The following is a 139,771-nucleotide window of genomic DNA, read 5'->3' as shown; positions in this document are numbered from 1 at the left end:
ACTTCAAACTTACTTCTGTTTTATCTTGAAAAATGCTAACAATTTTAGAAAAGCTGAGGTAAAGAGAAAAATAGATTTAGCGACAATTCTTAGAAAAGCTAGGGGAAAGGGAAGAACAAAGCAAGGAAGATTTTGTTACTTTCCACTGGAGACTTTCTAAAGTTACAGGCAATCCTTCCTGTAGGTCTACTTTGAAAAGAGAATGAATAGGACTTTCCTGAACAAGTAATTGTGTAAGGATGAGGTAACTTTGTCACAGAGAAAAAAGCAACATTTTTTGAGAGAGTCAGAAAAAGAAGAGATGTGCTTGGTACACAAAGGAAGAAGAATAACTGCGAAACCTTAAAAGGAAGGAAATGGCAGGGAAAATGGAGACTGTGAGGGAGGGTTGAGCTGGGAGTTGATGAGCTCCTGGAGGAGAAGGACAAAGTGCACCTGGCTTGTACTGGAAACCTGCTGGCACCTGAATGTGATGGTTTCTTAACTGCGTGTTGTCTTTCCCAGCTTCACCTCCACTCCCCAAGAACGATGTTGAACAACGTCAGCTCTGAGTGCTTGCCTGCCTGTGAGGTGTCGTGCACGCAGCCATGTGTCTACAGCACAAGCCTTGAGCCCTGTGTGACATCATGTGGGGACTCCAGAGCCGTGGTGTATGCCCCGCCGGTTGTCCTCACCTTCCCGGGACCGACCCTCAGCAGCTGCCCTCAGGAAAGCATTGTGGGAACATCATTGCCCTGGCTGTCTGGTGCTTTGACCCCATACAGCTCTGATGAGTCCTACGGGAGGGGAGGCGTGTCAGGGCTGGGGGGTTCCTTTGGATCTGGGGGTTTCTTTGGGTATGGAGGCAAGTCAGGGATTGGGGGCTCCTTTCGGTCTGGGGGAATGTCATGGGTGGGGAGCTCCTTTGGATCTGGAAATTCCTTTGGGTATGGAGGTATGTCGGGGATGAGGGGTTCCTTTGGATCTGGGGGTTCCGTTGGGTATGGAGGCTCCTCAGGGATGGGGGGCTGTTACAGCAGGAGGTCCTACAGCAACAGCCGTGGATCCCGCCTTGGAAACTGTGGCTCACTCTAAGGCAGCCCAAATTCCTGCACAGCAACTTAGGAGACGAAAACACAAGATCCGGATCCACAGCTGGGCCTGGCTTTCAGCAATGGTGAAAGCCCATTGCATCAGCTGGTGCCACCCTTGCTCGGTACCTCTGAAAACTGGGCCCACCCCTCTTCCTTCCCTGTTATGCTTCATCTTCTATCAACAGCAGTTTCAAATGATGGCTTCTCTCCTGAAGTTCTTATTAGCCTTGTACTATGTCCTTCCTCGTGAAGTGGAAATGCTCCAAAATTTGCAAGCAACATTTTGCTGCAAAGATTTTTGCTTTACCTTGTCATGTGCAGTGCCTTTCATCATCGACACGGACGGTCTGGCTGCCTTTGGACTATGGAAGAGACCATTAATGAACTGCACCATTTTATTCTGTAGCGCTTATTTCATGTCATATTAAAAGGCTTGTTGAATCATATTACTAGCTTTCTGGTTTTCATTTTCTTCCATTCTGCTTTACAAACTAGTTTTAGTGAAATTGAAGTCAGTGGGAGGCAAAATAGGAGGTAGAGCTCTATGTGTGTAAAGGAAAGCAGAACATCATACCCTGACAAGTGGCTGCATAAAAGCACCAATTTCACTCTTCTTTCTGTGTAGCAAAATATTTCTATGCTTTCTAGTGGCTGAGCCTGGCAAGAGTCACTCCTGAGTTACTCATTTCACTTTGAGAACATCTTGGATAATGTGGCTTGCAGAGGATAAGTGGTAATTGCACCTATACTCAGCTCCACGCAGTCGCCCTCTCACAGTCCTAAGAGGATCAGAGTCAGTGATTTTGAGGCTGAGCCAGGAATGTCTATATAAACTGCCGTACACACGGCTTCAGTGAAGGTGATGCCTCAGAATTTATGAAGCAATGTTACACCCCCACGCAGTCCTTGCTCAATAAGCTAAAGAATGCAACAATGAGCAATGAGAGTGAAAATTGCTGGGGCATTGGTGCCAGAATCTGTCCTGCAGTGCACTAGAGCAAATTCAGACATTCCTGAACTGAGACTAAAACTGGAATCCCAACAGCTAAGTAACTCCTTTGGCGCTTTGGGACCCCAGTGTTTACACACGTATCTCTTCACTGGTCTTCAAGCGGCTGAGAATACCCAAATAAAAGCAATACTGCTTTTTTAACTATCTAAATGTATATTGTTGCTTCAGTTTGTGGCTTATGATCCAACTAGCAGAACATCATTACTTTGCTAGACAGGGTTCTCGTAAAGTCATGCCATCACTGCTGGGTGATACAATTCAGGCAATATTCTGTTAATGTTATGGTGCAGCACATTGCATACATACATCCACAGCATGAGTAGAGCATGAGTAGAGCTATTTGAATATTTCTCCTAATATTTTCTGGCCAAAATTCCCATTTCATCAAAAGGCTTGCAGACTCACTATCTTAAACATCTGGGTAAAACATATCATTGAAAAAAAATTTAAAACCAGATGCAAAGTTGTGGTCAACGAATCTGTTTCTCGGGCAGTTCTGGCCACGATCGTGCACGAGGCACTTTGTGATCCTTAATTCTGAGAGAGCACAAGCGCATCCATGTAGCTGTTGCCTGAGGGATCCCATGGCGATGCTTAACAAGCTCTGATCATTTACTGCATAAGTGCTTCAATTAAGGTAACAAACCACAAGGATTAAGACAAACAAAAGAAGGAAGTGAATGTTACGCTTGGCACCGCAGCACTTGCGCAGCCTACACACAAGCCCTCTCTTGTCACAACCAGCAACACAATGGAAACGGCTCCTAAAGAAAAATATTGATACAGCCACTGGCAGGAATTTCTCAGCTTACTTTGAGGCCCATCGCAGAGCACAAGACTTGTAGTCTGATTCTTCCTTGCATCTGAATAACTTTTTCCCATTTCTTTTGGCCCTGCCTCCCCACAATACTCGGATCTCGGCTAATCCACTTCCCTTTGCAGTCTGTAATCAGATAAACTATTTTACCATCAAGATTAGACAGACCAGAACACACCTCTGCCTTCTGATGGAAGTACTCGTGCAGTCATTTCAACCCCTGCTGTGGGTTAAAACAATTTCCTCAGGGATGATCAAGGAAAGGCTGCTAATGACTCTGAGTAACTGACCTAGCTTCAAAGTTACCTTGATTTTGAGTGGGAGCTGGGCCAGACCATATCCGGATGTTGTTCCAACCTAAATTATTCTATGATTGTTCTATTTATTACTATGTATACCATACTATATATCACAAAGGGGAAAAAATACTCTATTGAAGAATTTCTGACAAATTATGCTGGCCATAGAGAGGATGAACGCATCAGAATTGATGCACAAAGTTAACTTCTTTCAGACTGGTTTGTAACTAAGAAACCACAGAGAAATGAAAGCCAGAAGATGGTGCTATGATGCAACAGGGCTTTAATACAAACAAAGTGGAATACATTCTTGCAGAATGAGGCAATGCAGAGACAAAGAATGTAATTTCCATTTCAAGAAGGACTACAATCAATCAGTCGTTCAGAGGAGCACTGGGCTCAAGACTTTCTTCTTTCAGCTGGACACTTTCACAGTCAAGTCCCATTACTTGTTTTACTCTTCAGGTTCAGAAAGAACAAAACATAATACAAGCAAATGACAAAGTGAGGTAACAATTGGGATCTGGAATCGTAAGCCTTAGATAAAGCGCAAAGAAATCCCAGGCAATCCCAGCTCCTACTGACATCAGCTGGAGCAGAGGCTGCTTGGCATGTCAGATTTCCAGGTCTATATATCAGCTGATAGTTTGTATCTTAATGTTTCTTTAGTAATTACTCTTTCTTGAAGATTTAAAATGGCCCATAGTTTCCATAGCGATACCTATAATACCCTCTGGAAAAACAGGGGAAATAATTTCTACCAAACCCTGAAAAAATTGAGTTTCGGTAAAAGCTTCCCAAACGGAAGGTTCCACATGAGCCCTCCCCACCATATGAGCCCCCTCCCATGCCACCATAAGAACCACCTGAACCATAGGAGCCCATCGCATAGGAGCTGCCTCCACCACAGGAACCACCAGAGCCTATCTGACCCTCCATTTCAGGTATGGCAGTTCCCACAACACTTTCCTGAGGGCATGAGCTGATGATGGGTCCTGGGAAAGTCACCACAACAGGTGGCGCATACACGATTGCTCTTGAATCTCCGCATGAGCTGACACATGGTTCGTTCCAACAGTTGACATACGGTTGTGGACAGGTCACTTCGCATGGTGGAGCACAGCGGGAGCTAAGCATCTGTCCATAGGAAGACATCTTCCCAGCAGGCAAGTCAACCTGAAAGGCAGAGAGTGCACTAGCCTGGTAAAGCTACCGCCAGAGGAGTGAAAGAACAATGTTATAGGAAGGAGGCTTGCATAGATGTGTGAAATGGTATTGAGCTGAACAGGTCCAGATACATATGTCATAGTTGTCTACACTAAACCTAAGAGTTTGTGACTAAAAATAACAAAAATAATCACCATTCCCAAGGCACAATCCGTTCTACTCTCAAGTAGACTTCTGCATTACAGATCTCACCAATCAAACGAGACGAATTGCTGGGTACAGGCTTCTAAGTCTACTTCCACTTCTCTCTAGCGCTCCATTGCCCCATAATCTATTCGCTAAATGAGTTCTGGGAAGAATGTCTCTCTGTCCTTTTCTCACATCATTGCCTTTGCTACACTTTTTATCTGGGAGTCAGTCCTGTCCCAGTAACATTTTTGGAGTGACTGGTCTCCATAGATAGATGCTCAATTCCTAGGAATTGCTACCAGTCACTTTTTTTAAACTCCCATTAATTTCTTCCCTCACAAGTCACGATTCCTATTTCCACACTATTTGGAAGTTACAGTTTCCATTTAAAATGTTTTTAGAGAATAAGGTCTTACCCTAAAATAGGGCAGGATATAACCTCATAGTAACACTAGCCATAAATCCTCATCTATAATTATGAAATGAGTGAATTAAATTGGACTTACTCAGTCACCAGGAAGAATAAGTCAGCAGAGGCAGCTACAGAGACCTGGTTTACGAGCACTTTTATATGCTGTCACAGAGAACAGATATTGGGAGATATCTTTACGCAACCATTCTCTACGTCTTGTGAAACAGAATGTTTTCCCCTGGTGATGCCTTCATTTGTTGAAACTATTTAGATAACAGTTTATGATCATTAGATCATTTCCAATCCCACACAGCACTATGTGCACCCTTCACCCATCTTGTCTTTTCGATGAAAATCTCACAATAAATTGAGGTTGTTTTTCTCTTAAATACTTGCTAATACTTGTGCGGGTAGCTGAGAGATGGATAAACTGCATGCTGCTACCAAGCACAGGATTCCAGGTTATCATTTGTTATCCCAGGTAACCAGTGGCCCTCTGGATTTTTCCTCTGTAAAGGCAGGAAATCTTTTCAGATTAAATAGCCATTAGTGTCCATGGCCATTGTGTATTCAACTTCAGGGGCTTTGGAGCTGGAGTTTAAGGCTTGGGACTTTCGTTTGGACAGATGTTCTCCTGCATGGCTATACTACATGCCAAGTAAGTAGAAAGCAAGAGATACCAAAGCAATTCACTGACTGTCCTGTGAGAACTAGGATCAGGCACAATAATTCAATTCAAAATTCAGTTAAGGAGAGGCATCTGTCCAAGCTTTTACAATTTATCCTCAGTTCCTCATCTCAAAGAATCATCTCCTTCCAAGGTGCCTTCGGAATAAACACCAAAAAAGACTAATAACTATGAAGAAATGGAATTCTTCTTTCTGAGTATGCTTGTTGGAAGCCAATATGCGGAGAGGAACAACAGACATTACCTGCAGGACTAGAGGATCCAGAGGAAACATTTCCTGAAGTATAGGTCCACAACCTCTGCTAGAATAAACTCACAAGGCCTGACAAATCGCAGTACTGTGATTCACATAATCACATTTACATTAAATAAATGTAGTCTTAGCTATGTTGTTCTGGCAGATTATTAAAACTAAAGCTAAAAAAAATACAGATTATTTTCTTTACATTTCATGACCATGAAATCAATATAATGACCAGCGGAATGTGCGCAGCATATAGAAATATGACAGCAAGCTGCACAGAATATGACCCACATAATTTGCAGGAATGAGAAGTAACTAATAATTACAGCGATTGACTGCTGAAGCAATTAAAGGAGTTACCAAACCAAATATTTGTAAAGGTTAATAAGGACCTCATTGTTTTTGAGGTTTTTTCCCAATGTATGGAGAACCTGTCTAAAACACAGCTTCTCAACACAGACCGCAGAAAATCAGACTAGCTGGACCACCCATGCTGTTTGTTTTCTGTAACTGATGCTTTTCCCTGGCAGCTTTAAGTAAGGGGAATTCATGTTTTACAGAAGGTAGAAAGCCATTAGAGCAGATACAATATCTCCAGCTCAAACTGAAGTCAGCCCTCATACTCTATAGATATCCTTTTAAAAATACACAATACAAAATGCAAAAGTAACTGGCAACGTTCCAGCATCCCTTTTCACATCACCAGAACCTCAGCTGCCTCACATCAAAGAACCCTTTTAAAGACAGAGAAATAGATATCCTCCCTCACCACGTGAAAGCTGAATACTTCTGAAAATACAAAATAAAAAACATCAGGGATTTTGTATTTTTCTCTAAAGAATTTGCTGCTTTGTGGCAGCTCAATAGACTCACATAAACCAGGAGTCTGGCCTGGCCGAGGAATCCCAGACTTCGTGCTTACAGCTGTAGAAATCAACTCACCTCACAGACAGCAATCCTGAAGCCTTATCTGAAAAATTCCTCATCTTGTTTTTTCTAGTATGATGATGTTGTTGTCATTGACTTTATTGATTTTCTGGTTTTAGAAATCCCAGTACTGTGCTCTTCTCCTTACACAGCTGCTTTGCATACAAAGATCAAATCTTTAAGAGGAAGCTGGCTTAATTGCTATTGCTTTCACCTGTGCCACTCTATAATTTTCTAAATTGGTCTGAAAGCTCACTTGTCTGAAAGGAAATAACCTATATTATTATCACAGACTATAGCAAAACATTACCCTGAACCTTCATTTTTCCGCAGATCTTATTGTAGAAATTCTAGGCAGATTGTGCTTGTAAGAGAATAACAACCCCCATGCAGCAAAATAAATGGGCTAAAATAATGGGAATCATTGTGCAAGAGCGCAAACTTGCCGCTTCTTTGGATCCTGGACATCCACGTTTTGGCATAGGTTTCCAGTGTCGTCTAAGAGCTGTCACCTGGAAACCTATTTCCAAAACTGCTCACACTAGAGGGTCGGTGTTATTGAGTGCTTTTTCATTACCTAACTGCAGGACTGAAGATGAAATAAGGAACTAAAGGAACTAAAGGACTAGATCACCACCACCTGTTCTTTCATTATCTGTGTATTCAGTGCTACTATCTTGCTCAGACCATGGCAGTATCTCTGTTTTGTACTTCTATGTTCGTTGTAAGTTGTGCACTACATTTACTTGATTCGCTTTGTTCATCCCTACTAAAAAATAAAAGAAAATCTTTTTTTGTTGGCAGCCTACTCCTCTGCCTGTGTTTGGAGCTGTTGGAGATGATTTACTTGGACTACGGTGTTGTAAGTATAGGAAGCCTCGTGACTGTGGGTCAAACAGAACATGAGACAACAGAAAAACATACGAAAAAGAGTCTAGAATGATGATAGAATTTGTAGTTTTCCAGAAAAACTGATGCTTCCACTGGTTCCCAAAATGAAAGGAACTTCATTTCTTCTGACAATCCCACCCACATCTACCTTCTCTTTCTCAGGCTGTATCTTATAACAATCTTTGCCAGTAACACTTCTTGGAATCTAAACCCCCTGCTGTCTTGTCCTGTCAGTCATAAAGCAAAACAAGTCGTTGCGCCTGAAAGCTGGACTCGGTTGTGTAACTCTGTGGTTACCACAGGAGAAAGGAAGACGTAGCAGTTAGGTTCAGTCCCAGATTGAGATAGCTACACTTGGGTGTCCAAAAATAGATACCTGAGTTTCTGTTACAGTCAGCAGACACATTTGGTGGACCCTGGAGATCTCTCCATGCATTCACCTTTCTGTAAATGCTCACATTTCATCAACTGAGCATTTCTGCCATCGCTTTGAAGTACTTCCCAGCTGTCCTTTGCGGGCACTGGAAGTTTAGAAACCCCACTGATACGGAGACCCCATATTTAGCCACCACAGCGTGCTCCAGTTTCCAATGGCACTAAGATGAGTTTCTTCTATTTTTTGCCATTTCCACACTCCTCACTTAATCCCCTTTCAGCAAAATTCACCTTGATCCCACAGGGAATTCATAGTCGGTGACCTCAGTCTCCTCACCTTCCATTCGCATCCTGAATACCTAGTATCATCTTGAAGGATTTAATGGCAAAATGCAGCGTTCTTGTTGCATGGATTTACTTTCTTATGGATAGGTTTGCTTACTTTTTCTAGCTACAGTGGAATAAAAGGCAGTGATTAAGTAATTATACACCCAAATAATTCTGAAGCTGAAGAATTCTTCCCCACCACTAAATGAAATTTGCTCAGAGCTCAGGAATAGTTACACTACTGCAACCTTACCGGGAACCTTTCATCTTAAAAACAAAACAGAAATAATTCTCTTTAATATATGAATGCTGCTCTCCTCAATAAATCCTGAGGGTATGTGAAATTGCAGCCCAAGATGTAACTGCAGCTTGCATGTCTGTGTATAATTTAGTTTTGCATAAAAGTTGGCCAGTGTATACCTCTCAGGCTGCACAAAACATACCCACCACTCAAGCATGTTTTCCAGGTCAAAGCCACCTTGCCTGACCAGCAATAGGGCTGTAGAACTCTGAGGACTACTGGGTCATCTGAAGTCCCCAGGTGTGGGAAGAGCTGATGTGGCAGCATTGATAAGGCTGTTGGGTTGCTCCATAAAACAGCCCAGCCCAGCCCTGTTGTACCCCACCCCACCAGACCCAGGCTCTGAGGAAGAGACTGTACCTGCTTCTCTGTATCTGAGTTGCTGCAAAGAGGTGAAGGACCTCAGTAAGAACCAAGAGTCTTGTAGAGGTGAGAAGGACATAGTTATGTACACCCACTGGAGTAGCAATTGTGTATTCAGACAAAGATAGCTTGGAACAGCACTCTTATCTCATGAGAAGGGGGGAGAAAGGGAAGTGGGGTTAGTTAGGTCTTCTTAAAATGCAAGTGTGGTAGACATGTGAACAGACTTGCTTCTTAGTAAGGTGGGTGCTCATGACTCTGAGTTTTAGGGTATTTTGAGTGGAGGGCCTCCCTTGCAAATAATCCATTTTCAATACTTTGTTGGCACTCATGGTATGTGCTGATACTGTCAGAGTGGATTCATACTTCCATATTGCCTCATGGCTCACAGAGGTGTGGTGCTAATATACAATATAATGATCTATTAATTCTAAAGCTACTAATTAAATCTTCATTCTGGTTCATTACCTAATTAAGCCTGCTAATCTCAGCAAGAAAAACTGGCAGCTGACTTTCAGTTCCTTCAAGGCTATTAGACTGAAAGAGTGTTGATCTGGTGGCACAGAACCCTGTTAAATCAATTTGTGGTTGAGCTTAGAGGCAGACAAAGCTCTTCCCACAATAGGAAAGCAGAGTTCTGCTGTCCAGAGGAAATATCTGAATTAGGGTGCCAGGTCCTCTTCTGCTGCAGATATCTGTATAGCATTGCTTCTTCCAACTCGGATCACCAAGGCTAAAACTTCAGCTTGAGTAGAAAGCTGCCACAAAGGCCAGCACACTCCTACCTTGCTCCTGGTAACTCATGTCACCACTTGAAAAGGCATTTAAGCATAGAAGCAGCCCTGTACCAGCACTTTTTCTGGGGATCCCATGCAGGATCCATTCTGCCCCTTCTCCTGTGTCTGTCCTATGCCTTGGTCTCCTTGCCCCCATCGTTAATTTGGCTAGCATGCGATACTGGAATTATAATGACAGGTTATAAGTAATAAGACTAATAATAATTAGGTGTGTCTAAGTCTTAGATCCACCCTTATGTAGAGGGTTCTTAGGCAGGTTAGGTGGCTTTTGGGCATCACTTTTCCCGTAAGAAGCTGCTAATTGTCTGTATCATGCGGGTGTAAAGAGAAAGAAGGTCTGCAAGAAGCAGTGAGAAGGTAATGTGGGATGTTCTAATGACAATGAAATGTGGCATCCTTCCTAATGACTGAAACAGCAGGGGAAGGCAGAGGGACAGCCGGGCTCCCACAGGCGAGGCAAGATGGCTGGAAAGCATGGAAACCAGCAGTGTAAGAGAAACAGGTGAAATGTGTTTGTGGGAGGCCAGTAAATGACAGGCAAAGGAGCAAAGGCCAAGAGTGGAGGCCAAAGAAGCAGAAGGATGCAGTGTTACCAGAAATACTGGGGTTTTTCTGCGAGGCTGTTAATCAAAGTATCTTGAGATATGGCTTAGGCAGATGAGTAGAGAAAATTGAGGGTTCTTTGAAAACGCGATGTGTCAATACACATTGACTGGACCCAAATGCTGTGTCTGCATTTCAGACAGCAGAGAACTACAGCGCACAGTATGGATATTCTACATAAATTTCTCTGAAAGGGATCAAGCTCTGAGTTCCTAGGCTGAAAAGCTAATGGCTCTTCCCTAAAAAGCCTCAGCAAGGCTCCTGAAGGGCAGACTATCTAATGTAAGCTGCTTTATTCTCAAGTGGAAACAAGTTAGCGGTTTTCAGGCATGTAATTTTTTTTTAATGGATTTTTGCAAGTCATCTTCAGCAGGCGAAAATCTCTTCCTGAACCCCGTTGTGCAACTGGACTATTGTTAAACTCCTCAAGCTGCTGGAGTGGATGGGGTGTAAATAATGAGTCAAGACCAAGTCTTTTGGACTGGAGGTTCCTGAGAGCTCCACCTTCCTGATGACCTCATTGCCAAACTTTTCACAACAATTTTTGCGTGAGCCAGGCAATCAGCAAAACTTCTGTCTCTGCCCTGCCTCCCAGCTTATCTAGGGTGTGACACCGAGACACAGTTTACAAGCTAATCTTCCGAGATATCATAATTACCTCTTCATATTGGATCAATAAAGTAGGGCACATGCTAATGTCTGCAAGATAAACAAGCAGATTTATAGGAGTTCCCATTCTGTAAAGGGAAAAATTAAAATATATGTACACCAAATATTTGAGGGGCTTATTCTAGACAGGGCAGATTTACAGGGGGCAGGAAGCAGGTATGGGCTGCTTGTCTCGGAGGCAGATGTCCAGGTGAGCCGGCTGAGCAGACAGCAGATCACAGCGAAGGCGAAAGCCCGGGGGCTGCAGCGGGCGGATGGGCAAACCGTCTTCTCAGAGACTGGCAGCTTCCCAGCACAGGGTAAGCTGGGAGACTGGCAGGAATCCAGGCTGCTTTGCTTGTTTTCATATGATGTTTTAACGTTGCTGTAAAGTTTTCTGCAATCTCTTTTCTCTTTGAAGAAGTCTCTGGGAAAACGACTGCACCTGGCTGTGACTGCATGGGCTGCTTGCAGCAGAAGGTGCACACCCTGATGTTGATGGGCATCTGCCTCCACAGGTGAGGGCAAATGGTTAAACAGCAGCTCTCCAGACTCACCAGCCCAGCAACGGGGAATCGGAGTTCAGTCAGCTTTCACATTTCAGTTTTAGGGACGGGTTTATCTATGAATTCTGTTTCACTTCTGTTAAACCGGGCTTTTAGCTTGTGAAGACTGGCAGAGGAATCCAATCATAACTGCAGTAATGTTCTTCTTGGAACCAAAAGGACAGTGCTTTGCACTTGGAATGTGTGGAAATCTTTAAAGGAGGAGAAGCTTAGAACTTGGGGGGGGGGGGGGAGGGGAGAAGAGAAGGAGGAGTAGGAGTGGCAGGGGATTTCTCCTGAACCAAAGTAAACAATAAGGAGAATGTGTCCTTCCTTTTCATCTTACTGCTTTTCAGCTGACACATCCAGCCACGAACTCTCAAAACCACAAGCTGTACTTCACAGGACGAGGAACAAGTGAAAGTGGTGAGATGAAAGTGAAAATGAAATGGTCTTGTGCAAAGACACGTGAACAGGGCTGAGGAGCACAAGAGGGAGTTGATTATTTTCTCACTTCACAGATGAGCAGCACTGGCAGATTTAGTTCTGACGTTTGCCATCTAAATTTCACCATTAGGTACCTGGAAATCAAGAGTAGAAGAGAAAGAAAACAAGAAAAACACCATGACAATGCAGAATAATTTTAATGGGAAGGGAAAGGACAGAACAAGACAGCTAGAATAAAGAACAGTGTGAAGAATAAATAACAGCGTGAAGGGCACTGTTCCAGATGGAGATTCTGTCACTTGTACACTACATTGACTTCTATATGCAAGTGATACATTTAATCACATTCATTTTTCCTTTTTCTTAAACAAAATTAAATATAAAGAGAGGTTCTGTTTCTTCCTCCCCCCCCCTTCTTTCCTGCAGTGAAACTGCAAGCCAGAAACAAATGTCGTGTGTGTGGATGTATTTGTCAAAAGGAAAAGTCAATTTCGTGGTGACTATTTTCTTAAACACTAAGACCAGGCTAATTAGGTCCAGCAGTAAAAGGGTTTGTCATGTCTCAATTGACCACACTTGTGGTGCTCTTCAAACAACCACTGCCTTAATTTTTCTGGAAAGCAGTGGAAAAAGAACAAATTGCTCCTGAAAATCAGATACTGAATGTTTCGCAGGTCAGGTTAACAGAAATTAGGATAGGGGCCATTTTATTACTCTAATCACCTGCTTGAGAATGTACTTGAGGAAAAAACTATGAACTTAAGCATAATTTAAAGATGACAGAGGTAAGTCTGCTTTAGACAGGCAGTAAGAGTCTGTGAGGCCTTTGGGCTTGGTCACTGGGGTTGGTAAGGCTGTGCTACGCTTCAGCGGTCTCTTCACCCTCGTTTGCTGCATCTGTATTTTTGGTTTCTGGCTTCTCCTTCTCTGGAGCATCCTCTTCCCTCTCGTTCTCAGATGGTTGGGAGCGTCTGTAGCTGGGTCTACTGCAGGGATGCATCCAGTGGGAAGAAAACACATAGCAGCACCGTGGTGCGCACTGAGGTCTGTGTTTCAAGACAAATCTCTCTGCAGGTGGCTCTGAGCACCGGACTTCTTCTCTCAAAGACGTCAGCGGGGCTGGTGCACCTCCCTCCAGGACTGCAGAACTTCCCACTACCGTCTCCTGCGGGCACGTGCTGAGGATCGGCCCTGGGAATGTCACAACGATGGGAGGGGGGTATATAATGACTCTGGAGGTGCCACAGGATACAACACATGGGTCATTGCAGCTGGTAGCAAGAGGCTGTGGGCACCGCACATCACAGGGGTAGAAACGCCGTCCTGCGTCCCAGTCCCCACTGAAGGACATCTGGGAGAAATGGTGACGAACCTGCAGTACATAACAGAGACCACAACCGTGTTAAAGCATTTGCAACCCGCATCTTGCCCTTCACCCTGCAGACCCTTGCACCTCAGAGGGGACGCCCGCTCTTCTCTCCTGTTCTCCTTGCAGGGAGGGTGAGGCACGTGGCACAGCGGCGGCGAAGAAGGTGCAAGTGGATAAGAGTGCAGCTCAGGTACTTTAGTGACAGGGGCTGTGCAGGTAACGTAGCTGCTGTAGCAGAGAAAACACGAGCCTGTGGTTTCAGGAAATGAAGCTCACAGGTCAGTCCAGGCTTGTCCCCTTGCTCCACTCGCCCTGAGTCCTCCTCACCCTGCCTCCACCCTCCCAAAAAGAGCCCTTAGGCATCTGGATTTAACCAAATTCCATCCCATTTTCTCTCCGCCATCCATTGCTCACAGGCCATTTCCACCTCTGTCCCCATGCAGGACCTCTCTTCACGCTCCCAATTACAGATCCTGTCTGGGCAGCCACCAAGGACAACTCGAGAGGCACTGCAGCTGAGGCCAGTGTCTTCAACACAGCCACTGCTGGTGCCATAAGGCCACTGGTCACACAGGAATGGGTATTTTATACCCCTGTACTGGGGATTGCCTGGGATTATTTTTTTTGTCTTAGTGACAGCGCACGCCCAGGCCTCGTTAGAGTAATCACGCATAGTAGGATTCCTGTGCCACTGCCGAGATTGCGCTGTATTAGCGTCCTGAGAGGTGTGTGCAGACTAACTAGTCCATGTCAGGTAGGACTGGGGGGGGAAAAACCATTATCCCAGTTGTGCAAGCTGGGGACTGCTCTGCGGGAGGGGGAAGGAGCTGATTTTGGTGCCGTTCTGCGTGCTAGCCACTGAGCTCCTAGGAAAATCTTACCTCCAGGTACCTCGGGATAGATTGCAGAGACTGTTTGTGGCAGAATCAAAAACCTCACAGAGGTTTTTGGTGCCTACCTTTTTGCCTAGACCCTGAATCCGTCTTTTAGGTCATTCAGCTGGAACTAATTACAAAAATATATTGTGGGATTTATCCAAGTTAAAAACTGTGTGATGTAGATGATTACCTATAAAGTAGCCACTTTATTTTTGTTCCTGGAGAAAACCAGGCCCTTTCAGAGTGCAGTCCAGCTCATTCAGAGGTAGGTGTTGAAAGAAGTCGTGCGAAATGCCTGTTGCTGTCCACCGATTATGACAGACAGGTTCAGGCGGATCCTCTTACTTTACTTGTCTAGCTTTTCACATCTGTCAATGTTCAGCATCAGATGCACTTGTCAGAAAAACCCTGAAGTTACTGAGTATGAAAATAATTGTCCTTGCAATTTTTTTATTCCTAATAGTGCTATGATAAAGGTGTCTTAACCCGGAGAGGCTCCAGCCATGAAGAGACCTCGGCGAATGACCAGCTGAGAACTGGGGAGACATCACTGCTGAATGAAATGAACTTTTCGTTCTAGCTGTGTTTTGGATCCAAACATGATCACTCTGGCAGGAAAGGAAGCAGGCAAGTCGATTTTAGTCTCTTTTTATCCCTTTGAAAAATAAATCTTGCTGGTTTACAGACAAAAACTTTTGGAAAACAAATTTGAACATCTCGGATCTTCTCCGATCTTTTAATGAACAAATACTAATATTAATGTCACTGAGCGACCTGACCTAGCTGAAGATGTCCTGGCTCATCGTAGGGGGGTTGGACTAGACGACCTTTAAAGGTCCCTTCCAACCCAAACTATTCTCTGATAACGTTATCTAAACTCTATCTGAGTAGAGCTTAAAATGCCTTTGATGTTGGATACCATGTCGCTATACAGTTACCTGATAGTAACAGAATTGCACTACTTTATTTTAGTAACAACGCCAGTCCCTATAGATATATTTGTAAGCCTGCACATGGCCCGATTATACAACTACATAATTTCTGGCAGACTTCTTGAGAAAGAATCTCATTAATATTTTCGAAACAACAGAGCAGCTTGCTGCTAAACCCCGGCGCACGTCAAAGCAATGTTTTACTCAATATAATTAGATTGAGGTGAATTGGACTTACCAGCTGTCTGGGAAGAAGTCAAGAGAAATGGCCAGAGAAGCCCCGAACCCTTGGAGTTTTATATACTTTCTTGAACTTCCAGGAAGATGAGACAACCTTTGTGCATGAGGTCTTAATTACTTTCCAAACAATTTTTCCCGCATGTGTAACGCTTATAATTACTATAATTATTTTAACATTGCTTACCTGCATTATTCAATTTTCTGTGGTACATACTGTTACATGCCATGGGGTTCCCTTCATATTATATTTTTATGGTCTAAATTAATTGCTGATGTGATTTTACTATGTCTGCTGTATTAACATGGGGATGCAACTCGCTCCAGTTTGTTCAGCTTTGACTTCAACATTGACCAGGTGAGCAGTGGTTTGAGGACAGCAGCCGGAGTGTCGCAGACGTATTGGCTATATCTGCTGCTGGGTGTGGGATTTTAATTCATTCCCCTAAATCCACCATAGCATTAACTGCAGGCACCGTGGGGTTCATTCCTGTGAGTGTACTGAGTGCTGTGTCCAGTTCTGGGCTCCCCAGTTCAAGAAAGATGAGGAACTACTACAGAGTCCAGCGCAGGACTACGAGGATGAGGAGGGGACTGGAGCGTCTCTCCTCCGAGGAGAGGCTGAGGGAGCTGGGCTTGTTCAGCCTGGAGAAGAGAAGGCTGCGAGGGGACCTTAGAAATGCTCATAAATATCTGAAGGGGTGGGTGTCAGGAGGATGGGACCAAACTATTTCCAGTGGTCCTGTCGCTGGGCACAAGGGGCAACGGGCACAAACTGAAGCAGAGGAAGCTCCACCTGAAGACAAGGAAGAACTTCTTCCCTCTGAGGGTGACGGAGCCCTGGCCCAGGCTGCCCAGGGAGGCTGTGGAGTCTCCTTCTCTGGAGATATTCCAGCCCCCCTGGCCGCGGTGCTGTGCCCCCTGCTCTGGGTGACCCTGCTTGGGCAGGGGTTGGGCTGGGGGACCCACAGAGGGCCCTGCCAACCCTGACCATTGTGTGATTCTGAGTGGCTTGGAGGAGGGAGGAGTGGAGCACAGAATTTTGCAGGCTGCACGTACACCTTTTTTGTTCACAACGAAACTGATTTGGTTAATTGCTTCCTGTCCTTTGTTTCACTGACTGTTGTCCAAGCTTCAGCTGGAGGATGTCATTCTGCTTAGGGATGCCCGTTTCTGTTCTAGGGACTGACCAGCTGCCGAAAGTCTGGCTCCAACCACCGTGCGTGGTCAGAAGGCTGAGAAACACAACCTCTGAAGGACACCCACTTACAGAAGAGAAGACTGGAAGGAGAGAAGGTAATAATTTCTGCCGATAAAAAGTAGGTGCCAAGGTGAAAGGGTTTAGCTGCCATTTACACCTGCTGGGGCCAAGAGAAGCAGCCATGGGCTAGAAGGGCATCAAGGGAGACTTCAGGGTGGGGAAAAATTTTTAATCGCATGGCTACTGATGAACAGGAATTACCGAATTTTGTGGAGCCTCACTGATTTCCCAAGGATTCAGGCGGATTCTCAGAGTTTTGAGTCCCAGGTTCAACTCTCACAGGCTTGGCTGAAGCTGCTGCCTTAGCCCATTTTGAAATGATTGCTTTGAATCCAAGCAGAAACACGTTGGTTAAGGAAAACGCAAAACACCTTGAGTGTCAAGGCCCAAAACCAACATCCTGTTTTTGGGAACAGCTAAGACACTTCCATCAAAAAATGAATATTCTAAAGGTGCTCTTAGCCCCAAGGTGTTTGTCTCAGATAACATGCTATTAATATTATAACGATAGAACACTTTGCATAAACCAGTAATGAATATTTTTGAAATGTTTTGGCACTCCCTGCTCTATGGAAACCTCACCAGTCTCCAATTCTCAGAATTATTTTCCCCACGCTCTCACAAAAGACGTTGAAAAGTTCACACAAAGTTACCCAAAATGCCAGGCCCCAAATTCATAACTCATGACGGAGGCTAACTCCATTGAGCTCTGTTTCTAGCGATCACTGACAATTTGTGTTAAAAATCATTTTTCATATTCTTTGACAGTTTCTGGTAGCTTAAGGATCTCTTGGTGGCTTCTGAACCAATTTGTGGTCATATCCTTCTTCCTTAAAAATGAGAAAAAGGTCGGGAAAAATGGGAATTCCCGTTTCTATGCCACTTTACCTGCAAAGCATCCAAATACCTCAAACTGGAAACTCATTTACACCTCTCGGACTTCCTTGTAGGAAGAAAAGGCAGCAAGGTTACTGTATAAATTCTACAAGTTATGATGCCTTCTGCATAAAAACACCTCTGGAAGTGGAAGTAGAAATGCAACACTAAACATCTCAGACCCCTTAATAACACAGGCAATGTGGAGTTTGTCCAGCTGGGGGATCCTGTGCTGGAACTGCATGGTAAGGTTTTGCGAAGTAAGCCTGAGAAAGCTGCTTTGTAGCCCACCCTGTCACTGTCCGCCTCGGAGCAGAGCTCATCTTTGCTCTAAACACTCCTTTGGTGGGTGAAGGAGTAGTAAAACATCCCTTGAGTGTTTTCTTCTCCAGGGCAAAAATCTCCTGCTCTCTCAGGCCCTCTCTTCTAGCACCCAATGCCGGACCACCCTACAGCCTCCATTGGCCTCGCTTCTGGCTGTCCATGGCTTTTGTGCTGAGCACCCAAAACCCGCCATGGAGGTCTGGATGTGGCCTCCTGAATGCCGGCTGGAGGGGAATCAAGGCTTTTCTCCCGTCGCTGGCTATGCTCCGGCTCGGGCAGCCCAGCCTGCGGTTGGCTGTCACCACCACAAGGATGCAGCACTGCCTCACGTCACCTTTTGGGCCACCAGGTCCTTTTTTTTTTTTTTCTTTCAACACTTCTGACCTCTCCAGGAGCAGATCCCACCTACTGTTCCATTTGACCAGGGAGAGCAGGGTGTGCTGCCAGAGCAGGTAGTGGGAGCAGAGAGGGAACAAGAGAGCATGAAAACCATCCTCATGCAGAGAGCCAGTGACAGTTCAGGCACCATTTAGTGGCTGCTTGGAGATATCAGGGTTTTATATTATCATGTCAGCATAACCCCTTTATCAGGAGCAAACCCACAAAAACAGAAGCTCAGATTTTCAAAAGAAAACCCTTTTCTGCTGATCATTGCCATCTTCCCCATGCTAACTGAACGGGAGTCTGGATCCTTTTGGGACCAAGCGTGAGTGAGATCAGCAGAGCCTTTTAAACCATGCAGGTGGGATAAAGGCAGGTGGGAAAGCTTCCCTTGGGCCTGGGCTGTGCCACCCTCACGCCATAATTGTGAACCTCCATCTCCTTCGAATGGCTGCAGACCTCCAGGCCTTGCCGTCTGTCCCGAGCGTGCTGGTGCCTGGGGTGAGCGAGGGCAGAGAGGAGCCAGGTTTTTAATAGAACTGGTGCAAGAAATGGATTGCTCCCGTGTCACATAGTCAGGGAGCTGCTTGCTCAGGCCTTTCTTCTTTTTCACTTAATTCCCTGGGCTTTGTGATTTACCAGAAGTTTAAATGAATTCTCTCTCCCCTTGGGGAGCAAGGCTCCTCCTAATCCTGGAGGACTGCTGGGAGCATCAGTGTCTGTTTTTACAAGCAAATCTGTCACTTTATTAGAAAAAGGAGTCTATAGGAATGCTGCTTGGTCTGTTTGGGGCACTGCAGAGGAAGGCAAGGAGACAGCAGATTTTCGTGCTGGGATTTGCCCTGGGAGCTGGCTGAGCAGAGCAAGGCAGCACAGCCGTGATGGGAGGAGCCTTTAGATGGTGGCAGAGAGCTTCTGCTTCCCCAGTGCCACCCCAGGAGCACCTCCTGGGAGAGACTGGGGAGTAGGGCCGGTGTGCAAAGACATGGGCTTTGGGACTTTGCCCTTTACATATATGTACTAGGAAATCAAAATATTGACCAAGCACAGTAATGATTGCCTGCTGTCTATGAAAATGTTATTGCCAAGAAACAGCTGGAATTTAAAGTTAGTTTTCCCTCTGGTTGCAATTTTCTAGCCACAGACTGTTGCTGCTGATCGCCCGTCCGACGCAGACAGGGCCAGCTCAGGGTCACAGCATCAGAAGAGCCCTTCTGCAGCATCCTCTCTCCCTCTTGCTATGCCAGGGACTGTCCCACACAACTCACTTCATGGTCTGCTCAGCAGTGGTTTGTCCAGGGACAAAATTGCAGAGCAGAGGACACCTGGGGGAAGCTTGCCCTGGTCCCAGGGTGCAGGACTGAACGCTCTCCTGTGTGACCTGCATGCAGACGGGGTGGTCTCCCCTGTGACACTGGTGGGACTGAGCTAAGCTCAGATAGATGGTAAACTCCTGTCTGAGGGCTGCTAATGAGCCTCTTTACTTTAGCCAAGCCTTCTTCTAAATACCACCCTGCGCTGCTGCTTTTGCTGCTTCTCTGGGTAACTTTTCAACACCATGATCTGTTCCCACAGATGGTAACTCTAGTCCTAAACACACGATTACTGCCATTATTTTACACAAAGGAGTGATATAACAACAGGGAACAGGGTTTTTTTTCCAGTAGTAGATATTAAAAAAAGTTTTAAAAAATGGAAAATAAATCAGACAGCAGGAATTCAGCCGCAACCTGAGTTTAATATGACTGGTACAACTGGCCAATATAATTGATTCAGTAACACTAAAAACCTCTCGGGATGTGAATACTGTAACAGAGTCGTATCAGTTTGAATTTCAAAGCCTGAGCACCTGCTCGGAGTTACTGCACTTCTCGCTGACATCTTTTCTGTTGCAGAAATAATTGAACTGTGGTCACAAAAGGAAAGCAATGCACTCTGAGTTTAACACGGGTACAATAAGGGGTAAAATAAGGCCAGAGCTACTCTTGGGGTTAGGAATGCGAACGGGAGGAGAAAAATAACCTCAGAGCTCAGCTGCACAGCTTGCTGTTTTCGCAACTACTTCTTTCTCTCCTTCAGCACAGCCATTTTGAAGCACAGCGACTCTTCTTGGGGTGGCTTGAGCGTTTCGCTCCCCCTGCGTGATGCTGCGTCAGGTGCTGGGTGGCCCGTGGGTAGAGGCACTTGGACTTGCTCAGGTGTTGTGTTGATGAGCTCTTGTACCTGACTCCCTCCTGCGGCAACGAGCATTTGGTGGCCTGTTGCTGCGAGGAGCACTCCTTTATTCCCTGCCCAGGGGGGCACTTGGGTATGCACTGCTGCGAGGAGTAGGTGGTGACGCACTCCTGCGTCGGGTAGCCCTTCATGCACTTGTGCTGGGGGAAGCCGCTGACGCACTCCTGCAGGACGCACTGCTTGATGCACTGCTGGGGGGGACACTCCGTGACTCCCCGCAACGGCAGGGAATAGCCGCTGCTCATCCCCGGCAAGGCCCGGAGCTCCGCGCCGTACCGCTGCGACGAGCATTTGGAGATCTTCTGCGACCTGCATTCATCCTTGCACGAGGAGGAGTACTTGATCCCACATGGTGGGTACTTGAGTTTGCAGGGCTCTGGGCACCTGGGCGCGCAGGGTGGGAGGCTCTTGGCCGTCTGCTTTTTCTTGGGGCAGCTGATTTCGCAGGGCTGGAAACACTGCGTTGTGCTCAGCTTCAGGCTGGGCTTCCTGCAGGGAAGCAGGCGAGTGGTGTCGCAAGGCTCGGGGTACAGCAGGACACACTGCTCTCCGTAGGGCTGACAAGGCAGCAAAGATGTCTGGGTCCCACTTGGCTGCGGGTAGACGTACGTGAAAGGTTGCGTGTAGCTCTGCCATCTCGGCATCGGGCTCTTGACCACGCTCACCGGGTGGCACGTGGTACTGCACGCTTCGGACTGGGGCGTGCACTGCTGGATGCTTTCAGTGCTACAGCCCGCTCCCGGCAGGTACAGGTGTTTGTACCGCTCCCCGTAGTAGTGCATGGTTCAGCAAAGTGCTTATGCCTGAAAGAAGCAGGAGAAAGACAGGCAGTTCACACAGGCATTGCCTGATTTGGGGGATTTGGGACCCGGAGTTTCCCCGCAGGCAGTCTGACATAGAGAGCTTGCACCCTAGCTTTTCGGCAGGTCAGAGACTCTTGGTGACTCAAGACCAGGCTGTGACTTCCCAGGTGAGGAGAGGAGAGTCTGTTCTCAGCTCCTGCCCTCACACCCTTCTCTTCGGAGCTCCAATCAGGGACTGGAGCCAGGCATACTGGGGAGTTTTGGTGCTGCCACCCTTCAAACACCAGCTAAGCGTCTATCACAGCAGTTCACCAAGAAGTGACTTTATGACCCTCTGCGTTACTTCCAGGGAACCTCCTCCATCCCCACTGGCACGTCCTTTCAAGCTGAAGTCCTGGAATTCCCAAGCACCAGAGATGAAAGGTAAGCCAAAACTAAAGGTGTGTCCACGCTGTAATACTCAGGTGTGGCTGCAGTTCATGCGGGCAGACCCAAGCTGAGGTTAAATTAGCTAGCTGAGGGTAAGGACAGGTTTGTGGCAGCGTGGAGCTCAGCACGTATGACCTGCCTGCCTGCCTGCTTGCCGATTCACAGTCCCACAGGAGTCTGCTGGGCTGACAGCGTGTGATTACAGACTCTGAGGTTGCTACCGTAGCATCAGCTTTGCTGCCTCTTCACGCCTCGCAGTCCCAGCTTCATACTATTGTGTAGGCATCTTTGAGAAATGAGGAAATACAACAGGATTCTTTCTAAGTATTTGGTGAAACCATAGCAGGAAAAGCTATCAAGGCAAAATCTCAGCTGCTGTTAAATGGTGAAATTTGACTGACTTGAGGGAATTCCACCCTTTTAAAGCAGCTTCCAGTCCTGCACTACAGTCATACCAAGCCACAGTGTCCTGGTTTTGTTATGGTAACCCAAAGACCCACCGTCAGACTGCCTGGTGTAGCAGCTCCGATAGTGAAACCTCATCTTGGCAGCCCCTGTGTGAGCAGCACAGAGGGGAGCCTAGCCGAGGCCACATCCCTGGGGAAGGGACCAGGTGGCACCATCTGGAGACCCACACGTTCGTCCTGACACTGCTGTGAAACGTCTCACTTTGCCTTGGCCCTGGGAGTCACAGGAGAAACCATCCCACTTCACTCCCCATTCTGGAAAACACCGGTTTCAGGGAGTTATCTGAGTTTGAAACAGGATTATTTTGAGCAGAACAGGTACTGGAACCACTGACATGTGAAAGGTACTCTGATCAAAAATCTTTTTTTCATTTCGGCATTGTTTGGAGGTTAAGGCATATAATTAAATGACTGTAAAGAAACTGCATTTTCTGAACTCCCCTAGTTCTGTCTATAAATACAGTAAGGCATTTTATCTTCCAAAAGCCTGTCACTGGGTGACTATTAACAATAACAATGCTGTGTGTTACTATCATTAGTAAAACATATTATCACTACAATTATAGTAATCCTTGACTAATAAAAACAATCCATTAAAAAAAATTATAGCAATTGCTACTACTACTTATACAATGCTAAAGTATCTGGTGATCCACATCAAGATAAAAAAATTCTAAAAGAGGGGGATTATCTGCTTCCAGGGTGTTGTTTGCATCTTAGACTTATTTTTTGTCACTGTTAGCCTAGATAGGAATTTTAACATGTTCAGACTTAACTAAAGAGCCTCTCTGCTGACTTTCACACTGGCACGGAAGTTGGGCAGCTTCTTACCATTACCTGAAAAGTTACTTTGTTTAAATTCCATAAAATGGCAGCGTAATTCTCCGCACCACTTCCTTTAGAGGAGTTGCCTTTTTGCGTGCAAGCTCATCTCTGACTCTTGCTGGCATGGAGCCCTTTGTGTAGTCAATCGCCTCCTTCGGACTAGATCTAACAGAAAGCGTAGAAAAGCCCACAAATCCCACTCCTGACTTCCCAGTCCATCTGGAAGTGCTTTCCCAATATTCTTCTCTTTAGCACGGAGGAGATGCTCCAGCTGCTAGAGCCGCGCGTGCCGATGCTGAAGGCAGCATCTCCCGAGGATGCTTCTCCACCAGTACACAGGCAGGACCTCTGCCTGCTCCAGCCACCCAGGAATCAAACAGCATTTCAGGAGCTCCATTAAGAGCCGGACTTACCCCCTTCATCAGTGAGAACAACCGGAGAGAAGTGTCTAGGAGAGCCCCACGATGGCAGTGCTTTTATACAGTGAAGAAATGCCTTAGGGGAGTGAGGTGGTTTGGCTGGATGATGCCCTAATTGCCTGCCAGTCCTGGCCCAGCCACGTGCAGCTTCGCGCTGGTGGGAATGGCTGTCCTCACTCTGTGGGGCTGCCATCGCTGGCCGGCACTGCTGGGACGTCTGGCTTACCTGTGAGCTTCATGAGGGGGACCTCCTGATTCAACGTGTGGAACCAATGAAGCCCTTGGCAGGCCAAGGACACCCTGTGCAGGGGCTGCTCATGGCCCTCATGCTACAAATCCCCATGTGTGGTGCCAAAGCATCCCTGCCTGCCCATCGCTAATCCAGGCCAGCTAAAGCGCACCTTTCCACCCAGAAAAAGCTTGCAGCTGAGACCACCAAAGGGACTGCCCAAGGGGCTCCTCATTTCCATGGGAGCTGCATGCATTGGTCCCTTTGGTGCCTTTCAAAACACCATCCAGGAAGGACTCTTGGTGACTTCTTGCAGACCATAATTACTGCGGCACGCAGGCTTCCTTCGCTTACACAGGGAACCCAGGGAAGATGGATGAGTGGGTCTGAGAAAGCCTTGGGCTAAGGGCAAGACGGCTACTAAAAAGGAGTTGCCACGAAGTGAATAACCTGCCGAAGGAGCTGATGCTTTTCCGGCACAACAAAGTGGAGCAGGGCTGAGCAGGAGCGCTGGAGCAGCCCGGGGAAAGGCGGCTGAAAAACCAGGCTCGTGTCCTGAAAACAGAAATCATATTTCCTGCTCTGCTGCACAGTCTCTGCACCAGTCATGCCCCGCTTTGTTCCCTGTTGACAGCCATGAATAAACCCCAGGGAAAATTAACAGTGGCATGAGCTGAAGTGCCAACAGGGAGTGCATTTTTATGCAGTCACATCTGCGTAAGCGAAGGCCCTGGCATTTTTTTTTTTTCTTTAATGTGAATCTGACACCTATGAGTTGCGTTTCAGCATGCCGCGAATTCAGGTGAGGTCCCACACGTTGAAATAAAAAGAGGTGACATAAGTTTCCATGGAGTAGGTGGAAAATCTCTCACCAAGATGAAGCAGCAGGGATGCTGCTGGGTTGCCATCCCTGGAGATGAGACTTGTGGACATGACACTTAGGGACATGATTTATTGGTGGACTTGGCAGTGTTGGGTTTACGGTTGGACTCAATGATCTTAAGTGTCTTTTTCAACCTAAATAATTCTATAATTCTATGATTTAAAGAAGAATATTGACCTCCTGTTTATGAACCACAGAGTAAATATTCTATTACTGTTTCCACCAGAAAATCCAGAAGCTTGAAGGTATGTTTGTTATTTACACTTCTGATTTTCCAACAAGAAAATCTCCTTCAGTATCACAGAAGAAAATAAATGACAAAGTGCATGTTTTCACAATTGACACCAACATTCCAAGAGCTACAAAAACTGAAGAGAAGAATGCTTTCTCCAGGCTTATCTTCTTTTCTGTAACTGAAGCCAAAAGCACTGAATCCAGCCCGGATTTTTCTGTTTCATTGCATTTCACTCCCCTGAACTACAACGCCCTTATTAGAGTTAAATGATCTGACCTAAGATTTCAGAAATCAAGCTGACATCCGAGACCAGGTAAGTAGATTAATACAATTTTTATAAGCTCCATAAATCCAGTTCCTGGTCAAGCTCCAGATCAAGTAGCCTTCAAGTAAAGCTAATACTCAGTTTAGGGTATCCACTGCAGGTAATAAAATATTAACTCGACGATAACATCGTGCCCTGTCATCCAAATGTTCTTAATTAGCATCTGTAAAGTCCTTTCATCTCGGAGACGCACAGTGCTGCATGGGACATTGTTGTGGGGGCTATTATTATTCCCAATTAAGCACAGGGGAAACTGAGGCACATTGCACTGTGGTCACTTGGTGGCTCGGCATGAGTCAGAGCCAGGGTCAGAACCAGACTCCGTCGCTACCACCTCCAAAACAAGCCCCGTGCTCTGGTGGCCACTCCACCCCTGTGAGGTGAGGTCCTGTGCCACCCGGCCACCCACCACCCAGGAGGATTTTCCCAACGATCCCCTGGGCTCTGGCTCCTGTGGGAAAGCCACAATGATGTGACAACTCTGCAGAAGGCCACACCACTTATTTTTTGGTTTTAAAGGGGACAAAAAAACATTGGGTTGTGGGAGCATCCTTGGCTCTGCGAGGTGGAATGATGGTCGTGGTCGCTGCTGTTCTTGCACACCACCTCTCCGGGCCAAAGCATCATCACTGGATGTTCAGGAGAAGGTATGAAAAGGGTCTGCTCCCCCATCACACACCGTGCACCCCAGGGAAGGAGCCAGATGCCACCTTGCCATTGCTAGATATTCAGGTCTCGGACACCTCCTTGCCTTCCCAGGACAGCCCGCGGTGGCACCCCAAGGTCACCCGGCAAGGGTGGAGCAGGGCAGGATGCAGGGCAGCGTCCCTTCTCTGGTCACACCCTCCTCTTTGTCTTGCGACACTTGTTTTTGCCCTCCAAATACGCATGATCTATTTAGCGTGAGCTACTACTCATTTTCCTAATGATAGGGCATATTACAGGATTTCTGTATTTTTCAGACAGGAGTTCACTATATTTAATAAAGAAGAACCCCCAGAGGGCAAAAAGAGAAGATATTTAATCTGAGGTCAGACAATTGTATTTATTTAAGTGTGTGTATATATATAGGTATACATACATATATATGGTTTGTTTTCAATACAGTGTAGAGTACACATCTTCAGGCAGCGTAAAGAATACAGTTAATTGTTTCTATAGCTCAAACACTTATAAAATAGTCGTGCTACAACTTTCAGTGCTATTTCAAAGACTTTCTTCAGTTTCAAGCTGTGTTTTCAATATTAATTAAAGCAACCAAGTGAATAAAAACTTCCACGTACAATATTTCCGCAAGGAGCAGCTTCAGCTTTTTGCCAGAGATCCTGCCCGGCCTGGGGACCCTGCCGCAGGCAGTGCAGAGTCAGTGTTTGGAAGCAGCCGGGATTTCTGGCCACCTTCTGAAATGAAGTACGATTCATATAGCGTTTGCTTAGCAAATTGACGTTTGGCTTCCAAATCTGCGAGTGAAAACAGCTCAGAGAACTTGCAACCTCACGGGATCCAGGTTAACCTGAGTGTTGTCTCCAGGACTAAACCCGGAGACGGGCGCGGGCCAGTCCTCCGCCGGCCACGCTGCCACTCCTCTTGATGATCTGGACTCCTTAGACATTTCTATTTCTTTCATTTTTTTTTTTTTTTTTTTTTTTTAAATTCATTTCAATGAGGTGAGACTTCAAGAGCATCCCACTAAACTATGCCTGGTAGCAGATTAAGGTAGAAGCCACAGGCACCTGGAGTGCAGCCATGGAAATAGTATCGTGCCCTGGCCCAAAACAGAGCTGAGCTACAGGGGAAGTACTGGAAAACAGAGATAAAGCAGAGCTAAGCAACAGGAACCAGTCGGCAGGCGGTGCGAGGAGGTGAATAACCCCTGCCCTCAAGCTGTACCTCATCTTTTTTCTGCGGACCTCCTTTTTCCCCGCTTCTTTTTACCAGGGCCATTTGGGCGCAGAGCAGTACTTTTTAGAGTGACTCGAAATTTTTACTCCACCTGACTGACATTGCTGTGGGACACACTTGGTGGCACACGGCTGCTGTGGGACACACTTGGTCACACACTGCTGTGAGACACCTTTGGTGGCACACTGCTGCTGTGGGACACACTTGGTGGCACACTGCTGTGAGACACCTTTGGTGGCACATTGCTGTGAGACACCTTTGGTGGCACACTGCTGCTGTGGGACACACTTGGTGGCACACTGCTGTGAGACACCTTTGGTGGCACATTGCTGTGAGACACCTTTGGTGGCACACTGCTGCTGTGTGACACACTTGGTGGCACACGGCTGTGGGACACCTTTAGTGGCACACTGCTGCTGTGGGACACACTTGGTCACACACTGCTGTGAGACACCTTTGGTGGCACATTGCTGTGAGACACCTTTGGTGGCACACTGCTGCTGTGGGACACACTTGGTGGCACACTGCTTTGAGACACCTTTGGTGGCACTCTGCTGCTGTGGGACACACTTGGTGGCACACGGCTGTGGGACACATTTGGTAGCACTCTGCTGCTGTGGGACACAAGTTGTCTCACACTGCTGTGGGACACAAATGGTAGCACAGTTGGTGGCACACTGCTGCGGAACACACTTGGTCACACACCTGGTTTCACACTGCCACGGGACGTACGTGGTGGCACATTGCTGCGGGGCACAGGAGGTCACAAACTTGTGCGAGACACACTTGGTCGCACGCTGCTGCGGGACACACGTGGTGACACACCTGGTCTCACAGGGCTGCTGTGGCGTGTACGTGGTCACACACTGCTGTGGGACGCACTTGGTCGCACACTGCTGCTGTGGGATGCCCTTGGCCACGTACGGCTCCTGCGGCACACACGTGGTCACACGCCTGGTCTCACACCGCTGCTGCGGGATGCACTTGGTGGCACACTGCTGCTGGGGAGCGTAGGCGGTCACGCTCTTGGTCGCGCATCGTTGTGGCACACCTTTGGTCACACGCTGCTGCTGCGGCACACACGCGGTCACACAAGGCTGCTGCGACACGCCCTTGGTCGCACACTGCTGCGGCACGCAGGTCGTCACGCACCGAGTTACACACGGCTGCGGTGGGATGCACTGGGTCACACGCTGCTGCTGCGGCACACACTTGGTCACACACTGCTGTTGGGAGAAGCTGGAGGACATGATCTGCTGCCGGGGGATGCAGGGGGTCACATACTGCGGGGTGCACAGTGTCGAGTGCCAGGTAGGCACTGGCGGGTGTCTGACGGTGTACACCGATGGGTACTTGATGGGGATGGGGTGCTGGTAGACCGGGGGAAGGCACTGCTGTAGGTAGCACGACATCTTGGTGAGGCTTCGGCAGGACTGGAACGACACGTGAGAAGACAGAGCCTTTAGACAGACGCCCAGCTGAGCTTCTCGCGGTCCTGCTGCTGCCCGCACCGCAGGACCGGCTCACTTCACAGCGTGCCGGAGACACCTTCCACCTATGCCATGGTTTCAAAACCACACCAACAGCAGCCAAGGACCCAACCTATAATTTCAAACTCTGGAACACAGCACTAAGTCAGTGGGGAAATTCAGAGACACGTAGCACTAAGCATCTCCCCAGACTGCAACTCCTTCCCCATCACCTGGAACTCCACAGGGGAGAACTTGGGAGATCTTGGAGGTCAGCAGAGCAATGGCTGATCTCAGAGCTGCCTTTCAATCATCAAATCCAGTTTGCCTCTTCTTTTGGTTGGCGACTGCCTCTGACCTCTTGCTGATGCATCAAGAAAAAAGCCCAACGCAGAAACAAGCTCTCAACCTCTGGCCGCACGTGTCAGAGCAGGAGAGGCAAAGAGCACCCAAGGCACCGCTGCTTGGCGAGCCCGCCACACCGCTGACGGGCAGAAGTTCACAGCTCAGTCCCGGCATCACAAGGTTCATGCTCATTAGGAAACCAACGCCAATTAAAGGGTAGTGATACGACAACTGAACACAAACCTGCTTGCAGCTCTTCTAGCATTACGTTCCCTGATACACCGAAGCTGCTCCGGCTGTTGCCAAGCACTCTCAAAAGCAAACAGCACTAGCAGCACCCCAATTACTGCTAACAACCTTTCCTCACAATTTTCAGGAGTGTCTCTTGGACTCGGATGCCCAGCTGGAGACACTCTAAGAGAGTGTACTCCCACTCCGCCACAGCAATCCAAAGCAACTTAAAAAACTTTTCCCACAGAGCAGTTTTTTAATGTAAAAAAGCAGAAATAAATGTGCATTTCAGCAGCTACGGGAGGCTCAGCTCAAACCAGACTTACCCAGCTCCCTGGTGAGAACAGCTTCGTGATGTGACCAGTGAGCCCTAACAGAAGGAGGGCTTTTATATAGCTACTAAACGTGCCTCGAAGGTATGAGGTACCCACGACATATCCTATTAGCTCCTATGCAAAAGCTGTCCTGTGTGCAACACTCGTAGTGAGTAGCATCGGTGTACTCATCCCTGAGGATGAGTAGTTGAATGTCAGCTCCCCATAGTAAGAGTAATTACCTTGTGTATAATCCTCCCTGGCATGGTAAGACTGAATGGTATTTGGAGAGGCAGCAGCAGTGGCATCCCCCGCCTTGGGGGTTTTGCAAGACAGAAGCGCACCAAATAACTTACTGTTACGGCTTTCCAGAGGTCTCACAGTCCCTGGATATGTCCTGGTGGTTCCCAGAAACGGGGCCATTCCATCCCTTGGCCTCTTTCTGCACACACACAGCATTGGCTTCATGCCATGAGAGCTGCACTGACCACTCCACGACCTTCTCTGATTAGTCCCTGGTTAGCGCTGGCAGCGCTTCTCATCTGCCCTGTAATCCCTGGTAGCCGGGGTCAGTTGTGTGTGCGGGCTGGACACAGGGCACCAGCTCCTCTGAGGAGCACCAGCTCCCAGGAAAGTTCAGATCACCCCCTTGGGTGGGTGCAGTTCGTCATCCACAGAGAACCTCATTTTTAGCTCACGTAGCTCTGCAGAGCGCCTGGCTGTTTGTATCCTGACGCTCCCGTGATCCCGGCGCAGTCCCCTGTTATCAGAGCAACGGGAACACGCCGTCCAGTGACTCTCAGATGAGCGGAAAAGATGAGCTACAGTCACGTTTGATTGCAGCCCTTGCACAACAAGCTCAGCTGTCACAGCTGTGACCGGCAGCACGACAGGCCACGAAACACACCGGGAGCAGATAAACTTCCTCCAGCTCTGCAGATGACTTTCTCAGTCAGTCAACTCCTTATCGCACAGTGCGCCCAGATTAAAGAAGCTAGTCAGAAAACTGGGAGATTAATTTTTTTGAAAGCTCTGAAGATCTAATCAAAGCTTTCATGTGTACGTTGTCACATGAAATATCCCCCAAAAGTGACAATTTCTTCCTGCTAACTGCAAGGAGAGCTGAGGGGGACCAGCGCAGAGGAGTGCTCTGCCCCACCGACGTCTAGCGCTGGCTGAGATCAAACCTGGTTCCTGTGCATGTTTATTAAAAACTGTGCTTTCTTGTGAGCTTGAGAAATGGCTCTCCCCAGGTGGTTTCTGAAGGTCCATAAAGAAGTTTTAATGAAACTGAATGAAGTTTAGGAACTTTTGGACAACTATGCTCCACACCAGGCAAGAATCACAGAGGGTGAAATGCTCCCTTTACCACAGGCTTCTCCAGCAAGAATGAATCCCGACTGAGTGTGTTCCTCTGCCTGAACCACAAGAAATGTGGCTTTGTTGTGGCACCTCTCCTGCAGAAATTGATTCTTTGATCCAAAGCCATAACTCTTCATTGGTTTTTAGCTCCAAAGGTCATAGGTGTGATCCTCCCTGTTAACCAAAGTGAGACGTTCACATTTATATTCTTTCTATTTTAGTCTGGATGCAGGCACTGCCCCAACCTTCAAAGAAATCCTTATTTCGTTCCATACTTGACTGAAAGCCTGCACCCGCTGTCCTAACTTCCTGAAAGGCCAGCTGAACTTTAATTATCTGATCACAATAATAAGTTGTCTTTCATACTAATACCTAGTAACATGTGTCAGACTATAGAATCGTAGAATCATACATTGGAAAAGATAGGTTGGAAAAGACCTCTAAGATCATCGAGTCCAACTATGTATCTAAACCCTCTTAATCAGTACACTCCAAAACTACAGAATCAAAGCAAGAAAGAAAAACCCCAGAAAACCAATTAGGCTCCATTTTAACCTGGTCAACATAGTAACTTTGGAGACTTTTACTATGTAACAATTTAATGAGTGTTTCACTTTCACATGACAATGCCTGTCAAAAATGTGTGCTCCTGTTGTCATCATTGAGCATATCCTGGTAGCACCCACCTTCTCCACACAGGCCAGTCTTGCCCTGCAGTAGTTTGTCAGCTAAGAATATCTCCTGTGCTTTTTTAACATGCCTGACTCAACCTGGAAAACAGCACGAGATGAAGGTGGGAAAAGAAGTTAAAACAGGGCTGTGGCACTGAGAAGTATGAAGAGGGAAGCTGAAAAACATCCTGGAGGAGATGCCAGGTGAGGCATTAGGGAATCCACCACCTTCCCTTTAATAAATCAGGAATGCAAAGGAGCACCATCACAGTGCAGCAATTTTGGAGCATGAGCCAATTCACCAGGAATGCAAAACTTCCTGCCAGCTCCAAATATAGAACTCTGGCAGAAGAACAAGCCAGTCAAAAAAGAAGATAGAAGAAACAAGGTAAATTGGCTAGGGATGGTCTGGGATACTGAGCTGAAACCTCAAGTGATGTAAAATTAGCCTTGTTCCATTAACGGTAACAAAAAATACCAATAAACTAGGCAAACAGCCGTAAAGTAGGAGGGAGCTACTGTGGGGAGCTGTTAAGCATTAAAACTAGCATATACTGAAGGACACTACAAGTGATAAGCTATGGCAGCAAAGCCAAGGAAGAGGGTCCCCCATTGAAGAAATAGATCCACTTTAAAGAAGTACCTGCATGGGTCTGGCATGGCCTTTTCCTCTAGCCTTGCCAAGGGGCGTGGCCATGTCCTCCAGCCTTGTCCAGGCATGGTCATTTCCTCCAGCCTCACCAAAACATGGACACTTCCTCCAGTCTCACCAAGCCACGGCCATTTCCTCCAACCTTGCCAAGAAGTGGCCATTTCCTTCAGCCTCATGAAGGCATGGCCATGTCCTCCAGACTGTGGTGGTGCAGCCCCCCCTCACACCTGGCAATCCCAGAACCAGCCAACATTGTGTTCTTGCTTGCACTGCAAGAATAGTTAACTGGTGTGCAGTGAACTGGGACAACTTGGCACTTTTCTTGTCTTCGTACAAGAGCAGTGAGTTGGGTCGATCAGGCGTTCCCTGACCGCACCTGAAACTCCTGGTGCCTGGAGTCACACCTGCCTGGTAAATGCCAGAAATGTACATTCTGGGTGGTACTGGAATTGTATAGTTTCTGTCTAAATAGCAGGATTGAATCCTGTGGATTGTGATCAGGATGGAAAATTACTGGTGCCTAAAGTCAATCATCTTGAGACCCTACAAACAGCGGTACCAAGGAAGCCCTTTGAGCAATTCTGGTCCGCAGTGGGCTGCAGCCAGTAACTCCCTCTGAGTGGGACACTTCTCAGAGTAACTCGCGAACTACCTGGGTTGATCTCCTTGAGACTCAACCTTTGCCCGTTGAGAAATCATTTGATTTGAAGTGAGTATTTCACTGAACTCGAAGGGAATTTTTATGATTGCGTGTGTGTGTGTGTGTGTGTGTGTGTGTGAATTGATTCAAAACATACTATTCTATTACTGTGGTTGTAACAGAAAATTCTTTCTAATCACTCAGTAAATGCTAAGTTAAACAGTGATTAATAGCTGCTAAATCCCTGTGATTCTCTTTCTCTGTTTAAACTGTGAACACACCCTGAATTGCCACTAATCCTATTCCTTAGACATAAACCTTTGTGGTCTAAGGCCTGTTCCACATCCAGCCGCACCTAGGCTCCTCTCTGAGAAGGAATTTCAAAAGAAGGGGGGTCCATTCCGAACCTGGTGACTCAATAGGAGGATCTTCCTACCTACTCCCTTACACTTTTCTTCCACTCTGTATAAATAATTTTCTACTCAAAACCCCCTTTGATTTTGTATTGCATTTCTTTAATAAGTAATAGAGTGAACCTTGCCAACAAACTCTGTAAAACCACATTTTCTAAATTTTCAGTAAAATCTTCTATTGCAAAACCTTTGAGTGATCATCTGAGCGACCTAAGCACGCACTCACAACACAGCCTCACCAATGCACGGCCATTTCCTCCAACCTGCCAAAACATGGCCATTTCCTCCAGCCTCACCAAAGTATGGCCATGTCTTCCAACCTTGTCAAGGGATGGTCATTTCCTCCAACCTTGCCAAGACATAGCCGTTTCCTCCAGCCTCACCAAAGCATGGCCATTTCCTCCAGTCTCACCAAGGAATGACCATTTCCTCCAGCCTCATGAAGGCATGTCCATGTCCTCCAGCCTCACCAAGGCATTGCCACTTCCTCCAGTCTCACCGAGGAATGACCATTTCCTCCAGCCTCAGGAAGGCATGGCCATTTCCTCCAGCCTCACCAAGGCATGGCGGTGTCCTCCAAACTCCCGTGGCGTAGACATTTCGTCCAAGCTGTGCAAACCACTAGAGTGCAGCATTCACACACGCAACCACCTCCTGCAACGGCCTTGCAGAACCAGATACTGGTAGCTGGGAAACTGCCTGCAGATGCTCTCTCTCTCTCCAGGAAAACAGTTTAACCTGGCAGCCTGTGAACTTGACTCAGCTCGATGCCTTTGTGTCTGAATGGTCCTTATTGTACCAAGGCACTGGCATGAAGTTAAAGCTGAGTTTCCAATGCTGCCTGCAGCCCAAACACAGCCTCCAGGTCCCACCGCTGTAAAAGCCAGAGTGCCTTACTCCAGCTGCTCACACCTACCTATGCTTCTGGGCATGAGATCACATGCTGAAACAGCAGCTGGGCTGCACACCGCGTCCTTCATGGGAGAGTGCGAGGGTTCAGCCGAGCGCTGCAGGGCAAGAAGGTGCGTGCAGGGAGGGGAGGGCGGAGAGTAAAAGAAACATGAGAGAATAAGCAGAGATCGCACTTCTATTGTATCAGACTTGTAATTAGAAAGCAGCATACAGGCTGTAGATAATAAAACTTAACATATTATTATCCCAGCAAGCAGTAAATTTGCAGTCTTGCTATTTCAATGATTTAACAGCACTGAAGGCAAAATACTAACCCCATCATGCATTAGAATGAAACGCTCCTCACTTGGACTCCTTCTTGCTTCATTTTAAAAGTGTTTTATTACTTAATGAACTCTCGCTGTTCTGCAATTAGTAGCCCATCACATCTCTTTGTTCTGGTTGCTACTAGGCTCAGTGGAGGTTAGTCTGTAGAAAATCTGACTACACGAACATAATAGTCCTGGTGAATTTTAAAATACCTAAGCTGAGCTGTGGAGTTTCAGCACAACTCTCTGCCCAGCACCAATATCCATTAGCTACACCATCCATTAGCTGGGCTTCCAATGGGAGAGAAATCTTAGCGCTGAGGTACAAACTCAAAGCTTGACAGCAGCCACAGCCGTCCCCGCTGCGGCAGCGACAGATCTTCATTGAACGGCGTGAAGTCCCCAGTGGCACAGCTCCAGCGACTGCCCGCACCTTTGCTCTGAATGGGGAAGCAGCACGTGGTCAGCGAGGCTCTCAGCTGCAGAAGATGAAGCTGTGGAATATGTCCAGCAGAGCTTCTATCACTCCAGCAATGAGAACGTGAAGTTAACGTGGCATGCTGCAGATTTTGTTCCTCTGACATTGCTTTCCATGTGCAGGAACTCCTTCGGCTTGGGAGGGCATCGACTCGGCTTCTGGTTTTGCTGATGTTCCAGGTGTGGCACAGAAATGAGAGCTTGTGCTGCCTTGGCTGATGGTGGGCATCTCTTGACTTCTGGTTTTGATGGAAAAAGCTCCATCTATGGCTGCTCCTCAGGTTTCTTTTCTTTTTGGCTGTTGCTCTGGCTCTGACACTGCTGGGTGACTGGTGCTGGCCCCAGCATGGCTTTGCTTACTGCAGGTGGCAGAGGGACTGCTTGCTTCTACTGCTGCTGGTTTAGCTGGGATGACATCCTTCTTGCAAGCCAAGGACTGAGAAAAACACTAACTAGAGAAAAAAAGATTCCAATGTTTTTGAGGACATAGAAATTTGTACCTTTTTTTTTTCTTTTTGTAAAACAACAAACCAAGAGAGGCAAGAAAAGCAGCAGCAAAAGCAGCACTTTTTTACTAGAAACACTGGTAGCTTCACCTTCATCCGCACACAGGTGTCAGAATGCAGCAAACTGAGAGAGCTCAGGATTGTTCTGATTTTAATGACTAACTCAGAGCAATGGAAAGGAGAAGATCCAAGACAAGTCTCTCTCTCCCAAGCTTGAAGACCTATAATTGCCCCTCCCAAGCTATCTTCCTGCTGTATATTAATCTGCTCGATGTCCCTTTCATTACTCGGACCTTGTCAGATAATCCTTTTTCCAGCACTCCACCGTGTCAGTATTGGTTCGCAGTTCAAACACCTCTGAGGACACCAAGGTTGGAGCAGAGTCTGTTTTGTCAGACACAGCGTCTGTGCAAGCCTGGGAGGCTCCTCAAAATCTTCCCTGCTGCTCTGGGATGTACCCCTTCCTCTTCTTCCCCAGCGGGTTTGTTCTATCAGCCAGAACACGTTATTCATCAGATGCTCAGGACATACTAAGCTGTTAAAATTTCCTCCTTCCATAGCAACTCAGCTAACAGAGCAGGTTTAGGATTATTATAATGCAAGGCATGTTTGTATAATCTCCGAGTCCTCTGGGCCTGATTCTCTTCCTATAATCACCTTGTGCAACTGTGTGATGCCATCAAAGTCACAAGAATGGCATAGGTATAACCAAGATTATCTCTATTGATCTGTGGCATTACATCGATGCAGAAACACTTGGAGAACAAACAGTTTAATTCCTAGAGCCTGCAGCTCCTGAAATGTAATCTCAATTAATTCCATTTGCAAACGGTAGAGTCTGAAATTCCTATCAACAAACTCTAGTCCTGCAGCAAGTCCTATTATGGCAAGTCTAATTAGCAGTATTTAATAGATTTAACAGAATCAAACTTACCCAACCCACCAGTGAAGCAATGAATCAATGCAAAGACAGTGTAACCGACCTGGGACTTAGAGAGGTCCTTATATACCCCCGGAGCCCTGCCTCCCCTCTGCTGTACATGGCGTACATTTTTTGACAGTTCTAGAACTGCCCAGTTTGTGGAAACAGGTGTTTTTTCCTGACCTTTAGGAGAGAGAACTCCCTGTTCTTCGGCATTTTCGATCTGGGCAGCAGAAGGTTGTTCTGTTGGCCACACCTGAAGCCTGACAGCCTGTACTTGCTCTGGTGTTTTCCAAAGGCTCTCCTCTAAAGCCCCATGGCTTCAGTCCCACCAGAAACAACAACAAAACTAACACAGGCAGCAAATTCACACAGAAATTCAAAATGTGGGGCCTGAACCTCAGTGACATTCCAGGTATTTTCTGACTTCTTTAGAAGCATAAAGCGACCTTAATATGAGTGCAAGCGGTGCCCCGAGAGCCTCCCTGCTGCACCAGGCATCAGCCTGAGCACCGTGCAGCTGATACTCCAGCAAGCTGGTGTTTTGTCCCCTTCCAAGAGGGCAGAGAAGCCTGAAACGTGGCACAGTGCCCCAGCTCGCTGTTCTCCAGCATCAGCAGCGCTGTGAGCACAAAGCCAGGATGACCCCCCAGGCTGCTCTACTTTACAACTGCATGTTCTGGTGTATGGGCTAGAAAAGGCTGATGACAGGCTAAGCTCCAGCAAGTTCACTCCTCAGCCTGAGTGCACGAATGAAGTAATTCAGAATTAGGCTCTTTGATGTGATGGCTGACTGGAAAATGTTGTGCCCAATGGGTTTTAAATGAGGCAATCTGTTGTATTTGAGAAGCAAAGTAATTCTGCCAAAGCAGTTAGTAATGAATGTAGGCAGGGAATTAGAAGATTTTCAAGAAGCAGTGCAGGGAGATTCTGGAATAGGCTGACAAATCAGAAAATTGGAATCAAAGTCTGGAACAAGCTTTAAGATGGAGGTTGGAGGATTTATGGAAGAGGTTTTATAACGAAGAAGGCAGAGTCACAAGCTTAATGCAGTGATTCAGCCATGGGCGTCTCTTGAGAGCTGTTAAACTAATCCACTGGTATAGGTCTAATAGGAAACCCTCTGGTCCTGGGAAGCTCAGGTGCTGCACTGCAACAAAAACAGAGAGGAATCACTCATGGAATAATGGGCAGAAAATAAAGCATTGAAGCATAGATACTTTATCTCCAGTACTTGGATACTACAGCCTTCTCTGTGGGTGGCTTCTCTTTTTCCGCAACGTGACCTGACACCCTGTCTCCAGCACTAGGAGAGAAGATAGAGTCTGCAGGTGCTTTAGCGACTGGACAGGCAGACAGACCGATACAGGGAAATTCAGTAACAGGTCATTATGTCTTTTGTCTCGTGAGATGAGTTAATCAAGATGTCCACCCTAAAATGATGACAGACACAATAATAGAGAACAAGATGGGGTGTTAACAGAACAGTGTCTAATTAAGCCATGAGGGCGAGCCGCATCTTGGGAGATCCAGTTCAGCAACTTCTGAATCACACCAAGACATGAAATCCAGGAGTGCAATAGTTTCCTTCGATCGTTCTCTCTGTGCACAAGGGTTCAAAGTACTGAATGGAGAAAAACCAAAGAGCATCCATGCAGATGTGAAGTGAGGATAACAGTGAGCATTTCAGATCCTGAGCTGAAGTTCTCTGCAGTGGTTGTCACGTCTAAAAAAGTTGATCCTTCCTTTTCCAGACTGAAACTATACAGCTTCAGGACCCGTAGAGATATTGAGACACCAATCTCAGCGATAAACCAGATAAAGCTGACAGTTACAGACCTCCATTCAGAGCTGTTAGCATAATTGCTCCATACCTCCCAGGGCACCTTAGACTTCTGGGGACTTGATTGCCTGATCAGCATTTGCAAGGCCGCTGATGGGCTGATAGCGGCACAGCACCTGCCCAAGCTGTGTGGGAGCCGGAGTAGAATTTTCTGTCTAGTAAGAAGGATGAGCTTGGGCCAGTATTTTTCTCACTTGCGGTGTTACATTCCCTAGAATTAGTGGTACAATTTCAGTGTTGGCTGGGAGCTGAGCGGGGCTCCACCAGGTGAGAGCTGAGGAGCTGCTCAGCTCCACGTTCGCTGTAAAGCCACCTTACTCAATGCACGTTTCTGCTGTAGTTTCACAAATGCTTCAGTAAGGCAGGTTTCACTGCATTTGGCATTTGCCTCTAAAAATAGACTTTGTGCAATTCACATGGAAGGGGAAAGCAATTACACCTCTACTATGGGAAAAACATTCACTCCCTTTCCACGGGCTGACTTCAGAGCCTCTTCCCTGATAATTACCATCTTTTTTTCTGCTGAGGTTGCTGACACGGAGGTGAAGTGACCTCCCCAAGCCTCTCCAGACCTGGATCCAAACCAGTGTTTGAGGTCAGGACAGCCCCACCTTCTGATCTCCAGACAGGGTTCAGGTCGTCTCCCTTCCAGCTATGGAAAGTGATTTTCTTTAATAACTCAGTGTTGCAAGTTGAGGCTGGAAATTTGACACCAATATTCCAGAAACCTCACTGCTTGCTTAAATCAAAGCAATGTCTCAACACAGAGCCGTGGCTGTACAGCCTGCAACAGTCTTTGCCTCGACACTGCTCCACAAGTGCTACGTGCCCTGTTTCTCTCAGGTGCTCTAATTGATGGACACAAAGGTTCCTGAAGCTCTGACCTGAAGGTGCATATCCATTTGTGAACATTGCACAAATGCTCAAATGCGACGTCTGATCTAATGAAATGCACTGTCTCCTTTCACACCCAGCTGCTCTGACCACTGCAGCTCAAGAAGCGCAACGATAAAAATCACTTTTTTAATGAGTCGGAGAATATTCCCTCTACCTCCCTGCTTTGAAGGGCTATATTCCGGGAGCATATCTCAGCAAAAGGGCTATTTTGATAACCACAAAACATGATGCTACCTAGAAAGCAGACAGACAGGTTCTCCACTGCTGGAAAGCGTCCTAGTTCCTGCCTTCAGCAGAGCCGCGACTGCAACTTCTATCAGCAGAGCAGCAGGAGAGGCCTGAGTCAGGGTTAGGTCTTGGGTTGGGATATTCCCCTCACCAGCAAAAGCTGGAGACTAAATCTAACCAGCTTCCAGAGCCAGCAAGACAGGACCCCACCTGCCATGAGGTAAGAAAGGAAGTTGCATGAGTGAAGTCATGCTGTAGGAGAAGAAGATATGGTCTAAAGTTCAGGTGTTCTGTCCTTTGGTTGCCAAACGATTATTAACAGAGGAAGTTACACCACAGCTAGAAACTGCTTCTTGCATTTGCAGCCCAGGAATCCCAACTGGTGACGGGTACCAGCTCAGCCTGCTGCAACGATTGCATCTGGAGCGCGTGCTCTGATAAGGGCTCTGGTAAAATGGTAGAGACAGGACACAGGTAGTCCCGAGACAACCAAATATGACGAAATTCACCTCTGTGTGGGACGCATCGTCTCCACTGCTGAAAATAATCCTACCATCAGAAATGAGGACTGTTTGGCTTGTATCCTGATAGCTCCCTGATATTATGAGGATCATAATCAGTGAGCTATCTTCACTCAATAAACCTTTTTTACATGGAGTAATGCTTACAGAATAAACTGCATATGGTACTAGCTCCCTTTATTTCACATGTAGATTGAAACACCTTGTCAAATGCCATTCTAGCACCTAGATGAGACCAGTGTCCAAATTCCATTTGGATGTGATAAATCTTGTATGTTAAAATATATTTTTTAAATCCCTTTACTTTTCACATGATAGATGAAGATAAACTCCGTTCCCTCTTCTGTCACTTTTAGATGGGTGGGAGCTGCATTTTCGGTACCATGGAAAATAACATGCATTCAAAATTACCTGTTCCGAAATGAAAAAAGAATGAAATCTATGAAGATCTTAATGGGAAAAAAAACCAAAAAATATCCATCATTAGTTTACAGAATCACAAGAAAGTCACTTCAGAGAATTCATTGATGAAAAGCAGGTGATAGAAGTACAGATTAGCCCCTCTGTCTCAAACTACAAATACATCCTAAGAAGTGGAGGCATTAGCTGGCATGAAATGAGTCAGGCATGGGCTGAAGTGGAACCTCCCTGGCTGACACCGCACCAAGCCCCCTGATCTCGATGGGGTCTGCAATGAATGTATTAACCTGAAGGTATGACCTTTATAGACACTGAAAGTTTTTTGTTAAATCAGATTAGTCAGCAAGGGGATGAAAACACATTCTGCACCAAAAGCCTCTCTTCACAATGCCTACGTGTAAAACAAGTCTGTGGAGGAAATGCACAACGGCAGTTGTGAAAGAATGAGCTCATTACCTAGGAGGACTCATTCCCAGAAGGCAGGGCTTTGAAACCATATAAAAGTTCTCAAATCTCTGTGCTCCACCATCCATTTGACTTCGTGCTTCTCCCTGTTGACTGGTTGGGTAAGTCAGAGAACGCTGATACTTTTTTGTGATGTCTATAATTTTACTGCTTGGCTTAATGTAGGCAGACTCTTTAAATAAGTGTTTTATTTGATGCCTTTGAGTATACAAAAGATTCCTGCAAAGAAGAGAAACTGGGGGCTTTGGGGTTGGACAAGCAGTCTTGGAATGATCTGCCAGGCAAATTCAGACTGTGTGTAAATCTGAGGATAGTTAAGTGCTAAATTAGATCCTTTCTGAAGAAGAGATTAGATAAAATTATGCTGGTTTAAGTATAACTGATCCTGCCTTCAGGGAAGGAGAATGTCTAAATGGCCTCCTAAAGCTCCTTCCAAACCCATTTTCTATGATTCTATTTACCACATGAATATTTTTAAAACTTCGATTTTATTGAAGAATTCTTTTGCGAAAGATAGATTTGGGCATATGAGGGGCTGTACGGAGCAGAGGGGTGAAAGTATTCTTAGTGTGCTCTATCATTCATGCCAACCATGTCAAGATCAATATATTAATGTGGCTTAAGAGCTTATCAGTTCCTTCTAAAGAAAATGGGAAGAGAGAGACAAATGATATTGATCTGGAGGATCTAGGAAGATGTAGAAGAGAGGAACAAATTTGTCTTGAAGATGTGCTGAGAGGAGTAGGCAACCTGGGGAAGGGAGAATGAGCTTGCACAGTCACATGATCTGTGTTGGTGCTAGTCCTGTGTTGAGAGGACTTAAAAATACCCCTTCCAATCAATACTTCTGTGATTCTAAACTTTTATTTGTGCCCTTAGATTGTCTTCAGAAAAACAGCAACGCAGGCTTTACCAAAGACTCAGCGCCAGTCCAGCTGAGCCTGGTGCCTGCCTGCAGCAGCCCACCAAAGAGGTAGTTCCATAAATTGTTAGGAAAACCCATTTGGCCTACTGCACATTACTGGCCTTGGGAGAATAAATCCCTCCTGATTGTTCTGATTCATGCAGGCTACAGGTATTATTAGTGGCCATGATAATCCAGAAACTTAGGGACACATTACCACCACTAATTCCTTCCATGACAGTTGGAAGGACTGTGCCACAGGTAACCTCAGGCCATTACATCATCAGTGAAGTCAGAGTGAAACCAGAGCAAGAGGAGGAGTTGACCTGTAGTGACTGTAAAGACTCTTAATACTACAGAACGGTATCAGCTTACTGGTAAGGTCCACCTTGAGGCTTTAGTATCTCAGGTTTCTAATTCCAAGTAAAATCTAGAAACCATTTTAAAATGGGAAAAATCAAACGAAGACTTTATGTTTTGTCAATGTAAAATATCCTCTTAAGCCCAGACTTACATTTTTCTACTTTTTGATACACCAAACATTTTTAAATGTTTGTCTTCAGCATTCATTAATTTTTAATTATTTTTTTGACTTTCTGAAACCGCTATCAAACCAGCAGATCTATTATTTGCCAGCTCCTCTCATCAATTCCCCAGGATAGGAATGAAAGGGAGTTAACACGCTGGAAGAGCTAAGCAACAGGAGGAAGAGCTCTGAAGTGTAAATCAGCTCCAACTTGAAAGGAGTGGCTCTACCTCAGTTAGACCTGACAGGGCCGTCCCACATTGCAGAACAGAAAGGAGGAACAAGATAAGACAGAGTCAGAGCAGGAGCTGAAAGACAGGATGAAAAAGAAAAAGAAAATCATAATTCTTTCTGAGACAACCTGCCTTGGGAAGCCAAGGGCAAACTAAGAGAACTTTACTCTTGCAGCTGCTGTGTATTTCTTATAATCATTTCACCCTTCTCCCACTGCAGTTCATTTAGCAGACGCAATAACACTCTGACATTTCTTTCAGATAATCTTGTTTCCTGCAAAGATGTCTTTGAATCAAATGCAAATCAAGCAGGAAATCACCCTCCCACCTGGCCTGAGCAAAGCGGTGTCAAAGCAAAGCCAAGAGCCTGTGCAGTGCGTTGACCCAATCCCATGTCCACAGCAGCAATCTGAAGTCCAAGTCCCAAAGCCTTGCCCAGAACCAATCCCAGTAGTGGTGGTACCAGAAAAAACAGTGCCATTGACAATACAGGTGGTGGAACCAGGCAAGGGAGAAACACCAGTGGTTGTCATACCCAAGTGTCCACCGCAAAAGCAGCAGCAGGAACAGCAATGTAAGCTACCACCAACTTTCCCACCTGTACCATGCCCTGAGCCCGCTCCATGTCCCAAAGACAAATCAGCATGCAAAGAGCTACCTGTGCTTGTTTCCTGTTCTGAACCAACTCCATGTGTGCTGGAGAAGCAGGAGTGCAAGAAGATCCCTGTGCCATGCCCTGAACCTTGTCCCCAAGAAAAGAAGGAGTGCAAGAAGATCCCTGTGCCATGCCCTGAACCTTGTCCCCAAGAAAAGAAGGAGTGCAAGAAGATCCCTGTGCCATGCCCTGAACCTTGTCCCCAAGAAAAGAAGGAGTGCAAGAAGATCCCTGTGCCATGCCCTGAACCTGCACCTTGTCCCCAAGAAAAGAAGGAGTGCAAGAAGATCCCTGTGCCATGCCCTGAACCTGCACCTTGTCCCCAAGAAAAACAGGAGTGCAAGAAGATCCCTGTGCCATGCCCTGATCCATGCCCTGAACCTGTACCTTGTCCCCAAGAAAAACAGGAGTGCAAGAAGATCCCTGTGCCATGCCCTGAACCTGTGCCATGTCACCAGCAGAAGCAGGAGTGCAAGGAGATCCCCGTGCTGGTCCCTGCTCCCTGCCCCGAGCCGGTGAAGAAGTGCCTTCCAGAGAAGTGTCCTCCCATCGAGCAGCAGCAGGTGAAGCAGCCCAACCAGTGGCCACCCGTGCAGAAGTAACTTGCAGCTGACAAAGGAAGCCCTGAAGAGAGAAGATTGCAAACCCAGATCTCCTCTCCCCTTTTCTCATAACCAGAGGTCATTTTCCAGCACCCTTTTACTCTCTGCAGAATTTCCGTTAAGCAGTGCGGCTCCCAGCTCCCCCCCAGCTAACGCTAGCGTTCTCCTCTACTAACAGCCACGCGCGGACACGTCGGGACTGTCAATAGGTGATAAGGCTTCAAGCAGTGCCCTAGGCATACGCATTCAGCTTTCCAGCAGCCTGAATTTCTGCCTTCTCCCAATCATCCCGCTGGCTTCTAAAGGCCCAGAGAGAGACCAAAGAGCACGATGGCACACACGACTCGGGGTTCATTAAGCTAAATATCCAAAGCTAACCCAAATGCAATTAGCAATCTAGAGCTCATCGTCCAGACCTGCGTGCTGCCTCCTGGTTTTCATGCCTTCCTCCCCAGCTCCCCGCACACAAATGTCATCTCCCACCTTGCATTTAGGGTTTCTGGCTATTAATAATAAGATACGAGGTTTGTGCAGAACCTGCTGCTAAGGCATTCTGGTCAATGGCAGCAAGACTTTCTGAATCACGAATCCATAGCGCTGAATATTTTATGCAATAAAAAAAAAAATCCATTGGGCTAGAGAAAATAGAAAGATTTTTACAAAAGAGCCATCACCTCTTAATTATCTGCTTAGCTGAATTGGTAGTAATCAGCTCTTTCCTCTGAGATCTCACCTTGGGTTTTCTAGGCTGTGTAAAAGAACAGCTCGAGCTGAGATTATTTATGGAAAATATATATAGATAATTAAATCCAATCCAGACACATTTTGAAATAGATTAACCTCAGGTGTGGCTTCCATCTGTCAACAGGATAAAGGAGGAAGCATACACAGTGCTGTCTCGGTTACACCTGGAACATGTTTCACCACACAGTGTCGTTGCCTATGTATTTGGTACCTATCTCTAATTATTTTAGGCTGATATTGTATCCAGGATTTATTTCACTGTGAAAATCAACAATAAAAATTTCTTTGAAGACCAAGTTGTGGAGATTTTTAATAGCTTCTGCTTAAAAAAGACAAAAAGGAACCTCGACCTGCAACAGTGAGCAAATCAGGACTCAGATACCGGGGTGCTCGTGGGGGACCCTGGGTGTCCAGGTTAGAGAACCTGCAAGAGTCCCTGCACTGTGCCAGTCCAGGGGCTGGCCGATAGCACCAAAACACTTCTCAACAAGAGACCCTGTCCCAGAGCAGGGCACGCGGCATTGGCTCACAGCGAGCTGTCCCACGGTCAACCCGTCCAATTTAACCACGTTCACAGCCACTCTGTGACCTTCACCAGACATATGGCATGGGCACATCTACGAGGCATGTTGCAAGCACAAGTGAACAAGTTTTTCCCACACTTCAGACGAGCCAGGAGCGATGTAATCTCACTAGTTTGGCCCTGTACCTGTTAGATGGGTGTTAGATACATCCAACCTCATCAGCTGATCACGGAATTGCACTGAGACACGCAACTTCTGGCTTGCGGAGCAAGCTGATGTCTGTCTGCCAGACAGCAATATCGTATCACTCAACATGTTCTGTATTTATGGTAATTCTCCTCCTCTACTCTGCCACACAGCTGGCTGGAAATCAGTTAACCAAGCCAGTATGTCCTGCTGACAAACCAAAACATTCCAAACCCTCTTTTCGATTCTTTTAAAACCAAAACTATTCCTTCTGAGCAAGCGAGCTTCCTTTTAGTATTAAAAACTTTTAAAGACTACTTTGCCCTCAGCAGTCATAGTATAGTTGAGAGTCTAAAACCATGATTAATTTTTCTGATAGACCCACAAGAACATACTACAAAATATTATAACTTGTAGAAAACTTAACTTCCCCAGTTTGCTCCAGTTCAGGACGAAAACAACTTGCAAAGTTTCCCCAAGACTGGAATCACATTGATCCTGAGCCAGTTTTGACTCCCAAGCAGCAGCTCTGCCCAAGAGGACCCTGAATTAAAGTAGTCTCTCTAAAAAAATTGTGATCATTCTGTGTCCTGCTTACTCTAGGCATTTCCAGTCTGTTGGTCATGATATTCAAAGCAAGGTGTCTGGATTTATCTGAAATAAAAATATGGACACACAATTCCTGGAGAAATCTGGAAGGCAAATAGCCATGGGTCCCCATGTATGTGTACCTTATGTGCAAGTGTGTTTAAAGTCATTCTTTGGCTAATAAACTAAGCAAAAGAGAATGAATTACACTAGAAAAGTAAAAAAAAAACCCATGTTAGTAAGCAAGTAATGAGGTTACTTATAATTTTATTGTAGCATAGCCCAAAATAAAGATCGTAAGAAAATGGCCCCATAATTTTGTTGTGATTTTTTTTTATAGCAGAGGATGAATAAATCCAAGTTAATGAATTGCATCTCTTTGTAAAGTAATTCCTGCTTGCAAACAAAGGAGGTGTGCTGCAAATTTCTAGCTATTCTGGCAGAGCCAGCAGGTAGAAGAGCTTGGAAATAAGCATTTGCATCTTCCACAGCACTTTGTGGCTGGTGCTGTTAGTGCTACTTCTGCTTTGGGCATTGCTGTTGCTGCTGCTGCTGCGGGATGCTCTTCACAGGGCACTTGGCTTGCCCTTTTGGAGGCTGGCATTGCTCCACACACTTTGGAGGACACTTTTCCTGGCATTTTGAAGGTATTTGCTGCTGCTGTTTCTGCTGGTGGGAAGACATCTTTGCTAAGCCTGGAAGAAAACCAAGGTGCCATTTCAGTTATTTTAAGCCCTACACACTTCTCCTTTCCGGATATTATAGTTTCACTCAGTTCTTCAGCTTTCACAGAATCACAGCATGGTCAGGGTTGGAAGGGACCTCTGTGGGTCACCCAGCCCAACCCCCTCTGCCCAAGCAGGGTCACCCAGAGCAGGCTGCACAGGACCTTGTCCAGGCGGGGCTTGAATATCTCCAGAGAAGGAGACTCCACAGCCTCCCTGGGCAGCCTGGGCCAGGGCTCCGTCACCCTCAGAGGGAAGAAGTTCTTCCTCGGGTTCAGCTGGAGCTTCCTCTGCTCCAGTTTGTGCCCGGTGCCCCTTGTCCTGTCACTGGGCACCACTGGAAAGAGCCTGGCCCCGTCCTCCTGACACCCCCCCTGCAGATATTTAGAGGCATTTCTAAGGTCCCCTCTCAGCCTTCTCTTCTCCAGGCTGAACAAGCCCAGCTCCCTCAGCCTCTCCTCCTAGGAGAGATGCTCCAGTCCCCTCCTCATCCTCACAGCCCTGCGCTGGACTCTCTCCAGCAGCTCCTCATCTTTCTTGAACTGGGGAGCCCAGCACTGGACACAGTACTCTAGATGGGGCCTCACTAGGGCAGAGTAGAGGGGGAGGAGAACTTCCTCAACATCAAACCTACAGTGAAGAGCTTTTAAAAGCCAGTCCTATCAGCAAAGCCACCAAAAAAAAACCCTTGGCAATCCCTGAGGATGTTGCTGTTCAGACCAAATTTGTGTTGGCGACTCCAGTTTGCTATAGCTGCCCCATATTGTTCTTCTGAGCTCCCATCACTGTTGGCCTCTATGAAGATCAGCCTCTCTCCTGAGGGCTCAGGGCACAACTGCATATAAGCATAAATGAATATATAAGGCAAGCACCATCCTAACAAGATTGTGATCCAAACAGGGAAATGGCTACAGAAGTGGAGGGAAGAGAAATGAGAGGAGTTTTCCTTCTCTCCCTCTGCTCACTATTTTCTGAGCTTTTCAACTTTGACAAGCTAAGAAGCAATGCAAATTTTATTGAAAGCACAGTTAGTTCAAGGAGAACCTCAGAGCAATATTTAGAATTAGTCAAAGAGGAAGAGAAAGCCAGTGACACTTCAGTATTGCAAATGGTTTTGAAAGAGAAAAATCATTTGATATCAATCCCTGCTGGCAGCAGCCACATCTCTGCTTAGCTCATTGAGACCCTCAGAGAAGGAGCCATGTCTCCAGCTGTTAAATGCAGGTGAACTGTCCTCCTGCTCAGTGAGGATATGATTTTATAGAAAGAAGGGAAACTCAGAGCCCTGAGATCCAGGAGACTGCAGCCCATAGCTGCTCAATGGATGCAAAATGAGCTGCCGGTGGATGCCATCCTTTGGTAGCTGATCTTCAATACCTGATAGTTACCCACAAGGATTCTTATCAGTTGGGAAAAAAGAGATGATGATGAGGGTTGACAAGGGTTTGCTGATCCAAAGAGTCAGCAAGCCACTGTCTAGAGCCTCAGAAAGTCTCAAAACAACATAACACAGCTTTCATCTGTACAGAGGTGAAATGGCCAAGGAGACAAGCCAAAACTGCCACTACAGAAATAAAAGAAAGAAAAATCACCCTGCCTCCCAAGAACAGAGCACCAGAAACATCCACCTACACAGCTAAATGCACACAGAGGGACTCACCTGGTGTCTCTGTTGGAAGAAGAGAAGAAGAAACCACTCAGGTTAAAGAGCCTCCTGAATGGGAGGCTTTTATACGCTTTCAGAAGTCAGCCCTGGGAAGTTGACGACAACAGATTAACTTGATGACCAGAATCTTTCACAACCAGAACCTGCTCCACTGACACCTCCATACACCTGGACTTCAGTCAAGGGCTGTGAGAGATACCTCCTCTTTCAGGTGCGGGGGATTTGTTGTTTTTAAAGCAAGGCACACCCAATCTGGTAATAACCGGCTAATTTATTAATAATTTATCTTGTCTCGACCCTGGGCAAAGATCCCACAACTGAACTCCGATTTGCAAGACAGCTCAGATCTGCTCCGGAATGAGCAGAACATGTTTGGGTAAAGTTTAGGTGTTTCCTGATAGTTTTGTAGGTGATCACCAGGACAGATCTCCAGCTGGCACAAATCTGAGCGGGGTGGGAGGGGTCTGTGTGCTGCATCCCAGCTCCTGGGAAGGGCAGCAGGTCAGTGTTTGGCAGTCTGTGTTTTCAGGGTTTGCTTCTGTCCTCCTCTGTTTTTCTCCCCCAAAAGGTGAATGAAACATCTTAGATTGCCAAGAAATTAGAAAGCTTTCCACTTCTATTTTCTTGCACTTTCATGTAACTTTTCACTGAAGCAACTAAAACTTCTTTTTTACTAACAGTGGGTTTGGTGTGCTGAAGTTGTGGCAGAATTTCTTTTTCTGGGGATGGATCCATGTTTCAGAAAAATGTCGATCCGCTTGAAATTTTTCCAAGGAAGGAACAGAGAAAAAGTTTCAACTGAAACCATTAGCTCTAAGGGAAAAGGTAGTTCAAGCCTCCCTTGAGTACTCCTCAATGCTGTGCCCTGTGGGGTCATATTCAGCCCTGTGAATTACAGCCCAGTCTTCATCACAGACGCGTGATACACGGAGGGGTGATGGACATGGCTTCCACTGGGTGTAGGAGAGCAGAAGGTGCTAATGGAAACAACGTCATCCCATATCTTAACATCCTTCGCTCACGCCTGATTTACCAGGGGTCTTAATGACCCCGAGGCTGACACGGACTAAATGTCACTAATTTGTTCTAAATGTAGAGGGGAATCTTGGCAATGCGCAGAACGAACCACAGGTTCATAGGAGAGCCGTGAGTCAGGGCTTTTGTAACACTTCTTCCTACAGGTGCGGGAAGCGTGATGAGCACAAACCAAGAGGTCTCCTCTGCCACTTCCTCTGGGCTTCTCTGAGCTGCGTGCTCCCATCTATGATTACGGTGCCTGGTGCAATGCTCGTAGCAGAGAGGGAGAGAAGAAAAAAATTTAAATTACTAACACAGCTGATTGATAGAGCTGGATGAAGATGCCGTCATAGGTGACTAACCTACGGGATGGATCTCATTAGCAGCTGCATATGACTTCCCGACTAAGGCTTTTTCCATGCCTGGAAGTGGGCACTGACGCTACAAATGTGGTAGCAGCAAGCAGTTACTAACGAAAGCAGTTATTAGTTTATTGCTGAATCCCCAAAGGTTTACATTCAACAGTAGCAGTGTGCCTTCCTAGTCTCCCCCTCCATTTTCATGCTGTGGAGTATCTGGTCCACCTGCCCCTGCTTTGTCTGTCTGAACTGGAAGCTGTGTTCAGGGGTACAGAAACAAACAGCCGTGTTTTGCCTATCATTATTCCTGTTTGATGGTGTCACCTTTTGGTGCTGAAAGAAAGAACACAAAAAGGAACCTACTGTCAAACTCTCTACACCTGCACACAAAGTTTCATTAAAAGCTGATTTGGTAACAGTGTTTACACACACCTAAATATAACTCTTATCTAGATTAAATGTCCTCCACCCTTGCCATAATGATATGGTAGGTGGATAGCAATTCTCTCCATCCCAGACATGGAAATTGTGTGGCCATCACGGAGGCAGAGGTAAGCAGTCACACGCACAGCGTGGAAGACAATGGGAGCATTCTCTCTGAAACTCAGCATTGAAACGGGCATAACGTCCTGCCAGACAAGGGGCCTCCTCCAGCTTCAAAATTATGACTCCAGGTAAAGAAGATGCATTTATAAGTGAACTAAAATACTGTTGTACCTGCCAGACGTTAATGAACCTGAAATGCCAAACGCTCTACCCGTCAGGGATGTGACTTCTCCTCATCGCAGATGGGGAGCGGATAGATAACAAGAGTGAGACCTGCCCAAAGCCACACAAAGTATCTGCAGCAAACCTGAGAACAAAACTGCCATCTTGCACGGCTCGGACCTGCTCCTGAACCACAAAAAGATTCATCTCCTGAAGCCAAATCCCCTACCTTCTATATTTAGTCATTGAGGATCATGGGAAGAATTAATGAAAAATACAATTTTCATCTCCATCACAAAGTTTTCAAGAAATAATTAAAATCCCATCAAGAACATTTCGATTCCTTCTTTCCTGGCTTTGGGGCTTTCTTCCACTTAAATTTAGCTTTTAACAGTTTCCAAGATTTGCCTCCAAAATCCAGAGATATAAAGATTAAAATTCTATTATTAATACAGGTGAAAATTAAATTTCTATCATTATTTGCAAGTAGGATAAAACTAATTATTGTATAATTTTATATAAAACAAAGTATTGACCAGATGAGGTTTAGCTTACAGTATTACACGACATTGCTCCATGTTCTAATGCATGCTCTCTTTGTTTACAGCACTGCATTGCAGGCACAAATCCTCTGCAACCACAGCAGCTTTCTAAAATGAAAACTAAAGGAAGGTGTTCTTGGGTCCAAGGACGTGGAAATGGGGAGGTGAAAGAAAGACAGGAGACATATGATGCCATCGATGGTCAATTTTTATTGCTGCACATAGACATTAAAAGACGAGGACATATATTACAAGACAAGATGAGAATTAGAGAATAGAAGAGGAGGCATCTTCCAACATCAACTGCTTACAGCACAGCCATTGCTAAATAACTTCCCGAGATGCCTAGCTGTACAATACTGGCCAACAGCAGTTACCAAGAAAAAGGTGCTGAGATAGCAGTAGCATAAATATCATAGAAGCAAAGATATAGGCTGGAAATGTTCAGAAAAACATTTTCCAACAGAAAGAGAGCCTGGGGTAACCAGGTCAGCAGAGGTCTCTACATCGCAGGTGGGTCTGTAACCTGTTTTTCATTCCATGGATGCTCATGAGCCTACGGATATTGCAATGCACCGAAGCATCAGGGCTGCATGCAAGGCTCATGCATGAAGGCGATCAGCATGGGCGAGAGCAGACCGTGCCGCACGGCTCCAGGCACACGGTCTCGCATGAATCAACACACTTGGTGGCACACACCTCCACGCATGGGGCTGGGCAGGGCTCCACGCACTGGGGTGGGCACTGAGGGGGACATGACTGCGCGCAGACGTCGATGCACTTAGGGGGACAGAGATCCACACACTGGGTGCTGCAGGACGTGGTGCACTGGGTGGCACAAGGATCCACGCACTGGGGTGGGCACTGAGGGGCACACGACTGCGCGCAGACGTCGATGCACTTAGGGGGACAGAGCTCCACGCACTGGGTGCTGCAGGACGTGGTGCACTGGGTGGCACAAGGCTCCACGCACTGGGTGCTGCAGGACGTGGTGCACTGGGTGGCACAGGGCGTTGGGCAGACCTCCACACACGGTGCGGGGCACGGCTTCACGCAGACGCTGCCGCCGCAGGGCTCCACGCACACCGTCTTGCAGGGCTCCACGCACTTGGTGCACTTCTGCGCACAAATGGGAGGGGGCAGGCAGGGCTGCTTGCACTGCTCGTAGTAGGACATCCTCCTGAGGTGCTGCTAAAGCTAAAGGCAAAGAGAAGAAGAGAGATACAAAATCAGGACACTTGTTCTTTCTACCTGAGCCGCAATTCACAACCTGAGCTCTTGCAAAATACACAGCAGGGAGCTGTTGGACCGAGGAGAAAAAATTGCATCTGTGAATGATTTCTGGATTCAGACACATGCAGCTATCACTGCCGGATGATTCCTTTCTTTCTTGGGAACCTGCAAGCACCACTGTTAGGAAGACTAAAGACATAAACCCTGAATCTTACAGAATTGCCCACAATTAAACTTTCTAGAAGCTGTAACATGAAAATAGCTCATTTCCTTATTTTCTTAATCAAATCAGCAGACGTTCCAGGGCTCATCTTTTGCTTATCGCTTCTTCACTTCCTCGCACACAGCACAGTGCCTTCTCTCTTTGTGTAGACGTTGAACTGCTAATCTCCCAGGACAAAGCCCAAAGACCATGAATTCAGACCCCATCCCAACTCCTCCAGCTGTCTATCATGGTACATCATTGGAGTTGTGTCAGAATTAATAGGCTCATCCTTTCATAAAAGCAGCGTTGACCCAGAGGTTGCAGCTCCTATTTCCAGTTTATTTCCTCATCTTGACTTGGCCCAGATGGCTTCTGCAGCTTTGCCCTCAGGTATTCTGCAGCTTCCTTCTTCCAGATAATGTTTCTTGCCACACACCTCTTCTGAAGTCCAAGACTTGCTCTGCAGCATCCACTAATTTATTTAATTTCCAGACTTAATGAGGTATGAAAAAATTAATGAAGATAGAATTTGAAGTAAGATGAGAGACAGCCACAGTTTCTGAAGAGGTGACAGGATATTTGCAAGATACTTCAGGAAGAGCAAACTCGAAACAAGAGTCAAACATCCTCTCCTCCTTTCCAGGAGAAATCTCAGAACAGAAACACCAGAAGCAAAGCTCTCCTGTGATCAGAAATACATTCTCTTGACCGGAACAACCAAGAAACACAACCATCGCATTATTCTCTGATAAATCCAAGAAAGACTTACCAGTTCACCAGTGCAGGTGAGTGAGGGAGAAGTCAAATCAACTGATGTGAGCATCAAAATGCAAACCTTTTTATATGGCTTGCATGGCGTCATCTCCGGAAACAAGGGAGCCCAGGGGTATGGACACCTGACCACTAACTACCTGAACAGGTTCCACCTATACATGCTTTACATATTTGCTTACATCCTAATTTTTGATGGAAACCCTCCTGAAGGAAAAACATGTGATCCTGAGCAAATTCTGCTTCCACCTAAGACGCGAGTCATGTGGTTCCCAATGGGAATGACACACTAATTAAAAAAAATCAGGCATTGAATTACTTGCTTTTCAAAGAAGATTTAATACGCTTGGATATTCTCATCTCCTTATTTCCATAAATGTCGAAATGATACCTTAGGTTTATTTCAATGCAGTAAGAACAGATAGCTATTATTAGGGAAGATGGACAATTCATCTGATTTACTATGAGAAATATCGTGTCCTAATTCTCATGGTAAGAAACAGCTAATCCTACAGTGGGCCATCAGCGCTTCCACAAACCGTTGAGGTATTTGTCTCTCTAATACCTTTTTAACTCTTAAATACACCCAACCCATTCCTCTCCACACTCTGTTAACAACATTCATGCTTGGCAACGCCAATGGGAACACCACTCCAGTTACCTTAGAATCACAGAATCATGAAGGTTGGAAAAGACCTCTAAGATCATGAAGTCCAACCGTCAACCCAACACCACCATGCCTGCTAAACGATGTCCTGAAGTGCCATATCTACATGTTTTTTGAATACCTCCAGGGATGGTGACTTCAGGGCAAAGTAAAAGGGCACACGTTTTGAAGGCATTTTTCACTGTCGGAGCAGCTAAAGTGGAATTTAGGCCCAAGACTCCATATTAGCATATTGAAGCTTTTTCCTGATCATGTTATCTCGATCAACTCTGCAGCACAGAAAATCTTTATTTCTCTGAGATATTCCAATCATGGAGGTGGAATGTGATCATCAGATTACATTTGGGTGACCACATTCCCCAATGAGATCAGTTACACAAATGCTATGTGGGCAAAAAAAAAAACCCCAACCTGTTCAGCATGAGCAGTGCATCCTGTTTACTCTGGAAACCAGGAGTTCTGCTGGAGAACTGCAGGCATCAGCACTGGTTCCTTTCTAGCGTTTACATGGGGAATCTGGAATTCCTGCCCTAAGCCCACGTGAGCTGATGGATTTGCGCTGCTTTTGACATCCTTCCAACAGCACTTCATGGTTCATTCAGTCTTTCCATTCCTCTTCCTTTGCTTCCTTTGGTGCATCATGTGCGGTTTCTCCCCCCGAGACTCGTACTGCTGCACTGGTGGCTTTTCTAGATGATAGGAAGAAATAAGGACTTGTACAATGTGGTTTGCTTGTGTTGCCTGCTTCAGGGTGAGGAGAAACACGCACGACTGCATCAAACAGAACCCACAGATTGCAAAACGAACAGAGAACAAGGAGTTCAGATTTAGGTGTCTAATATTTTGACAGATTAATCTCCCCCCATCTTCTCATCCTAGAGCTAACCCTGCTGGGTAATGCTGAGCCAGCAACTGTCCTCCACTACTTTTAGGTCCCCTTGCAGCAGCAGCCTCAAACACTTCTCTCGCTGAGGAGTTTTGCATAGTCCAGTTTGTACAGTTCTTCATGCTTTCCCAGTGCTTTCCCAGTGCTCCAGGCTCACCTCCGAAACCAGCGCTGAGGACCGGTCCTACGTCTCCCTTTCCATAGTGGGTTATTGTACACCCTATTGTTACATTTGATTAGCAAGAAATTGTAACGGCTTCTAAGCAAAACAGACATTTTAGGAGATATAAATTGATCTGCGTTTGTAATATGTGGGAACATCAGAGGGATGGATTATTATTCTTAATTGACACTTCTCTGTGGATCTCTATTATATTTATGAGCAATTTGGTCATTTGACTAGTCACATTAACTTCAGTGAGTCACGACCCCACAGCAACGTCCTTTCGCGGCCACCCTCCTTTGGCAAAGGAGCTGAAAAGAAGGGACTTTTTCTTCCCAAATCTGACACTCTGGCATCGCTTTGATTAAACAGCACGTGTCAAGGTCTCTTGCAGAACCAGAGTGTGATGGGTAGCATTTTGATGAAAAGCCCACGACGGAGTGCAAAGCTGAACCAGAAGAAGTTGCTGGAGCCCAGGAGGAGACGGGCTCCCCTACCCAGAGGTTTGCTGCAGAAGAGGAGCCCCTGAGCAGTGCATTCTGGTGCTCAGGAGAATATTTCTGAAAAAGTTGGTAAAAAAAGAACACAGTCAACCCTTTTGGGTCCCAGTAATCCAAGAGAGACTTCGGATTCCACCACCAAGAGCTCCCAAAGATGGAGGTACAAGAAGATTGGAGCTATGCTCCTACAGCTATAAAAAATTTGCCTGCAGACATGAAACACCGCATGGTCGTGGGGACATGATTGTTAACAGAAACACCAAACTTCAGGATGTGCAGATGTCGTGATTTTTGATGGAAACATCTCAAACTCAAATTTTCCCCCATGCAACTGTCTGGATATGCACCACTGTGGGCTGTTCAGCTGGATTTCTGCTAGAAATTTCATAAACTGCTGAACACTTCTCTGTAAAAATACGACACCCCTGGATTTCTTTGCATCCCTTGGTTTACCTAAAAGCCTCCTAAGTAAATGTTCTTCCTCTGTAGCATCCAGCACTGATCAGCATCAGGCACTTCATTTTGCTTATATGCAGCATCCCATATAGCATACTACCTACATTTTGGTGGACAAAGAATTTTCATAGAAATCAAGGATTCTCCCCATATTTTCAGCTTGGCAAGGCCTTCCCAGCCCACTCTCCCGCACTTTGTTGCAATTAAATCTTAAAATCTGAGGTTTCATTACATCTGACTTTCCCCTCTCATCATCCCCTCCCACAGCCACCCAGGAAAGACGCGAGGGTGGGATCCAGCGTGGTCCGAGGGCAGCTTCCAGCTGGGGCTGGTCTCCATGTTGCTGGTCCAGCGCCGGCTTCGGAAATGTCTCATAGCTGAAATGCCAGGAGGCTGAGTACAGAATGCAATTAGCCTCACATGACAAGTGGCTTGTCTAGTCCATGCCCTAGAGACTATTTAATCAAGTAATTAGATCATTAGTTCTGGGGCTGAGAGGAACCCCAGCACGGCACTATCCGCCTCTTTTCCTGTTTACTCAGGAAGGTGAGTGCTCCGTGAAGAATGAGAAGTGAGCATCTGAGTGCAATTAAGTCTGAAAAAGAGGAACTAGCTGTGGTTATGAAAAAAAGCCTCATCTGTTTTATCTTTTGCCTTCTGACTATTGCGGATATTTGCTTTGATTTCCCAGTATTTTAGAATGGGAATCGAGCTTTCCTTAGGTTTTTTCACATCACTGAAAGAACTGTGTCCTGATCTCTGAGGAATACTTTTCAGAGCTCAGAGCACACTGCCTGGCAGAGCAACAACTGTGGGCCAACATTTGCTTAAGCTGAACATCAATTTTCTCCTAAACTATTAGAACCGTCTCATAGATGTAGTGTAAACGTCCAGGTGTTCAGGGAGGAAGGATGACTGTTTCTCTTCCTACAGCACAATCTTGCGACGCTCACCTGGAAATGAGGTTTCTGCTTTCTACTGATGGTCTCAGCCTTTTAAAATCTGAGTTTCTATGTTCATAGGAAGGATTAAAGACAGCACAAGCATCACGCCATCGTAAGGATGCTACAGAGCAATAGTTTAAGGAAAAATGTTATCTGAATGACTTCTTTTCCACCTACAGTTTCTTATTTCCCAGAAGATTGTTCCATTTGATTCGGGAGCAGAAGCCAAGGAAATCATTGCCTGCACAGAATCTTTTTTGAGGAGTTTTGGAGTCAAATCAGCCCTCCACAGAGAGGTGATTAGGAAGCCTCATTTGTTTTTTTATTTCTATTATGTAGCATTTGTGCCTTGAGCACTTGCCAAAGTCCAGACGCCCGCCGTGGCAAGAGCTGCACAACCAGCAGCGAGAGCCAGGCTCTGCCGCAACCCGGTGTGAGAGGAGGGTGGAAACAGCAGACCGGTGAGGGCGGAACGATTTGCGCGAGGCCGGATCTCCACAGCCCACACGCAACGCCGCATCCATGGGGTATGATTTATCACGTCCCACTATCGGCTGGACTCCTCTACCAGAAAAAGTGAGACGGCGGTAATTGCAGGTTAGTCACCAGCCACGTGCCCTGGGGCATCTTTAAAGCAGGAGCCAGTGGGTGCTTGCAGACAGAGCTGCGCCCACGTCTGCTGCTTCAGCAGCCGGGCTGGCTTCCCCCGCGTCTGCCTCCCTGTGTCTCCTCCCGTCAGCGGCTGCTGCTAGGCCAGGTACCACTCTGCACGATCTCTGCTCGGGAAACCTGCCGGGCACTCCCTTTGGCATGTGGACTTTGGGTCCCTGAGGACGTTCCTCACTCCTGGGTGAGCAATTTGCAGACAAATTTGGTGCTAAGGAGGACGCACTGGGGTGCTGTTAGCAGATGTTCATGGAGGGTTCCCAGAATTGTCCGAGACACCCTGCTAATACTAGTAACACTTCTGCTGAGTTCAGTGGGGAGTGAATCCGTGTAGATCTCCCTGACTGATGAGGCTTGCCCAACTGCCCCCAGAGACAAGGAAACAGAAGATTGCAAAAGGCTGAGACAGGACCTCTTACAAATGGGTGACAAAGTCACAAGGCACAATCTCCCAGACCTGTTCATCTTCCCCTCTTTAGTGCTGTATTTACCCACTGCTCTTCATGCGACATTTCATTGCTGCATGCAGGATGCAGACACAGCCGGCCCTGAGCTGGAGCTCCAAAGCTGGAGGAGCTCTTCAGCAAATGGTTGTGTTTTCAAAGTCTTTTCAAAACCATGAGAACACGGCGCGTCCTCATGACATACACCATTCCCTCTCCCAGCCATGATCAGGGAAATCCCGGTTGAGTCCCAGGTCTCCAGCTACTGCCTTAGACCTTCCCACCCATTCTAGCAGGAGCTTCCACTCTACAGTGATCAGGCTTTTAGGAAGAAATTAAAAGAAGAAAGTGCAGGTCTGGGGGAGTGTGAAAGTGAAGGAAACACAGGCAGCTGATGACAAGGTCATATTTTTTTATTGCTTCATACAAGAAAAGAAGAACATGGCAAGAAAGAACAAACAGGGAAATTCTTCCAGCCACATCAGTGCAAAGAAGAGTTACAGGATCTCTCTCCCAGGCACCATTCCTGGGGGCACAAAATCAATCTGTTACATGTTACAGGGAAAGGCGTTGTTCTTGAGGTAAATATAGCAGAAACGGTGCAGAACGTAAGAAAAACCGTTTGAGGATTTACGCTTCCCAGGACAGGAAGGGCACTAGTAAAGCAAAGACGTGAGGAAGACGTTGGCAGGTTGAGGGATCTGCAAAGCGTTTTCGTTCCTTAGCCTTTGGAGACCCCACAAGGCAACGGCACTGCAGGGTGGGGTTCCCTTGCGGGTCCCACCACAGGAGCCCTCACACGCAGCCCCTCAGGGAGCCCTGCACTTACGACGGCAGACATCTGCGCAAGTGATGGCGTAGCGCCGGCCACAGGCAGAGCACACGCACACGCACTGCGGGCTGGCTTGTGTAACGCAGGCGGTGGGACAGGATTCCACACACTTCGTAACAGCCTGAACGCCCCCACAGCAGGGATCCACGCACGTGGTGGTGCACTTGGTCACCTCACTGCAGCAGGGATCTACACACGTGGTCGTGCACTTGGTCACCTCACTACAGCAGGGATCCACACACGTGGTCGTGCACTTGGTCACCTCACTACAGCAGGGATCTACACACGTGGTAGTGCACTTGGTCACCTCCTTGCAGCAGGGATCTACACACGTGGTGGTACACTTGGTCACTTCAGTACAGCAGGGATCTACACACGTGGTGGTACACTTGGTCACCTCAGTACAGCAGGGATCAACACACGTGGTGGTGCACTTGGTCACTTCCTTGCAGCAGGGATCCACGCAAGTGGTCGTGCACTTGGTCACCTCCTCACAGCATGGATTCACGCACGTGGTCGTGCACTTGGTCACCTCCTTGCAGCAGGGTTCCACACAGGTGGTGGTGCACTTGGTCACCTCCTTGCAGCAGGGTTCCACACAGGTGGTGGTGCACTTGGTCACCTCCTTGCAGCAGGGATCCACGCACGTGGTGGTGCACTTGGTCACCTCCTCACAGCATGGATTCACGCACGTGGTGGTGCACTTGGTCACTCCACAACAGCAGGGATCCACGCACCTCGTGGTGCACTTGGTCACCCTCCCACAGCATGGCTCCACACACTTAGTAGTGCATCTGGTCACAGCTCCACAGCAGGGATCCACACACCGGGTAGCACACTTGGTCACTCCTCCACAGCATGGAGCCACACACCTGGTTGCGCACCTTGTCACTCCTCCACAGCATGGATCTACGCATCTGGTGGTGCATTTGGTCACTCTGCTGCAGCACGGATCCACACACTGAGTGGTGTATCTGGTGATACCTCCACAGCATGGATCTATGCACCTGGTGGTGCATCTGGTCACAGCTTCACAGCATGGATCCACACACTTTGTAGTGCATTTGGTCACCTCTCTACAGCATGGTTCCACACACCTGGTCGTGCACTTGGTCACTCTGTCACAGCATGGATCCACACACTTTGTGGTGTATCTGGTGACACCTCCACAGCACGGATCCACACACGTGGTGGTACACTTGGTCACCTCTCTACAGCATGGATCCACACACCTGGTTGTGCACTTGGTCACTCTGTCACAGCACGGATCCACACACTTAGTGGTGCATCTGGCGACACCTCCACAGCAAGGATCCACACATCTGGTGGTGCATTTCGTCACTTCTCCACAACACGGATCAATGCATGTGGTGGTGCACTTGGTCACTTCCTTGCAGCAGGGTTCCACGCATGTGGTGGTGCACTTGGTCACCTCCTTGCAGCAGGGATCTACACACGTGGTGGTACACTTGGTCACTTCCTCACAGCACGGGTTAACACACGTGGTGGTACACTTGGTCACTTCCTTGCAGCAGGGATCCACACACGTGGTGGTACACTTGGTCACTTCCTCACAGCACGGGTTAACACACGTGGTGGTACACTTGGTCACTTCCTTGCAGCAGGGATCCACACACGTGGTGGTACACTTGGTCACTTCCTCACAGCACGGGTTAACACATGTGGTGGTACACTTGGTCACTTCCTTGCAGCAGGGATCTACACACGTGGTGGTACACTTGGTCACTTCCTTGCAGCAGGGATCTACACACGTGGTGGTACACTTGGTCACTTCCTTGCAGCAGGGATCTACACACGTGGTGGTACACTTGGTCACTTCCTTGCAGCAGGGATCTACACACGTGGTCGTGCACTTGGTCACTTCCTTGCAGCAGGGATCTACACACGTGGTGGTGCACTTGGTCACTTCCTTGCAGCAGGGATCCACACATGTGGTGGTACACTTGGTCACTTCCTTGCAGCAGGGATCTACACACGTGGTCGTGCACTTGGTCACCTCCTCACAGCATGGATTCACGCACGTGGTGGTGCACTTGGTCACTTCCTTGCAGCAGGGATCCACACACGTGGTGGTACACTTGGTCACTTCCTTGCAGCAGGGATCTACACACGTGGTCGTGCACTTGGTCACCTCCTCACAGCATGGATTCACGCACGTGGTGGTGCACTTGGTCACTTCCTTGCAGCAGGGATCCACACACGTGGTGGTGCACTTGGTCACTTCCTTGCAGCAGGGATCCACACACGTGGTGGTACACTTGGTCACTTCCTCACAGCACGTAGGCACACACGTGGTGACCCCGAGGCAGCATGGATCCACACTCCTGGCAGTCTGCGTCACACCAAGATTACCCAGGTTCACGTAAGTGGTGGTGCCCTGAGGAATCCTGGCATAGCAGCAGGGATCCACACATGGAGCCAAGCACTGGATGTTGCAGGCAAGGCCACAGGGATCCACCCGGACAGGAAAATTCTTCACCAGGATGGTGGGAGGTGGAAGGCAGATCTGTCTCAGTTGGCAATCATTTTGGCAATGCATCTTTGAGGGAGGGACAATGTCTGAAAGCAGGAAAAGAATATACTGTGTGGAAAACAGAGACATTCAGCTTTCAGAAAGCTGTTTTATACAGTGAGTTGAACTATGCTTTTTCCGGTGGAATACTGAACAATATACTGGTCAAACAGCCTGAAATCCACTGCACGGCTCTAACTCCACCTGAAAGCATTTTAAACAAGTTTGTAGCTACTGGCTGCACATACATTTCAAACAACTTCTTCTCAAAACAGGAAAAAAGAAAGAAGTGGTGTTATTTGGACTCAGCTAGATTATACCCCAGGATCTGAAGCCATGACAGCCCCCACCTCTTCACAAGTCCCCTTGGTTTGGGATTAACTCTTTGACATTACTTCCCTATTTCCACACAAAAGGGAGACTACGAGGCTTCCAACAGTGCCCTGTCTACACGCAGGTCCTCAGCTAGAGGACGTGAGTCAAGGCGTCGTGCCGGAAAACTTCCACAAGCAAAGAACCTGACACAGTGCAGCTGCTTTCCCACCTCTCCCACAGAAGTCCTAGCTCTTCTCATCCAGCCTTCCTTCCAGGCTTTGTTTACCCTTGCAGCCTGCAAGTCTCCACTTCTTATCTTCCCTCCCACTTTTTTCCTTTGAAGTCCCAGCCTTGCCTTTTGATCTCTCGCAAACCCAATAATTTCCTGGTTAAAACAGGGTACCAATGTCACTGAGGAGAGAGAGAGGCTAGTCCACTCTCAACTACCCTGAGAAACATCTTGATGGGGAAAGCACAGCAATTGCAAAACATACAGCAAATAAAGACTGGTAGAAGATGGAATGAATGTTTACCCTTAGCTCAGCTGCCTGATAAATACCATAAACAAATCTCGCTAAGCAGAAGCACTCATAAGTCTTCTAACTTGCTTCTGCAGAAAACATTAAAAAATTAAATAACCCCAGCCACTCCATTGCTTCCCAGTAAGCCAAGAGAGACTTACCCAGTTCAGCACCAGCAACTGGCAAACGAAACCAAAACGGTTTAAGAAACACTACAATATGAATCCTTTTATATGATTTCAGTGTCCGTGTCTCCGGAAGTGAGACACCTCAGGGGTATGGAAATAAAATTTTTAATAATCCAGACCTGCTCCTCCTCCAGTCCGTAAATTACTTGCTTACATTATAATTTTTAACGAAACCTAGCCACTGAAGTGGTACATGCGACTCTATGACTGCTGCCTGCAAGCTTGAATTCCGGATCCGTGTATTTCCTACGGGGGACAGGGAACAAAGAACTGATGATCCAGCATGGAAACAATCCCCCTCGGGATTAAACTTTGTTTTGATAAAAATTAATTTGGTATGTATTCTTGCACCCTGAGACAGCTGTACAGACCACGACTGCAGATGGGATAGGACTCTGTAAGCGGTTTTGTTCTGTCCTACTGTGCAAGTTTGCTTGCTCTTCCTTGCACACAATATCCCTCCTTCTGAGAATTTTATTCCCGATAATCTGGTCAGAATTTCCCTTACTGCAGTCTGTAGTCATTGCCTCTCACCCTGTCTCTGCCCACCTCTGAGAAGAGCCTCTCCATTAATACTTTTTAGATAGCTGATCCCCAGGATCTCCCCTAAGTCTTTTCCTTTCCAGGGTGAGCAGGTCCTTCAACCTCTCCCCATCCATCATCGCCTCAAGGCCCCTGGACTATCTGGATGGTCTCCACTGGACTCACCCCAGTTTATTGGAGACTGTCTTACACTGTGGGCCCCAAACTGGACACAGCAACCAGATGTGGTCTCACATCTGCCAGATGGAGGGGAGCACTCACCCTCCATAACTGCTGGTGTATGCTGGAGAGTGCAGCCCAGTACCTGGGAACACCCAAGTTTTCTGGGCAGCTTCATAACACCTCTGCTCCTCAACTAAGTACAGTATGCCAGCATAGCCAAAATTTGTTATGATTTTAGCAGTTAGGCAGCCGGGGAAGGCTTCACACTGTGTGAAGATCTTCAGTGTCACTTAAGCTCCTTCCAGGACTTCTCCTGCAGTGGCCCATCTCCATGCAGCCACGCGCCAGGGTGATGCACCATCTGCGTTCGGTGCTCGGACCATAGCGTCCATGGTAGCGGCCCTTTTCGGTTTGCCGTGCACATTTCGATCACATGGTGGGCTAAACCAAGACTGAGATACACCCATCACAAAAGACAGTGAACTGTGCATGACTGCTGCAGCCTGGAGTTGCTGCTTTCTGCCTCCCACAATTGCAGTCAAGTAAAAATCTTCTCTTCTGCAAATCCCTCATTGTAAGAGAGAAGGAAGAGCCAACAATTTCCTTGCCTGAGAGAGATCAAAGACTTTGAAGCTTCCTTCTCTGCTCACTCCAAACTGGCCTTAAGTCACCTGGTGACACAAGCATCGGACCAGTATTACTTGCATGCAGAGACGAGGGCATATATAATCCGGAGACGAAGGCACATTCTTGTGTCTGCACGCTACCCTTTCAATGTGATGTCCACGCCGCTGAGCACAGTGGTGACCAGTGTAGCGGCTTTTGGTTATTTAGGTGGAAATAAGTAAATGTGGGCATCGTGACCACTTGGGTTGCCAGTTTGCTGCTGACCACAGCGATTTGAATTAACCTTTAGTATAATTCAGCTGACTTTGGTAAACCAGTGGGCTGAAAGGAAAAGGGTGGTGGTCACTCCTCGTATCACTCTTCTGCTCTTCAGGGGTGCATGAAGATAAAAGGCAACGTCATGGCGACGGAACAGCATTGGGTTATTTGAGTCAGAGCTTGAGCAGAAAATGCAAAACATCACGAGACGAGCGATGATATAAGAGTTTCCAGAAGCACATCAGGACATCGCCACCAGCGGCACCATGCGTGAACAGGACAGGGGCAGTGACAGAAAGAGGTCAAATGTGGCTAAAAATAAAAGAATCCCCCAGATCCCACGTGCCATCCTGTCCTTAATGGCCCATATGATGTGTTGGGCTGGAGGATGTTCTACCGTCACAGAAAAACTGACCCATGACTGGGCAACTATTTGAGAGCAGGTCGAGAATCCATTCATTTCCCAAATTCTTCTCTGACGTCAGCCCCGTTGAGAGGACACGTGAATTCGCAGGCCATCTTTGCTCACTTGAGGTTATGCTACAGCCACGGAAATAGCCGGTTTCCATTAAAAATAATTAGTCAAATAATCCATCTCAGGGCAGAGGCGGAGCAGGTCTGGGATAGCAAAGGGTAGCTTGTCTGTGCGCCTGGGGCACCTCACCTCTGGAGGCCAGGCTCTTGAATATACAAGGCAGATCTCCGGTTAAAGCTGCCGTGTCTGCTCGCTGCCTTTATTTGCTGATACTGAGCTGGGTAAGTATCTTCGGGATTGTATAGATCTAAGCCTATTACTGGTGTGAATTTTCTGTATTTGCTGGAATAGATTACTGCCACCAGCTGTGTAAAGGAAATTGTTTATTGGCTCTCACACTTCCCTGCTGATAAGAGTTTGAAAGAGTAATAATCCTCTTCCTTCGCACTTACTTTGCTGTAATTCCCATGGATGCTCTGCAAAACGCTTCCAGTTGTCTCAGCTCTGGATTTAGAGGGCTAAAACACGGCAGGCAGGAGCCGCAACTGCTGCACACGTAGCTCTCGTCTAAGCGGTGAAGCAACTGCAGCATCGCGTACGGCAGCGGCCAAGCTCCCAGGTAAGAGCGCCCGGCATCAGGGTAAGCCTGAACAACTACGTCTGTCTTTTACCTGTCTAGCCTGTTGCTGCTTTTAGCCACGGTAAAGGGAGGACAGTGATAGCTGCACCTCTTGCGAGATGGGTATTCTCCTGCAAGAGAGCTTCAGGACAAGCAGCAAATCTCTCGAAAATAGAAGTGATTAACTTGAAGTTTATAAACCTGCTGAAAACGTTAATTAAACCCACTGTTATCCTTATCCTAGAAAATGCTGCTAGGGTGAAATTGTTTGGCTTAAAACAGATTTTAATAAGAAAAGCTGTTTGGAAGTTTATACGGAAAAACAGAATGACCAAACTTCTTTTCATAAGGAGTGGTTGCAGAATTTTGAAAAGCAAAAAAAGGAAATTTCCTCTCTTTTCCTTATTTCATTACCAAATCATGGCATAAATAGCAACTGTCTTGCTAAAGAATTCACCAGCCAAGAGTGAAATGTCTGATGCTTTGGGTTAGTAGACACCAAATAGCTCTTTTTCTTTCAGGCTTGCCTGCAGTGCAGAAAGATGTCCTCCCAGTGCAAGCTGCCCTGCCTGCCTCCTCCTGCCTGCACGGGGAAGGCTGCGCACGCTGACACTCGCCCATCGCACTGTGCTGTGGTGGACCTGGATGCCTGCCCCGTGCAGGACATGCAACCCTGCCCTGAGCAGACTGTCCAGATGGACCCCTACCCGCGTCAGGGTGCAGTCACCTGCCTGGATGCTTGCCCTCAGGTTGGGCCAACCTGCCCACCTCCGGCTGTCCCCGTGCCTGGGGATGCCTGCTGCCTTGAGCAGGCAGCTGCCTTGGACTCCTGCGCACCTCCATGCGTGGGTGCCTGCGTGTGCCCAGCAGCAACCCCCTGTGACCCTCCTCAAAGCAAGGGAGGGATCAACTTCCCGTTCCAGCCCACAGCCTCGCCAGTGGAGCTCTGCACCCCTGAGACAGTTGGGACACGTGTGGAAAACTTCCCCTTCCAGCACGCAATCTCACCAGTGGATCCCTGCATCCCTGAGACAGCTGGGACCTGCGTGGAAACCTTCCTCGTGCAGCACCCAACCTCAGCAATGGATCCCTGCACCCTCGAGACAGTTGGGACCTGTGTGAAGACCTTTCCCCTCCAGCCTCCAGTCTCGCCGGTGGAGCTTTGCATCCCTGAGACAGCTGGGACCTGCGTGGAAAACATCCCCTTGCAGGACCCGATCTCATCTGTGGAGCCCTGCACCCTTGAGGTGCTCGAGACCTACACGGAGGAGCCCTGCTGTGCTCAGGGTGTGACTATTGGTGATCCCTGCCCTGATCAGTGCTCGGTTACACGCGTGGATCCCTGCACATCCCAAAGCGTGATCTGTACGGAGCCATGCGTGTCCCAGAGCGCCGCAGAACCCACGGGGACACGCACACCGCAGAGCGCCGTGGAGCTGTGCGTGCCCCAGGACACCGCGGGACCCGCAGACACCAGCTCTACCAAGGGCACAGCCAAGGGTGCCGCCGCCCGCCCGTCCCCGTGAGCACCCTTCCGCCTCAACAGCCGCACCGCCGCCATCGTGGAGCGGTGCCTCTCCAGGTGTCAGAACTGGCTGCGGGGCAAGAAATAAGAGCGACAGCAGTGGGCACGCAGTGAGGAAGAGGTTTCCCTGCATAAACGAGACCTCCTCTGGTGAGTCTCTCTGCTTCTCATGTGTAACAACAAGAGAGAGAATTGCTCCATGTTCAATAAAAAAAATACTTTTCAATCATTGGTTAATTATGGCTCTTATTTTTATTGCTTAATGTTAACTGCAATACTAATGGCAAAAGCGCAATGCAAGTGTTAATTTCATTCACAGAGACCCATTTCGTCATCTTCAACCTTTTTACTTCCCACGTACAAATAACAACTTTCATAGTCTGTCTTAAATTCAGTTATGATTTTGCCTTTGGGTTTTCCATCCTTTTTTTTTAATGGTCTTTTAGATTGAAATTATTATGAGAATATTGAGAAAAGTAGCTCAAAGGCATCATTTTAACATAGCTGGAGAAAGGTCTTTTAAGGAGATACAAAATGACAGCATTTAGGGTGAAGGAAGAGCAAACACTGAACAGAAAGAAGTTGCAGAAAACACCAGGAGAAGGAGTAACGCTGAGAAATGGGAGTTTTATTGCACAACGTCCAGCTGAAGGCTGGGTAAAACTCTGTAGAATTAAAAGTTTTCGTCACATAACAGCTTTCCCCAGAACCGGAGTTGTATGTTTAAATATTACCAGCAACCTGATGCAGTAGGTGGATAAAGCTTTTTTAAAACCACAGAAAGAGCAGGGGGAGAAGGATATACCAATTATTCCGGCAGCTGCCTGCCCTGTAACTGATCTATCATCCGGCATTTCTCGCCCAGCAGCCCTATCGGACTCGGTGCTAGCACCCCAGGCTCTCCGTACTCCCCGGGGCCCTTGGTCGCAAGCTGCTCTCTGCTGACACAGCAGTTTGCTGCCACTGCAAGAAGACATACCCAGCTCAAGGCAGCCTGGAAAAATTCTAAGAACCAGCCCAGGCATCCGTAAACAGCTGCTCAGTGAGAGCCATTTTTGTTGGATCATGGCACTTTGTTTGCTGGGTCTTCAACATTCTCTGCTCGAAAGGATTTTTCTGCCTCCACACGCACCTCAAATAAAATATCTCCATGCGTTTGCGCTCTCTGTGTATTTGCAAAGAGATGAAACAAGTCTTTATAGCATAGCAACAATCGCAGCTTATTAGACTGAGGGAATAAATCTTGATGAACCTGAAAAGTTTGTCAGCTGTTTCCATTTTTTGCCCAGTAAATAAATCAACAGATATCATTCTCCAGACATTATGCCAGATTACCGTGCCTGAAACTACATCTATCACCCATTATGTTGTAATGAGATTCTTTTGAGTTAGATTAGATCTGCAGTATTAGATTCACCTATAAATCAAACATTAGTGAAGATCGCCTATAGGAACATAAAAATGACAACTAAAATGAACCAGCAAAGACGATAAGCAGAGGAACACTGCTTACTGGAGTACCAAATATGCCCTTGCAAAGTCAGATAAGCTCCGCTCCTTGTTAGAAGATGCTCTTTGGACACCCTATTACCAGGCTGTCCTTTACAAATCACTGTGTTCTCCCACATCATCTCGGTTACAAAAAAGAACTTCCCATTACACACTGGCATCGCCCTGGCTGGCACTTCCCCTCCCAACCCCAACATTCCTGGTTATGCCAACACAGTGCGCCCCATCCCAGCACATCTGACTTCCAAACACCCATCTACTGCTGCTCAGACTGTGCTGGCATCATCCTGGGTGCTTTCCAATAAAATAAAGCCTGGAGACTGAGCCGTTTCCTCCAGCACAGCAGCCCAGGCAGCGAGTTTCCTTTTCTCAAGTGTCATTACGCTGGAGGTGTTCATCAAGACCAAGGTGAAGGTTTCTTTAGCTGTTTAAAGGACTCCACAGTCCATCCAGCGCCATAAGTATGTCATGTTTTATACGAAAACTAAACCTAGAAAAACTTGTCCTTTTTGTTAGGTGCATCGACTGTCACTTCAGCGTTTCTTCGTTTGAGCAATCTGGGGCAGGGATGATCTTTGTGGCCAGGCTGCAGTGCCCTGATCCCAGCCCCAGGCCTGCAGCGCTGGTGGTAAAGCAGCACAGCAGGAAGAGGTCCAGAGCCAGCTAGTTCCTTTCACTGGTCTCTGCTATCTGGGGAAGTACTGTGTTTTCATCTCAGAATTCATGAGCAGCCTGCTCATTGCCTTCCCCCAGCTCTTCATTCCTTTGACGGTTCTCATGTTCCCTTTGCCACAATCTCCTCCCCTTGGCCATCTGTCATTATTCCTGCCTTGTGACACCTCATCATCATCAGGGTGGAGTGTAATTGGTACAGCTGGAAGAGGCACCAGGTGTGATTGTGGCATTCCTCACATCAGCTAGTAATTTATCCCTTTCCTACAGAGAGGAAGGAAAGACAAAATGCCATCCAGCCCGGGTTTGGCCAAGCTTTGTTTGCAAACAGAACTTGAGGACCTTACTTCTCAAGCATGGCCAACAAGGCTGAGAGCTGGCGCAGGGACATCTTAGCTGGCACTGAGACGAAGGACCATAAGCAGTATCCCAGGGCTGCTACTGATTATTTCATGGAGCCAGGTCAGTCATTTTAGGAAGCCGATCCTTCAGAGCAGGTCAACTGCTGCAGGTCTGCCCTGTGAGCGGTGCCAGTCTGGAGCCCGCATTCCCCCGGCCTGAGTCACCAGCTCCAGACAGTCTTCCAGGCACAGAGAAGAGACTGAGAAGTCCAGTTAAAATGAGCATCTCCCACCCTTTACTAAACACAGAGAGGTCAGCACCGCTTAGCGCGTCCAGGTAACTCTTCAAAACACACACAAGCTGCACTAAGTGAAGCGTTTAACAAAAATAACAAGTTCAGCCATTGCCACGTCGGCTCCAAATTTGGTTTCTTCATCCCATTTTTTCCCTTTCTGGTTTTCAGGCTCCCATCCAGCATCTTGCTGGGTTCAGGACCAGGTGACTTTTGCCCATGGGCTGCGACTGGCTCCGTTTTGAGCAGGGCACAGCTCTAAACTTCAGCACAAATGTACACCCAGGCAAGAAGCTTCTGAGAACGGCTGGGAGCCTGCCAAAGCCCAGCACACCTTCCCAGTCTAAACAAACAGAAACGTTGCTCTTTAACAAGGCAGGTCATGGGCAGAACTGGTAGAGCCTGGTTTCCACCGCCCGTCCTGTGTCCAACAGCCCAGTGAAGGGAGAACCGATCAGTGCTTTCTACTACAACAGCTTAACCAGGTCTCTACCAATTTTCGTGAAACTAATAGAGATTTACCATTTGTTTCAACCATGCCACTGTGTCAACTTTTCTTGCAAATAATAGGTCAGGATATTACAAGCGGGAGCGTAGAGGCTTTACTTCTTCGGAAAGCCAGGCTAAAGAAAAATGAACCCCTATGAAAAAAAGGAAGCAGGTGATTTCCCTGTCTGTACATCTCTCTGGGAAAGAGGAAAGGAGCGGGCAGGGCAGGCAGGAGCTGCATTCTCGCAGGCAGCGCAGGCAGCACAGTGCAGGACAAGATGCATCAGCCTGGCTGTCCCCCCTGCTGCCACCGCCCAAGCCTTCCCAAGCCGTGAGCAGCTTCCAGACCCGCACTGTTCAGCTCACCGAGCACTGCCGTACGGCTGCCAAGATACGTGTCCCTGCCAGGCAAGCTCTGTCTCGCCCCAGAGCACCCGCTCCGGTCCTCGGCTGCCAGCCCAACACAACGCCTTGTTGCTCCCCGGCAGCGCCTTACCCAGCCAGATCCACCACACTGCCAGCCTGGCTTTGGTGGGGTTTCTATCAGGTCGTGTTTCCCAACACGTCCTCTCTGCCCCCTTCCACCCTCTGCTCTAGACAATGCTCCCGTTGTTGCAGCACAGCCACCTCTGAGCACTTCTTAATCGCTTTCTCTTCAGCTGCCCTCAGTGCTCCTGCGGATACTCCTTGGTGGCCAGAGCTGCTTTTCAGGAGAGCAGAAGGCAGCTTTCCACCCCAACCAGAGAAGACACTAAACCTGAGACTAAGTCATCACCCAAAATTGCAGCTTCCTCTGAAAACGAGTGAGCAAAAGGCACTGAAAGTCTCTCACTGGTATGCTGGGCAGTGAGGAAGCTAACGGGCAAAGGCACCGAAATTCTCCCCACCACTAAGGGGAGCAGCCGGAATGAGTGCTGCCCGTGACTCACTGCCACCACAGCCACAAGAGGTGACTCAGGTCTCCACCAAACCCTCAGCTTTCAAGTGGAGCAAGCCATCAGGGACCACAACTGACCAACTGCCCTGTCCCGTCCCAGCCCACCTCCTCTGCTGACTGCCCGGGATGAGGCAGCGAGCTCCACGGGCAGCAGGAGCCAACTGCCGCTGCCTCCATCCCCAGCCACTGTCCCCACACGTGGTAGGGGCGATGGCTCCGAGCTCAGGATGATACAGCAGGGAAAGAAAATCAAAGAGGAGTGCTCGCAGACGGGCTGCTACACCTGCCCAGCCTCTGAGCATGACCACAAAAACCTGGCTTACAGTCAGAGCTCTGCCCAGAAACCGATTTTCCCCAGCTAAACCCCGTGGCTGGCTCCGGGAGCGCGTCTGGGTGCGGGCAGCAGACTCGGCGGGAGGGATGGCGTCCCAGCTGCCCACACCAAACGCACACCGTGTGTCTGTGCAGGCAGGCGCCTGGCCTGGGCACCGCAGCACGCACGCACACGTGTGTCCGTGCATGCACACCCGCAGCGTCCTCTGGCGGTACACGGCACGGGAAGGCAGGAGGACATGTCTTGCCGGGGCTTGGAGAAGTTCAAAGGCAAGGAACATAGAAGCAGTGTCAGAGCTCGTTTTCTGATGACAGTTAAAAAGCAGGACCTGCAGTCTTCTGGGCTGGAGGTAACAAGTAGTAGCTGCGTGATTCATTTTGTCTTGAACATCCATCAGTTAACAGCATTCCCAAATACCTGGGATGAAGGACTGCCACACAGCACACTGCCTCGCCGGGAGTCCCTCTCCTTACAGGGAAAAGCAGGTGCCTTCAGAGGGAGGCGAAATCATTCTTCACGGCAGTAAATGTGGGATCATCTCATCTCACCTTCCTCCCTGCCCCATTTCCATGTTTGGTTGGTTTATTCTTCGTCTACTTGCTAAAGATTTGCTTCAAATGAGATACAGAATTTCACATGTGCTCTCTCTGCACTGGCTAGCTGCATATCATTCTTTCCCAGACCTAGAGCTGTTTAAATGCACTTCTGAGTTCCTTTGCACCTTCAGAAAATATAATTTACTCAATGATGGCTTCTATGTTTTGAATTCAAACAGCTGGCTGGATAAGTTCAGAGCAAAGGAAGCACAGAAAAACCCTGCCTTCACAAGGAGGATCAACGGGCGAGAGGAACAAGATAATCTGAAATACCTGTGCCCCTTTGTGAGTTCTGGGGTACGAATGCAAAGGAAGGGCTTAATTAACTTCTCCGTAAGTATAGTTAACATATGTATTAGAACTGTCTCAAAACAAGAAAAGTATCCTCAAAAACCTTGTTTCAGCCAAGAGATTAATTCCTAATTTTAATTGTGGGATTATTCAAATGCAGAAAGAGTCTTTTAGATATTAAAGGCTGCTAGCTGGCTTTCAGTGCATTACCACAGGGAGCCTTAGAATCCAATTATCTCTGAAGAAATACGTTAAATGTCCTCATTAACATGTAAAAAAGTGGAAACATGTATTAGGGAAAAGCTGATGTATTACACTTCTTAATGTCACAATGAATTAGCAATAAAGAAGGTTGCAACAGAAATAACCTGCTGAAATGCCTAGGCAGCGTAGGAAAATAAAGCATGTTATTCCAATTAGCTTAATTCCTGATCATGACATAGATGTAGCGATAAAACTCTCTGTATAATGGGCTCCAGCCGGGTGAAAGTGTAGGAATTGTGCTTTGTGCATGGAAGGAAGCAAGAGCAGGGAGGGAAGCCTGAACCTCAGCGTAAACTGCCCTCAGCAGGCCAGAGGAAGGAGGCAACGTCAGGGAGGAGGCAGAGGAGCCAGGTCAGGAAGGCAATAACCCAGATCCTCTGGGTCCCCCGGCTGCACAGCGTGCAGGCACTAACCAGGCATTTGCTTTTTCTTTCAGCATCCCTAAGCAAGCCCCATCCATTTGAGCCCCGCAGTCTCCCAGCTCTCCAAAACCCGTATTTAAATGCTTTCTCACGTTAAACTTTCCCTCTTTCATCAGCACTAACCTACACTTCTGCTCTTCCCTGCTGAGCAGGAACAGAGTCACACAGGAATAAACAGTAATTTGCTGTTTTATTTTTCTGTTGAGAAACCTGACCGCTCTGACCTAACTCCCACCCCCTTGAGCCCCAGACCTTAAACACCCCCAAGTCCTCACACCCCACACCAGCCCCTGCCATTACCGCCTGACGCACCCTCACCACACACCCCCGACCGCTGGCAATGCTTTTTCTGTGCCCCCTGCCCTCCCAGTGCCTCCTTCATCTGCTGCTTCCTTTCCTCCCCTCCCCATTAACTGAGGAGTTGAGCAATTTTCCAGATCCAAGAGGAAAATAACCCCGGGGCTGTCTGAGGAGGCACCAGTTTTCTAGTTATATTTTCAGTGAAAATAATTGTAGGTGAGGTTGGTTTACCTGGAGTTTTCTACATTAAAATACAGCAGGAGAAATTAAGCATGACCCAAGTTGTAGATCTTCTGCAATCACTATGGTGGTAACAACAGCTACCAAATTATTCTCAAGCTCTTGTGTAACCATACACATTTCCACACCTTTCTTTTTTCCTGCACTTTGGACACAAACCTGCTCTAAATGACCACACCAAAGTCCCAGTGCTGTCCTGAGGCAGGTGTCACCTCCAGCTTCACCCAGCTCTGGTGCACACAACTCCTCCAGACCCATCCCAGCTGTGCAGTCCACAGCCTGCGGAACCACAGCCGCCCCTCGTGTGGATGCCAAACACCTTCCAGTGGTGCCCAGTGACAGGACAAGGGGCAACGGGCACAAACTGGAGCAGAGGAAGCTCCAGCTGAACCTGAGGAAGAACTTCTTCCCTCGGAGGGTGCCGGAGCCCTGGCCCAGGCTGCCCAGGGAGGTTGTGGAGTCTCCTTCTCTGGAGATATTCCACACCCTCCTGGACAAGGTCCTGTGCAGCCTGCTCTGGGTGACCCTGCTTGGGCAGGGGGTTGGACTAGATGACCCATGGAGGTCCCTTCCAGCCGCGATCATTCTGTGATTCTGTGAACATCATTTTGCCCAGGAAACAGAAAGCAAGGTGAACTGGACAGATGTGGATAAAATTAGGCGATCAAATGGCTTAAAGGAAGCAACCAGCGAGCATTTTACCCGCAGCCTAACCTTGAATACACACTGCCTACCCAGAGAAGCTGCTTTGCCCATTGCCCCGACGCATTTCCTACTGCTGAGCTCAGAAAACAGAGCTCCTTCAGCAAATACACCTCAAAAACTTGTGACTATTAGTGGAGTGAGTTTGCCAGGTAAATAACATGCTGCAGACTTGTTCCCTTCTCCACCACACCATGCACCTTACCTCCATGCCTCCGTGGTAAATCCACCTGGGAAAGCCAGCTCTGAGTAACGTGCATGTTGGCTGCTTCGAACACAAACTCCCCCAGTACTGATCCTTCTCTGAAGCGCAGGTGGCATCACAGGGGAAGGAGCTACCCCTCCGGCCCCCAAGTTTAGGCTGTGGTGCTAATGGTGCCTTTCCAGGACCAGCTCGGCTTGAAGGTCTTGAGTGCCCAGGAGTCTCTAACCACATGGGGCACGGCCTTGGATCCTTCCGTTATTGGGTGAAAACAGAGAAATTAGAGTTCAAGCTTTATTTGAGCCAAAGGCATCACAAGCTAATTGTATTAAGCCATTTGGCTCTGTGGGAAGAGCCGTTTTCACAGTGAAGAGCAGCACAAAAGCTGCTCTTCCACTGCAGAGGAGCTCCTATGAAGATCAGCTTCTTTCCAGACCTCTTCCGAGAGCAAGCCCACCCAGCCCCATCCCAATCCTGTTCAGCCCCCCCCATCATCCTTGCAAACCAGGTGTGAGTGAGTGCAAAGCCTCCCCTCCTGTTTCACCGCTCTCCAGGCAGCACCCTGAGGTTTCGGGTAATTTCATTAGCACAAGTCGTAGCAGCACCTGCTCTCCTCTCCCTGGATTCAACATCATTTCTTGCAAGCTCTGCTGAAAGTGATATTCTTCTCTTTTCTGTTCTGCAGCACTTCTTCACGTACCATTCGACCCTCTAACCTTTTCTGCTTCCTAAAACACGTATGAAATCCTGTACAACACAAACCTGTTATTGTCTACGCTTGTCGACAAGAGGAGAAACCACCCTGCTCAGGGTCTGGGTGGTTTGACTAGAAATAACTTCAGCAGGAACACCCTAAACACTTCTGCCTCTTCAAGGTGCCCCCAGTAATTGCCCTCTACCCTCACCTCAGCTTAATGAGAAGGTTGGCAGCAAACATGCCACGTGTTAGAGGAAAGCGGTACGCTTCATGCATACGTGATAGAAAAGTTGATAGATTGAGAAACAGAAATAAAAGGGAGATCACAGGTCCTCCCTGGCCACTGCCCGCTCAGGCTGACAGAAGAGCTGCTTGATGGCACCTGCGATTAAACCTCTCCGCTGAAAGAAGGAGCATGGTTTCAGACAGAGCCCCCCAGCGAAAAAAAAGCCCTGAGCTCAAGAGGGCTCAGCACACAACCAAAGGACAGGACAGCCTGCAAAGCCCTCCTGACCCTGCAGCCTCCCCTAGTTATCCCTTCCCCGTATATCTGCGAGGATTTCACATCAGTGAAGTGCGACCCATTAACCTTCCCCCCCCATGAAAGGCACAAAGCAAGCCAGGGCAATTTCCTGAAAGTGCTTTTTTTTAATACAGAACTGGGTGTGTTTCATTTTCTGTGACCAAATCACCTTGTGCTTTAAAAGTTACATGGATTTCTGGTATAATTTTTTTCCCCAGTCTTTCTTATTAACCATCTCTTGGCCAAGAAAAGCACTTTAAAAAAATAGAAAGCTATAGTAAGTACACCTAAAAGTCTTACTCCAAATGCCTAGGAAACAACTTCCATATCTAAAATTTATACTATTTCATATATAAAATATATTTTCCTGATCTAACCGCATTTAGGCCTGTGGGGCTCCCAGTTAACCCACTGGGCACCAATATGGTGGCCTCACCCACAGGACACAGGGTTGCAGTGGGGACTGGTCCCTTCCTTGCCAAATGCCTCAGTTTCCCCTTCTGGTAATGGGTGATGGCAGCCCACCATGCCCACAGTCCCCAGCTGCTCGCTGGCTCTGGGACACACCATGTCACCCCTCTGTCCTACTCCCAGTGCCACTTGGTGGCACTGTTAGAAAAGGTTTCTTTGCTCGATGCCTACCTCCCCATCGGGATCCAGAAGAGGGAGTTTCTGGAAGGAAACACATTCATCTTGGCATCACAATATCCTCATTTTTCTTCCTTTGTTTTCTTTGGTCTTTATTCACCATGCAAGCACTCCCAGGCGTCTCCTCCCCTGCCCGTCAGTCACTGGGGATCTCCTTTCGCAAAACACGTTTACCAGACACAAGAGTCCCGGGCGTTGCTCGGGCATCACTTTAAATCCTCCAGTGGTAAAAATAGCCTTTTCTGTTAAATTCCTCTGAAGTGTGTCTGCAGGTGGGGCAAGCTTAGGAAGGATCACGTATTAAACCCAGAGAAAAGCATCAGAGCAGAAGTTAATGAGAAAGAGACAAATGAAGACAGGGGCATGACAATGTAATTGGGGTGAGCGACGTTTCGGGTCGCCCCGCTGAAGGGGTGTCTCCTCTGCAAGACGCAGGCTGTGATCCTGAACGGTATATAAGACGCCTGAGAGCTGAGCTGCTCCAGACTGCGCTCCTGAAGCTCAGCGCTCCTCCTCCTCACCCAGGTAAGCCTGGACAGTTTTTACACTGTCTGAGTTAGCTACCAGCGGGAAAGCAGGAGCTTCTGGCCACGAGGATGACCCGGGGGCTGCCACTGCTGAGCTCTCCTAAAGAAAAAATACAAAAAAATAATAAAAGAGATCTGGAATGGCACTACTCCTTGGTTCGTCAGAGACAACCTCCATTCGCAGCTCTGCTCTGCTCCAGAGAAAGCCAAATGGGATTTTCTTCTCTCCTCTCTTACTGGGTGCCCCCAGCCTTTCAGCTCTCGCTGTCCCCCACCTCTCCAGCCATCACCTGCTGGTCTTCACACCCAGCCATCGCTGCAGCTGAGTTTCATTTTTCAGACTTGTTTTCCTGTGAGATCCCTCTTGCTCTCTCTTTCCCTTCCCTTATAGTTTCATTTTATTTGTGCCTTTCTCTGGCTCTTCTTTCCCTCTTTGCCTTTCCAGCTGTGTTGTTTAAGAGGAACTTATCTGAAAACCAAGCAAAAAAAACATAAAAGCCCCATTTTGCCTGTGTTTTTCTTGCAGGCTGCCTCAATCTTGCAGGGAGATGGCTCAGCTCCATGAAAACATCGACAGCATCGTTGCTGCTTTCTACATGTGCGCCAGAAGCGACGGCAACTGCAGCCCCCTGAGCAGGGAGGAGCTGAGGCAGGTCATCGAGCAGGAGTTCGAGGACGCAATGGAGGTGAGGATGGAGCCGGCCGTCGCTGTGCCTTCGGGTTGTAGGGCTGGGATCGGGCATGCCGCGGGGTGGCTAAAGCCATGCACTCCCATGGACAGGACACCTGGCTCCCTGGGAAAGGCACAGATGCCTTCAAAGCCCAGGATTTGCAGGGAAGAGGAGAAGCTGTTCATTCTCCCGGTGCCAGCAGCTTGTAGAGCTCGGTACGGGGAGCAACAGGAGCCACAGTAGCAGAGGGGCCGTGGGGCTGGATTTCTGCCCTGAGACTGCTCAAGTGCTCCTAGAGAAATAACACAAATGGCTCACGGGCTTCTCCAACACCGTCCGTCTCTTTACAGAACCCCCAGGACCCCAAAACTGTCAAGAAGGTGCTGTGCTTCCTGGATGATGACAGCAACTGTAGGGTTGACTTCTGCGAGTTGCTCAGCCTGGCTTTCCGTGTGGCCAAGGCTTGTTACAAGCCGCTACAGCAGCACCAGGCACCAGAAGATGGTCAAGAGCCAACAGCGGAAGAGAAGGCAAGTGGGGAGCAGCCACGGAAGCTGCGCACAGCAGGGAGCGTCTCAAGCAACCAGCAGGTCCCCAACCAGGGTATGAATAATCAGGTCCAGGACACTGAGATGCAGGACCAGGACGACCATCAGACCCAGGAGGGTGAGACACCAGAGCAGGACCAGGACGACCATCAGACCCAGGAGGGTGAGACACCGGAGCAGGACCAGGACGACCATCAGACCCAGGAGGGTGAGACACCGGAGCAGGACCAGGATGACCATCAGACCCCAGAGGGTGAGACACCAGAGCAGGACCAGGCTAACCATCAAACCCAGGAGGGCGAGTCATCAGAGCAGGACCAGGCTAACCATCAAACCCAGGAGGGTGAGACACCGGAGCAGAACCAGGACGACCATCAGACCCCAGAGGGTGAGACACCAGAGCAGGACCAGGCTAACCATCAAACCCAGGAGGGCGAGTCATCAGAGCAGGACCAGGATGACCATCAAACCCAGGAGGGTGAGACACCAGAGCAGGACCAGGCTAACCATCAAACCCAAGAGAGCGAGACACCAGAGCAGGACCAGGACACCCATCAGGATGACGGGACTGATGCACCAGAAGGGGATCCTGAGAGAGGTGATATCCTGGACACTGCCACCCCAGAGCAGGACAGAAATACCCATAAGGCTGAAGAGACCGAGACACCTAAACAGGACCCGAAGACCCACCAGGCCCTAGAAACTGAGGTACCAATTTCAAACCACCATCAGAGCCCAGAGTTGGCATCAGCAAAGCAGGACCTGAATTGTCCCTCTGAGACACGAGGGAGAGACCCAAACAACAAGACCCAGGTCTGCGAGGCCCCTTGGCACAGCCACAACCCCAGCAAGACCCAGAAGCTGCTGCCCCCACAGCCGGATGCAAGCCTGCATTGGGCTCCCAAGCCCCGGGGAATGTGCCACGACCTGGCTTTCCATCAGCTTCCTGAATCCAAGGTGCTGGAGCAGGAGCACAGCGGGGCAGAAGCTCCATCTCGTCCAGCACAACAGCAACAAGACGCTCGCCACCGAAGACAACCCCCTATAGAGCAACAGCTCCTGCAGTCTCTGTATCAGTGGCCACCACAGCAGTAAAGGCTGAAACAAGCTCCTGTCTAAGGGACGGTGTTGCCCCCTGCGAGGAGATACATTCTGTCTGGTCCCACTCTGGTGTTTTGCATTTCTATTTGTCATGTCTTGTCCAATTCCTTATTAGCTCCCCTGGTTCGTACTGAGCTGTGCATGACTAGAGACCTTCCCCCTCGCTCTGTGGTAGGCTGCCTGTGTAAGCAAAGCAATAAAACTGAAGGCAAAATAGCAAACGTCCCGGTGTGTTGCTGCAAGCGGCCCCCAGCCCGGCTCTGAGCAAACAGCCGGGTTGACACGATGCGGTGCAGAGGACCTGAGCGTCCTTCGCTCTCGTGACATACGGCCAGATTGCTCCAGGGTGCGGACGGAGGGGTGGCTGCAGAGATGCAGGCGTGTCTCGGGGGTGGATTGCCTAAAGGAGCTGCTGCCGAGGTGAATCGATCGCTCCCCGTGGGCAGGGATGCGATGTCCCTGCGAAAGGTGTCTTCAGAGGGGGCAGAAGTCCAGATTAACACCACAGCACGGCCGACCTGAACAGATTCCTCACAGCATCCATCTGCTCTGGGTGTTTTTCATGTCTGCTGTGAAAAGAATAAACAGCTGCTTAACACTGAATGGGAGGGATTTGTCCTATTTAACCTCACTTATTAGTAATCTCAGAAGCAAGGGGAATGCGGAGCATGCTATGAAGATCAAAAATCCCTATTAGCTATGGAAGTCTCCAAAGGAAGGGGTAGAGATATAGCAAACACAGGAAAAATGAGGATTCGGGCACATCCAGTCCCAGTAACAACTGGGAGGCCAGAAATAAAAAGCTGACATACAAACTGGGCACAAAGGGAGCCAATCTCAAACTCAGTTTCAGATCAGCCAGCTCGGGGTACGAGGTCCTCAGGCACTTGTCCAAATGTGCACATAGGAATGTGGGTAACTCTGAGGGCATGAGCAGTCCGGTGAAGTCAGTGGGGTTTATTAGGGGGTTCAGACATGCTGGACCACCAGGCAGGCCCAGGACTCGGCATCCCGCAGGGAGGGTGATGCTCAGCCTGTTTTTCACCATGCTATCTTTCACTTGTGACCTATCAGCAAAATCAGCACATGATAAATGTACCCGCACCTCCTGCTCTGTGGCCGGTGACAAGGAGCACACAGAGACCTCACTGGAAAATAAAACGTCATTCCTCTGGGACACCCCAGAATTTCACAATTTTCTAAGTGCTGAATCAGAAGAACCAGTGTTTCAAAACCATGCCCAGCATGTACATCACAAAACTGACTTGGTTTACACGTGCTAATGTCAAAATTAAATGTATTAGACACAAAGTACACCAGTTTGCTCTATTACTGATAAGGCATATTAGCAACGATAAGTTCTGACCTACCTCACGACAGCTGTGGACACGCAATGGGAGAGTCAAGACTTAAATTTCATCGCCTATCTGTCAAAACCCCACTCCATCAGAGGCATTCCTCAAAACATCTCATTTTCCACAGGACTCCATTCTTCTTGTAGAATAGGTGTCAGTTAGACGTTCGTCCAATACCTCTTTGCTTCTTATTAGCTCTGGCTGAGGGTCTAAAATCACCAGACGCAACCATTCCCTTGCAGTTTCCCCTTGGAAAACCAAGCCCTTGGAGAACAGGGGGCTTCAGTGCTGCCAAGAAGGTGCTTTGAAACTCGGCGCTTTGTCCCGGGAACAGGAAAGCAGAGGCAAGCGGGCGAGCACGCCGGCGTGCGCGTGGCCGCAACGTGACGCACGTTTTCCTGCATCGATCCCAAATTCTGCCTGATGGCTTACGCAGCACCCAACCGTCCTGCGCTGCCCCAGCCCCTGCGGGAGGGATTACAGACTGTTATAGGACACCAAGCCGCACTGTAATACTCTAATTTTAATAATAACTCCAATCTACCATAAAATTACAGTTTCCCAAGGGTATTATTATCCCACAGGTGGGGTATAATTTGCACAAGTATAATTTAATCTTGAAAAAAAGCTCAAAAATGAAGTATGGTTAGTAACGATCCTTCGTGCGCACTTGTATGAGTATCCCCAAGGTGTTACCAGCACTAATTAATTAGGCTCCTACACCCAGTATGATCTTACCTTACAGATGGGCCAGATCAGCCACTCAACCAAGGCTGCGTGACAAGTTCATGCTCTGGAGGCTCTCTGCAATGTCTCCGTCACACTTGTCAAGGCAGCATCCTACTTCCAAAAGCAAAAGCAGGGGCCCAGGTGGCACGGCTGGTATCTTCCTTCTTTGCTCTGTGTGCTGGGAGAGTTTGGGGTGAATAAAGGAATCAGTTAGTCTTTCATTAATTTACTGTTAAAAGATTTAAAGAAAGAAGACTGCAGAGGTAATTACAGCAAAAGCTGCCTAGGGCATCTAGATGAAGATTCCACATGAATTGACCTCTCAGCAGAGAGCATTCTGCTTTTATTTTTAATTAAAGATCAAGCAAAGTTGAAATGAAAGTCATTCCTGGAAGACAGCTATGAAAAATGTTTTATCGTGATTTTTCTCAGTGAAATTAATTGCTTATGGAACAGACATTTTCTTGTAAGAAAATTCATTTTGCAAACTGTCCCATTTAAAAATGTTCTGTTTGTGGTTGGGTTTTTTTCCAACAAACCCCCGGATAATATAACCAAAAGGCTCCTTAATAAGAAGTTACCAAAAATGAAACACTCTACAAGGACGCCACACAAGCCAAGACCTGGAGGATTTGGGGATCTTACTGCTGTGCGCCTGAATGTCACCATTTCTGTAGAGCTCAGGCCTTCTGTCCTTCTGTGAGCGAAAGCCAGGCCCAAACACCACTGACCTCAGGCCCACGGCGCTGAAGGAACTGCACAAAAAGCAAAGAAAAATCATCTCTGGTATTGCGGTACCAAGCTCAGGGGCCGTACGGATATCAGCTGTGCCTGATCTGCTCATAGGGAGCTCTGCTACCATCAGCACTTCTGTCCCCATCCTCAGAATTTCATTTTTATGTGTGCATGTGTGTATTATACATATATAAATTCACGCCTATGCAGAGGCACATTTATATAAAAATACACCCTCCCATTAACACATATATACGCTTTATAGCTACTCTACATTTTTTAAAATCTGAAATACAATCAGCCCGTAAAATAACTTTACAGTTTGGATTAGGTGGAACCAGCCAGTGCCTGAATTGCCACATGGCAACTGCTATTTCTAGGTTAAAATGATAGGTAAGGGGATGATAAGTTAAATAACCCGTTTGAGGACGTGAAGGTGCAGCTGGGCTTGGCCAAAGATGAATCAGGACAATGTCCACAAAGGGTGTCTCCTTTCTGCAGCTCTGTCCAGGACCCTATAAAAGCACTCGGGTCCTCCGATCACTCCGCACGGCTTCACAGGAATCCCACTTGATCCCGCTGGCGATTTGGGTAAGTCGCTCCTTTTGAAACGTGCGCTTTGCTGGGCAAGGACCTGTTGCTTCTTTAGGATTCGTGCTGGGTGGCGGCGGCGTTCCTGTCGCAGCGTTTTCGGAGAGTCTTTTGCGTTCGTACCCAGTGAAGCGTTGTTTTGCGTTATTCGGACGCTCGCACGCTGTCGTCGTGCGTCCATGCGTAGAGGCAGCTTTCCTCAAAGGGAAAACAAGAAAGGGAGCCAGGTTTTGTGCCTTACTTTGGTCTGGAGTCAGCTCCCAGCCCGAATGAGCAGACTGGGGACTTTTTCTGTTTTCTACAGAAATACTAGTCCCCAGGATTTCGTGTGCAAAGGTGTGCATGTGTGTTCGTGTGTGTGTGCATGTTACAGAGGCGGCCAGGCAGATGTGGCACAGCTTCCCCAGCTCAAGCTGAGCTGTCAGCACGTGTGTTCGTGTGTGTGTGCATGTTACAGAGGCGGCCGGGCAGACGTGGCACAGCTTCCCCAGCTCAAGCTGAGCTGTCAGCACTGATGTGCCCCATAAGAGCCTTGGGGATCCTGCGAGGAGGAAGGAAGGAGGTGGCATTTGAGGTTTCCAGACACAAAGTTCCAGCAGGAGCATTGCTTTCTGCCAAGCTGATCTCAGTAAAATCAAATAAGTAGCTCTAACCTAGGTGACCTGACAACTCTCTTCTGGCCAAAATCTATTTGCTAATGAACCGACGCTGTAATGAAAGCTTTATCAATTGTTTTGCATTACTACTGGTCACAGGAGCATCAGCCACAGGGCTTGTTTTAGCTCCCTGTAAGCACTCTGTCTGTCTTGGACACAGCCAGATCTTGCCTCAGGCCATGCCAGTGCTGCATTAGATGTCCTCTAACCTGCTTCACAGAAGCTGGAGTATCTCAGTGCCAGGCAGACAGCAGCGTGGGTCCTGGAAACGCAGTTGCCCAGTATCGCCCCATGGGGATGGGTTCTTGGGGCATCTCTTGAGTCACCGTCCCCAGTCCCCTCCCTGCGATCCACAAACGCAGGCACCCCGCCATCCCCTATCAAACGTCATTCAAATACGTCAGTAGACAAGTTGGACGACACTCCCCATCCCACTAAAACCCCTAAGCATTTGAAGTTCTTCCCAGGCCTCTGGTGAAACAGAGCTCGCCATGGCACCCAGTATCCCATTAATGCACGCAGCCTGACCCCAGCAATTCTTCCCCCTCTTTTCATGTGCAGAGGCAAGAGAATCTCCTGTCCTTAGGTCTGCTCCTTTTCTTGCAGGCTTGCTTGAATCTGCAGGAAGATGTCTCACCTCTTAGACAGCATTTTCACCATCACTAGCATCTTTCACAAACATGCAACGGAAGATGGAGACTCCTTCTACCTCAGCCGAAGGAAGATGAAAGAGTTCATCCAGACGGAGTTTGCAGATGTCATAACCGTGAGTGCTGCTGCGAGGGGGAGGGCTTGGGGCCAAGACTGGAGTGCAAGGACTGCAAATTCTCCTTGCGGAGAGGGAATGATTCTTATGACAGTGGGATGAGGAGGCTTTCACCAAAGGGGAGCAGCAGTAGCGTTCCTTTGCACTGACTGCTTCGACCCATTTTGTCACGAGCAAATGGGCAAAAGCTGGAAAATGAACTGATGGGAGGTCTGGTATTCTTTCAAACATAGGCAGGAAATGCATCCAGTAGAGGATACATCATACCCCAAAGAGAAGTGTGCTGGTTAGCTGCAGTCAGGGAATAACCAGGAAAAAGGAGAATGAAGACAAGGAGTTGTTTTTGAGCTATAAAAGTGAAGGTGTGCGAGACGGAAGGAGAAAAGATTGCAACTGTACCTCTCTTTGCATTTGTTTGTCACGGAGCAGGAAGGCTAAAATCCCTTTTGTGTTTCCCTGTGTGTGTTTCCTTGCAGAAGCCGCATGACCCTCAGACGATTGACAAGATTCTGCACTTTCTGGAGTGGGATGGTGATGGGAAAATAGATTTTAATGAGTTCCTGCTTTTGCTGTTCAGAGCAGCAAGGGCATGCTACTGGTACCTGCCGAGGGGACCACGCCTTCTGCAAAGAACAAAGCTGACAACCAGTGGCAAATCACTCCAAGAGCCTGAAATTGGGAACAGAGGGAGCCGTCGGCAGCTCCAGGAGGAGGAACGACAAACCTGTGAGAGCAATCATTACCCCCACTGTGAACCAGAACTGCAACGAGCCAACAGGGTCAATGATCTTGAAACACTAGAAAAAACAAAGAGTCATCACCAGCAACAGAAAACACTCAGCAGAAACGATGTAAAACAAAGCAGCGAGCTGGGGGAGCCAATCCCTCAGGTATACAAAGAACGAAGCCAAGAGCCATGCGACAAACAGAACAGCCAGAGAAGACGTCAGCCACCAGAGCCAGACAGACGAAGAGATGCACAACACTGCAAGCGCGGCAGCTTGCAAGCACATGAGCCCGGACCGCAGGTAGATGAGAGGCAAAATGACGAGGGCCCTCAGCCAGAACAACTGGCAGACGTGAGGAGTCGCAGCCAGACCTCCGAACCTCAACCACAGCCAAACCAGTGGAGTAGGCATCAGCCAAATGAGTCACCACTACCAGCATATGATCAAAAAAATCAGCGGCCACAAGAAGCAGATAGAGGAAGTCACAATAAGGCACGTAAGCCTGAATTACTCAGAGAAGAGAGAAGCCATTACCACCTACATAAGCTGGAACAAAAACCACTTAAACAAAGCCACCACCAGCCACATGAGCCTGAATGCCTGGACTCAAGACTGCCACATCAATCATACATACAAGAACCGCTAGAACTTGACCTCAGGTACTATGACACCTTTGAGCTAGAAAGAGGTATCTATAAACAAGAGAAGAACCAAGAATATGAGCTTGAAAATACAGAAAGTAAGAGAGGAAACCATCAGGCTCAACAATGGGAGGAACAAGATGATGGAACGAGGAAAAAATCCATGCAAGAGAGGATGATCAGCCACCAAAGAGCACTGGAGCTAGAGATCTATGAGAGCCAAAACCATAGCCAAAAGTCCGGGGAACTGGAACCGCATGATGACGTGGACAGGAGGGACCGTCCCTGCGAGCCTCAACACGATGGAAGGAGACAGCACGACTCAATGAGGTATGAAAGGACACGAGAGACCGCAGCAGCAGAAGCAGACGTGAGGATCCAGCACGTGTCCCGGGAACTGGAGCCACGTGACGACGTGGACAGGAGGGACGGTTCCCACCAGCCTGAAGACGATGGAAGGAGACAACGTGACTCACTGAGGTATGAAAGGACACGAGAGACCACAGCAGCAGAAGCAGAAGCAGACGTGAGGATCCAGCGCGTGTCCCGGGAACTGGAGCCGTGTGACGACGTGGACAGGAGGGACCGTCCCTGCGAGCCTGAAGATGATGGAAGGAGACAACGTGACTCACTGAGGTATGAAAGGGCACGAGAGACCGCAGCAGCAGAAGCAGACGTGAGGATCCAGCGCGTGTCCCGGGAAGTGGAGCCGTGTGACGACGTGGACAGGAGGGACCGTCCCTGCGAGCCTGAAGACGATGGAAGGAGACAACGTGACTCACTGAGGTATGAAAGGACACGAGAGACCGCAGCAGCAGAAGCAGACGTGAGGATCCAGCGCGTGTCCCGGGAACTGGAGCTGCGTGACGACGTGGACAGGAGGGACGGTCCCTGTGAGCCTGAGGACGATGGCAGGAGACAACGTGACTCACTGAGATATGAAAGGACACGAGAGACCGCAGCAGCAGAAGCAGACGTGAGGATCCAGCGTGTGTCCAGGGAACTAGGGCCATGCGACGACGTGGACAGGAGGGACCGTCCCTGCGAGCCTCAAGACGATGGCAGGAGACAACGTGACTCACTGAGGTATGAAAGGACACGAGAGACCGCAGCAGCAGAAGCAGACGTGAGGATCCAGCGCGTGTCCCGGGAACTGGAGCCGCGTGACGACGTGGACAGGAGGGACCGTCCCTGTGAGCCTGAGGACGATGGCAGGAGACAACGTGACTCACTGAGATATGAAAGGACACGAGAGACCGCAGTAGCAGAAGCAGACGTGAGGATCCAGCGCGTGTCCCGAGAACTGGAGCCACGTGACGACGTGGACAGGACGGACCGTTCCCACCAGCCTGAAGACGATGGAAGGAGACAACGTGACTCACTGAGGTATGAAAGGACACGAGAGACTGCAGCAGCAGAAGCAGAAGCAGACGTGAGGATCCAGCGCGTGTCCCGGGAACTGGAGCCGCGTGACGACGTGGACAGGAGGGACCGTTCCCGCCAGCCTGAAGACGATGGAAGGAGACAACGTGACTCACTGAGATATGAAAGGACACGAGAGACTGCAGTAGCAGAAGCAGACGTGAGGAATCAGCGTGTGTCCCGGGAACTGGAGCTGCGTAACGACGTGGACAGGAGGGACCGTCCCTGTGAGCCTGAGGACGATGGCAGGAGACAACGTGACTCACTGAGATATGAAAGGACACGAGAGACCGCAGTAGCAGAAGCAGACGTGAGGATCCAGCGCGTGTCCCGAGAACTGGAGCCACGTGACGACGTGGACAGGACGGACCGTTCCCACCAGCCTGAAGACGATGGAAGGAGACAACGTGACTCACTGAGGTATGAAAGGACACGAGAGACTGCAGCAGCAGAAGCAGAAGCAGACGTGAGGATCCAGCGCGTGTCCCGGGAACTGGAGCTGCGTGACGACGTGGACAGGAGGGACCGTCCCTGCGAGCCTCAAGACGATGGAAGGAGACAACGTGACTCACTGAGGTATGAAAGGACACGAGAGACTGCAGCAGCAGCAGCAGAAGCAGACGTGAGGATCCAGCGCGTGTCCCGGGAACTGGAGCCGCGTGACGACGTGGACAGGAGGGACCGTTCACGCCAGCCTGAAGACGATGGAAGGAGACAACGTGACTCACTGAGATATGAAAGGACACGAGAGACCGCAGCAGCAGAAGCAGACGTGAGGATCCAGCGCATGTCCCGGGAACTGGAGCCGCGAGATGATGTGGACAGAAGGGACCATCCCTGCGAGCCTGAAGACGATGGAAGGAGACAACGTGACTCACTGAGGTATGAAAGGACACGAGAGACCGCAGCAGCAGAAGCAGACGTGAGGATCCAGCGCGTGTCCCGGGAACTGGAGCCACATGACGACGTGGACAGGAGGGACTGTTCCCACCAGCCTGAAGACGATGGAAGGAGACAACGTGACTCACTGAGGTATGAAAGGACACGAGAGACCGCAGCAGCAGAAGCAGACGTGAGGATCCAGCGCGTGTCCCGGGAACTGGAGCTGCGTGACGACGTGGACAGGAGGGACGGTTCCCACCAGCCTGAAGACGATGGAAGGAGACAACGTGACTCACTGAGGTATGAAAGGACACGAGAGACAACAGCAGCAGAAGCAGAAGCAGACGTGAGGATCCAGCGCGTGTCCCGGGAACTGGAGCCGTGTGACGACGTGGACAGGAGGGACCGTCCCTGCGAGCCTCAAGACGATGGAAGGAGACAACGTGACTCACTGAGGTATGAAAGGGCACGAGAGACCGCAGCAGCAGAAGCAGACGTGAGGATCCAGCGCGTGTCCCGGGAACCGGAGCTGCGTGATGACGTGGACAGGAGGGACCGTCCCTGCGAGCCTCAAGACGATGGAAGGAGACAACGTGACTCACTGAGGTATGAAAGGACACGAGAGACCGCAGCAGCAGCAGCAGAAGCAGACGTGAGGATCCAGCGCGTGTCCCGAGAACTAGAGCCACGTGACGACGTGGACAGGACGGACCGTTCCCACCAGCCTGAAGACGATGGCAGGAGACAACGTGACTCACTGAGATATGAAAAGACACGAGAGACCGCAGCAGCAGAAGCAGACGTGAGGATCCAGCGCGTGTCCCGGGAACTGGAGCCGCGTGACGACGTGGACAGGAGGGACCGTCCCTGCGGGCCTGAAGACCATGGCAGGAGACAACGTGACTCACTGACGTATGAAAGGACACGAGATACCGCAGCAGCAGAAGCAGACGTGAGGATCCAGCGCGTGTCCCGGGAACTAGAGCCACGTGACGACGTGGACATGAGGGACCGTTCACGCCAGCCTGAAGACGATGGAAGGAGACAACGTGACTCACTGAGGTATGAAAGGACACAAGAGACCGCAGAAGCAGAAGCAGACGTGAGGATCCAGCACGTGTCCCGGGAACTGGAGCCACGTGACGATGTGGACAGGAGGGACCGTCCCTGCGAGCCTCAAGACGATGCAAGGAGACAACGTGACTCACTGAGGTATGAAAGGACACGAGAGACCGCAGCAGCAGAAGCAGAAGCAGACGTGAGGATCCAGCGCGTGTCCCGGGAACCGGAGCTGCGTGATGACGTGGACAGGAGGGACCGTTCCCGCCAGCCTGAAGACGATGGAAGGAGACAACGTGACTCACTGAGGTATGAAAGGACACGAGAGACCGCAGCAGCAGAAGCAGACGTGAGGATCCAGCGCATGTCCCGGGAACTGGAGCCGCGAGATGATGTGGACAGAAGGGACCATCCCTGCGAGCCTGAAGACGATGGAAGGAGACAACGTGACTCACTGAGGTATGAAAGGACACGAGAGACCGCAGCAGCAGAAGCAGACGTGAGGATCCAGCGCGTGTCCCGGGAACTGGAGCCACATGACGACGTGGACAGGAGGGACTGTTCCCACCAGCCTGAAGACGATGGAAGGAGACAACGTGACTCACTGAGGTATGAAAGGACACGAGAGACCGCAGCAGCAGAAGCAGACGTGAGGATCCAGCGCGTGTCCCGGGAACTGGAGCTGCGTGACGACGTGGACAGGAGGGACGGTTCCCACCAGCCTGAAGACGATGGAAGGAGACAACGTGACTCACTGAGGTATGAAAGGACACGAGAGACAACAGCAGCAGAAGCAGAAGCAGACGTGAGGATCCAGCGCGTGTCCCGGGAACTGGAGCCGTGTGACGACGTGGACAGGAGGGACCGTCCCTGCGAGCCTCAAGACGATGGAAGGAGACAACGTGACTCACTGAGGTATGAAAGGACACGAGAGACCGCAGCAGCAGAAGCAGACGTGAGGATCCAGCGCGTGTCCCGGGAACCGGAGCTGCGTGATGACGTGGACAGGAGGGACCGTCCCTGCGAGCCTCAAGACGATGGAAGGAGACAACGTGACTCACTGAGGTATGAAAGGACACGAGAGACCGCAGCAGCAGCAGCAGAAGCAGACGTGAGGATCCAGCGCGTGTCCCGAGAACTAGAGCCACGTGACGACGTGGACAGGACGGACCGTTCCCACCAGCCTGAAGACGATGGCAGGAGACAACGTGACTCACTGAGATATGAAAAGACACGAGAGACCGCAGCAGCAGAAGCAGACGTGAGGATCCAGCGCGTGTCCCGGGAACTGGAGCCGCGTGACGACGTGGACAGGAGGGACCGTCCCTGCGAGCCTGAAGACCATGGCAGGAGACAACGTGACTCACTGACGTATGAAAGGACACGAGATACCGCAGCAGCAGAAGCAGACGTGAGGATCCAGCGCGTGTCCCGGGAACTAGAGCCACGTGACGACGTGGACATGAGGGACCGTTCACGCCAGCCTGAAGACGATGGAAGGAGACAACGTGACTCACTGAGGTATGAAAGGACACAAGAGACCGCAGAAGCAGAAGCAGACGTGAGGATCCAGCACGTGTCCCGGGAACTGGAGCCACGTGACGATGTGGACAGGAGGGACCGTCCCTGCGAGCCTCAAGACGATGCAAGGAGACAACGTGACTCACTGAGGTATGAAAGGACACGAGAGACCGCAGCAGCAGAAGCAGAAGCAGACGTGAGGATCCAGCGCGTGTCCCGAGAACTGGAGCTGCGTGACGACGTGGACAGGAGGGACCGTTCCCGCCAGCCTGAAGACGATGGAAGGAGACAACGTGACTCACTGAGGTATGAAAGGACACGAGAGACCGCAGCAGCAGAAGCTGACGTGAGGATCCAGCGTGTGTCCCGGGAAGTGGAGCCGCGTGATGATGTGGACAGAAGGGACCGTCCCTGCGAGCCTCAAGACGATGCAAGGAGACAACGTGACTCACTGAGGTATGAAAGGGCACGAGAGACCGCAGCAGCAGAAGCAGAAGCAGACGTGAGGATCCAGCGCGTGTCCCGAGAACTGGAGCCGCGTGACGACGTGGACAGGAGGGACCGTCCCTGCGAGCCTCAAGACGATGCAAGGAGACAACGTGACTCACTGAGGTATGAAAGGACACGAGAGACCGCAGCAGCAGAAGCAGACGTGAGGATCCAGCGCGTGTCCCGAGAACTGGAGCTGCGTGACGACGTGGACAGGAGGAACCGTCCCTGCGAGCCTGAAGACGATGGAAGGAGACAACGTGACTCACAGGGGTATGAAAGGACACGAGAGACCGCAGTAGCAGTAGCAGAAGCAGACGTGAGGATCCAGCGCGTGTCCCGAGAACTGGAGCCACCTGACGATGTGGACAGGAGGGACCGTTCCCACCAGCCTGAAGACGATGGAAGGAGACAACGTGACTCACAGGGGTATGAAAGGACACGAGAGACTGCAGCAGCAGAAGCAGAAGCAGATGTGAGGATCCAGCGCGTGTCCCGAGAACTGGAGCCGCGTGACGACGTGGACAGGAGGGACCGTTCCCGCCAGCCTGAAGACCGTGGCAGGAGACAACATGACTCACTGAGGTATGAAAGGGCACGAGAGACCGCAGCAGCAGAAGCAGACGTGAGGATCCAGCGCGTGTCCCGGGAAGTGGAGCCGCGAGATGATGTGGACAGGAGGGACCGTCCCTGCGAGCCTGAAGACGATGGAAGGAGACAACGTGACTCACAGGGGTATGAAAGGACACGAGAGACCGCAGTAGCAGAAGCAGAAGCAGATGTGAGGATCCAGCGCGTGTCCCGGGAACTGGAGCCGCGTGACGACGTGGACAGGAGGGACCGTTCCCGCCAGCCTGAAGACGATGGAAGGAGACAACGTGACTCACTGAGGTATGAAAGGACACGAGAGACCGCAGCAGCAGAAGTAGACGTGAGGATCCAGCGTGTGTCCCGGGAAGTGGAGCCGCGTGATGATGTGGACAGAAGGGACCGTCCCTGCGAACCTGAAGACGATGGAAGGAGACAACGTGACTCACAGGGGTATGAAAGGACACGAGAGACCGCAGTAGCAGAAGCAGAAGCAGATGTGAGGATCCAGCGCATGTCCCGAGAACTGGAGCCGCGTGACGACGTGGACAGGAGGGACCGTTCCCGCCAGCCTGAAGACGATGGAAGGAGACAACGTGACTCACTGAGGTATGAAAGGACACGAGAGACCGCAGCAGCAGAAGCAGACGTGAGGATCCAGCGCGTGTCCCAGGAACTGGAGCCACGTGACGACGTGGACATGAGGGACCGTTCACGCCAGCCTGAAGACAATGGAAGGAGACAACGTGACTCACTGAGGTATGAAAGGACACGAGAGACCGCAGCAGCAGAAGCAGAAGCAGACGTGAGGATCCAGCGCGTGTCCCGAGAACTGGAGCTGCGTGACGACGTGGACAGGACGGACCGTCCCTGCGAGCCTCAAGACGATGGCAGGAGACAACGTGACTCACTGAGGTATGAAAGGACACGAGAGACCGCAGCAGCAGAAGCAGATGTGAGGATCCAGCACGTGTCCCGGAAAGTGGAGCCACGTGATGATGTGGACAGGAGGGACCGTCCCTGCGAGCCTCAAGATGATGGAAGGAGACAACGTGACTCACTGAGGTATGAAAGGACACGAGAGACCGCAGCAGCAGAAACAGAAGCAGACGTGAGGATCCAGCACGTGTCCCGGAAAGTGGAGCCGCGAGATGATGTGGACAGGAGGGACCGTCCCTGCGAGCATGAAGTCGATGAAAGGTCACATGAGCCATGTCACAGAACCGCTTGCGAGCCCTCAGATGACCAAGAACGGAGGAACCACAGACTTTTACACGAGGAAGAAGCACGTGAGCCTAACAGGTGCTGGACACAAGAGGATGAAGGACGACTGCACGAGAAGAGCCTCTACCAAACCGTGGAGGTTGATAACAGAGACCTCTGCCCACCAGGAGAGCAGACATCTGTCACTGACATGAGGGTCCTTTATATCCCTGCTGAGCCCAATGTACAGCCAGCGGTGCGGGTCCTCCCTCAGTCCTGCGAGCCTCAGACCATTGCATACTTGATCCACGTGATCCAGAATTTGAATGATCCTGACGCTACAACCTACGAGATTGTCTGCCACCAGCCCCACGACCTGGGGCAGCCTGTCTATGTGAAGAAGTGCTATGTGTCACCCCAGCCACCAGCAGTGCTGTGTGACCGGAGCAGCCAGCCAGAGTCACGAGCCCAGAGCGATGAGAGAGAACCAGGGGAGCCTGAAGCACCACGGCAGGAGGGCACACCAGCTTCCAGCTCCCAGGAAAACACAGGGGATCTCGATGAGCCACAGGAGAGGTCTGAAACAGGGGTGAAGGAAGGGGCTCAACTGGTTTCTGCCTCCGAGCCGGATGGTGTTAAGGATGACCATGGCCGGGCAGAGCCCAATGAGGACAGGAGGGATAGCCAGCACCCCAAGATGCCTGACACAGAAGAGAAGGAGGATCAGCCCCAGGAAGATGGATCAAAAGCTGCCAGGGAGGGGGTCCCGCAGGAGCCTGAATCCAGCTGCCAGGTGAGTGAGCGTGAGGACACAGAGGCCAAGAGCTGCCCACCTCTGTCCCAGGCTCCAGAGCCACGGGAAGCTTGTGAGCTGGGCTGGCAAGCTGTGGACGAGAGCCGTCCCAAGCCATCCCGGAGAGATGAATCCAGCCCCTGCCATGAGAATGCAGAGCTTTCCCCACCGGAGAAGAGCCGCCAGCCACCTCAGAAGGAGAACAGCAAGAAGAGCCCCCGGCAAGTGAGCGATGCCGAGCCTCAATGGGAGCAGGAACAACTTGTTTGCACCAAGCAGAGCCAGGGCCCTCCTGGACCCCCGGTCTCGCAGGAGGCACCGAGCTGTCCTGTCGGGGATGAAGCCAAGGCATCTTAAGGGGAAGTCCTCTCCTTGGAGCTGGTGGGGCTTCTCCAAGTCTGTTGAGGATCACTTCTGCTCTCTGCTTTCAGCTTCGGATGTTCTCACGTGGTGGCACAGAAGTGTTAGACAAAAAAAGGGTTAAGGGGGTGCTCTGTGAGGGTGTCAAGTGGGTTTGGGGGTTTTGCATCTAACAAATCCGCAGCAGCTAGGTAGGCAGGGAGTTAGTGCAGGATCTGCAGCTTCTGCCTTCCCGCGTTATGGCTGTCCACCTTGATGTGGTATGTAGTCACTTCTCTGCTCTACCTGGATTCCTTGGGTCTGTTCTTTATGTCCCCGCCATCTCTTCTACCCTGTGGCCTGCCTGTTCTGCGTCTCACTGTGTTCATGTCTCCCGAGCCCTGCGACGGGCTCTCCTGGCAGCTGCTGCTGTGCAATGCAATGCAATGCAAAAAAAAAAAAGAAAGAAAAAAGAAAAATCCCAGTAACTCAGTCATACTACTTCAGTGGTGCCCAGTGACAGGACAAGGGGCAATGGGCACAAACTGAGGCACAGGAAGTTCCATCTGAACATGAGGAAGAACTTCTTCCCTCTGAGGGTGACGGAGCCCTGGCCCAGGCTGCCCAGGGAGGCTGTGGAGTCTCCTTCTCTGGAGATATTCCAGCCCCGCCTGGACAAGGTCCTGTGCAGCCTGCTCTGGGTGACCCTGCTTGGGCAGGGGGGTTGGACTGGGTGACCCACAGAGGTCCCTTCCAACCCCTACTATTCTGTGATTCTGTGATTCTGGGGCCTGAAAATCCTCGAGGCTGGGGAAAAAACCCACTTTTGTAGACTCAGTGGTTTTGATTACACCTTTCTGCTCCCCTTACAGCCGAGCAGAACCCCAGCTCCAGCCTCAGGGAGGCTTTGAGGCAGCTGAGTTGTGCTGTAGTTACTGCAGGGTAACGGTGGCGGGCTGGGGGGGTCTCTTTCTTCTTCGCACTGATGTATTGCATGAAAAATCTGAATAAATAGCTGATGACTGCACTGACCGCTGCCATTCTTCAGTTTTGCATCAGATTTCTACCAGGGCCTCAGCCTGGTGGGAGGGTGTCCCAGTTCAGATCACACATTCCTCCCAATCCCAGGCACTTAATCCAGACAGGGGCTGCTGGCAATCCCACCAAATCCCCCCCGCTACACGTCTGGGAGCCCACACACCTCTCAAACTCGGGCCCTCACTACTGACCTGCACGATTGCAGGGGCTCCCATCCATCGCAGCCCGCACATGCCGTGGTCGGAGACCCACACAGGGACCTGCGGATGTGCCCGCGCATTCCGGCTTTCACGGCAGGCGTGCACTACGGGGAGAGCCAGCAGAGCAAAGCTATCCAGATGCACGTTTTCCTGGCCACGTGCACCCCTGTGCCTTTTCTCCAGGGCTGCCCCATACCTGGGCCCTTACCTGGATCCTCAGCCAGGAGAGAGGCAGCAGCACAGCATGGGAAACGCACCGAATCTCTCACATGGTGCATGAGGCTGGAGATGGAGAGATCCATGACTCTCCCTGGAGAAAACCAGATTTTATTCACTTTTCTTTCCCTTGAGCAAGCGAGAACCAGTTCCCTCAGCAGCAGATGGGGCTGCAATTCTGGAAGAAGACAGAGAGAGAGAGAGAGAAGTGAGGACAAGCCCAGCACCATCTGCGTCTTGCTCTTAAACACAACCAGAGCCCGCTGGCTGGTAACGGGGCTGGCCAGGAGGAGCAAGGACATCTCAGGTCCACCACAGCCTGACGCAGGCTCAGAGGGGCTTCTCGCTCTCCAAGCCACAGCCACCATCCTGCGATGTTTCGAACCTGGTTCCGGGGGAACTCGGAAGGGTCCATCCCAGCCAGGGGCAGGCGGATGCATGGGGCGATGCTCTCCGCAATGCCCCCGTCGCGCACGTGACAGTCTCGGTGACCAACACATGGCAGCACAGATGGTCTGTCTGCAACCAGGGCCAAAGCCTGGACTGCAAACACACACAGCAGCAGCAAGAAGCAGAAACCTCCCGAAATCCCCATGACTCCCTCTGGGATTTGCTTTTGCAAAGGGGCAAACAACACTCCTCCCTCTGACCAGCTGACATTTTACTGTTTAGGAAGCACAGGGGAGTCTGCAAAATGCAGGTGGAGTTGCAAAATGCAAGAAGAGCAACAGGCTTCCCGCCCTCAGCCCCCGGGGTTGGAAAAGCCTTTTGATAAATCATAACTGGACTGAACACGGACTGAACTGTTTCCAGTTTGGGAGGGGTTGGATGGAAGGGGGGAGAAGTACTTTTTCCCCAATACATTGGGAAAAAAAAGGAGAGTTTGGGTGCAGGAAATTGGGGCAAGGAAGGAAAAGAGACCGGGGACGGTTGTCCCCCCGATTTACTGCTTCCTTTCCCAGGCTCTACGCCAAGTCAGCCTCCAGCAGGATTTCCCAAAGAGCCCCGTCCCCGGAAGCTGTCCCAGACCCCAGAGCACATCCCGGCTCCCGCGCAGCTTTTGGGGAACCACAGCAGCGCCCAGGGCTGGGAGCCACGGGGAAATCCGGCCCTGGGATTCCGCGTCAGCGCCCGTCGCAAGGGCGTGGAGACGGGTGCCGTAACCACGGGACGGCGGTGCAAACACGGGTGAGCGCCACGTGTCCGAGCAGCTCCCCTGGCTCCCGCCAGACGGGGAATCATAACCCCACGTGCTGGGTTCTGAGCAGCTCCCATCCTCTCTGCTCTGAGCTACTTGGGCACCTTTGCCTTTCTGGGTGCCTTTTGGGTGCCTCCCGTCCCTCCTCCACCTCTGTTTCTCCCTGTTTCAGCCCTCCAGGGTCTCTCGCTCTGCAGCAGCACGAGAGCGGTCAGCCCCGGCGGGGAGCTCAGATCAGCACTGCTGGGGACAAATCCTGGCTGCAGCCAGCTCCCAGCGCAGCACCCCAGCCCCATGGGGCTGCCTCCCCCCTTTCACAACGTGAGAAGGTGACAAGGTGTTACCAGCCAAGTTGCGCAGGTGGGACCGGTCAGGGTGGCAGGGGACAGGCAGCAGCTGAACCCAGGGGTGGGCAGCCCCAGCTGCGTCGGCAGGGGACCACTGCCTGCTCTCCTGCGCCTGCTCTGCCTTTGCTGGCCTCACGAGGAAAGCTGGAGAAGCCCGTAACTCGCTGTAGCAAGAAGAAACACTGAGGATGCTCCAGGTAGCAGCGAGGCAGCCCTGGAGGGGCTTAGCCCTGACCCTGGGGAAGAAATAAAGGAAGCCATAAAGGGACGAGTGGCAAAGGACAGATGGGTAAAAATAGAGCAGAAGGAGAAAACAGAAGTATAAATGACTGTAAAGAATAAAAATCAGGAGGGAAAGGGACGGAGAGTCTTGCGGAGGGGCCCAGCACGTTCCTGAGCCTGAGCTGGGGACCGCAGACACGTCCGGATCCGCCGTTAGAGCTGACGATTGCCCAACACGGCCCAAGGGGCTGCGTCAGGGCCGGGCGCTGGCTGTGTCAGGAAGGGCGGTGGCTGCGGGGTGAGGCTCACAACCGCTCCGGCTCCCGCTTCGCCACATCGCACCGCGGCCGTGCCGAAGATCGAGCCCCCTCCTCGCGCCCCAGCCATGGTGAGTGAGCCGGGACCCCGCGACAGGGAGGGAGAAGCGGCTGCGTAATGGCAGGGGGGCGAAGGCAGAGGAGCTTTTCCCCCGCCAACGGCCCCAGAGCTGAAGACGCAGACGCGCTTTGGCACAGAAAAGAGGAAACGGTGCCAAGGGCTGAGTTAATCCCCGCTGGGGAGGGGGCCTGGGAAGATGGTGCCGAGTTAGAGAGGGAGGGCAGAGGGTCCCTGCAGATGTGGGGGACCAAGGGGGTGGCATTCGTCTTGGTCCCCACCACCTCCTCCCCTCCTTTTCCCTCTGATGCTTCCGGCACCCATCACCAGACTCGGGGCTGCAGCTCGTGTTTGCCCAACACCAGGGTGCAGAGGAGGCAAGAGCTGGGGACCTGCGGCTGAGGGCAGGAGGAACTCGGCTCCTCTCTCATTAACCAAAAAAGGCTGAACTGAGCCTCAGGCAGGGCAGGATGCGGCAGGGAGTCCCCACCATGCTGAGGTTAGGCAGGGAAGAGCGGGTTCTTCCCAGCTCTCCCCACACTGCCAAAGACTGGAGCCATGGGGAGGGGGAAAAAAGGAAGGGAAAAAGTCCCCCATCTCCCACCCCCCCATCTCCCTCACCTTGCCCTGTCCATCCCCCTGGAGAAGCCCACAGGCCAGCCCAGCTCCATCCCTGCCCGGAGGCTGTAGTTTGGGAGAGCCATCTCCGCTTGCATTTTTCTCTGGTGACTCAGAGTTTCTCTTCTGTCCGGGCAGGGCAGGGGGAGGGAAAGGGGCAGACAGGCTTATCTTTCCAGAAAAGCAGCCCCGGCCAAGCCGTGCTGGAGAGCGTGGAAAAAACTAGCACGTCGCTGCGGTTGCAGCACCGGCTCTTCCCAGTCCCAGGACACTCCTCAGATGGGAGCTGACATCTCCCCAGGAGATTTTCCATGAACCACTCCCCAGTCCTCCGGGTCCTTCCCGCACCACAGTGCTGTGCCAAGGCAACAGAGAAATTAATACCAAAGAAAAATGCAGCTGGACAGGTTAGGCATAGACTTCTCGAGGAAAGCAACTGCAGGAGGCCCCCCCTCAGCCCAGCCTTCCTCCAGAAATAGAGTCAGGTCGCTCTTCCGCAAGCCCGGAGCTCCCAGCAACGCCTGCCTGAACTCCCTTTTGCTCCTGCAGCCCACGGAGACCGAGCGCTGCATCGAGTCGCTGCTGGCCGTCTTCCAGCGGTACGCGGGACGCGAAGGGGACAACTGCACCCTCTCCAAGAGGGAGTTCCTGGCTTTCATGAACACCGAGCTGGCTGCCTTCACAAAGGTGAGCAAAATCTAGGCCAGAAAAAAGTCTCCCGTGGCACGGGACAGCAATTAAAGCCTCTGCCCCCACAAGCACCGCGAGACGGGCAAGGGGGAGAGCTCGCTCGCAGCAGCAGCCGGAGCGGGGCCTGACGAGAGCTGGCCTGACTGAATTCTGCTTCCCTCTGCCAACCCCTCTCCACCAGCGATGAACTTGGCAGCCGCGGTTCCCTACCTGGGGTGGGGGGTTTCAGCAAGGGGGGGCATCTTTGCCTCGAGGCAGACATCGATTCCCCTCTCTTTGGTCTTTTGCAGAATCAGAAGGACCCGGGTGTCGTGGACAGGATGATGAAGAAACTCGATTTGAATAGCGACGGGCAGCTAGACTTCCAGGAGTTCCTGAACCTCATCGGGGGCATCGCGGTGGCCTGCCACAACAGCCTGGTTGTTAAGACCCCTACCCCCTAGCCCTGGCTGCTGTGCCTCCCCCACCACTGCGAACATTCCTCGAACAAGACCGATGCAAAGCTGGAAGCAGTGCCCTTAAGATAGGGACACCCCCATTCCTCATTTTTACATACAAAATAAAAGCTTTAAAATCCTAGCATACAGCATCGTTTTATTTCAGCATCGTGAGTGAGGAGAAAGCCCTAGGAAGGGAGTCCAGCCACAGAGGGAGCAGGATCTCTAGGTCCTACCCTCTGCTTCTCCACCGACGCAAGAACACACGTGTTCCCAGCCTTGTCACTGCCAGAAACTACGATCCGCCTGGCTTTGCGATCCTTCAGCCCGTCAAGTACCGTAGGGAAAGGTACAGCAATACTAAAGGGTACAGCTATGCACGGTAAAGGCATAGGCAGGAGCATTACCAGTAAGCATTTGAGCACTGCCAACAGCAATTACACACTAATAATTAACAGAAGCAGCTCCTGCTGGCACAGTACATTATTTCACGACTACATCCTCCATTTTCTGGAAACTTCAAACCCTCCAAGTCTGGTAGCTTACGGGTGCAAAAGAGGAGGGGGAGGAAGGTGAAGAGAGGAAGTTAAACCTAATCTCTCTTCTATCTCAGCAAGACCAATCGAGCTACAAAACAGGAAGATCAAGATGGTCAATTTACTTTATTCTTGCAAGCAGCTGATTATTTTGAAAGATGTTGCTAGGACAACGAAACAACAAGCCAACACTAGTACCTGAATGCTGAGCTGCTCTCCTGCCACTTCCGAGGGGAGCAGAGCTGCCCCGAGCTGGGACAGACTTTGTACCGACCCTGGTTCCAGACAGTGCCGCGCTCCTGCGAGAGCCAGGCTCGGCTCTTCCTGCTGTCCAGGATGCAGCAGGGTCTTTGAGCTCTTCTTCCAGGAGCCCAACACTAAAAGATATATGAGGCAGCTGCTGCCTCTCAAGCAGTTTCTACAGAGCGCGCTGCGTGCTAACCAGGGCTCAGCAAGAGCCACCCTTTACCGTCTGGAAAAGATTTGCCTCGAGACAACGGTTCAATAAACATGACATCAGCTGGATCTGGAAACAGAAACACAAGTTGCTACCACTTGGAAGCAGCTAAGAGTCTCACTACAGCATTCCTGGGTGGGGAAGAGCAGGTAAGACACAGCACAGGCACAGCTACAGCGAGGAGACTACATTAAAAGCAGGAATGGGAGGAGGTGAAAGCTTCCACGCTGTGCTGTGAAACGAGACCGTCTCCCTCCGATCTCGCACCTCGCCAGGACAGGCATGCCCTAGCGGAACTGGAGCGGGCTGATCCGCAGCCCGATGACATCTTTGCCGATCTCCGTCACCTGAGGAATAAAAGGGAGATGATTAATGCTTGAAAGCAACTCAACAGCCCAACCCCATATGCAGCGTTCAGAGTCTAGACGGTTCCTGAGAACACGTGCTGCCAGTCACTGCAAGGTCGGTCCCTGAAGGTACCATTTGAACTACACAGCATTTCCCAGTTCCCAAACTGTTCCGCCTCACGCGCCAAGTCCTCCGAAACTCAACTTTACCCAAAACCTACGCCAAGTTAGGGACAAGCATGGGGGAAGCTGCTGGAGGGGATTCTCAAGGGAAACATCACGGGTTAGGAGCGGGTGGTAACAGCCGCTGAGACTCCCTTACCGTAGTGACGCGGCAGATCTGCCCGTGGAACTCGGGGCAGTAGCAGGCTCCGCTGAGGGGACACTTCTCCACGGGTTTGCCGCGATAGATGGGTCGGTAAGAGGCGGCACAGATGTCAAAGGGGTTGTGCATGTCGTAGTTGAGCTGGTAGGTGTCAGTGGGATTCTTCTCACACGCCGACAAGATCTTGCGAGTCTGCAAAATGCAACCACATTGACCAGAGGGGCAGCTAGGAAGCAGTCCACACGGGGTCTGCCACAGCAGATCTTTCTGCCCGTGCACCTCACAGACGTACCTGCTGGGCCACCTCGGGCTTTGGACCCAGCTCCAGCAGCCGGCGGGCAAAAGTAGCAGCTGTCTTGAAGTTTTTGAGTTTGAAGAAGAGGTTGAGAGCAGTACGCAGCACCAAGATCATGTGGACAGGCTGCAGGTTGGAGTGGGTGAAATAGGCGGCCATCTGCATTAGGGAGAAGGAGGGAAAGTTGGGATACAATCACTACCAACCACGTGAATAACTGGATGCCCTGAGAATGCTGTCAGAACACCCCCAATGACACCACTGCCACATCTACTTCAAAGAAGGAAATGTCCTAATTCAGGATTCCCAACGCCTTTTTAAACTCCAAGGCTACTTCTCCCTGATCTCCCTCATAGTGAGGAAACTCAGTGTTTCTGTACCTCGCAGATTCGCTTCTGCTGCTCCAGGGTCTCTTTGGGCAGCTTCTTCCGCTCAGTCTCCATGGAGAGTCCTACAATGTACTCCCGGCAAATGGCTATCAGCTGCTGGGCCTTTCGGAGAGGGAGACGGAGTCAGGCATTTGGCCTCCTGCACCACAGGCAGGCAGACAACGGACCGAAGAGTCCGCCTCTCACCTCCGCGATCTCCTGCTTGTTGTCCACCACCAGCAAGGGCACGCTGAGCAAGATGGAGCGGAACTTCTCCACGGCCTCCTCAAACTTGCCAGCCGTAGTGAGCTGGTAACACAGCTGCAGGCGCTGGATCAGGTCGTTGAGTTTCAGTCCAACGGCAGGGAGGGCATTCTTCAAGCCAGCTTCTTTCCTGGGGGCACCAAAGAGGGGTTGGGGGTGCAAACAGGACCACTGCAGAGGCCAGCAGGAACACACACACATCGTCAGCTTGACTGCAACTTGTCAGAAACGTTTTGACCTAGGGCCATGCTGTTTTTCTTTGCCATTAGCTTAGCACAAAAGACACCTGCGCTTCCATAATTCTGCCACCCACAATGCCCAGCTCTCTCTGCATTAGTGCAGGCTGGGAAGTCTGGCTCATTTTTCAACAGCGGCTTCCAGGCATCGCTGTAAAAACACACCTGTGGTGCTCTAGATGCCTCAGACCAGTTTTGTCAGAGGCAGAGCACTAGTGCTAGAAAACACAGCACCTCAACTGCCTCAGCCTGGTGGTAGTCTCTAAAAAAAATAAATATCAAAGCAGTTCTTTAACATCTTTACACTTAACAGCAGGCAGCAGAAAAATCTTACTAAAGACAGAATGCTCCCTATTTATATCCAGCAAACAGGAAGCTTCCTCCCTTCACAACAGAGGGAGGAAATATTTCTGGCTACAACTGTCAAGGAGTCTGGGAGGCACAGGGCACAAGAAAAAGAGCACAAAAAGGAGCTTACCAGTTGCGATGTGGGTATCCATACATGGCAGGGAGACATGGCAGGGCTTGGTAGGTCGTACGGCCACGGGCATAGGTCTGCAGGAACAGCTGCTTGTAGGGTCCAAAGTTTGTTACTCCTACCTGATCATGGAGGAGCTGAAAGAGACACGTTGGTCTGCTGAGTAAAAGTTGTCCAGGACTGTACAAAGGCTGCACTCAGGCTCACAGCACCTCTTATTTTACACCCAGAGAAAACAATGCACAAAATGATTCACAAAAGGACACAAATCGTAGCTTCAGACTGGATCAGAGACAAAAATCCATGGGGACAAGGGCACAATCTTTTCCCTAGGAACTCGAGGGGAAACTTACTCTCATTGCTGTCTCAAAGGAGCCTGCCAGAATGTGGTCAACAGGAAGCTGAGAATTGTTACACCACACCTACAAAAACAGAAGGGAAACATATACAAGAGGAATTGTGTACACACACACATTTGTTGTACCTACCCTAATCGCTCCTAACTCCCCTTAACAAAGTTCCTACACTGTGCTCACAGATGAGTGTTAACAAGAGGATTGAAACAAAAAAAAAAAAAAACAGAAGTGGTGCCAAAGTAAAAAGTCTCCGAGAAAGACAATCAAAGACTTGTGCCACTACCTGAGCTGGGCTGGTGCCCTTGGTGGGTGGCACAAAGAATCCATCCTCTGCTGCTCCTGTGGGACCAGCAGGAACATCCTGGGGGAACACACAGATCAGTGATTAGTGCGGAACTTTCCAGCACCCAGATGAAATCAGAGCTGGCCGCAGCTGTGGTGACCAAGTCTCTGAAGAAGCCCAGAGCACATTTCCCCCCCCACCACCACAAGTTGTCATTGCCTTCCCAAGTAACTACCTCCGGGCTACTTAAGAAGCCTCCTGAAAGCCTCCTACCAGTTCAGGGGGAAGATCCAAATCTTCTTCGACTTCCCATCCACCTCCTTCTTCCTGTCCTTTACCTAGACCTTCCTCTCCAAAGCCCTCTCCAGCATCCACAAAGCCATCTGCATGGAGGGGGCAGGAGGGAAATAGTCAGAGCTCTTACACAAGCACACACATTTCTGCAAGAAAAACTCTTGGGTTCACCCACCTTCATCCAGCTGCAACTCTGCATCTTCTCCCCAGCCTTCAGTGCCAACAGTGTCGATATCAATATCAGCAGTCAAGGCACCTCCTTTGCCTACAAAAAGGGTAGGATCCTTTATCCTCGCTGAGGGGGTCAGGTATTAAGCAAAGAATTATGTGAGGCCAGCACTCTCCCCTCCAATTGTCAAGTCCCATCTTGTGCTAAAACACCAAAAGTTTGAGAGATTTGCCAAAGACAGTGTAAAAGCCAAGCTGGATTCCAACCTCCGCTAGTAACACACAACAAACCTGAGGTTAACAGCAACGGTTCAGGAGCCACAGAGACAAATATCCCCCACATTCAGCACATCCCAGCTTAAAGGAACTTTCCAAGTAGAAAGCAATACCTTTGCTAGCGATTGTTCCTTCGAAGAACCCCTTGGAGACAGTCAGCAATGGCCAGTTGGTATCCAGAGGCATGACAGGAGCAGGCGGCTGCAGCAGCTTTGCATTGTGATCAATGTCTGGAATCTGAGCAGAAAGGAGCAGGAAACAGTTAAAGGCCACATAATGAAAATCCCGTTCTTTGGCCTCCTCGCCTCCGAGCAGCACAGTCACCAGCCCAATAACTGGTGACCAGAATGGAGACAGTTCCTCCCTCCCAGAAAGGAGCTGCCTAGCCAGTCACACTGACACCAGACCCCACCGTCATCTTCTTCCCAAACCCTAGAGCTCTTGTAATGAAGCAGGAAGTCCGTTTGCTAACCGTTTCCTTTTCAGGATCAAATGTTTCCTTCAGGCTTTCAGCTTCCTCATCCAGACCATGAGTTGCAGCCGTGAGATAGGCCAGGGACTCTAAAATGAGATATAACTCACATGATCGTGTGTTCTTCATTGCCTAGAGAAAGAAAACTTCTCACACCAGCACGCACGGCCACACTGTCACAAGGAAAGCTGAGCAGCATGCCAAGGTGTAGAATCACACCTTTCAGGGTATCACTGGATTTAGGACTAGAACATGCAGGCGACTGACCATCTGACTATGCTCCGCAGTTGATTCTGGTCTCCTGGATGATATTCTAGCTCTTGGGTTACTTTCTGCTCATCCGATTCAGTTTCTCAGGTAAGGGATTACACTGACCCACCTCCAGAAATTGCTGTTCATCCCAGCAACCTCTCCAGCTTCTCCTCAACCCACAGAGACATACATTAGTCTGATATTACTCACTTTGCCCACAGTTCTTCAGGATCCTCACTCTTTCTGCCACATCTCCTAGATACAAGGCATTCTGGTAGTGGCCACTCATATCTTTACGGATCTCAGCTAAACCAAAAGAAAAAAAAAGTCACGATAGCTTTGCTGTTCTTGGCCTCCACTATGATGCCGCTCATCCCCTCTGGGAATGACAGTCAGATCCTCTTATCTCTTTCTTCTTTGCCACCACCCTAGCACTCACCTATCTTCATCATCTTCCGAAGCTTCTCCAGATTGCCAGTGATGAGGTAGAGGAAGGAGAGCCTATCAAAGTTCTTGGTGCGCTGGTAGCACATCTCCACAATCTGGTGATTTCCTTGCAGCAACGCCACTTCTCCCAGTTTCTCCCAGCAATTTTTGTCATCCAGAGCCTTGGCTGCTTCCAGAGCAATCTAACAAGAGAATTGACATGGTTACAAAGGCTTTGAAGAAAGCAGTCTTCTCTGCCGGCTTCTGTTGACAATGCCCATGATAGAAAGCATGGGATTACAAGGATCACTGCACTAAATCATTCTCCCAGCTGAGGGCCTGCACCTTAGTAGGGCTGCTATCATCACCAACTCTATCACCCTCAACTAATACTTCTTCTTCTCAATACTCCTCCTCCTCCTCAAGTTTGCAAGCGATGCCCCACAGGACATGCCTTTCTCACAGCACCACCTGCCACCTCACCTCAATGTTGCCACACTCCAGTGCCAGGCTGAAACGGGTCTTCTCATCCTTGACAAAGTGCAGGGCCACCTCTGGGTAGCCCTTTTTCTGCAGGTAGGCAATGATGGACTGGCCCACAAGCTTAGCATTCCTCACCATGTGCAGCACCTGCAAAGAAAAGGCCCGGGCACTGAAGCTGCCAACAACTTCCCTTTACCCTTGTCGGGTATCGGTCAAGGAAAAGTGCAGGGTTTCTCACGTCTCCTCACCTCGTCATACTTTCTGTTGATCAATGCCAGCTTGAATTTGAATTCTGTGGGGTCAATGGTGAGGACCCTGGGGCGGCACTCTCTGTCCAGGCAGTACACGTTGTTCCCCTTCACGCGGGTAACGTAGATAGGCAGGTCCAGGGTGCGGATGATTCCATGATCCCTACGCCAACACACAGCACGCGTGATGCGCGTGCCAGCACAACTCATCTGTATGACCACATCCCCTACCCCAAATGGGGCTCAACGCTCTGTACGTTATTTTATCCTGCATTATAAAAGCAAGCCCCAGTCAGATGCACACTGCAGGCATCCAGCCCAGCGATACAACACCAGCGCACAGGGTACACAACCAAACACGAGTATTTATCTCTAGCTGTCCTTGGGTACATCCACGCCGCAATAAAAGTGCCGTTTCACAAACACCAGCTTAGGTGTCTGCCAAAAAAACCCCATGGCAGTCTGCACAAGGCCTGCCAGTTCAAGGACTCGGTGCACGACTCCCAGACTCACCCTGTGGTGACAGCATATTTGATGTGATTGCTGGTGGTATAGATGAAAACACCGCTTTCATCCCAGGCACCGCTCTTGACACGGATGTTTTCATGGATATTACACAGCGACTCCAGCTTTCTGTTGCAGATCATGATGGCTGGAAAGTCAAAAGAAGTAAGGCTAGGGAACCCTCTACTGTTAAACACCAGCCTCCGAGTTACAGCTTCTCTCTTCCACAGTCCCACTAACAGAGACTATATTCAACGTCAGACACTAAGGAGATGATGGCAACCACCAACTAAATAGCCACCATCTGCCTTAGTTTTATAAAAAAGACTAGTTGGATCGTTTTGAGGAGCACAAGCAGCCCTCTGTTTTACCAGCTTACAGCAGGGCTCTGCTGAAGAGACAAAGTGGCAGGGCCTACACTGTGAGTATCTTCAGCTGTACCTTCACTACTAGCCACGGCACTGACCGGTTTCTCTAAGCAGGCCGTGCCAGCAGGGACTCTGCTCCCAACCAAGAAGGAGCCAGCGTGCTCCAGGATCCAGGTGAAACACTGCACTGCCCTGCCACTTACCATGCTTCGCCAGCAGAGCTACATGGGACATGTCAGCCGACCAGATGACGTATTTCACCTTGGAGATCTTCACTGAGGCCAGAGTTCTGGGAAAGGACAGCACTGACATCAGAGAGTGGAACAATACCCCTCCGCAGCAAGCTCTGCGAGCAAGCTCCGTATGACAACTACCAGTGCTCAACAGCCTGCACTCAATTTGCAGATGCTCTGAAGCCCCATTTTGCCATTCTGGAGCTATAAAATCCTGAGGCAGAACTGAGTGTCTCTGCAGTCCAGTACAGCAAAACAAACCTCTCTCTATACCTGTGCAGTAACAAATACATTCCAGTGACAACTGACTTCAAAACTCCGATTGCTGAGGGGGTTTTAGGGACAGATTTTAGGGACAGGGAAGATAAGATGTTTCCAAGCAGCATCTGCATAGTTTATTTTACTTGTAACTTTCCCAACAACACTAGAAAGACAAAGGCATACAAATCAGGAAATGAGGCAAGTTCTGGGACACAGGCAATCAATGTACACTGTATCTATCTGCAGATAATCCAGAACCTTCTCAAGCCTACAAAGACAGCCAAAGGCACCAACTCCTTGCCTGTTTCTTTATGGCTAGCAACGTGGCCACCAGCACAAACACGCTGCCGAAAGAGCATTCTGAGCAGACACAAAACCTAAGGGACAACACATCAGGCAAGCTTAGCTTGATTGAGTTTGGGTTTTTTCATTTCTCTCCACTTTTACAGCACCCAGTTCTGCAGTCACAGGATTTACAAGGGTATGGCACACATCTCCCTGTGATCGATGGCACGATGCCTGCAGCATCAACTGCACCTTGGCTACGTTTACACCCTGCTCTTCGCAGCAGTTGTTAGCCCTGGTTTGGATCCATCTGATGCAGCCTGCAGCTGATGCTAAATTCTGGAGTGCATTAATAGCTATTACTTGTCCCCAGAGGGCATACGCCGGCAGGATTATAATATTAAAGCTTCTCCCAGTAGACTGAATCCTACCGCTTCTGCTGCACGTCAAAGAGGGTGATGGAGTCTGCGTCTCTCAGTAACAGGTTCCCTGTGCCAGCATAGAAAATCTCATCACAGTTTGGCACCTGCACCTTCTTCGTGATCTCATTCTTCAGGTTTTTGATTAGGATCTGCCATTTGACGAGAGGACACAGAACAGCACAGGACAGTTAGGTACATTCTACAACAAAATTTAGGATTATTTTAATTAAGAATTTTTGTATAGCTGAACCTCAGAGACAATAGCCTAAAATAAGAGTTACAGCTTTTCTCAAAGCAGGGAAAGACCTTATCCAGCTAGAAAACCCAGCCACAAGTTTGCCAGAGTGCAGACACAGTGTATCCTTTCTTTTCAGCCCCACTGCTGTCATTACTAGCCGGCTGATAGAATTTGCAAGCCCTCTCCACAAAAGTGTATGAACAAAGTAAATACTAGGGAAAAGCGAGAGAGAACAGAGTGTAGACAGAAAAAGGAAATGAGGAAGTTGTGAGGAGAGAAAGGCAAGTGGAGAAGGGGAAGGCAGGGAGGAGTAACAGAACAGGTATGAAATAAATCTGAATTTACTAAGAAAAAAAAACATGAAAAAAATTAAATAAAATAAAATATCCTGCACAGGGCAAAGGGCAAGACTTTTCTTCCCCTTCACATCAAGTAAATTAAAGCAGGAAAACTTTCCATGGCTGTCTTTCCCCTTTCTTTTTCCTACTGCACTCCATAAGTGGGAACAAAGAGCTTCATAAATATCTAACCCGTATTTTCACTGTTTCCCCATTACTTTCATACTCTGAAAGTGACCTGGTGGCTTCACAGTCCTATTCTGGTCAGCCTTAATTCCTGAACTCACCTGCTGTAGCAGGCTTCCAGCAACTGAGCTAAGATTTACTGTCAAAGTTAAATAATATTTCAACACATTGCATTTTCGCTGTATTGTATTTCTTTGTGTATGTCTGCAACCCGCTCTCTACCGACAATGCTTTGCCAGGCTACTTGGATCTCCAATAATTCTGTTAACCCAACCTCCCCGCTTTCCATCTGCGTGCTTCCAAATGACAACACATCCTGTTGAAAAGATGACCCTATCAAGCACGTCCCCTTACCGAATGCATGCGATCCAGGACTGCAAAGCGGTTTCGCGCTACCCACACAGCTGTTAGCCCGGAGGAACGCTTCCCTTCAGGGGCTACGGAGAGCAAAACGCAGGCAGTGAATAAAACCTCTGGCAGGCTCCTATGGCAACACATTAGTCAGTCTTGTTTGATCCCATCTTGGCTCTCCTAGCTGCTTCCTACTAATGCGTGTTTAACCTGAGGCTATTCACAAGATTCATTTCCTCCCCCGATGTCCTTTCGGATCTCAGCGTGGCCAGCGCCAGCCCTGCTCTCCAGCCAAGGCACAAGACAAGTGGCTGGCTGTACCGCCAACGCCGCTGCTTGGCACCGACGCGGGCCATCCCGGGCGACAGCACCGTCTGTCAAGCTAACGAGCAGAGCCTCGCTGGCCAAACAAACCGAGCAGCGAGGGTCCCGGCTTCAGTGTAAGCCCCCCTCTCTCTCTCCCCGTCTGCAAACTGATCTAACGAGCTGGAGGAGAAAGGCTGCGCTCTCCCCAGCACGCAGCTGTTCTCCCAGCTTTGAAGCGCTAACACAAACACAGCGCTCCGCATGTCAGGCAGCGCAGAAGGAGCAGTGCCGCAGGATGCGCTGCCGATGCGGAGACGGCTTTTTGCAGCAGTGGAAGGGAACGGAGAAATGAAGCGAGAGAGCTGCTGCTGTTTTGGTAAAATCAAAGTTTTCTTCAGTTCTCAGCCCCTTTTCTCACCAGTCACGCTGCTCAACACGAGTGTTTTCGGAGACTCACGACTAGACCAAGTGCTATTTCACCAAGCAGATGTGCACCCTAACAAGCAATGATTTAAACCCAACTGCCTCGCCCCTCAGCCCTCATTTACTACCCAACACAAGAAAGACTTGTCTCAATCCAATTCCCAGCTCTGCTCGTGGTTCTCTGATGGCAACTTCACCTGTTTTTCTGAATCTCAACAACTCAGCACTTTGATTGGCTTTAAGTGTTTAACACTGACTGTAGATCAGGCAGAAAATGACTGAAATATATTACCCAGAAGACTGTTGAAGAGCGGTAAGAAAGCTTAGCTTCCCTTGCAGGTCAGGTAAATAAGCTGAAGGACAGGAGGATGACAGCTCCAGGGCACATGTTAACTACCCACATCATAGTCCCGGGACTAGAGGCTGCATACATAGCAGCTTGTTGGAGAAGATACTTACCAACCAGTGGAATTTTATGCTATTCTTGAAAACACATTAAAAGTGCACGGTTTTCATGAGGCCTAGACATTTCTTCCTCTGGAAGCAGAATAACCCCTTTCCTCACATAAAGGATCACAAGCTGGGTGTCCCCAAAGAATTCAGCTTCGAACGTCTCAATCAAACTAAATATTTGAAATATATTCAGTAAATTTTGATCTGTGTAAAGTTACTAAAAAGCTCCCGTTCTCTTTCTCTCTCCAAATACACCTGCTGACTGTATTCAGGAAAGAAATCTTCCCTTCATTAGACCCACAGAAACCAATAAATTTATGAACAAGTGAGCTGGATTCCAGTCTAACTCATCCATCACTCCCACTCATTCGAAAATCTGTACTGCCGTGACAACAGAGGCAGCAGGAACCAGCTGGAGTTTCAGATCCCACATGGAATTCATAGTTAGGAGAAAGAATTATTTTTTTTCACCTAAATTATGTTTTGACTTGTAAATTGCACAAAACTGATCTGAAATTTGCCGAGACGAAGAATGACTACCGGCACCCTGGCGCTGTCACTTTTACAGCCACTTTTCAGAGTAAAAAACCTCTTAGAACAAAACATATCTGGTTAAAATCCATCTCTGTTGACAAGCCAGGAAGGCTGCCTGCTGTGTCGAAAGGGAAAATGGAAAGTTCCTAATAACAAAATTATAAAATATATATTTGTAGCAGTAAAAGTTTGGGATGAACATGAATTTTTCAAGTCAGTGTAGTGTGATATAGTGAGCAGGAAGCCTGCCAAATGATGTGTGCTGCAGGGGCATTGGGAAACACGGAGAAAGGGTCCAACAAGAGAGGCTTAGAGAAATGAAGCTTTTTTTCTATATAACACACACAGTTGGAGAGCGGAGGAGGGGACAGCTACACAATAATAAACACTCAGAAGGATTAATGTGAAATAAGAAAAGCGTACCATCTGGATTCTGGGAGTCTGCATCCTTGGGAATGGTGTACAGGTCATAAGTACTGTTCTCTAAGTTGCTGGCTCTCTGCAGACAAGGGGAAAAACCCATTTTGAGATAGGTTTTCACAGAACCGACGTTCACAGCCTCGTGGAAAGTTCTTCAGCACCTTATGCCGCAAAACTGACTTACTGTGCAGAGAAGGACAGCGTTCTCAGCTGGGTTGTACGACATGTTGAACACAGGGAACTTGGAACCACTGAAAAAGAGTCATGAAGAAAAGAGAAAGTTAGAGTGGACCAAGACTGTTTCTACCAAACTCACCTGCTGATAAACGCTCTTCATTTTCTGAAATACACCAAGCACCAGAAAAGCTCAGTGTTGATTAATTTCCAAAATCAAAACCGCTTGGAAACACTGTAAGAACAGCAGTGTTTCATAAATGAAAGAGCTGCCACGTCAGTTTGAAACTTAAAAATTAGTTAAGAAAAAATTTATATCTATGCACAGATAAAAATTGACGTAAAAAATTTCTTGTAGGCTTTGTAAGGTCATCTGACAGGCGAGTCGGCTGAAACTGAGGTCGGTGAACGCAATGATATGACCTATCTGTAAGTGAAAAGCTAACACAGGATTCAGGATAACACAAGATTCGAGACTCCCTGGCACACACTGAGCACTCATCTCCTACCTGCGCAGCTGCATGACAGCAACGTCTTTTGAACTGTTGAAATCAAGCTGGCGGAGGAAACGGTCCTTCACATAATACAGCATGTTCCCGTGCACAGCGTAAGCTGGGCGCTCACGCTCCAGTTTGAACACAATCATGCCGCCGTCATGGCCTGAGGAAAGGCATGCGAGAATTAAATCCTGTGGTTTTTCTCCTTGTGAAGATGACACCACCAAGCCCTTTCAAACCAAGAAACAGCCCACAAAAATCACAAGCAATGACTGCCAGCCGCGTCTGCTACTCCTCAGCCTGACTGAATTAGGTGATTCCACTTCTTCCTTAAGGGCCCATCCATCTCACACTCTTCTAGAAACCCTCTGCCTCGCTGTCACGCATTTCTTTAAGTGTTAACAGTCCAGCGTGGGTTCCCCTCCCATCCCTTCTTAGCCTTAGAGCATTTCGCTAGTCAATGCAGAGGCTACCTTGTTCTAGCTTTGAATTGCAGCCGATACAAGGAGATTATGTTCCACTCGCAGCTCCCAGACACTGCAGGAAGTTAAATAAGGATCACTTCCCTACAATTCATTTAACAAAAGCATCTGCAAGTCAGCATGTTCTGCAAAAGACGCTAAAGCAAATCCTATATGGAACACATTTTCTCTTCACAACTATCTGTCAGACGCTGAGTAAGAGCTTCTTTACCTGCAGCAAAGAGGTTGAGGTTGGGATGAGCAGCCAATACCCAAAAGCGATCGTGATCACGCCGAAAGGTCTGGACACCCGTGCTAAATGTGCAACAGGAGGATTAAGGAATACAAACAAAATGGAAACCTTGGTGTAAACTTCAGATCCCAAAACGAAAATCCTAAGCTGTGCCATACAGGCCTCCTCTAGCACTCCGCACGAGGCCACTGAGAGTTCACAACACTGTATTCAAAGCCTTCTGTCAAATAACGCATTCTTGTTTAACGTATTTTCAGTAGCAGTACCACTAGACAAGGGCTCTTCCACCTGCTTTCAGACAATTACAAGTCTTGCTCTTAACATGTGTCTCCAAGGGACAGAGAATGAGAAAAACATGACTTCTCGCTCATGAATTACCAAACACTAGCCCTGATGTTTTAAGAACTGCTGGTGTTCGCTTTCTCTACGAGCAACTGTAGGGTCCTTCACTCGTGTGAAAACTTGCACAATAAGACTGAGTCACATGCTTGACACGCACTAACCGTTTAGACATATCCCAGACACGGATGCTCTTGTCTTCTGAATTGCTGAGGATTAGTTCCTGCCGCGGGTGAAAGACAGCACACGAGACGTTGTTGTAATGCCCTCGGCACGTGTCAACCTCCCAGGCCTTTGATTCTAATCAGAAGTGGAAAAGAATGAGGAAAATAATGCTTAAACAGGTTAAACTCTGCCATAGCAGAAGCACAGCAAGCATTTTATTATAAAGCAGACTGCATCAGCCACTAGTTACTATACCATTCTCTGGAATTTACACTCATGATCCCTCTCTAACCACTAGCACAGCTCACCTAACAGAAACAAACAAGCCAGATTCCTAAAGAGGTGCTAAAAATCGTATATAGTTTAGCTGGACTGAGCTGACAAAAAAGCACAACCATTCCTGATGGAGGGCTTCTGGCTCTCAAATCATCTCCCTCTCTTATTCCATCGGTGCATATTCAAAAAAATTCAGAGTCAAGTTCTTCTGCTCCTACAAGCTTCTGCTCAGCAGTGTGTGCAAAGCAAGACAAGGTAGAAGTGCTTCCTAAAGACCTCTGCTCTCCTCAAATTGCAAACGCCAATGCTGCTTGGGATTATTTACCACTCTATTCACACAGACACATCTGCAGAAGTGTAAATTACCTCCAGGTCAGCCTACAGATGTTCAAACATAAATTTCAACTCTTAACCCCCTCCTCCCTGTGGGCTCTCCCCAGAGAATCCTCTTACCGTTCATCCGCCAGATCTTCACTTGCCGATCGTCGGCTCCCGACACAATGAGCGGCATCGTGGGGTGGAAGGCAGCCCAGTTCACCCCACGATCGTGGCCCTACGGACAAAAAGAAAACAGTCACTTGAAGCAATTTGGTGACTGAATGGAATCAGCAAAGGAAGAACAAAGCAACAAAGACTGCAGACAGGCTTGCCAAGACACAGCTTTCCCTACTCTTCTACCCCATGCTGCTCATACTGAAGGCTTACAGATACTAAGATTATAGCTGCCTGCAGTAACAAGCTCTGCGGTACCGCTCTTCACTAGTAGAACAAAGCTGAAGCTCGGCAGCAGCGCAGCACCGCTGCCTAACTTTAACAAGCCGCCACAGAAAGCTGTCTCTACCATAATCTCCTCTGTTGCTTCCAGTAACACAAGGTAACAACATCTGCTATTTAACTGAGCCTTCAGTACAGAGAAAACTGTATCTGTTTGGTTACAGCGCAAACATCTCCAGATTTCAGATTTTAAACTCGGAAAAAGAATGTTACAATCCACTCTTCAGAGCTGAGTCAGGTGTTTAAACTCTTTTTTTTTTCCTCTGCTATTATTCTGGGCTTTTAGAGGATCATTTGTGTCTCAGACATTTCATTAAATAAACCTGAAAAGGCTGTACCGCACACACAGATTGACACTGTACCTCCAGAACGTGCTTCACAACCGCATCTGTCGTCCCAAACAAATCCACCCCTGTTATTCCCCTGACATCCGACTCCACAGCTCCAGGGGACAGGTTCTTCTTCCTTAGGCCTTGTGGAACAAAGAGGAAGGAGAGAAGCAGGGGCGGAGGAAGCAAAAGTTATATTATCAAGACAATGTTTCTAATTGAACAACCAGTTGAGCGCCCTCCTGTGCTGTTTACACACATCTTCAGGTGGAAACTGGGAAGCTGAAAGAGGGCGAGAAGCTTTCGCTTCCTCCAAAAGCCCAAGCTCAGATCAGACAAACCAAAAGGGAAGTCTGCAATGCAGCAAATCATAGGAGGGATCACCTCGGCTCACTGGGATGCAGACAGAGCTCGCTGGGATGCAGACAGCGGCACCTCAGCAAGGAAAGACTGATACGTTCCCATTTCTCCTCCTCTCACCCCTTTGCTAATTGGATCTTGCAACTTTCGGGGGACTTTTTGCCCAGGCCACTTTGATGACCTCTTGGTTACGGATTTGGACAATCTGCCTGGACACAAAATATTTTCAGGAGCTAAAACTATATGAAACAAAGCCTGTTCCCAATTCTGAAGAAAACTAAGCCATCCGAGTTAAAACAGACCTGTGTCTGTTATCCCTCACTAAAATCCAACCGGACGCAGTAGGGAAACTGGGAATTAAAAAAAGTTTCTCCTCCAACAGCACACAGGGAAAACACTGCACATGTAACACTCCAAAACAAAATTTAGAAAATATGTTTTCCCATTCAAAAGTACTTGGTCCAAGGATGCTACCATAACATTTTGCACGGGTAAGAAAAAACTTGTCTAGGATAAAAGCAGAATTGCACTGACATGGATGCCAACGGGGAGGGAAGCTTAAGAAGAAAACAAACAGTACTGAAAACAAAAATTATTATTTTCTTGTTCCAATTCTGAACTCCTCATGGATTAACAGCTCAACATCTCAGCAAAGTCAGTCTAATGAAACCAGCAGTGGCTCACAGCAAAGCACAGAGGCTCAGCGCGCTCAGCAAGGTGCACACACAGATGGCCCAGGTAACGGGGAAGGACCTGAATGGCTGAGGAGACACTTTTACAAAGCTGACACAAAGTACCCCAGAAAGCCAGAATAAAACACACATAATCCAAAAAAGATGAGTGAAAAAACACAAGACTTTTGGAAGAGAAAATACTTGAGCCTTTGACAAGCCAGTGAAACAGGACTGGGACACAAGTGGAAAATTTCTGGCAGAACTGCACAAATCGAGAGGAAAGGCAGGACACTCGCAGGGCACACCAGCCTCCTGTGTTGCTCTGGGGAGGGAGCAGGGACAGAAAAGGGACTTCTAGTAGGAAGGCAGATATTAGGCATTCTGAGGACAGCTGTTAAAAAAAAAACCCACCCTGAAAAGGAGACTCAGCTCAACATGCACAGGAGCACTCAGGAGAACAGGTATTAAAATAACCAGAGTAAAGGGGCAACATGCTAACTGTGAATGCCAACTTGCAAGTTAGGAGAGAAGGAAGACAACAGACAGCCCTTTGCAAACTCTTTTGCTCTATTTTCTTCTTCACTGGGAACTAAGCAGGGCTCTTGAGCACAGAATCTTTCACTGCTGGGCTCAGGTTCCTTCCTGTCCCTGTAAGGTTGAGGTGGTACCAACAGTTTTGCCAGCCACCAATGTACATCCACTGAGGGTGCTCAGGGAGAGGCAGTCTAGGTCTACAGGCACTATCTGGGGACTTTCAGCTCAGGTCCTCCCAGTCCCAGGGCTTCCCAACGCTGCCAGCCCAAACCCTCAGGTGATCCTCACTCCAGATCAACTAAACAGAGCCCTGACAGAATGAGAAAGCTTCCTGCCAAGCATCAGACTTTGGCATTTGCCAACCAGGAGTAAGGGTAAACAGGAGTTGGTGTGTGATGTTAGAGCACTCACAAAAGCACTTCAATCAGGGTAAGACCACTAACACCCTCCACAGGGGTTAATACTCATAAAGAGACAGAGAAAACCAGAAGATTATTTTGTAGTTTCTGCAGGTTAATATCAGCATCACAAGCAAGAGCTTCATTCCACAGCACAGGTGAATAATACAACCCAAATGTTCATGCATTTTAACATATATGTATATACATATAAACAAGCTCATTCTGACTGCATTCACACAGTCTCTCTCAGGAGATTAGCAGGAAACAGACCCTTTAACCTTGAGCATACTTGTTTTGCGTTGAAGATCCTTTATCAGCAGGTTTCAAACCAAGGAGCACTATTCGTCTAGGAATTCAAACCAACAGGGCCACCTCCACACTCGGGCGCCCAGCCCGGGTCACGCTCCTCATCCCTCACACTCTCTGCTGAGGCTGCCAGTTTTGGGAGGAGGATATTGGAATCTGACCTTTAAACTCATTTAGCTGAGGGCGTCAAAGCACTCATAATCCCAAAACTTGCTGAAAAAAATTTCCCACCGATGTCAGCAGAAGCTGCAAGTTAACCGCAGCACTTGCAAGTGCAGTTAAAGCTCAACACCAAACGATGCTCTCAAGGACTAGGATTATGTGCACAACAGACATCAGACAAAATGGAGAAATAACGCTTCCCAGGAGACTGCTAGAGCCAGAACAGAATCCTGCAAAGGACATCAGTAATTTTGGGGAAAAACTGGGGAGTGGAATTGTAGTTTGAATCCGTTCCTCATCTCTCTGTAGGTTTTTTCCACACACTAGTATTCTCGTGGTGTCGTGTCTGACTGGAGCGACAGCTGAGTCAATAATTCAGCATGTCTCTAAAACCCCTCATCACATATCAGCCGAGAAAAAACGGTCTGTACCATCTCCAAACCAATTTGGCAGCTGGAACTCTGCTGAGAGAGACTGTTTGTGGGAGAATGCAGCAGCGAAGCTTACTGACAGAATAGCTGTTAAACTCCCCATGCTGGCAGTACAGAGAGGGGGACAGGTTTTAAATAACCAGGATATCCTGTCCCCAGCCCCTACTGTTGACACAGCTGGCCGTGTCTGAGCGTGTACTGCAAACAACGCAGCGTGCCCAACCAAAACTGCAATGGCGAGAGCCGCCGGAGGGGTGAAGCCTGCCTCTAAAACAGTTTATGCTGCAACACCACCAGTACTGCCCCCTCGCCTCCCACCAGTCCCTGATCTCCAGCTAATATTTTCTTTATTTCTAGCTTTTCATTTAGGGATCATATTTCTTTCCCTTAAGTCACCTTGCGGCCTAGGTGTAACTAAGAAATAGCTAAGATATCAGCAAAGTACTTCAGAGTTTTGACTTGCAGCTCCTGCTGTGACCTTCAGGCCACACTTCATTTTATCAAACAGACGAGCAGACTGAAAAAAAATGAAAGAATTCCTAATAATATTCTCTTCCTGCCATCACCCACAACTAGGCTACCAAAAAAAATCCCCAAAAACCAAAACCCTACCCTTTCTGCAATCCAGACAGAGGCTTTTTTATCTTTCTCAGAATGAACAACTTATTACTGCCTCTAAGAGTTTCCCAAAGGGATACAGGTGATTCAGAAACTTCAAAAATCCTCCTACAGGTGTGGCACGCCTGCAAAGCTGATCAGCTGACAACGCGATGCCCCTTCTCGTTGCTTATACTGGCTATAAAATCAGACTGGGAGATTAGGCTGCAGAATCTCTGTCATTAGAGGTTTTTTTTGGCTGCACAAAGCTACGGCTCGCCTCATCTGTTGCCACAGAAGACTCACTTCCAGCAAAAGTGGGGACTAAATGACACCCAAAGGTCGCTTCCAGCCAACATCCTACAACTTCATGGAAACTGAGGGGAATAGATCCTTGTCAACAGAGAATTTCTAATTTTCTGTCTGAGGTTCCTGCAGTCAACAGGCTACTCTTCCCGCTCTCAGATCTGAACCACTCTTTCCTGCCTCGCTCGGCTTTCAGCAATTGCAGTTTTGAAGTGGGCTTTGCCACTGGGTACCCCTTGATCTGGGCAGCTCACCAGAAATATCCCAAACGCGCACAGTCTGATCCAGGCTGGCTGACACTACCAGGTCCTCAGAAGGGTGAAACTGGGCACACATCACATAGTGGTTGTGTCCTGTCAGCACACTACAACAAAAAGGACAGAAAAGACCATTTAAGCACAAGATATATTAATAAGCGTTCCAATTTGCACCAACAGCAATAAGCTCAGTCTTGGTAAGGATGATGAGGAATACAGGATTGCTTAAATGCTGCTCTTCAAGAGTTTGCATGATTGCCCACTGAGCCCTTCTGTTCCTACAAAGCGCATCCAAGGGCCGAATTTCTGGTATCAGTAACTTCACAGGCTTTGGCACCGACACATACGATTTTAACCTCAAAAAATTTTCAACCAAACAACGCGTGAATTTATGAATACAATTCTGAAATGAGCAAAAGACAAGACTAATGGAACTATTCATAACTGATCAGTTCTCTTTGGCAGTTGTATTCCCTCAACTAAACACGGCTTCTGCTTGAAAACAACAGACGAAGCCAGCTTGCCCCCAAACCGTGCACTTATTTTTTAAAAGCACTTGGTGATTTTACCAAACACAAGTTCTGGACTGCCAGTTCCAAACCCGAATGGTCTGGTCATCAGAAGCACTCAAGATCCAAGGATATTCCTAAAAAGACAAGGTATTCTGTGTATGAAGTAACACACATCCCAGACATTCCCTCCCCACGTGGTATTTTCCAACTGTCCCCAGGAATAACCCTTTTTACATCTTATTTAAGACCCTGGAGGCAGAATTTATGCCTTTTACCGCTCTACAGAAGGCCACCGTGTCTGGAGCACCCTCACACCAGCAAGCCCAGCTCAATTTCTTTTGCAAAGATTCCCATCCAGGGAAGCAAAAGAGTTTCCCTTTCATACAAAAAGGCAGCAGGCACCCATCACCGGGGTAACAAAAGGAGCTTACATGGTGGAAGAAGGTAGTGCGAATATAATCCAAGTGCCCGAGCAGAGTGAAGAGACAACGGCGCAACTTGTAATTCCAGACCTGCACAACACAGAAGCAGACCATGATGGTACACACCACTGCTTGCTAGACGGGTAATAGTTTTAAACTAAAAAGGGGAAGAGTTAGACCAAACATAAGGATGGAAATTTTCACACTGAGGGCAGTGAGACGCTGGCACAGGTTGTGCAGAGAGCTGGGAGATGCCCCATCCCTGGAGACATCCGAGGCCAGGCTGGACGGGGCTCTGAGCAGTCTGCGCCGGTGGAAGACGTCCCGGCTCACCGCAGGGCGGTTGGGCTGGATGGCCTTTAAAGCTCCTTTCCAACCCAAACCATTCTGTGATTCCATGATTTTTTCAAGTGCATTCTCACATTTCAGTTCACCCACAAGCCCCTCTCTTCCATTGTAAAATATGTTTGTACTGCAAGCTGCAACGAAACTTCAACTTGCTGCAGTTAACACTAACTTCCCTGAAACAGGAGAGCTGCAATTCCCAGAGACTATTTCCCTTCCACCCAACTCTTTCTCATCTTTTAACTGGTTTCCTTGCGCATTCCCTTCCCTGGATGACGCTTTTTAGAGGAAAAAAAAAAGTAAAGGGTTAACATTTTACCTTTATTTTGTAATCATCACCTCCAGAAACGAACAGAGGCTGCTGTTTGTGGAAATCAATACCTCGAACGGGTCCTACAAATAGGAAGGGCAGGTTGGACACAGCGAGATGGCTGATGGCTGGAGCAGTCCCTCCTACTACTTAAAGACTGCAGCCTATGTTCCTCCCTACTCCTGCTGCTACTGAAAAATTACCAGCTTCAAAGCAACAACAAAAAGTCACACAAGAGTCTGAAATCCCGCTCCCAAACCCGTGCCTTTCCATCCAGATGCCAACCATTAAAAAACACCCAGGCCCTTCAGATTTGTATTTACGCTTTCATTTCCATACCAGAAACAAAACTGCTACCCCACCTTCTGCATGTGCAAGCAATGTTCAGAGCCAGCAAACCGGCCACAAAGAAACACAGGCCACAGCTGAGAGGCTCGGACATCAGACAGGCAGAGGCCTCAGTAACGCTTGAGCAGAGCCTGCCTTCCTCCTCTCGCACCCCAGTCTTCCTCCCCAAGCAGGTCCCGCCGCCTCCCCCCGGGGCCCACTGACCGTCGTGCTCGTCGAACTTGTCGATCAGGGTGCACATCCGATAATCCCACAGCTGGATGACGCCATTGTGCAAGCTGGTGAGGATCCACGGCCGCTTGGGGTGGAAGCTCAGCCCTGCCGAGACACGGAGAGAGCTGCGAGCGAGGCCTCCGCGCACTCGGGAGCCCACAGGCCCGGAGCGGCCCGGGAGTCCCACCCGACCCCCCCGCTCAGGGACCCCAGGGGCGGGCGGCAGCTCCCGGCACGGCCTCCCCGGCTCCCCAAGGGCTCCCAGCACGGCCCAGTCCCACCGTTACCTTTCACCCGGGCCGACTTCGTCTCGAACTTGGTCAGCATCGTCCCCCGCCGCGGGCCTCGGCACCGGCACCTCCCCGCCCCTCCACGTCGGCGCCCCGGAAGTGCCCCCAGGGTGACTTCCGCTTCCGCCGCAACCATCGAGTGTCAGTCCTCCCGCCGGCGCAGAGCGGCTTCCGGCGGCGCCTGTTCATGGCCGCGGCGGAGGAAGCGGAAGAGCTGGGAAGATGGCGGTGGCGGGGGGCGCCTGGGGCTGCCGGGGGATGGAGGCCGCTGCGGGGAGCTGCCGGGCCCCGCTCCCGGCCTGGCGGGGGCTGCTCCGGGGGCTGCTTCTCGCCGTGCTGGCAGCGGGTGAGGCTGACGGGGAGAGGGGCGGGGTGGGGCGGGCCTGGCGTCCCCCGGTTCGGGGCCGCTCCACGATTGAGGCGGAGGTGGGGAGAGCCTCGCCTGGCCCCCTTTGAGATGGCGGCACTGGGAGCCCTCGCCTGTGCCCCTCTGAGTGGAGGAGAGCCTGCTGAGATGCGGGGAGCCGCTGGTGTGTCCCTCTCTGAGGGGGTCTGTGTCTTCTCCCCAGGCTCCTGCCGGGGGAACTCGGTTGAGAGGAAGATCTACATCCCGCTGAACAAAACGGCGCCGTGCGTTCGCCTCCTGAATGCCACCCACCAGATCGGCTGCCAGTGTGAGTACAGAGCTGCTGCTGGGGGTACCCGTGCCGTGGGTGACGGGGTGCAATGCGGCTCTCCTGTTGGACTTGCCTAGATCAGCGTTGCCCTTGTTGTCAGTGCCGTTTTCCTTGTTTTCCAATCCCACTCCGTTAAAGCTGAATATGCTGACCTGTTTCTGCTAAATTGAGGGGTGGAGACCTTAGAGAGACTCTGTTCCTACAGACCTCGAAAACCCCTGCCAAAGCACCAGCGTTTTGAGCTTGTGCAGTCAGCATGCGCACAGGAGAAAAGGAAGCCACAGCTTCTAGGGGTACGAGGCAAAGCTGTGAGCGCTGCAGAATGCTTTGGGGTTGATGGAGGGCAAGAGAAAGGGAGCAGGGAGTGAAGAAGCGAGGAGGTGGCATCTGACGGGAGCAGAGGGTTTGGGGCTTGTGCAGTGCTTGTTAACTTTGTAAGGTTTTTTTGTTGTATTGAAAAGGGCACGGCAGGACTGTGTGACTGAAAATTAAAAGCCAGCTAAGGGAACCCCATTCAAGCAGTACTCCTGGCTGACGTTAGTGTGACTCAGTGTTTTGATCATTTCCAGTTCCATTTTGCTTCCCCAGTGAGCCACTCCCTGCGGCAGAGGTTGACAGCAGCCACTGCAGGGCAGCACAGCTGCACTTGGTCTGTCAGATAACCCAGGGTACAAGGGTCTCTGACTCTCCTTCCACCCTCTGTGTGAGCCTTGTGTTTGGGCAGACAGCCGTACGCGGGCCTGCCTTCCCGCTCACAGGCCGTTTCCAACAGTGACAGCAGCTACGAACAGTGGGAGTTGACAAAGTGCTTGTTTTTATCAGTAGCTGCTCCTGAAAGTGCTTTGTCCGTCGTCTGTTTTCTTTGGCACGGGGTGAAATGACGAGCGGTGGACCTGCTTTGTTGCTCGTCCCCTTTTGCTGTCACAATCTTTTGCCCCTTGTGCTCTTTGGGTTTCTGAATTTGCAGCCTTTACTCTCTGCCGAGGGGCAGCACTGAACTGCTGCTGTGACTGGGCCCCCTCGTGCCTTTCTCTCTGCTGTCCTTCCTTATTCTCTTCAGTCACTGGAGACTTTTGGTGCTTTGTTAGCTGGAAGTCCTTTGGTGCTTTGATGTGCTGAAACAAAAGATGCTTTCAAAGCATGAGTGCTCATTTCTTAATTTAAGCTGTTCAGCTTTTTTTTCGCGCTACTGTAAGCCACCATTCCGTTTTCTGTCCTGCTCTAGTGAAATGGTGCCGCTTCACCAAATTGCTTCCTTGAGCTGTTCTTCCCTAAAGCCCTAAGTAACATACTGCCCTGCTGTTCCAGGGTGGTTTGGGTGTGTGAACAAAGTAGATCCCTGTGAAACCGTGAAGGGCACGCTCTCTTTCCACAGCCTCCATCAGCGGAGACACGGGAGTGATCCACGTGGTTGAGAAGGAGGAGGACCTGAACTGGGTGCTTGCTGATGGCCCGCACCCACCCTACATGATACTGCTAGATGGGAACCTCTTCAACAGGTCAGTCATCAGCCGTTTTTACCTTCCCAGGGTGACTGGAGCCCAGAAGACCAATATGGGTTCCTAATCTGGTGATGAAAATGTAATTCTTCAAGTGACAGATGGCAGAATCGGCCCTGACTGCACTGAAGTACAGTGAGGTTGAAACATTTGTGGGTTTGCTGTGTTTTAGTGCCTGAATTTATTTCTTCTTAAATGTGCTGTTTTGCTGTTAGAAGAGCTCTGCTCTGTCTAAATTCTCATGCCGTGTTCATCGCTGTAGCAGTTACTAAAGTTCATTAAACAACGTGATTAAGATTGGTCACATCTCTTGCTGGTCAAAGCAGCAAAGAAGTGGCTGAAGTTTTCTGCTTGTTGCTGTCTGCATAATCTTACACAGATCTGAGCAGATAAAAAAAAGGGATGTGGGGTTATTTTGATCAAAAGAATCATCACATGCTTGACTGTCAGCATGTCTTGGATTGTGACTCTTCACTAACGAATTCATCATTTCACTCGTATTTTCTCTCTTCAGGAGGGTGATGCTGCAGCTGAAGGGAACCTCGCGAGTGTCCGGCCTTGCTGTGGCCGCTGCCGACCCTAGCCCTCCGCAGGGATTCTCTCCTGGTTTGCAGTGCCCCAATGATGGGTTTGGTGAGGAAATGTTAAGTCTTTATAGGAGGAAGAGAAGTGATGCCTTTACATTGCACAATCAAAGCAAGAAGTGCAAAGGGTAGCTGAAATGGCAGCTACGCCTTAATGTCAAAATGGTGTTCAAGCTAGCAGGCCCGGTACGTGCTTTCGAAGCAGCTGGTCTGACCTGGAATCCCATCGTTCCTCAGCAAGGGCTGGGACAGGTGTTTGGGGGAAGACTGGTCGATAAGCTGGTTGAAACAACATTAAGACACTAAAGTGTTAAACCTGATCAAGGGTTGTTGTAACTTCTTCAACATGTGATGCTTACACTTTGTCCACATGTGATCGGTAAAACATCTTGTGTTTGCATAGGCTGAGTCACTACTTTTTCAAATGACATTCTGCCTCCCTGAATTCCCCCTATGGTTTCAGTTAGGTTTTCATTTCCCTGTTTTTTCCTGCTTCAAGTTTACTGTATTGCACTTTGAGGGGAGAATCTGCTGCACCTTCTGAGGTTTGCCCAAAGCTTTCTGCTGTGAAGGATGCCGTGCACGCTCCCGAGATGAGTTTGGTGTGCTGGCATTTGTCACGTCTCTGCCTTCGTGCTGTTTGCACGGTATCTAGGTGTTAAAATGATTGGCACATTATGGATGCCTTAGGGGTACTTCCAGCACATGACGAGCTCAGAAAAAGCGGGTTTGTATGTTCCTCCTTTTGAAGTATAATGTTGCTCTGTGTGCCTCCTCCACTCTCTCAGCATGTGATAAATGCTCGCTGAGTGCTCGTGCCAGCCTCCTGGCATGGGATGGCTTCGAGCAGGCATGTTTCTCACTCTGCGTGGCACGGCGCTCTGTCTCTGCCACTCTGCCGCATGCAGTGACCAACTCCATCTCTCCAAGCTTTTGTCAGCTGGTTCCTCAGCCTGTAATGGTTCTCATTCTGGATTTGCTGCTATTTTCTCAGCAGGCCCTACCTCTCCTGCAGTCTGTTATTCTCTTGCAAGCTCAGATTTGCCCATTTCTTTCTGTTTCCAGGTGTCTATTCCGAAGATTACGGCCCTCAGTTTGCACACTGCAATAAGACTGTGTGGAATCCTGTGGGGAGTGGACTTTCATATGAGGATTTTGATTTCCCTATTTTTCTCCTTGAAGATGCCAATGAGACTCAAGTTATTAAGCAGGTACTGCACTTCCTCAGCGAGTAGAAGAGGGGAACTGCTACACAGCTCAGGAAAGGGGGCAGAAGTTTTGTTTTCTCTCGGTTTAGATGTTGAAATCTGCAGTAAAAATGTATGATCCAATTTTATATAGAACACACAATGCTAAGCTAAGAAAGGCTAAGCTTTGTAATGATTTTTGTTTCCATCCAGTGTTATCAAGACCATAATGTCCCTCGTGATGGATCTGGCCCCGAGTACCCTCTCTGTGCCATGCAGCTTTTCTCCCACATGCACGCTGTCACCAGCACGGTTACCTGCATGAGACGCAGCTCCCTCCAAAGCACCTTCAGCATTAATCCAGGTGAGCGGATTCCTCTTTCCTTGTCGTGATGTGGGGTGAGGCTGGTGGTAAAAATCCCGGTGGAATACAGCTGTGCAAAAGAACAAAAATTTTAGAGCTCCGTAAAGGCTTGCTTGCTAACTGAGCCTTTTCAGAATAAACTGACTGGTAAGGAGTTTTGGGCGATGTTTGTCATCAGTTTCAAAAATAATATGTAGAAGAAGTGCTGGCTGAGAAAGGTGCCTAATACCTGCTACACAGATCATCAAGAATGGCTCTAAGATTACTGCTCCGTTAGACTGTGCGTGCATGAACTGAAATCCTGGTCCTGGTGAATGTTTTCCTGGGACCAGGACTTGAGCCCTGCTGAGCAGCAGTTTGCTCCTGTGATAGGTCCACTGGGGAGCTACAGCTGACCAGAAAGCTCATTTCTCATGCACCACTGCTGTAGTCTCAACGTAGGCGATGTTGTTTCTATTTCCTAGAGGTTGTATGTGATCCTCTGCTTGACTACAATGTGTGGAGCACCTTGCAACCTATCAATTCCTCTGGAAAAGTCGATCCTGAGAAAGAAGTTATTCTTGTTGCTACACGAGTAGGTACCGCTTAATCTTGCTTTGTAGAGCGTGGACTGGAAGGATTCTGGGAAGTTTAGAGGCTTAGAGGCTCATGGGAGTATATTCCTCATAGATTTTCATTTATTCCCATGTTCCAAACCTTCTTTTGCATCTGACTGGCTATTGTGTTTCTGCAAGTAGGAGTCTTTTACCTATTGTTACGCTATAAAGACATCTGCATTTTGTTTCTTTCCCTCTTGTTAACGTGACACTTCTTCAGCATTTCTTCACTGATGGAACCAGACAAGTAGAAATAGTTAGCATGTCTGTTACGCTTTCCTAAGATTTTTCACATCCTTAAAATGTGTTGCAGAGGGAGGCAGCATGGTTGGCTCATCTATATTTTTGAGGGGGGCAGGCTGAATCACATGGAGATTTTGTGGTGTGTCAAGCAGTGAGTCAGTGTCAGAGCTGAGAAGGGAGTTCACTTCCCTGTCTCGCAGTCTGTTTTACAGTCACTTTACACCCTCCAGAGATGTAAGTCCAAAACTCCGTTTTGTCACTGTCTCAGAGGCCCATGCTGACCAGCGATGCCAGCCTTAAAATTATGGCACGCTTCCTAATCTCAGTTTTCAGGCCGGGGCTGAGGGGTGGCGGCAGTGGCAGGGCTCTGAGGCCTCAGGGCTGCCACAGCGATGCAGTTGGTGTTTTAAGTTTCGTTGGGCGAGGTGCTTTCGTTCTTCCCTTATCAGTGGGGTAGGAGCGAGGGGATAGATTTGCTTTCCCAATACGATATTGCTCTGTTTGTGTGCACATTTCTTACGCCTCCTGTTCACGCTTACAGATTGACAGCCATTCCTTCTTCTGGAACATTGCACCTGGGGCAGAGAGCGCTGTCTCTTCTTTTGTGACCCACTTGGCTGCTGCTGAAGCCCTTCATAAAGCATCAGATGTTCATTTGCTGCAAAGGAATATAATGTTCACCTTCTTCCAAGGGGTAAGAGCAGCGGCATCGCTCCACCGTTTGGCTTGCTCCAAGATAGCAAATCAGCCCTTGGCTCGCTGCAAATGAACTTTTTCCCTGCTCCTTGTGCGGAGTCATTTATCTGCGTCCACATGCCATGGTTCTCTCCACTCCCCCAGTGAGAAGAGGATCTTAATTGCACTGGGATAACAGCAGCAGATGGAGCTTCCACTGGGGCAGCCCATATTCTGCCCCACAGTTCATTCTGATTGAACGACACAAACTTAGCTTTCCCTCCTGTCCCCTCCCGGTGTGCCTGTCTGTATGTGTGTTTGTTCTCTGCCTCACCCCCGTTCAGGATGAACTGCGATGGCCAGGCTTTAAATTCTGAAATGAAGCCCAGAAAAGGCTAGATTAAAAATATATGTGTTGACAGCAGCGAAATGTAGCTCATTTCTGAGAGCCCAGCACTGGAGCTGGCAGCTGTGGAAGAGCAGAGCAAGCGCTTGGAGGAGGGACTGATGGCCAACAGCTGATGTTCCCCTCAAGGCATCTACACTGATGGCTTCTTTTGTGCAGCTTTGTGAAACTGGCTCCTCCAGCCCCATGCTGCGGCTGTGATTCCCTTCATTCACCCTCCTCAACACACGTATCCCTGGTCAGAATTTCCCTGGGGGAGACAGGCATACAGCCCTATGGAGCAGGCATTCTCTGTCACGCTCCCGGGATCTAGGAGGAATGATGAGACTTGGCTGTAAATTAGTCAAGAGGGGAGTCTGGTGGCTCGCCTGACTTTGTTGCCCTGCTTTGTTGTGGGGATTCTCTTTTTAGGGGCGCCTGTTCTTCCCCAGGCAATGCTCAGCTTCTTGCAGCTCCCTTGACAGGCTCATTTCTGCCATCTAGCCTTCCCTCCCTTTTTTCCGGGGAAGCAGACATCCCTCCTTTCAGGAAAGCTTGGCATGTTTAATTCCTGGAATGGAGAATTGCCCTTTTCCCTGACTTGCTGTCCTCCTTACCAAAAAACAAAGAGGATGACTTGAGCCAGCGCAAACGCTGTGTTAATGCCTCTGTTGTTACTTAGAGTAAAAGTACCTTGCTAGATACTGGTGCTCACTGAAGTCTGACTTTGCCTCTGTGCCTTTCTTGTCTGTGGAATCCAATAATCGTTTCCTATATTTTTTTGCCTTCCTTTTTGTCCTTTGCTCCATCACTTCCTACAATGCCTTTATCTTTGGAGCCAGGCACAATGTAATATTTCCTTTGGTCTTCTGGCGTGTTCCAGGCTCTGCGAACCTTCAGAAATGCTTGGTGCAGCAGTTGGCCCTCAAACTCTTGGTTTTGGTCCACCTCAGCCTCTCAAACATTGCCGTTAGTTGTGCCCGGCAACTATCCGTATATGATTCATGTATGGTTTGTTTTTTTCTATTACAGGAGACCTTTGATTACATTGGCAGCTCACGAATGGTATACGATATGGAAAAAGACAAATTTCCTCTCCGCTTGGGCAACATTCATTCCTTTGTGGAGTTGAATCAGGTGTGGGATAAGTTAGGGGACCTTTTTATTCCCTCTGTCTCTGTGGTAATTTAGCTGTGGTTTTCCCAGCCAGCCTTTCACTGGTATTGATTTTTCCCTGGACTGAACTTCCCTGCACTGCAAGACTCAGTGATGTCCAACCATGTACTTATGGTGGGTTTTTTTTTCTTGGAGGTGGCTCTAAGGAATGGCTCAGTTTTATGGATGCATACAGACCCCGTCTCTCGGATGAACGAATCTGTTGAAGGGCAGGTAATAGAAAGCAATCTGTGGCTGTTCATCTAACCAAAATGCTGTGGGATCTTTAGCACGCTGCAGATGATCAGGTTGTTAACCTTTCTGAAGATGATATACACCCGAAAGAGCAGTGGAACAGTGCTTTTTTTCCTCTTCTTTCAGGTTAGAAACTTGCTAGATATTCTGAGTAACAGCAGTGTGGGAGCAACCGTGACTTTGCAGGAAGCTGGATTTTCGCAGCCTCTTCCTCCATCTTCCTTCCAGCGCTTCCTTCGGGCCCGGCACATCCCCGGAGTGGTCCTGACCGACCACAGGACTGCCTTCCAGAACAGGTAACTTCTGCCGGGTGGATGGGCAGAGGCTGGCCCCCGGCCGAAGGCTGCGAAGCCAGCAGAGGGCATCTGAGCTCCTGCAAGGCCTCTGCCAGGGGTGTGCTGCCTCACATACATGTAGAGCGGCAGTCCGGCGGGAGCCGAGGAGCAAACGTGTGCCATGTAACTGAACGAGCGCAACATAATTATTCTGACAACCGAAAGAAATCCAGTTTTGTACAGAAAATGTTCCCCACAGCTGGCTGGGAGCCAGAGGTGAGCAAATGGCAACTGAGCGTGCCTAAGCCTCATCTGTTCTTCCAGAAGCTAGTTGCCTTTTTTTTTTTTTTTAATTTAATATAGCTCTGTATTTTTGATGGCAGAAAGCCCCAGGCATTGGAAAGGGAACTTTCATTCACCCCACATGACCCTACTACAGCATGTTCTTTGGGGATCCCCTGCTCCTCTTTGACTTTGGAAGTGGAAATGTGGGGTAGAGGACAGACACACGCCTCTCCCCGAGACTCTTCAAATTGTCTCTTTCCCTTCATATTCTGTCCTTCTCTGCTGTTTCTGAGAATCTCTGTAGCAACCAAGGGGAAGTAACTTCCCTTTCACCTCTAAATCTGCACTGCTCTAAAGGGGTATAAACAGCTGGGGTGGAAGAAAGCGCAGCTCACTGCTGTGTGGCCCATCTTTAACCTGGGGAGATCAGTCCCAGGTTGGCTGGGAATGTCGGGTGCATAGACTGCAAAGTGGGCTTTCAGCCCGATTTCCAGTTCAGCTGCGTGTGCTGCAGTTACCTTGGTCTAAATCTCTCATAGCGTTCACTTGGAATTCCTCACCACCTTCAAGATAAGGCATTAATAAAATCCAGTGGCACAACTTGCCTCAGAAGCCCTCTTCCCAGGAGACTTTCTGCATGGGCTGTCCTTGCCTCAGTTTCTCTACCCGTTTAATAGATTGGGCTGTTGCCCACCTGAAAGCTAATCACAGTTTGTAAATTGTTTGGAGATCCTCAGATGGGAGAAGCTGTGGAAGGGCCAAGTTAATTATAAAGCCTCATTAAATGGTTTAAGGAGCGTGTGGCAGGGCAGTGCTTTGGCAGGGCTGTATCTCTGCTCCCTGGAGACTGCTCCCACTGTTTGCTTTAGGCACGCTCTGAATTGAATTCCATGCCCTGTGGTCGCTTTCCGCCCCTCCCCAACCTCTGTTTGCCGCCTTCTTTTCAGATACTACCAGAGCATGTACGACACTCCAGAGAACATCCGGATGCAATACCCCGAGGGGCTTACGCCTGAGGAGACCTTGGAGTATGTCACAGACACAGCCAAGGTTCCTACTTTGTGTTTTCCTTAGCTGCTGAGTCTGGGGTGGATGGGGCTTTGGGTAGGGGCAGACCGAAGCAGGGTCGTGGGGAGAGTGTGAAAGCTGTTTGCTAAAAGGGCAGAAGGAAGGAAGGAGTGCTTTGTACAGTGACAGAGGCGATAGGCATTGAAACGCTAGCACGATGTAAGTGTTCTGATGGATGTGTAGATTCTGGCTTGCTCTCCTTGCTTGTTTTGCTGGATCTGCCTATCTTGATTAACACAGAGCGCTCTTCCTTTGCAGTCCCTGGCAGAAGTTGCCACAGTGGTCGCCCGTGCTCTCTACCGGCTTGCAGGGGGAGCCAACAACACCTCTGCTATTCAGGCAGATCCAAAAACGGTACGAGCAGATGGAATTGAGTCCCTGGCATCTCTGATGAGCCCTCACGTACTTCCCTTCTGTCTCTGTTTATATGTGTTTACACAGCATGCTGTCCTGTCTGTTTCCACGAGGGCTTTGCCTCCCCCCTTATCCCTTTCCCCACCACAGCTGAATGAAAAAAACCTTTCACCCTTCTCTAGTTCCTTGCCTCACGATCTCAGGGCAGACGTTAAGCTTCACGAGCCCTCGACAAAACAGAGCTCCTTTATTCTCGTTCCACAAAGCAGAAGAGGAAGGTGAGGTGAAATGGCAATGTGTGCGACAGGGCTCAGCGAAGGAGTCAGTAGAGCTGGAATCAAACCCAATTTTCACAGCTCCGTCCCGAGTTATGTACGCTTGGGACATACAGTCTCTGCTTTGCTGTGCTCTTGGCCCTTGTAGTGGGAAGCATCTGTCAGCCAAATGATCTTGAGAGGTATAGCTGTTAAGACACTCTTTTCTCTCCTCTTTTTATAAACCAATTTCCATCTCTTTCCAGGTCTCTCGAATGCTGTATGGGTTTCTGATTAAAATGAACAATTCCTGGTTTCAGTCCATCATTAAACCAGACATAAAAGGAATTCTGGGTAAGAGTAACACAGGGGAGAAGAACCCAGGAATGGGTTTGACCCCATATGTTGCCTGGCAGCTTTCTAAAGCACCATCCTAACATCGTCTGCTTCTGGCCATCTCCCCGCCCATCCCTTTTCTCTGACTGTTCCAGGTGATGTGCCCCAACATTACGTTGCCGTTTCCAGCCCTGTGAACACTACCTACCTTGTACAGTACGTCCTGGCCAACCTCACAGGCACTGTTGTTAACCTCACGAAGGAAGAGTGCCTGAACCCTGAAAAAACACCCAGCAGTGAGACAGAAGTAAGTGTCCGTTAGAGTGGGATGGTGGGTGAGGACAGATCCACTGTCCAATTTGCTGGTTTCTGCTGTTGAGGAAAGCTGGTTAGGAATGCTTTCTATTGCTCGTAAGAACACATGGGAGAACTGGAATACTCCTCCAACAAGGAGGCATCTTCATGCTCAGGGGCAGGGGAGGAGTGGGCAAAAGGATCCCCTTACAGTGAGAACAGTCAGTAAAGCCCCTCTCTCCCCAGAGACACGGGTGAGGTTCCAGAGCAAGGGGATAATCTGCTTATTTGGTAGCGGCTGTTTGCTGTCTCTCACTCTCCCGTTTTCTCTGCAGATGTACGAATATGCCTGGGTGCAGGGTTCTCTGGACCCTAACTCAACATCACGAGTCCCCTACTGTGTTCGGTCAACTGTTCACCTAAGCAAAGCACTGTCTCCTGCCTTTGAGCTGAGGCAGTGGGGATCCACAGAGTACTCCACATGGACGGAGAGTCGGTGGAAAGAGATCCGTGCCCGAATATTTCTCGTAGCCAGCAAGGAGCTAGAGGTGAGTTTGTACATGTCTGGAAAAGGAATTGGAGGAAAAAAACATGGCTAGCTTTGGCTAACATCTCCTGACAGCTGGAGAAGCAGGGTTTGTTGCAAGATCTTGTGCCGTCATCCTGTGTGAGCTCCCCAGTTAAGAGCAGCCTGGCTTTGATCCTTGAGGATGAGGTAACCGAGAAGGCACCTTAGGGTGATAACCCTACCACCTCCAGCCGTTCGTGGGTTAATAACCTTGTTGCTGAGGCTGAGACAGTGCAGGGATAATCAGGAGTCCCATGAGCAAGCCGAGCTCTGTGAATAAAAGATAGAAGTGACAGGAGTCTGAACTCCTTCCCCAAGCACAGGAAGCCATGCCAGGGACTCTGGCTGTTCAGGTGTTTTGCCTGATGTGCAGCCCTGATCTTCCTTCCTGCCGTTCGAATCCCCTCTCGACAGCGCAGAAAGAGCTTCTGCACAAACCTCCACGAACGAAAGCTGCTGTTGGTTCGGTGTCTCGATTCTAAGCAGCCCGTAGCTGGGTGTGAAGTGCCAGCAGAAGAAGGGTTAAGCGTACAGTCACTTTGAGACTCTGTGCCTGTCCTGATGCCCTCTGGTTGGCTGTTAATGATGTCATACCCTGTCAGGACAGACTCAGGAGTGCACGGCGCTGTCGTCATCGTGTGCTAGCAGCAAGCCACCCAAAGGCCATGCGAGCCCAGGCGATTGTTGCATCTCTCAGAGGGTTATTTGAAATCTGAGCAATTTACATGTGTAGCACCAGGCCTTGCTGACACTGTCAGGCAAGCACAATGCCCTGCCTGTGTCGCTCAGCCTGTTGCCGCCCAGCAGGCACTGGTGCCCTGGAGATACACGGTTTGAGCCCAGCCAGCCCTGAGATGTTGACCCGATGTACTGAGAGAGTTGTAGCGGCACATGAGTGTCTGGCTGCTGCCTGGGAGCTGTTCTGAGATACCCAGGGGACACTGGGAGCAGCGGTTCTGCCGTGCAAGGAGAAGGGCTGTCGGGAAGGAGTCGAAGGAGGCCTTAGACTGGTCTGGCACTTAGGCTTCAGGAAGGGTGCTGAGCAGGAGATGATCTCAGTTATGCAAAGGCTATGGGCAGCTGTTGGTTCTGCCAGCAGCTGTGCTTGTTGAAGGCTTTTGCAGCTCCTTGCTGGAGGAGGTGACAGTTCATGCAGGAGTAGCCAAAGTGTTACATTAAATGCTTGCTAAAAATCTTTGCACTGCGTCGAGCGCCCCGAAACATGGTATGTTCTTCATCCCAGATACAGCTTTCTTACCTTTTCTTTTAAGCAACAGTTTGTGTGCACTGTAGATAACTCCAATGAAAGCTGACCTGACCCTGTCTGGCAGTTAGCTTTGTCTAAATCTGTAGGGTTCTTGGAGTATCTTTTTATTTCAATGTACGCAGTGCCTCAGTAGTGAGCTGGTCTCTGTAGCTTGCTGACAGAGACCCCATTTGATGCAGATTCTGTGAGATGCTGCAGGTGTGTGTTTGTAACAACAATGCTAAGTGTTTCTCATCCCTTCCTAGATAATCACTTTGGTTGTGGGCATTGCCATTCTGATCTTCTCTCTCCTCGCCACCTATTTTATCAACGCCAAAGCGGATGTACTTTTTAGCATCCCGCGGGACCCTGGGGCTGTGGCTTACTGAAGATGCTCTCGGGGCTTGAGGAGTCTTAGCCCTTGGATTACGATTGTCAAAGATAAAACTACACTGGAATGCCCCTCTCTCTGGATAGGGATGCAAATGGTTCTCTCCAGAGCTTCTGTGCTTGGGTTCTGGGGACTGAGCCCTAAAACATAAGAGACTTTCCCAGAAAACCGTGCCGACCAAGCCCTAAAGAAACTGTGACTGATAAGTTCCCAAAGCCTTTCTGTTTAATGTGTCCTTCTGAGCAGCTTGAGAGGATTGGTCCTGAATGCCACCGAGGCGACAGTGTGATGAATGTGTTCCCCAAAGGAAGGCGAGGGCGGAAAGGGTAAAGGCGTTTGCTCTGGGATGTGTGTGGACCAGCGGATTTCCGTGGTGTCTGACAGCGCGGGTTGCCTGTTCACGTCCAACAGTTGCTGTGAATCTGGGTATGCTACAATGCAGGGAGGGCAAGATGAGTTTAAGAGGTGATTAGATGTAAAATGTCCTTTTTTTTAATGGTGCAATATTTTCTGGGTTTTGTATATATATAAATAGTTCCATTTAATTAAAAAAATCTCCACTTACAAATGAACCCATTGCCTGTTGTGTCTTAGTTGCTGCCAAAAGGACCAAAACCGCTGGGTGTTGCAGTATGTTTTGGTCTCGGGAGAAACAGAGTTTATCTGATTCTGTTTTTGATTCACACTGGAACGTTGATTTCTTTCTGCAGCTGGACAAAAGAAAGACATTGTGCCCTCAGACAGGCCAGGGAATGAACTTGCTGTTGTTTAGACTGTAAGCTCTCCAAGGCAGGGGTGGTTGATCACTTCAAACAGTGCTTTGTACGCTGGTACCTTGATCTCGGCCGATCCCTAGGTGCTGGTATAATAAACGTGTTTTTTAATGAGCGTGCTCACACACTTTGTTTCCTTTGATGCTATTGCTTAGTGCCCGGCAAGTCTGGGCTCTTGCGGCTGACGGTTGTGACTGACCGGACACTTGGATGTTCCTGGTTGTTTCTTTTGTAGGAAAATTCACTTGTTCTTCAGCAATCATGATTGAAAGGTGAGATTGTGCTGTTGTCCGAAGTGAGAAGCTCAAAAATAGGTAGAGCTGATTAATTCCAGAAATCAGAACTGAGGAGAGCTAAAGCAGACGTCGCTTTCCCTTCCCTAGAACGGGCTTGTGAAGCCTTTTCTCAACTAGGCATACACTCTGGAGTTTTAAAGTAATTCAAGACCTCGTACTTTCAGGGCTACCCTGAGGGAGACTCCTTTCCACTTGCTAATGCATCCTGCTATCAGGAAACTGCTCCTGATACTTGGTGGAATGTTTCTGTGCCTGATTTCATTTCTCCTAGCAATGCTGAAGAAACTCATATCTCAATTTACAAGGAGATATCTTGTCTTTACAATAAGGATTTTCATAGCCTCTAACTCCTAATCTTTGGACTCATTCCAACTTTGTCAGAATGAAATCAGTTCCCCAGAATTATCCAAGTAGGCTATTTCTGTGCATGAAACTGTTTTGGGTGAGACAGAGGACCTCAAGACAGCATGTGGTCTGGCAGAGAATATTGTGGATTATGGCTTTCTTTCCCTAAGGTAAGTTTATTGTATATATATTTTTTTTTTTACGTATCAAAATGCAAAGGCTTAATTCACGGCAGAGCAGTGCTGCGTGGAGAGGTGGTGGGATCAGTGATGGCTAATCAGCACATGGGGTCAGTATACACAGGCTTCTCAATAATTTTCAAATTAAATATGTGTCCTTCCCATACTTCTCTCTCCCATCTTTCAAATTGAGATTCTGTGCTTGGGTTCGGGCTTTTTTCTTTTTTCCCCTGAAGGCTTCTGGTTGGAATATTCCCCCCCCCCCGCCTACAAACAGAAATAAACCCTTTTACCACTCCCAGCCCCATTTTCCACTCCCAGCTTTTTGTTCGGAGCTGCTCTCTGGCGAGGCGAGCAAACAGCTGCCTCCGTTGTCTGTGCCTACGCCGCTCCTTGGATGGCCAACAGGTCTCCCCTGTGGGCACTGCAATGAGCAGCCCTCCTATCAGTGGCTGACAAAAGGAGGGGAGAAGCAAGGGGGCTAGGCTGGCAGGCGCTGCAGCAGAGACACATTTTCCCTCCTGCTGCCAACGCTGGAGAACAGCGCAAGTCTTCTCTTGACTGTCAGCCCCAAATTTACCCTGAGCTGGGGGTGTTTGCGTGTCCCTCGAACTCTCTTGGTGCCAGCAGCGTCGCTGTGCGGAGGGGTGAAAGGAGAGGCAGTAGCCGTCGGCGTTTCCAGCCCTCCGCGTTGTGTTTTGCCATGGTCAGTAAATTCGTTTTGCTCAGCTGGCTTTTGATGATGAGGCTTGCGCCGTGCAGATCTGAGCCTTCCCTCCTCTGGGGAATTGGGCCTGAGTGTTGGATGAAAGGGGGTGGGGAAGAAATAGTCAGTATTGCGGGATTCGTCTGGGAAGTAAATGAGCTACGAGAGAGTCCTCGTCCCTGGGTTCCTCTTGCCTGTCCCTCCCCAGACTGGCTGCGGCCGCTTCCCGTCCCCTCGCAGGGAGACGGTCTCACCGTGACACGCACCCTGCTACTGCCCTGTTTCGCAGGGGTGAGGGGATGCTCCTGGGACCTGGGGGCAAACAGTGCTTCAAATACAAAGATGTTTTGTTAAAGTGAAGCTAATGTTGGTGAAAGGAACTGCTTTTTGTGTCGTGGAGAGTGAAATCCCATTTTATGCAGGGACAAGACCATGCGAAAAGGTCTTGTGTTCACCTGCATCCCTTTCCAGATCATAAATGGGGCAAGTTGGGAGGAACTGGGATCTCTGTGACCTATTCAGTCGTTCAGTCTCACTCCTGATCTTCAAACAAAGAGCTGACAGTGGATTTGGGAGCGCTCGTTCCCCTCCGCTGGGACCAGGAAAGCCTTTGCTGCTTTGTGTACGGCTACCAAAGCGCTGCCCCTGAGGGAGCTGCTGTCTGCTGCTTTAAGCCCGGAGTTAGTGTCTTAGCCCTGGAAGGGCTCATCGTAAGCCGTCCTTTCCATGCCTTCAGTCTGAGCACAGTTATCTGCAGGAGATAAACGTCCCCAGTTTAAAAACGAAACAGGCTTGACCCCAGGTGTATCTTTCTTTGTAGTGTACGGCAGCTGCCTTTGCTCTGGGGCTGAGTTGTATCTCCAGTTCCTCCTCCCGCCCGTCGTGGTAGAACAGCAGCTGTCCTCAGCTGCGCAAACCTTAAAGTTGATAACTCCCCTGGTACGCTTTTCTCCATCACTCCTGAGATTATGTGCATTAATTAGAGCATCCCTAATGCTAATAAGCAATGGGGAATAAGCGCCTTCTCAGTAGATTAATGTGGAAAGTAGTTTGAGTATTGGTATATGTGTGCATTTATTTTTATCTTTGCCACAAAACCAAAATTACTGAGTTCTGAGGGGCAACTACGTGTGTTTTGATGTGTGCCGGCTGAGGAAGGTAGAGTCTAAGCTGCGCTGGGTGATGGTGCAAAGCTGGTGGTACGGCCTCCTTTGAGGTAGGCTGACATGAACGAGATCATTTCCCTGTTCAAAGCCCATTTGCTTTGATAGGTAGAAAAGTTTGTGTGGGAAATTATGCAAAGCAGATGGAAAGCAAACAACTTTCCTGCTCCGCCTCTGGTCGTCTTTGAAGCAGCGACTCGGAGCAGAGCAGCCCTGGCTGCCTCTTGGTAGGGAAGGGATGCAGCAAGCACCACTTGTGTCTGTCGTAGCTGGTCCAGGAGGACGTACTCCAGCTGGGAAACAATTCGCAGGCACGCTCTAGAGATACCTGGCTGTTTTCTGGCTTCGACAGGTTTCTCTTCAGTGATTTAAGATACTCTCCCGCTGACAAAGGTTACCAGCTCTCTAGCACAGTCAGCAGAGGAGACAAAAGCTCACGCTGGTTCAGTTCAGCATCGCAATCAAGTTCAGGTACTGGGAAAATGCTCTCTTCTGGCTCTTAAGACTTTGGCGTGTTGCTCTGAAGCAGGAGTGCTTGAATTTCTTCCAGAACTAGTATATTTTGAGGTTTTACATCAGTCCTGGTCTAACCAGTTTTTCCTGACGCTTATAGATGCTGGATGGCTTTTGAGTTCTGTCCAAGCTCTTGGCATCCTTGGCATCTTTTAGGCACTGAGTGCGGCAGGGCAGTTACTCTGCTGGTTTAGTGGGAGGGGGGTTCTGCAGGCTCTCTCCCCTGCTCAGTGCTTGACCAGAGAAACGGGGAAGAAAGGAGAAAGTGGCTGAACAGCCAAGGGCAAATTCACTCTCAGGAGACAGAGCCTGGAAGAAGCGAGTTCTGCAGCCCTCTGCCAGGGGAAAAAGAAGTGATGCAACATCTAGCAAGTCTTGCTGAACTGCTCCTCAAAACAAACAGGCCGTTGACGCCAGCGAGGGCTGGGGCAGCTGCTCCCAGGGGCAGTCGCCTGTCTGTTTTGCTCTCAAAGGTAAAGGCTGCAGCTCTGTGCCTGTTCCCAGTCCCATTGAGTCTGATGCTGGCAGGACAGCCCTGGAGAAGATCAACCAGACAAAGGAACCACCTTTCCTGTTGAAGTAATTCACTACCTGTTGCCGGCTCTTTTGGCTGCAAGGTGTCAAGCTAGGAGCAGAAACCCGGAGATTTTTCTGGCTCACTTTTCTCCCGACTGTCCTCCAAAATTACCTTCATCCCTGTGCCTTGCCTTGCCCAGACCCATGAGAAGTCCTGTCCTTACTGATAACCCCACAGACTCTCCATGGACCTCCCACCCATGCCTCTGGTACTGGGATAGTGCTTGGATTACCCCAAACCACCTCCAGCTACATCAAAGCCCAGACTTGGTTTTTTGGGCAGCCCCTGACTCCCCTTGCTGCGGAGGGCAGCTGGCACATGCTGTCTCCGCCGTAGAGCCCCCAGGCATCTTGCTGAGACACGCTCTCCCCCCCTCATGCACACACATAATTTGCAAGCATCAATTTCCTCTCGTCTCTCCCCACACAACTCTACCAGGGATTTCTGCACAAAAAGAAGATGCCACTGACTCTCTTGACCTCCGAACTCCGCTGCGTCCCAGGAGGCAGAGGGCTGGGGCTGAGCCCAGAGAGGAGGGTTTGCAGCTGCCCCTGTGCCCTGAGGGGGGAGGCATATGGGGGTGACAGTCAATGAGACAAGGAGAAAGGAGAGGAAGTGTGTGTTTTCTTAGCGCCCGGCCTCCCAGCTCCTGGGAACTTTATGGCTCTGGAATATTAAGAGGCAGGAAAGTTAATTAATACCCAGAACAAAGCCAAGGCTGTTTGGCTTCTGAGAGAAGGAAGCAGTGGAGACAGGAAGAAAAAATTGGTGTCGTCTTAAATAATTTGTTTTCTACGTTTGATCATCAGCTAATATAGAGATGAAGCTCACTGGCAGGATGACGGGATTGATTTTTGGAGACCAGAGAAAGAGGTTTTCTGACAAAGTGCAGAAGAGTTTGTTGGGTGAGCTATAGGAACAGCTACCATCGCCTTATTCAAGCTGGGGACAGAGCTTGGGACATTGCAGAGCAGCATTTGTGGTACCCTGCTCGCTGTCACTTCTCTGAGAAGTCGCTATTTCTCTTACTTGAGGTGACACTTCTGCTCCCCATGTAGCATCCTGCCTCTCCAGTCTGCCCAGCTTCTGCTGTCTCCTGTTCCCAGCGCTGGAGCCCAGTGCCTGTGCTTTGGGCAGAGATGGCCTTGCTAGGGCTGTCATTCACCCCCTTCCCTTCTCCCTGGCGGTGTGGCGGGGTTTGGTGTGGCGGGGTTCGGCTCCCGGTTGCGCTGTTGCCTGCCTGATAACTAGCTCAGGATTTAGAGAGATGGAGGTGTTGCTCTACGTGCCGCTTTAAGGCATATTCAGACAACCAGACCCTCTCTTCCCAAGTGACAGTTGCTTAGGCGTGGATTATTCAAGGGAGAGTATTTACCTCTAACTGCCAAATAAATAGGTGGAGAAAACCTTCTACCTGCCACAGGAGCTACTCCTCTGCTCACCTTTGAAACTGCTTTAGATCTGTCCATGCTGAATGCTTTAAAGACCTCTGAGCTTTGTGTGCCCTGTGCCTGGAGTCTCTGTGAAGTGGGCCTGAGCCCATGCTTTGCCTACGTAGACTGGCAGGTCTTTGGTCCATGGACCGATAAAGTGGATACAGACGTAATGGAGGTGGTGTGAGATGTTGCTGTCTAAAGGGCACATCGAGTCCTGTGTCCCAGTCTGGTGCTCTGTCCAGTAGCCTATGGGTGCTCTCCAGTAGTCCTGCTGCCATGATCATTGACAACTGCTTTCTGTGTCCTACCCATGAGCAGCAGCGAAGTCCAGCTGAAGGAACGCGGGCTGTTGAGCTCAGGATAACTATCACAGCAAGCAAGGGCCATTGGCTGGCACCCAGCAGGCATCTGAGTCCAGCATGTGTTTAAAATCAGGGTCTGACTACTACAAATAGAGTGTAGGAATTGCCAGACTGGACCATGCCCAGCATCCATCTCTGCTGCTGCCCTTGTCTCTGACAGAGACCAGTGCCCGCTGCTGGGAAAGGCACAGAAGAGCCTGGAGTGACCCCGCGCCCCAAATCCACGACACCCTGATGATACCTGGGCACCTGGTTCCCCCACTGGGTACCATTGCAGCCGTCTGCCCTGGTTCTGCTCGACCTTGTCCCCTCTGCGTGCAGCGAGAACATCCAGTTAGACCTCGCCACCATGCCTGTGCGTCTGTCCATCCGTCTGTCCAATGTCCAGCCAGTCGTGTGCACTCCTGGAGACGAATACCAGGGCTAGAGAAAAAGGAAGGTAGTTTGGGGAGACCCTGGTTCAAGCTTGCTCTTCCCCAGCCTGCCTCCTGCAGCCCTCTGCTCCTGGGGCCCCGTCCTTTTCTCTCCAGCCTCTTTCAGCTGCGTGTCGAGCCCGAGGGCTTGTATGTGGTGCACTTGCTCGGAGGAGGTAGAGGCTGAGGCAGGGATGAAGGATGCTGCTTAGGACCTACAGCTCTCTGCTACCCAGGTGATCTTTCCCCAGTGCCAGCGCAGCTTTAGCAGTGAGGTTTCTGGGGCTAATCAAGATCGACATACAAAC

General features: G+C 49.2%; 9 protein-coding genes across 9 annotated transcripts; 5 read left to right on the top strand and 4 right to left on the bottom strand.

Moving 5' to 3' along the window:
• Positions 1-20,458: 20,458 nt before the first annotated feature.
• On the bottom strand, positions 20,459-21,400 carry LOC104332905 (uncharacterized). The gene has a single exon (XM_009938360.2). The coding sequence runs from the start codon at positions 21,398-21,400 to the stop codon at positions 20,459-20,461; it is 942 nt and encodes a 313-aa protein (XP_009936662.2).
• A 5,764-nt stretch (positions 21,401-27,164) lies between these two features.
• Positions 27,165-28,547, bottom strand: LOC104332906 (uncharacterized). Its single transcript, XM_009938361.2, has one exon. It carries the CDS (start codon positions 28,545-28,547, stop codon positions 27,165-27,167), a length of 1,383 nt encoding a protein of 460 aa, XP_009936663.2.
• A 14,129-nt stretch (positions 28,548-42,676) lies between these two features.
• Positions 42,677-43,651, top strand: LOC104332907 (uncharacterized). Its single transcript, XM_075445350.1, has 2 exons — positions 42,677-43,054; positions 43,115-43,651. Exons 1-2 carry the CDS (start codon positions 42,677-42,679, stop codon positions 43,649-43,651), a joined length of 915 nt encoding a protein of 304 aa, XP_075301465.1.
• Positions 43,652-51,199: 7,548 nt separating this feature from the next.
• On the bottom strand, positions 51,200-51,886 carry LOC104332908 (uncharacterized). The gene is made up of 2 exons (XM_009938363.2): positions 51,444-51,886; positions 51,200-51,299 (listed from the first exon to the last, which is right to left on the bottom strand). The coding sequence occupies exons 1-2, from the start codon at positions 51,884-51,886 to the stop codon at positions 51,200-51,202; spliced, it is 543 nt and encodes a 180-aa protein (XP_009936665.2).
• Positions 51,887-76,762: 24,876 nt separating this feature from the next.
• On the top strand, positions 76,763-78,663 carry LOC104332910 (uncharacterized). Its single transcript, XM_009938365.2, has 2 exons — positions 76,763-76,915; positions 77,251-78,663. Exons 1-2 carry the CDS (start codon positions 76,778-76,780, stop codon positions 78,541-78,543), a joined length of 1,431 nt encoding a protein of 476 aa, XP_009936667.2. The 5' UTR covers positions 76,763-76,777; the 3' UTR covers positions 78,544-78,663.
• A 4,580-nt stretch (positions 78,664-83,243) lies between these two features.
• On the top strand, positions 83,244-93,143 carry LOC104332912 (uncharacterized). The gene is made up of 17 exons (XM_075445433.1): positions 83,244-83,381; positions 83,858-85,743; positions 85,783-85,893; positions 85,933-87,437; positions 87,480-87,587; positions 87,630-88,193; positions 88,236-88,479; positions 88,519-88,799; positions 88,842-89,085; positions 89,125-89,561; positions 89,604-89,711; positions 89,754-90,007; positions 90,053-90,303; positions 90,343-91,071; positions 91,111-91,377; positions 91,417-91,553; positions 91,596-93,143. Exons 1-17 carry the CDS (start codon positions 83,244-83,246, stop codon positions 93,062-93,064), a joined length of 8,733 nt encoding a protein of 2,910 aa, XP_075301548.1. The 3' UTR covers positions 93,065-93,143.
• Positions 93,144-96,537: 3,394 nt separating this feature from the next.
• S100A11 (S100 calcium binding protein A11) lies at positions 96,538-98,524 on the top strand. Its single transcript, XM_075445029.1, has 3 exons — positions 96,538-96,655; positions 97,810-97,947; positions 98,241-98,524. The coding sequence occupies exons 1-3, from the start codon at positions 96,653-96,655 to the stop codon at positions 98,391-98,393; spliced, it is 294 nt and encodes a 97-aa protein (XP_075301144.1). The 5' UTR covers positions 96,538-96,652; the 3' UTR covers positions 98,394-98,524.
• COPA (coat protein complex I subunit alpha) lies at positions 98,525-120,097 on the bottom strand. The gene is made up of 33 exons (XM_075445028.1): positions 120,007-120,097; positions 119,711-119,824; positions 119,168-119,241; positions 118,513-118,593; positions 118,139-118,215; positions 117,567-117,676; positions 113,575-113,684; positions 112,892-112,991; positions 112,162-112,297; positions 111,638-111,720; positions 110,957-111,107; positions 110,458-110,524; positions 110,277-110,352; positions 108,141-108,223; positions 107,034-107,173; positions 106,027-106,112; positions 105,465-105,603; positions 104,952-105,114; positions 104,704-104,850; positions 104,234-104,423; positions 104,005-104,100; positions 103,543-103,631; positions 103,184-103,307; positions 102,802-102,891; positions 102,606-102,715; positions 102,333-102,410; positions 102,047-102,115; positions 101,694-101,830; positions 100,923-101,109; positions 100,728-100,838; positions 100,345-100,506; positions 100,050-100,244; positions 98,525-99,727 (listed from the first exon to the last, which is right to left on the bottom strand). Exons 1-33 carry the CDS (start codon positions 120,044-120,046, stop codon positions 99,668-99,670), a joined length of 3,675 nt encoding a protein of 1,224 aa, XP_075301143.1. The 5' UTR covers positions 120,047-120,097; the 3' UTR covers positions 98,525-99,667.
• A 144-nt stretch (positions 120,098-120,241) lies between these two features.
• Positions 120,242-133,584, top strand: NCSTN (nicastrin). The gene is made up of 17 exons (XM_075445329.1): positions 120,242-120,355; positions 120,579-120,683; positions 122,062-122,185; positions 122,700-122,818; positions 123,835-123,980; positions 124,170-124,320; positions 124,785-124,894; positions 125,701-125,853; positions 127,252-127,356; positions 127,531-127,608; positions 127,756-127,925; positions 129,137-129,239; positions 129,516-129,611; positions 130,132-130,219; positions 130,357-130,508; positions 130,831-131,043; positions 132,576-133,584. The coding sequence occupies exons 1-17, from the start codon at positions 120,268-120,270 to the stop codon at positions 132,696-132,698; spliced, it is 2,124 nt and encodes a 707-aa protein (XP_075301444.1). The 5' UTR covers positions 120,242-120,267; the 3' UTR covers positions 132,699-133,584.
• Positions 133,585-139,771: the final 6,187 nt, after the last annotated feature.

Source organism: Opisthocomus hoazin, chromosome 30, assembly GCF_030867145.1.
Source record: "Opisthocomus hoazin isolate bOpiHoa1 chromosome 30, bOpiHoa1.hap1, whole genome shotgun sequence".
Lineage (NCBI taxonomy): Eukaryota > Metazoa > Chordata > Aves > Opisthocomiformes > Opisthocomidae > Opisthocomus > Opisthocomus hoazin.
Note: the sequence above shows the minus strand (reverse complement) of the source record. Positions and strands in the feature narration are given on the sequence as shown.

Excerpts from the sequence above, each read along its gene's own strand:
- LOC104332912 (XM_075445433.1), top strand. The coding sequence starts at position 83,244 with ATGTCTCACCTCTTAGACAGCATTTTCACCATCACTAGCATCTTTCAC. Across the intron at positions 89,086-89,124 it reads GACGTGAGGATCCAGCGCGT|GGACCGTCCCTGCGAGCCTC; the intron begins GTCCCGGGAACC and ends CGTGGACAGGAG. Across the intron at positions 90,304-90,342 it reads GACGTGAGGATCCAGCGCGT|GAACCGTCCCTGCGAGCCTG; the intron begins GTCCCGAGAACT and ends CGTGGACAGGAG.
- LOC104332905 (XM_009938360.2), bottom strand. The coding sequence starts at position 21,400 with ATGCACTACTACGGGGAGCGGTACAAACACCTGTACCTGCCGGGAGCG.
- LOC104332910 (XM_009938365.2), top strand. The coding sequence starts at position 76,778 with ATGGCTCAGCTCCATGAAAACATCGACAGCATCGTTGCTGCTTTCTAC. Across the intron at positions 76,916-77,250 it reads AGTTCGAGGACGCAATGGAG|AACCCCCAGGACCCCAAAAC; the intron begins GTGAGGATGGAG and ends GTCTCTTTACAG.
- NCSTN (XM_075445329.1), top strand. The coding sequence starts at position 120,268 with ATGGAGGCCGCTGCGGGGAGCTGCCGGGCCCCGCTCCCGGCCTGGCGG. Across the intron at positions 123,981-124,169 it reads AGACTCAAGTTATTAAGCAG|TGTTATCAAGACCATAATGT; the intron begins GTACTGCACTTC and ends GTTTCCATCCAG. Across the intron at positions 124,895-125,700 it reads TTATTCTTGTTGCTACACGA|ATTGACAGCCATTCCTTCTT; the intron begins GTAGGTACCGCT and ends TCACGCTTACAG.
- LOC104332906 (XM_009938361.2), bottom strand. The coding sequence starts at position 28,547 with ATGTCGTGCTACCTACAGCAGTGCCTTCCCCCGGTCTACCAGCACCCC.
- LOC104332907 (XM_075445350.1), top strand. The coding sequence starts at position 42,677 with ATGTCTTTGAATCAAATGCAAATCAAGCAGGAAATCACCCTCCCACCT. Across the intron at positions 43,055-43,114 it reads CAGCATGCAAAGAGCTACCT|ATCCCTGTGCCATGCCCTGA; the intron begins GTGCTTGTTTCC and ends GAGTGCAAGAAG.
- S100A11 (XM_075445029.1), top strand. Across the intron at positions 97,948-98,240 it reads AGCTGGCTGCCTTCACAAAG|AATCAGAAGGACCCGGGTGT; the intron begins GTGAGCAAAATC and ends GGTCTTTTGCAG.
- COPA (XM_075445028.1), bottom strand. The coding sequence starts at position 120,046 with ATGCTGACCAAGTTCGAGACGAAGTCGGCCCGGGTGAAAG. Across the intron at positions 112,298-112,891 it reads GAAGATCTGGCGGATGAACG|AATCAAAGGCCTGGGAGGTT; the intron begins GTAAGAGGATTC and ends ACTTCTGATTAG. Across the intron at positions 102,892-103,183 it reads AGGAACAATCGCTAGCAAAG|GCAAAGGAGGTGCCTTGACT; the intron begins GTATTGCTTTCT and ends CCCTTTTTGTAG.
- LOC104332908 (XM_009938363.2), bottom strand. The coding sequence starts at position 51,886 with ATGTCCTACTACGAGCAGTGCAAGCAGCCCTGCCTGCCCCCTCCCATT. Across the intron at positions 51,300-51,443 it reads CCCCCTCAGTGCCCACCCCA|CCCTGATGCTTCGGTGCATT; the intron begins GTGCGTGGAGCC and ends CCTTGCATGCAG.